Raw genomic sequence first — 144,179 nt, 5'->3', positions numbered from 1 at the left:
GTGGCTCATAGAAATTGACCATCAAGCCTGGGAAAAGACACACCAGGTAAATGTAAAGTATGAATCTTCACTTAGCAGTCAGAGGACATGAAAGCCAAGGCAAAGAACAATTTAACGAAACAAAGTAGGTCACTTTGCATTCTTAAAGAGAAACCACATTTACGATCTAACAAATACGTTCCCATGGTCCACGGGACCAGGAAGATTCTTTTTCTTTCTGTTTTCCTTCTCATCCAATACTTTGGTGAAAAAAAATAACTATATTTATTTATAATGATTTTATTTTTATTTATTTTTGTTTTATTTTCATTATTATTTATTTATTTTTAATTTATTTGCTTATTATTTTATTTATTTTTTTATTTTTTAAAAGATTTTATATATTTATCTGACAGAGATCACAAGTAGACAGAGAGGCAGGCAACCGGGGTTGGGGGGAACAGGCTCCCTGCTGAGCAGAGAGCCTGATGCGGGGCTCGATCTCAGGACCCTGGGATCAGGACCTGAGCCGAAGGCAGAGGCTTTAACCCACTGAGCCACCGAGGCGCTCCCAGGTTTGTTTTTTTTTTTTAATTTTTTAAAAGAGAGAGAGAGGGAAAGAGAGAGAGTTCAAGCAGGGAGAGAGGCAGAGGGAGAGGGAGAGAGAGAATCTTAAGCAGGCTTCATGCTCAGCCCAGAGCCCAATACAGAGACTTGATCTCACAACCCTGAGAACATGACCTGAGCTGAAACCAGGAGTGGGATGCTTTGCCTACTGAGCCACACAGGCACCCTTTTAAGATTTTATTTTTAGGTAATCACCACATTCAACGTGGGGCTTGAGCTCACAACCCTAAGGTCAAGAGTCACATGGTCTACTAGCTGAGCCAGCCAGGTGCCGCACCCCCAAATAGTATTTATTGACAGACTTTTAAAAATCAGGTGATTTCAAATTAAAGAACAATCTGTATTTCCAGTTTCTCTTGTAAAATCAGAAAACCCAACAGTGTAAGAGGGTTCCCTTTCTCCACATCCTCTCCAACGTTTGTTGTTTCCTGTCTTGTTAATCTTTGCCATTCTAACTGGTATAAGGTGGTTCTGAATGTTCATGTCATATCCATCAGCCCGGGAGAGGTTGGCAAACTGTGTCCTGGGCGCCAAGTCTGGCCCATCACCTCCAGAAATCCACACCGAAGACATTTGTGCTATGACACATAATATAAGGTCAGTATAGAAAAGCAATTGCATTTCCATGAAGAACCAACAGATAATTAAAAAATGAATTTTCAAAAATAGTATCTTTATGCCAGCATCAAAAACATAAAAGAAATTAACCAAAATTCTCATATCTTCACATAGAAAACTACAAACACACTATATTGTATTAGTCTCCTAGATCTGCCATCACAGATTACCAAAAACTGGGCGGCGTAAGTCAAGCACTACTAGTTAAGAATCAAAATTTAGTCCCCTATGTGCAGACTTTTTCAGCCCGGGTTCCATGGAAGCATTAATCCCTACAGAAAATGGTTCTGGGACAGATTTAGGACCATTCTAGATGCAAAGGAGAGAAGTTAATTCATTACATATAATAGATGCTTTAGGGCACTCGGGTTTCATTCCCTGTGGGATCCCCTGTTGAGAAGGGTGTCTAGACGCTTCACTCCTAGAAGTATGGTGGGAGGGCGAGAGGGGGGAGAGCAAGAGTGGAGAGCCCACCCAGTCCCGCAGGCTGCCCTTTGACCCTATCAGCGTAGCAGTCATTTATTTCCAGATCCTGGAGAGTGAGTTTTCCACACTCAAGAGGTAATTGGGCCAGAAAATTGGTGTACTCAAGAGCTTCTTTTTCCCTTCTTGTTCAGAATAGACTCTTTGAGATGTTGGCTGTGCTGGGATTTCCTTGTCTCTGCCCTGTAGTACTCACTTCAGCCACTGGATGTTGTTTTCTATTTAGGAACCACCATTGAAAAAGTGCTTAAACCTCTTAGGCTTTCAGGAACTACCATTGGAACACATCCGATGAAGGCTAAGCTGAGAAAGGAATCCCAAATGGCTTAAGTGTTTACAAAGTAGACTTCTACAGCAGATCGTCTGCGTCTGGGCTTTTCTGGACATTCCGACAGTCTAGCCTGGTGGTAACTGTGGTCCTACAAGACTCATCCAGTGGGATTAGTGCTGGTTGGCTCTTTGATGACCTTGAGCAGACCAACAGAACACAGGAGACCAGAAGAAGGGGAGCAGGCTGGTGGACACACAGAAGGGGGCTTTCCTTTCTCTGGAGGGTGACCCAGGGAGATACAAGACTCCTTCAGCATCATAGTCTGCAGGACTGTGTGGGAGAGAATGTCCTAGATCTTCAAAACCTAAGGAAGAAGATAAGCCATCATTTCCATGGGGTTCTGAATTGTGCTAACGTTAAAGCATCCCACACAGGTCAGTCATTATTAGGCAGACTGGGGTGCTCATCTACCTTCCTCTGCTAATGCCTGGTGAAGGTCCCAACTCACTTCTAAGAGGCTTACATACCCATGAGGCCCTGAATGTTAAATATATAATAGTGGGCTCACCATGATTCATTCTTATGATGATCCTTTTAATTTACCAGCCACAATATATGTGTGGAATAGGGGACAATGTTCCAGAAACAGTCTTAGGCTGACGCAGTGTAGGTGCAAAGGAAGGAAGTGGCTTGTCTCCAGTTGTTGTTGAAGGCAAGACTCAAGAATGGATTTTTATTTATTTTTAAAAAAGATTATATTTATTTATTTGACAGAGATCACAAGTAGGTAGAGAGGCAGGCAGAGGGGGGGGGGAACAGGCTCCCCGCTGAGCAGAGAGCCCGATGTGGGGCTCGTTCCTAGGACCCTGGGATCATTACCTGAGCTGAAGGCAGAGGCTTAACCCACTGAGCCACCCAGGTGCCCAAGAATGGATTTTTTAATCGTACCTTTGTCCATATCATTTAGTAAATATCAATGGAGTATTACTAGGTTCTGGGGAATAGGAAGACAACAATAACCTCAAGGAATGCTCAATGTAGTTAGGAAAACAGACCCATAAACCAATAGGGAAACACCAGTTGTATTTAGAGAAGTCATTACATAAGGGCCAGCAATGAGACTGAGAGAGAGAGAGAGAGAGAGGCGAGATCGCGTGTGCGTGTGTGGTGCTGCGTGGTGGGCTGAGAGAAGGGCACGGATTCTGAAGCTGGAAAGATATGCAGGAGGCCCCTAAAAGCCATATTCTAGAGCATATTCAGAGCAACCATGTGCACCTGGGAAGCTGGTTCTTGAGATCAAGGATCACTGTAAAACCACTCAGACCATAATTAGTTGGTGACCTCAGTCCGTGCTTTAGGAATAAACGCTTGTGAAGGAGGGCAGTCAACCAGCAAACACCTAAAAGCACTAAGATGGTACTTTTGCACCCAGCCCATCACACCCCTCTACTCAAAGGCCATCCAAGAAGTATTGACGTTATATTTTTTTCTTTTCCTCTTCAGGGTTTTAAAGACTTGACTTACCCAGATACAGTTGTTTTGTTTTTTGTTTCTTGGTTGTTTTTGTTGTTGTTGTTATAGTTTTTAAGAAATGAAGAGTCTCAAAGCTTACTATGTGATCATGTGGAAATTGTTGTTTTTTTAAAAATATTTTATTTATTTATTTGACAGAGATCACAAGTAGGCAGAGAGGCAGGCAGAGGGGGCGGGGGCATCAGGCTCCCTGCTGAGCAGAGAGCCCGATGCGGGGCTCGATCCCAGGACCCTGACATCATGACCTGAGCTGAAGGCAGAGGTTTAACCCACTGAGCCACCCAGGTGCCCCAGACCCTGTGGAAATTGCTTAATCCTGCTAAGCTTTTGTGTTTTCTCAGCTTTGAGGACAATAACGGTACCCACCCTTCTCCCCCACAAAGAGTTTCTCAGAAGATTTTGTGAGAAAGTCTACATAAGGTACTTAGTACAGTGCATGGAGCAAAGCAAAATCGTGATCAATGATGAACTATTATAGGGGGTTCTTTTTAAAAAAAAATTTATCAATTGATCGTAAATTCTTTGATCCCATACCCTTCACCCTCTCTAAAACATCCTATCGGCTTGATCCCATTTTCAAACCTTTTTCTCTCTCTTTGAGGGCAGTTGAGTCTAAAACATGGTTGAGACCCTAAACTAGGATCTCTTCCATGTTCTGACAAAACTGACCCAACTGAACTCCTGTTATGGGGGTGAATCGGGATGATGAGCAAAGAGTTTGGGAGTCCTGGCAGGAGATCTGTCCCCAGGTTGCTGCCTCTGGCATAAATAGCGGGGAATCTCCAGGTGATTTGCTAAGGCACGGCACCCTAGCGGAGGGAGGTGTGGGGTTTCTTTGCCAAGGGAAGGTAACTAAAAAGCAAACACTGTACTCTCTCTCTTGACGGCAGGAGGAGCACGGGGCATGTTCCATGGACAGCAAGAGCCAGTGAAACAGCAAAGCTCACCTTCTGCGTCCTTGGAACGGTTGAAGAACCCATCCTTGATCTTCACAGATGGCCATACCCAGAATGTCTAGGCAATGTCCTTAGAATGGTGGCATTGGGTGATGGATGACGTAGGGACTCCACAGCTGTACAGAGCCACGGGCCTCTCCCGGAGAAGCTCAGATACTCGTAAGGGTCAAACCACGTGACCCCTTGGAGCGTGAGCGATAACACAAGGATTTACAAATGAACAATACTGCCTAGAAGAATGGGTCTCTCCCACAGGCCTTTCACAGACATTTGGGATAGATCTCAACATCACCCTTTTAACACACCTTCTGGAGTTTTTCTATTTTGGCCAATGTGTATGATTACTGTGACTGTCTTGGACACTGACAGAGAACAAGACGGTCTGGGTCTCAGGAGTGCACACCATTGGGAATGGCTTCAAGGCAGAGAATGGCCAGGTAGACATAGCTCAGACGTTGGCTGTGCTTTTCTCTGTCCTGCAGGGGGATGGGGGTGAGGAGAAGAAGATGAGTCGTAGATGCTGTTTTTGTTGAAAGCTTATAATCTGCGAGGTATTGCTCAACGTGTTTTGGATGTATTTTCTCAGTTAATCCTCATTGACAAGACACAGACAAGGGCTATGGTTTCTCCCATTTTGTGCATGAGGAAATCAAAATTTAAAGAGGTCAGATAAAAGACTGCAGGTCACAGAGGTAGTATATGGTAGAACAGGGTTTTGAACAAGGTCTGATCCCAGAGTCTGGGCTCTTAACCCACCAAGCTAAAACGTCATGACTTTTAACCTGGTGTAGAGAACTATTGGCTTGAACAAGTTTCTTCAAGAGAAGTGCCTCCATCCTTGATGAATGTCCTTGACTCTGACTAAGTGTCCATAGGACAGGGTCTGTGTTTTATTAGAATTTGGTGTCCCTGCACCTGGCTGTTGGCCCGTACTTGATAACCAATAAATGTTAGTCAGCTCAGCTGGCTAAATCGATGAGTTCTCTATAGCAATTTCTGAAAGCTAGCCTTGCAAATGAAGAAACATTGCTGCCTTACCTTCTCAGGAACAGACAAAAATCACTAACCTCTCTCAAGATTCAAATCCAATTCAATTAAAAAACATGATTTATTTATTTCTGGCAAGAAGTTGAAGTTAGAAACATTGTCCTTCTCCCCATCTATTCGCCATAAATTATTAACTTGTGTTCGCATGGAGCCTGATAGGAATTTGGATGGTATTATGTAATGGTGGCTTAAAAATATTTGTGAAAAGATTGATGTATTCTTTATAAGAATGGATTTAAACATGTCAGGAGATGGGACTGCCGGCCACCAAGGCAACGTCGAGCGAAACCATTTAATGTGGGTTGTCAGATTCTGGCAGTTCTCAAGCCCGGGAGTGGATTGGGACAAAACTCAGACCTTTGTCTATAATTGTGTAAGCACCAGGGACTCTGATCAAGATGAAAGTGTGTTTCTCCCTGGGGTGTACCAGTAAATATCTAACAAAAAGCTCTCTTGAAAATTAAAAAAAAAAAAAAGCCCTAGTGTATAGCATTGGTTTGTTTATGGGATGGGACACTCACTCCATGGTTGATTTTAATTCCATTGAAGATGGAGTTGAAAAGAGATATATATGTAATCATCTCTCTTGAAATGGTTTGAATGGACGCCAACATATCACTTACTCCTCTAGAGCTTCTACCCTGGTCTACGCAGGCTTCCCAACTCACCATCCAAGCATACAAATGGCCACTGAGCTGGTTTCATTATTGTGGCTTTTTGTCTACTGAACACTGGAACTTCATGGACCAGATGCTCAGTTATCAGGCTCCAGATTTCCTGTGATGTTTTATCCTGGACAGAGTAGTATCTAGAAAGTCGCTGAGAGTCCATATGGCTCAAGACTTTTCAAATAAACAGTCATGAGGATGGTGGGAGGGAGTCCACTCAGTCTTCGTGGTTGTGTCCCCAGTATAAGAATGACTAGCTCATTAGGGACTGATGGGTGGGGAAGGAGCCATGTCAATCATCAGAAGCAGGTTAAGTAGGAAGGGCTCTGGGCAGCATCTGTCATCTCCCATCCTTGAATGCCCAGAATCCTTGGCTTGGAAGTTTCAGTTTAGTTGAATAAACCATTAAGTGCTAGACCCAGAAAGGTGAATGACGACCAAGCCTTCTGCCAAGGAGAGGGGCATGAAAACTCTGTGCTACACACACAGGTGAATGGAGAGCTGTCCCTCATGCTGAGGGCCCAGAGAGGAGCATACCTACATCAGACTGAGTTGTGTGGGGTGGTAGTCAGGGAGGGCATCCTGAAGAAGGCAGGCCCAGACAAACTCTGAAGGGATGAGTTTCTCCATAGCTTGTTTGGATAGGACTCAAGTCATTCAAGTGAGTTGGACTCTCATTCCTTAAGATCTTCATTAAGGAGGCTCTTTCATCTGCTTCAGACCCCAATCTTCAACATTTGGTAGGATTGTTTCTAGAAGTAGATGTTAACAGTCCTGTAAATACAGTGAATTTTTCTTGTGGCAGTAGAGCTGGGAAATTTACGGATTCTTAACAGAATGTATCTGATCAACAAGGGGCTGAGAGCTGATGCTATAGGGTCCCCTTACCCTTTCAGACTCAGCAATTACAATTGTTTAAAGAAGCACAAAGATTATTGCAAAATGAAGGTCTACAAGAGCCACTCAGGGAAGATGAACTCTTCTCAAGACTCATAGAGAAGTCAGAGCAAATCACCCAGCATAGGATGACCACATTGTCCAGCAGATTCATCCCTCTAAGCCAGGATGGTTTTCTGAGATGAGCTGGGAAACTTCCACAGAGTTGGGAAACACATGCATGGGCTGTGAGGTCTTCGGCTACCCGCAATGTCAGAGTGAGGACGTGCCGCACCGCAGTTCCTGTGACTACGGACGATCACCAGCGGTGGTATAGAAACTCTAGCGATGTTGCAAAGCTGCCCATTCTTTTGAATAAATAAAAGGGATGAAGCGTGTGTTCTTAGGAAGACTTAGGCAGGATGACTGCCTCAGGGTGATGGCTTTGGTCTGGGGAGGCCTGAAGAACTGAGTGTCTTTTTTTAAGAAAGTTCTCAGTTACCAGTTTGCCTTTCCATTTGTCTTTCAAGGGATTGACAGTGGCCAAAGGACTGGACAGGGGAAGTCCCTTCTGACACCAATAGTACAACGGCCAGAGGGGACTCGGGGTAGGCTTGAGTAGGCACGCCTGTGTGGTTTGAAGAGATGGGGCAGGCCCATCAGAAGCAGGAGAGAACACTAGCAGATCTACTCTCATTCTATAATCTCAGGCTTGGAAAACTGCCGTGGGATTTGGCTTTTGTCAACCATGGAGGTGCCCTGGGAGGCCCCCAAAATTCAACTAACTCTACAAGAACAAGTCCTGTGAACTTTAGCATTCCCCTCGGTGGGGGACCGTGCCTACACCCCAATCCCATCCTGCGAAGAGATTCCAATTTTATTCAACATTTCCAAAAGGCTATTCTGGGGACTGTTACTCTGACAGTATTAAGGGAGGGGTACTGTGGAAAAAGTCATCTATGTTCAAGCAAGTTTGGAAAATACATAGTTAAATAGAGTTAAGGTGCTTATTTTTTTTTTAAACAATTAATTAATTTATTTATTTGACAGAGATCACAAGTAGACAGAGAGGCAGGCAGGGTAGGGGGCAAGCAGGCTCCCTGCTGAGCAGAGAGCCCTATGCGGGGCTTGATCCCAGGACCCTGACATCATGACCTGAGCCGAAGGCAGAGGCTTTAACCCACTGAGCCACCCAGGCGCCCCAAGATGCTTATTTTTTACAGCATTTTTCAGGGTTTCTCCACTGCTCTCCTGAGCTGTGCATCTCTAAGAGGGAGACTGTGTATATTTTAAAAGTCAGGTTCTGATGTGAGAGGTAGGTGATTTTTCTACTTCGGGTTACTCTGGTAACACATCGTTGGCACATGGCTCACACCTACAGAAACACAGGCATGGATCTGCATCCTTGGATGAATGTGTATACTTTAAATAAGAACCAAACAGATACCAGACGCGTGAGGAAAGGATCAGTAGCAGCAGAGAGACTTTGGCGTAGACACTTAGAAGCCAGCCATCCTGAGAGAAGGTCAAGTGCCATGGTTCTAATTCTGAATTACTGGGTGACCTTTGCAGGATCACTCAACACACCTGGTTCTGTTTCCTCCCATGCAAAGCAGAAATTTAGAAAGTAAAGCCATCTCCAACTTTTCTTTTTTCTTTCTTTTTTTTTTTTTTAAGATTTTATTTATTTATTTGACAGAGATCACAAGTAGGCAGAGAGGCAGGCAGAGAGAGAGAGAGGAGGAAGCAGGCTCCCCGCTGAGCAGAGAGCCCCATGCGGGGCTCGATCCCAGGACCCTGAGACCATGACCTGAGCCGAAGGCAGAGGCCTTAACCCACTGAGCCACCCAGGCGCCCCTCCAACTTTTCTTACAAAATTTTGCAAGGGTTTAACAAGCCTATGCTGTGAACCTGTTCTGAGCTCTGGGGTCAAGGACGTGGCCTAATGACAGGGTCTGGGGCTGACCTCCGGCAGGATTAACTGAGGGGGCTGCAGGGGAGGCTCAGACAGAGCCTCCTGCACAGACTTGGGGCTGCTGATGTCCTGGGGTCGGGCTGAGTCAAGCCTGGGGTGCAGGAACACATAGGTGCTGCACCCCTGGGTGACAGCAGCTTTCATCGCCAAAGGACAACCCTTTAGACGTGAAAAGACAGAAAACCTAGAACAATCAGCAGGCAGGATGACAAAACGGCCAGCCAACCTCCAGCCAGTTTGGTAGTCTCCTTTTCCATGAGCCCAGGGGCTCTCTTATTCACTGGGCCTTTTGTGGGACTTGCCCAAGGGATTATTTGCTTAGAGCATGCTAAATCCTACCAAAGGATGGGACTTCCAAGAAAGGACTCATCTAAAAAGTGCTTTCTTGTTGGGTTTTTGTTTTTGTTTTTGTTTTTTTTTTAGATTTTACTTATTTATTTGTCAGAGAGAGAGCGCACGAGCATGCACAAGTAGACAGAGTGGCAGTCAGAGAGAGAAGCAGGCTTCCTGCTGAGCAAGGAGCCTGATGTGGGACTCGATCCCAGGACCCTGGGATCATGACCTGAGCCAAAGGCAGTAGCTTAACCAACCGAGCCACCCAGGTGTCCCTTTTTTTTTTTTTTTTTAAGTTGGTGATGGCAACCTTGTGCACACTGGGCACGTAGGCAGTATCCTTTGTCAGAATTTTATAATTCCTCTGCTCCCATTGCTGAGTCATTGGGTTGTCTTGGAATCTGAGGGGGAATAAACCTGGGAGGCAGGGCGGGCAACAGGGAAGCCTGAGCTTTTTGAGTAGAGCAAGAGCGCCACCTTGAGTTGTAAGTGAGCACTGCAGGCCCTGATTAGCGATTGGGAGATGGGATGAAGTGGGGCTGCTGGTTCCCTTCGGCAACAAGGGGAAGGCTGTCCTGGGCTACCTCTAGGACATCCTGAATCCTTTTTAACAAAACGCAGTGTGCTCGTCACGCTTGTTCAGAAGGACATAACCTTCTGAACATACGTATACATAGTATACGTATGAATACTATTAGGGGATTTTAAGGAATTGGCTCACACAGTTGGAGAGACTGATGAGTTTGAAAACGTGTGGGAAATCCCAGCAGGCTGCAAACTCAGGCAGGAGCTGATGTTACAGTCTTGAGGCAAAATTTCTTCATCTCTGGGAAACTTTGGGTTTTTGTTCTCAAGGCCTTCAACTGATTGGACAAGGCCCACTCACCCCAACCAGGGTGATCCTCCTATACCTATAAAGTCAACTGATTGTGGATATTAACCTCATCTCAAAACACCTTCACGGCAACACCTAGATCAGTGTTTGATTAAATAACTTTTTTTTCTTTTAAGATTATTTATTTGACAGGGCGAGAGAGTGAGAGATCACAAGCAGAGAGAGCTGCAGAAGGAGAAGGAGAAGTAGGCTCCCCGCTGAGCAGGGAGCCTGACATGGGGCTCCATCCCAGGCCCTGGGATCATGACCTGAGCTGAAGGCAGACACTTAACCGACTGAGCCACCCAGCCGTCCCTCCAACGAATCTTTATGCCAAAGTGACTCATCTTGGAGCAACCTGTCCTCTGCCTCTCCAGCAACATTAGCACAGGTAAAAAATCTATTTTTTAACATGACCAGTATGAATTATTCTTCACTTGTTGCACGGTTACGTGACTCTAGCAACACTCGGGTTCGTATCAGTGTATTGTCATGGCTAGTTCTTCCTTGTAACATTGCATTCAATTCTGATGTGTTGCTATCAGCTTGAAATCTGTATTGCGTGACTTCCTCTGAAGCCATTGTCACAAGGATATGTAGATTGTGAATACGTTTCATAACAAATAGAGTCTTTTCCCAAGCTTGATACTTATGGGTCTGCATGCATGTGCAATTCCCCCGCCAGAATTCTTTGCCCTGCAGTATAAGGCAAAGTTCAAAAGGCTGGTGTGGCTTCTCAGGAGTGGCACCCTTGGTGCTTAGAGGCTGATGACTTCAGTCCAGCACTCCTGGAAGAAGAGAAGTGTAGAGCTTTCTGCCTACAGTGAAACGGTTACTCTGTGCAAGTCTCCCATTTGCCTTAAAAATACACACACACACACACACACACACACACACATATTATATATATGTATATATATAAAAGACTTCTGCTTTGATGGCTGTTTACCTCATATTGATGTAGGAAAGACGTTAGGGTTCGAAGCCAACATCCAAGAAAGAAGACGTCTTGAGACGTCTTTGCTGCAAAAAGTTGGTTGTATTAAAGCACAGGGACAGGACCCGTGGGCAGAAAGCGTTGCACGGGGGTCACGAGGAGCAGCCCTTTATATACTTTCAAGTTGGAAGGGGATTAGGAAGAGCGTAAGTCTCTAAGGAACTTTGGAAGCAAGGGTTTCTGGACCTTGAGGGGCTAGCTATTTTTGGGAAAGGGTCAGTTATGACCATCTAATAAAACCTGGGTTGTGAGACCCTTCAGATGTATATCGGTGGGTCATATGCTTGGAGGATGATTGCCAACACGTATCTTGGGGCCCTAGAAATAAAGGAAGTTTCCAAAGGCATTTTTATATGTTAGAGTAGACTCACGGGGTCCTGGGAGCGGGGCTAAGATGGCCTTGTGCCCTTAGCAAAGTATTAAAATTGAGGCAGCTGAGTTCCTAGAGGAAGGTCACTCTGCCTGTTTCAAGGACTTGTCGATGGGATGTAGGTAATAAGAACATTTAATAATTTTTCTTCTTCCTTTGTCTCCCACATCAATATGATGTTTGAACGAGGCATGTGCAGCCCCAAAGACTGAGAATCCCTCCTGTGCAGACCCTCAGAAAACACAGAGGAGGAGGACAGGAGATCATCACAAATCCCATTGATGTGGAAACAAAGGCAGAAGAAAAATTATTCACTTTCCTTACTACATGCAGCCCACTGACAAGTCCTCGAGGTGGACAGAGTGACATTCCTCTAGGGACTCACTGCCTGGATTTTGACACTTAACTGAAGGCAAAAGGCAACCCTAGCCCAACCCCCAAGATCCTGTAAGTCTACTTTAACATATAAGAATTCCTTTGGAAACTTCCTTTATCTCTACCCCTTTCCCTGCAACAAGATACATGTTGGTAATCGTCCCCCAAGTATGTGACCCACTGATATACATCTGAAGGGTCTCATTGACTAGGGGACAGGTGGGGCTAGGTAGGGGGAGATAGGTAGGGGCTAGAGGATCGGGCTGACAGAAATCCCAGGAATGCTGAAGGCGTAAGGAAGCCAGATAAGGGAACAAACCAGATCACCGTGCCCTGAGCATCAGAAGTGGGGTTTTGGGGTCTTTTTATGACAGTCCCCTTGGGACCAACAAAGAATGACCAACCCCAAAGAAGAAAAAAGCCATTACAGATGTGATCACCAGTCCTTACTCAAGCTAAGACATGAGAATGATACGGCCATGAGATCCCTGGTCAGTTCTAAGTAAGAGAGTGTGGGGTGGAGGCCCACATTGGCAACCTGTCGGGACCCCTCTCACTTCTGAGAGATTTTTTTTTTTTCTGTATCCTTGTGTAATAAAACTCTATTACCTTACTCACTCTACTTTGTCTGTGAGATTCATTCCTTGACTCCGTGAGATAAGAACCTAGCTCTCCCGCTTCACCATGGTTGGTTCCTGCTGGAAAGAGAAAAAGAAGACCTTGGATCTTAATTGGGGCTCCCTGGCCAGATGGCAGAAGCAGGAAAATCCCACAGAAGCAGCTAAGAGAGAGGTGGAAGGTACAACACCTCTATAGATCATACTAATTGGTGTGTAACTCTAGTTTCTAAACACGTCTCTGAAATGTGTGTCCCCCTCAAATTCTTATGTTGTAACTATGGAGACAAGGCCTTTGGCCGGGTGGTTGGGTTGCAGTGAGGTCATTATGGTGGGTCCTAATTTAATGACCAGTGTCATTCCAAGAAGAAGAGGTTAGGATACAGACAGACCTGGGAGAAAGACCACGTGAAGACACCCAGAGAAGAAGACATCTAGGAAGCCAAGGAGAGAGGCTTCAGAAGAAACCATCCCTGCTGCCATCTTGATCTCCAACTTCTGGCCCCCAGAATGGTGAGCGAATACTTTTCAGTTGCTTAAGCCCCCCACTTTGTGGTATTTTGTTATGGCAGCCCTAGCAAAGTAATAAACCAGACATTTCAGGATTTCCTAAGCCTTAACCATTCATTATCTGCTTGCAAGTGTGTGGGCCTGCAAGTTGATGATAATTTTAATCATTTGACATTTTGAAATTCTCTTTTCTCTTCGGTTTCCATGATCGTGGAGTTTAATCGTCATATAATAGGTTTGAATGTGTGTAACCAGTAGACAAAGGCTTCTTTGCATTAAGGTTCTGGCTTTCAAGCTTTTCGAATTGCCCGTGACACAAATATGTATGTTTTCACTAATACACACATACCCCCAGAGGTAACAGGAGTGAACGTTTCATTAAACAATGCTTTCCTGTATGAAGGGCTGGTACCAGTTTGAAAAGAGTGTGCTCATGGTTACTATGCTGGTAATGTGAGTTGATACTGCTGATGTAGTTTCTGAACAAGGGTGAAGGGGTGTTGGTGAGCTGGGGTCCAGAGCCGACAGCCGAGAAAGAATTCTTGAGACATCTTTGGTGCAAAATAGTAGTTTTATTACAGCACATGGACAGGACCTGTGGGCAGAGAGAGCTGCACTGCAATTGTGAGGGGTGACTGATTATATACTGGGGAGTTGGGGTAAGGGAAAAGGGAGGTTTTCCAAAGAACTTCGCAGCTAAAGAAGACCTACAAGATAGTGGAGGCCTTGCCTCCATTGTCAAGTTAAGGTGGTTTTTCCCTCTAATAAGGCATTAACAGTAAGACAGTTGGGATCTTCCTTTTGGAAGTTGGGTTATTGATAAGAAGGCTTTTTTCTTGTAAATACTAAGACTGTCTTGCAGGACTGGAATCTCTCTAAGTTAACCCTTTGCTTTCCCTTCCCTTGGCTTTAGGACACCCGGGAGTGCTTAAGGAATGTCACACGTGTCCCACCTTCAGGGTGTGGGTGGGTTGTGGGGTGTCAGCTTCTGCTTTGTCCTCAGCCTGCCTTGGCTCCCTGTCACCACCGTGTACCAAGTCCTTGCTTTAGGTCTGTATGGCTCCTAGAGCTTTCCCCGGGTTACTAAGCTGCTAAGCTACTGTCCTCTAAGTCTGTTCAGATTGCTCCAACAGAATCCCACAGATGGGAGTCTCCTACCCATCAGAGATCTAGTTCTTATGGTTCTGGAGGATGGGAAACCAAAGATCAAGGCCCCCGCAGATTCCGTGTTGGGTGAGGGTCCTCGTCTCTGTTCACAGATGGCTGCTTGTCTTCTTGCTGGGTGTCCGCATATGGCAAGAGGAGTGCGGGAGCCCTCCATGGTTCTCTTTCATCACAGCACTAAGTCCACATTCCGGGGCTGCACCCTCATGACCTAAGGACCTCCCAGAGCCTCCACCTTCTACTGTTGTCGTGTTAAGCATCAGGATTTCATATGTGACTTTTGGGAGGACATAAACATTCAATCTATATTACAACTAAACATAAGCCATGGAGTTTATTAAAATACAAAGGATAAATAAAACAGATGTAATTATTAACATTTGCTAGGTATTTTTTTTTAAAGGATTTTATTTATTTATTTGAGAGAGAGAGAGAAAGAGAGAGAGAGCACAAGCAGAGGGAGCAGCAGGCAGAGGGAGAAGCAGGTTCCATGCTGAGCAAGAAGCCTGATGCGGGGCTCGATCCCAGGACCCTGAGGTCATGACCTGAACCAAAGGCAGACGCTTAATGGACTGAACCACCCAGGTGCCCCTAAAGATTTTATTTATTTGAGAGAGAGAGAGAGAAAACAAGTGGGGTGTGGGAAGAGAGGAGGAGGGAGAAGCAGACTCTCCACTGAGCAGGGAGCCCAACATGGGACTCGGTCCCAGAACTCCTGGATCATGACCCGACCCAAAGGTAGACGCTAACTGACTGAGCCACACGGGTGCCCCACTTGGTATGTTTTAAAGAAAGAATAAATCTTACAAAAGCAAGAGTATATGTTATTGCTGCAATTATTAGCATAACTCTGGTCTGGCCTTAGCGGAGGTCCCAGACTGACCATCAGAGATTCAGCGAATAAATGTGTGCCTCCCCCGTCCCTTGTTTTGAGACTGGGGATTGTCCACAGCTTTCCCCCCAAATCCTTTTATTAGTGCTATTTTTGGTCTGTCTGTGTTTGTCAGACTGCCCCATTTTGCTTTCTGTTTGTAACTTACCTTTAGCACTGTTGTTTTTCCTTCAGAGAGAAAACTGTCCCCCTCCCCAACACCATGCCTTCCTTTTCCAACTCTCTGGCTCCTCTAGGACTATTTCCATTGTGAAAACGCTGCCACGCAGAACTGTCTTCAGGAATCCTCCCTGGGGTTTCCCCACCATCCCTGCCTTTTGAAGCTAGAAGCGGCATCCACACCTGGGCCCTGTCTTCACGGAGAGTTGTGTGTGCAAAATGCATGCCTTGTCTTCTCACCCCTTCCAGCTGCAACTGCCCTGTCCCCCGAGCCCTGGCCGGGGAAGCGTGTGAGGCAGGATGCGAGTTCTGAAATGCCTTCCTAAAGATTTCCCTTCAGGAGCTCATCGATCGGCTTTCTGCAGGCCTGGCAGATGCTTGCTACAGGGAAGGGGTAAGGAAGGAGTGTGAAAGAGGAGGATGTGATGGAGAGCTCGCCCATCTGATGGGGAGAGAATAATGAAAAGAAATCCAGCCTCTGGAAGCTGCGGCCAAAACCCCGAGGAGCCGGGCTGTGTGTGAGTGTAGCAAGACGAGAGGTTATGGGCAGAGTCCCAGCTTCAACAGGCAGGCAGCTGAAGGAGAAACAGAGCAGGTGAAGGAAAACGTTCTGTTTGAAAAAAACCCACTAATTACCAATCAGCGGATGCATCTTGATATGGACACGTGACCAGGCGTCTCTCTGTCTCTTCTACGAACAAAACTACAAACTCACGTTTCCCTGCTTAAAACTCAGAATTACAAACTCAGGTTTCCCTGCTTAAAAAAAAGGGAGAGATGAGATAGCTAGGTTAATAATGGAGCTCGGGGTTCCCATGCGTCTCCCATAATATTGAGGGACCCCAAACATCTTCATGAGCACTTGATCTGGGAAAATGGGTTGGATCTGCCCTCCCCACCAAAAAAAAAGAAAGGAACTTCAAATATGTTTCTTAGCATTGTCTCTCCTTTTCCACTGGAGCAATAAATGTGTGCAGAAGTCATTCTGGTCAATAAGATTGTCATTGGCTGTATTAGTTTTATTTTTGTTACTTTTCATTTTTTTTTAAAGATTTTATTTATTTATTTGACAGAGAGAGAGATCACAAGTAGGCAGAGAGGCAGGCAGGGAGAGAGGAGGAAGCAGTCTCCCCGCTGAGCAGAGTGCCCGATGCGGGGCTTGATCCCATGACCCTGAGACCATGACGTGAACCCCTGAGACCATGACCTGAGCCGAAGGCAGAGGCTTTAACCCACTGAGTTACCCAGGCACCCCAGCTGTATTAAAGTCAAAGAAGACAAGAATGAACAATCCGTAAATGAATGTGCCACGCTCCCCAGTGGTAACCTAGGAGATGCTGAAGAGTCACAAACCCCATAGAGGGCAGCATTTCTCCTTCCCTAAAACGTCTTTACTATTTCAAACACCTCGATAAAGCCAAGTAGCTACATTCAAGGAAGTCAAGGAAATCATCTGGGTTCAGGAATGACCACAAACGCCCCCTGGAAGGGAGAAATCATTGATGACCCACTTAATTATTGCTAGAATAGTTTCCTTCAGCTTCCTTGGCCAGAGTTGAGGGTTGCATTAAGGAAGAAAGGGGTAGAATGAAAGCAGACGGAAGATGGGAGGATGAGAAACCCTAGATGTCCGGAAGGAAGAAGGTTTCATAGTGACAGCTGGGAATTCAGGCTCTCATAAGACCAAGCAACAACCACAATCTCTATTTTGGGTTAAGGATTGTGCTGTGCCGTTCCTGGACCAGAGTTCTCTTACCTTCAGCAAGAGGCCTGCCCCATACTCCATGCCTCAAAGGCTTAGATTTTAAATCTTGAGGAGAATGGATACCTTATTGAAAAGGAACTCTGGCCATCTCAATACTTCAAGCCCAGGAAGTGAGATATAGCCTCTGGAACTCTTAAAGAGTCAAAATTCTAGGGGGACGGGGTGGTAAATTTACTTGGCAGAATCTTGTCCCATAGCCTCCCCTCAGCTTTTGAATCCCATTTTTTTGTTTTTTTGTTTGTTTGTTTTGTTTGTTTGTTTCAGAATCCTAAAGAGAAAAGCAAATAGTGCCTCCACACCCTGCAAATGACGGACATTTAACTCTTCTGAAGTTTTCACCCGAATCACAGCTAGATGAAGACATACTCTAGCAAGGGCATCATCAGTGAGATGAGCACATCTACTCTCTAGAATATTCCTAATTGCACAGGTCCTTGGACACAGGTGGGAACTCAAAGAGACTGGCGGGAACTTCTTCGGAAAAGTCCAACAGTATCTTCAAGATATACAACAGTATAGGACTTAGTGACAGATGGCAGGACGTCTTCTTGATATAGAGTCCAAGATAGGTCTTTGAATTTTATCTTGGTCTCTTGACTTGCCCCCCACCCCTTCCCCCATCTCAAATTTCTTACTTTGTCTTGCTTCATGGTGGTAGCAATTTATGATCAGGAATCACCTGTCAGTGTGGGTAGAAGTGACCATGGACGCCCCCTTGACTATGTATAAATGTTCCCATAGCAGAGCGGAAAAGGACTGAAAAGATCAGGTCTCTCATCCTCACATGAAAAGAAAGACTGTGGGGGCGCCTGGGTGGCTCAATGGGTTAAGCCTCTGCCGTCGGCTCAGGTCATGATCTCAGGGTCCTGGGATCGAGGCCCGCATCGGGCTCTCTGCTCAGCGGGGAGCCTGCTTTCTCCTCTCTCTCTGCCTGCCTCTCTGCCTACTTGTGATCTCTCTCTCTCTGTTTCAAATAAATAAATAAAATCTTAAAAAAAAAAAAAAAGAAAGACTGTGTTCATGAAACCAGAAGTGTAGCTCCTCTCTGACCTTCGCTGAAAAGAGCACCTCTTGGTCAGATGACCTTCTCTCTGGTAGATGACACACCAGTTTGTGCTTCTCAGTGGGAAAGAGATGAGATCTTCTTTCCCAACAGCATGTGAAAAGTCTCCTTGTAGGGTCATTTAGTACAATTTGTGTGTTTAAAGAAACCCAGAGTAGGTTTTCAGGGCATGGTGTTTATCCTTTTTTTTTTTCTTTTCTTTTTTGCTTAAAGTAGCAAAATACAAAGTACCAACTCCAGAGGAAGTCTCTGTGGGAGATAAAGGTCAAGTGGAAGGGAGAAAGTGACCTAGTTAGGATTTAGTGCTCTCCAGAGGCAAAGCAGATTGCATTTCTCCGGGGAAATTTGCTCAACCCACAACTGGTTCAGTCAGAGAAACCCATTTGCGAATCCCCAGACAATGATTAGGGAACACACTTCACCCTCCCCCACCCAACCAGGAAACACCCAGAAATAAGAAGTACAAAAAGTTTCCATACAAATGTAAATTTCTAGGAAAGGCAGCAAAAAGTAGCACATGATGGATTTCTTTTTTTACTGTTCACGAGGTTATGAACTCTGAAGCCTGGAGGGGTCTTTGCAAGCCGCCCCCCAACCCACGTGTTGTCATTTGGCACAGAAGACACAGAGATCCAGTCGTTTTTGGAAGAGTGCACTCTAGTGTGAGAATTCATGGCGATTTCCTGGACGCAGAGTGTTACTATACCCACGTTAGAATCCAGCTCTCTGCATACCACTGGGTCGATGTGTGTCCTGAATTGTTTATAGGGAAGCTGATTTTGTTGTTGTCATAACTACACGCTATGTCATTTCCTGGAACGTGGAGAGTTGTGCTTTCATGGTCACATAGCAACGGCACAGCAGTCCCAGTATTGAGGTCCATCCTTCCGGCTTCTAGGAAATCATCATCACCACCAACAAACCCCTCGCATACCTGCTTGTTCTATGAGCAAAGTTTCTTATGGTCTGTTCCTTAGGGCTCCGGGTCCTAGATATCTTATTGGATGTTCCTTATATGAGTATTTCTTGGCCCATGAAGGTTGAAAGTTTTGACGCAAAGTGAATTTAATGTTAGAAGTTTTTTAAAATAAAATTTCATCCGTTAAAAAAATTTTCCTTAACCTCCAGATTTCTCGTTCTTCAGGAGCTTATGCACATTGTGAGTCTCTTAAAGGGAGATAGAACACAATTTCTCCAACTTGTTGGATGCAGACACTGTTTTGGCCAACATCTTCAGGGAACGATGACGCCCCAAGGAACCAACTCTGGGAAATGCTGAATTACACCAACCAGTACCTTATATGTTCCTGAAAAAACACAAACTGAAGTTTTCATATAAACTTTTTATTAAGCAGTATACAGCTGTACTCCAAAGATTACCTTATGACAAATCATGTACTTATTAAAGCCTACGTATAAATATGTTTTCATATTACACTTTTTTGAAAGCATCTATAGTGACATGTTTTGTGGAGAGTAACTCCTTCATACTGCTATTTTCTGAAATATTTGTTTTCCTCAAAAAACCATGCTATCAGCTTTCTGCCCTAAAAGATGCCGACAGGTGGTCCCGTGCCAGCTCTCTGAAAGACACCGTCTTCTGGCATCAGTCGTCAGTGCGCCTTACAAGACGACCTATTTCAGATTCAAAAAATGCTCTGACTTTTCTTCTGGTGAAAGCAGCCTATCCCAGGATGCTCATTCGGAGAGCATCCTTCTTCCCTTTGCTCTCTCATCAAGAGGGCACTGAACAGGGAGTTTGGGGAATATCCCAGGGTTTCAGAGCTGGTTTGAAGGTGCTACTGAGACAAACGCAGGTATGGGAGCTCTTTGTGTTGTGTCTCAGGATGCCACGTCTTGGGTTTGTCTCCTTAAGGTTCTGGTCTCCCATGAAGTGTAGTGTTGGTGGGTGTAGAGCTGTCTCCCTCCCGGGTAAAGTTGCCTTCCTTCTCTGCCGTGTCACTCTGGGAAGGCTGGAATGGATGATTTAATCTAGATTTTTTTTTTAATCTTCATGAAGAAACTTTGTTATTTGGGGGACCCTTTCGGTGGGGTTCATTTTTTCCCTTGCCTTCTTTCCACAGACATGGGCTTAGATTAAGATGCGAGTCCAAGGAAGTCACTTGATCTTCTGACTTTTGGGCTCAGGGCAGAGGCTCAAATGGAATCCTGGGGGTTTGGATGTAGAGAAGGTTTTGCGTAAGGGTTCAGACCCAAAGCTCGTGGTGCTGAAATGATGGAGTTTCTCTAGAATGGCTCCTTTGCCTGTATACTGGGTCAACCTTCAATCATAATAGTAATCACAATAAAGGGAGGCAGATGAATATTTTGGTTTCTCAGTGCATAGAAAATTTATGTTCGCACCACACGGTGGCCTATAAAGTGTGCAACAGCATTATCTCTAAAAACACGTACATTTTGATTAAAAGGTGCTATATTGCCCCCAAAATGCTGACCGGTTATCTGAGCTTGCAGTCAGCTCATCACACATAGGATAGTGATGAGCAAGATCAAGATACAGCGAGAATTACCAAGACGTGACACGGAGATGAGAAGTGAGCAAATGCCGTTGGAGAAATGTCACCAATAAACTTGCCCAACACACAGTTACCACAAACCTTCAATTTGTAAAAAATGCAGTATCTGCAAAATGCCATAAACTGAGGTATAATGAAGCAAGGTATGCCCATTAGTAGATAGGGGAATTTCAGATCCTGGATCCCTGTTTTCTCTTAATTTTTCCTATCAGAGACACAAAAGTTGTTTTGAGTGTGTTCAGACAACTAAAAACAAATGGCTTATATATCTGATGACATTGGCAGTGGAGAGCATTTTGGAAAGGTCCCCATTCAATTTCCCTTCCCAGAGGCGGAACCTACCTCTGAGCATAATGGGTAATTATTCTTTTTTTTTTTTTTAAGATTTTATTTATTTATTTGACAGAGATCACAAGTAGGCAGAGAAGCAGGCAGAGAGAGAGGAAGGGAAGCAGGCTCCCTGCTGAGCAGAGAGCCCAATGCGGGGCTCAATCCCAGGACCCTGAGACCATGACCTGAGCCGAAGGCAGAGGCTCAACCCACTGAGCCACCCAGGCGCCCCAATGGGTAATTATTCTTAAAAAGGCACATGGACTTCCAAATAAATAAGCACTGAGCTTTTGAAACTGTTTCCCATGGCTTACTTTGAACGCAGTTCAAGCTGTCACCACCCAGGAGGCCCGGATGAAATTCTAGAGAAGAGAAGAAGCCCTTCCTGGCCAGCCTCCCTGACGGGTTAGGCTTGCGGTTGTGTGAAAAACAGGCAAGGCATCCGCCATATTGGTTTCCATAATTGACCAGGAGATGGCACAATTTGAAAACCTATTTCGGCATCTCGCTCAAAACAAGTTTCTCTTTTTCACAGCGAGGTCAAAGATCCAAAGCAGAACTGGAAGAAGACCAAATACTGTCAAGGACCATAATTCATATCTTGCAGATTCTTCCAGACTCTGGGTGTATTTCCTGGGGAGGACCCCGAGGGTGAGGGGAATAAAACAGGCAATAAGAAATCTCCTGTGTACTTTCTGGGACTTGTAGAGAGGACGCCCCATGTTCTTTTAGAGAAAGGTACGAAAACCAAGCGCTCTTCAGTTGTCGTCAGTAAAAAACGGGAGAAAGGAGTGGGAGAAGGACTTCTCGTTCCTTTTCTAGAAAGAAACCGCTTCATGATTGCTGTTCCATGACCTTTCCTATTGCCCTGGAGGAATAGAAACTTCCTGACTTCTACAATTAGACCATTTGACATGTCTTATTCTCGTGGTATTTAAGAACTGGGAAGGATTTTAAAGAACATTTGGTCCAAGGATTATCCAGCACAGGGATTGATCTCATGAGTAGACAGTAGAAACGTTGTCTCTTTACAAAGGTCTCAGGGGGAGTGGGAGCTTCACACATCTCTCCGTTCATCCTTGGACCTGCACGTGAGATGTTTGTTTTCATTGAGCTCCTGATACTCCTAATGCTGCTTGTTCAACACTTTTGTCCTTCATGATCCATTCATTAAATGGATATCCACTTATGTAATCAGTACATGCCTGTGGCGTCCCATGCTGGGCACTGAATGAAACAGGTTATATGTCTTACCCTACTAAAGGCTAGAACTAACCCCTGAGATAGGTACTATTACTTCCCATTTGTAGGTAAAGTAAATGCCACTCAGAAAAATTAGGTAATTTGTCCACAGGGAGCCCAAGTCCAAGGGACCCCAGCTACAGGTGTTGATGGTCGTGGCCGGGAGCTTGCTTTGAGTCACCGGACTAACCCAGAGCTCATACACTGAACTGTACTGTTCCCGTGGACCCAAAGCATGTGGACAGCCCCGTAGGGATCCTATCTTCTCACCCTGCCACCCGAGCATTTTCATCTCAGCCCTGCTGGGCACGTCTGCCTCATAGGGCATCTGGATCCATCTTCAGCATCTCACTCAAATGCACCCTTGTCCGCACATTAACCCTTCAAATACTTGAGTCCTATGAACGTATCCCGGCACTCATGCCCTTGATGTTTTTTAAGCTACGCAGACTGTTTTCTAACTGTTCCCTTAAAGACGTGGCTTGTGCCTTTTTACTACCCTGTTGGCTCTCTCTGTAGCCAACTCACTTGTCAATGTTTCTCTTTTTTTAAAAAAAATGACCACACTAGAAACCAGTGGGCGTGATTGCTTTCCTTGATGGGCACAGCTGTCCTGTCCAGAGTGGGAGGATACGGGTTCAGATGATATTGCTAAAACCAAACCAGTTAGCATATGACCCTGGGTAAACCACTTAATCCCTTTGGGATTCTATTTCCTTATTGTAGGTCTCTTTGTCCCTGCTGCAACCTTCTGCGACTTGCCATTGCTCGTTCATGGGACACCTTCCTCCCTGAGAGCCCGACACGGCTGTTTTGCTGGCAAAATAATGGATCAAACACATGGGAAAAACTATATCTTCTCTTTCTCCTCCAAGGGATCCTGGTGCAAAACCAATGAGAAAATACAAGTCAAAGCACTCTTCTAAAAATAAAGCTGATCCCATCACCCCTGTGGGTGTTTACCCTTTAAAAAAAACCCTCCGTTGTTTACCCTTTAAAAAAAAAAAAGATTTATTATTGCTGCCCAGGGAATACAATCCTCCCTGGGTTGTTGATCCTTACTTTATTCAGCTGTTCATTCATTCTTTATTTTTTTAAGAGTCTACTATGGGCTCAGAACACAATATTTAAGTTTAGCAGACTCTTGGTAAGCTCAGCAAATTCCTCTCATTTACTCAAGTTGCACTATTTTCCTCGTCTAATCCTGGCATTCTTTCTTTTATTCCATTTACTTCTATCACTTACATGTGTACAGTCTAAGCCCATTACTTTTACTGCATTGTGCAGTGACTGAGTTGGGTTTCGACTGCATTCATTAGGCATAAAATCCACTTTTTTTTTTTAATTTGTTTGCTGGAAAAATCATATGGGGAGAATGGGCTGTAGGGGCTGTTTCAAATATAGGAAGGGGCTGATGTGTTTTAATCTATTTCTCCTGAATAAGAAAAAGAAAGCATGGCTTAAAGTGATTTCATTATACTAGGGAAAATTTTTATCGTGATTGAAAGTTATCAGTCCCTACCGTAACTTGCCCATTTCAGGCTGAATGGAGTCTATAAAAGTAAGGACCTCAAGAGACATTGATACTGGTGATGATGGTGTATTTTTCTTTTCCATTCAAAGTCTTTCAAAGTAAGTGAAATGCCTTTTTTACTTCCTAATGTTTCCTACGAATGTGTTCCATGGAACTTTATGTAATTAGAGTCCTTACAAAAGACTTGTCTATTATGTGCCCTTCTGGGAGATTTATCATGTACCCAGAAGAAACCAATATAACTTTGTTTAACCCAATGTGGTCCAATCTTGACTTTAGAATCCTTTGCTCATAGAACATCTGTTTATCATCTTGGGAAATGCATGCATGGAATAATTTGGGACAGATTCAGCTCTACAAGCCAAGAGGTCCCATTCAAACTCTGGTGGTCTCTGCCTGCTAAACAGTCTTCTTCATTCTTAGACATATGCCATTTGCAAAACCTTCCAGCAAACATGGAAGAGTCTGAAAAAGTCTTTCCTTCCTGTAATTTGAGTTTGAAGTGCAAATATCAGATGAGTTTTCAGAATTTTTGATTACCCTAATCCATAAAGGTAAGTGTATTACCCTAATCCATAAAGGTAAGTGTATTACCCTAATCCATAAAGGTAAGTGTAAGCCCTGACCAGACTCCAAAGTCTTTTGGTGCCTCTAGATATTCCAAGCACATTTCATGGAGTTGTCTTCCAACCGTGGTGGGCTCTCTCCTCTAAGTTTGGACAACACAGTCAATGAAGTTGCTGCATCTTTGGGGAAAGCCAAGTGAGCAGAGGGAAGTGTTCCTTCCATCCCAGACGTTCTGCTTTGGTCCTCCTGCAGAAGATGGAGCTAGGTGCTACAACCTCCCAAGCCCTGGGACCCAGGGATCTCACTCTATCAAACACCCATGACATTTTACCTAATGCATGTGGCCCAGAGTCATGCCAAAGGGAAAGTGGACTTGCCCTCGCAGTCTGCACCATCTTTGCTATGGAGAATTCTATTGTTTTACCCTACTTTTCCCTTGATGGATCTCACTAGTGGGGCTTGTAGTCCTTTTATCTGCCACAGCACCATGATTTTGAGACTCAGTCTACTTCAGGGATCTCTGCTTCCCAGATCTTAATCCCTGCCTGTTGTGTCATAGTCCCAGGACCACAGCCTCACTATAACTCCTCCAGGATCAGAGCCCAAATTTACCCAGCAGCCGATAAGACAGGTTTTCTTCTTCTTGAGCATTCACACACTGGCAGCCCCTGACTCTTCCTGCCCCAAAGCCAGCCAGCAGCCACCTGGGTCTGAGTATAACCTTGCACTTAACACTTCCCTTGATAGAGAGGTGTTTAATGGGGAATTGTTGGGTCATATGGTAACTCTATGTTAACATTCTGAGGACCCGCTGAACTTTTTTTTAACAGTGCTGAATCCTTTTACATTCTGAACAGGAATGTCTGAGGGTTCCAATACCTCCACATCATCACCAACACTTGCTGGTTTCTGTCTGTTCACCTTTTTCACTAGAGACATGCTAGTGGGTGTAAACTGCTGTCTCATTTGGGTTTTGGTTCATATGTCCCTCATGCCTCAACATAGAGTGTCTTTTTATGTGCCTATTGGTTATTTGTAGATTTTGTTTAGAGAAAGGTCTATTCCAATCTTTGCCCTATTTTAAAATCAGGCATTTTATCTTTTTTGTTGAGTTGTAAGATTTTTGAAATCTATGTTTTGGATACTTGACCTTTGTCATTTTTGACTTGCAAAAATTTTCTCTCTTTCTTTGGGCTATCTTTTCACTCTCTTTATGGTACCTTTTGACACATAAAAGTTTTAAATTTTGAATCCCAAATTATTAATTTTGTTTTGTGCTTTTTGCATAATATCTAAGAAATCATTGCCTCATCCAGGGTTGCTAAGATTTATACCTAGTGTACTTAATTTTATAGCTTTAGTTCTCGCATTTGGTTTTTGATCCACTTTGAGTTAATTTTTGTATATTGTATGAGGAATGGGTCCACTTTCATCCTTGCGCATGGGAATATCCTAGAATGTACTCTTGCCTTGTACTTCTATGTTGGGAAAAGGCCTAGTAAAATCTTTGCTATTATGTGCTTTTCAAATCAGGAAACTGACTACTTGATTCCAACTATGAGTATGTGTGGCTGGAACTGGGATTTGGATGCCAATTAGGGGACAGAATCTCATTCTAGCAAACCCCAAGAGACTCTTAAATTATCTTGCTGGCCTTTCGATGTAGAGTTTCTGTATGGACTCAGGAGGCTTGAGATTATGTCCCAGTGAAGGGGACCATTTTCCAGGAAGGAGACATCTTTTAGGCAGATGGAGATTTTGGTGGGGATGGCATTTGGTTAATGGTATTTGGTTCATAGGGATTTTGCAACATTGAGTCCTGGGATTAAAGATAGATAATGTGATGATAGAATCAGTTCATGGCCCAATTTCAGGGAAGACAGTGGGATTTTTTTTCCTAGGGTGTCTCTCTCTTTTCCTTACATCATTGGCTCTTAAAAATATGAGACATTACCAGACCCAGAAAAATGCCAACAATCTGGCCCTTTCCACAGAGGAGTGATTAGGAGACTAAAATGAGTGTCATCAAGAATTTTTATTCCTGCTCAGCAATGGGTGAGCTAGTTTTTTTCACACTTGATGAAAAGTCAGGTTCTGTAGAGCTTTCATGGGGGTGGGGGGGCCCTCATTTTTTGAATCATCTTTCCATTCTTCAATTTGATTAATATTCAGTGTTCAAAAATTTAATTAAGATCAATAGTTGTGACAAGGGGCCCTCCATCTCTCCCAACAAAAACTTGCCACTAGAGCAAATTTAAAATGTGAGGTCGCCTTGACCTTGAGTTTAAGTGAAAAGGTCCCACATAGACAGATCCTTGGACTAGGTCGAGGGATTATTCGTAGCTCTGAGTTGTTGTGTTTCTTATGAAACAAGCATGAATTGTCCCCTTGGAATAGGTCAAGGGATTATTCGTAGCTCTGAGTTATTGTGTTTCTTATGAAATAAACATGAATTGTCCTGGCTCCCATGGAGAGTCTGGAATGGAATTTGTATCACCCCACAGGGTGATAGGAGTTGGGTTTCTTCATTATGAAGATTGCCCATCTTTGACCAAACACCAATTCTAAGGATGTAAACTTCCTAGAGAAGGGACTGCTTGTTCCCTTGGCATGAATCAAGCTCATGCTGTGTTTGTGTCACATCATGTGTGAATTTCCAGCCTTGCACAGGGGACTAGACCATATTACCATCAGACAGTCTCCAAGACACTGATGGTCAGTGTCATGGGAACATTCTGTGAATGCAATGACTTTAAACACTGGGTAGAAAGGGGATAATCGAATGAGGAGGGAGGAATTTTTTTTTTTTCCACATAAAACAAAGGAAGCCTCTCTTACTCTAAGAATTTGTCTCTTTGGTGGGAAAACTTTTTTCCACTCTATTTATCTCATTCACTTATTTGCTCCTTGCAAGTAGTTTAAGTACAGTCAACATCTGAGTGGAATTGATTCTGATTACAGTTTTGAATTCCTGGTAGAAAACACAGAATTATAGTGTCAAAAAACCCCTGCTATGAAATAGCTTTTAGTGTCGATGAATGGCCATGAACTGCTCCTCAGATTTGAGGTGATGATGAGGATGATGGTGATGCTTCCGCTAACATTTAATGACTTCTTATCGGGATGCAGATATATGTTTGTAATAGGTTTTTCCAGTCATCATCTCATTTAATCATTGTGATTCAGTTATAAGATGGGTACTCTTACCAACTGTATATTCCAATGTGAGGAGGCCAAGGCTGGACAGACACAAGAACTTGATCCAAATTGCGAGTCAGGTCCTTCATCTGTGAAGGACAAGCTCCCACCTGCTCTCCCAGCAGCTCAGTGGTGAAGTACAAAGGTCCGTGCTAACAGCCAGGGACAATTTGAGTTCAGTCTTGCATATGGGTTTCAAGATTGTGAAAGCAAAGGATAAACTACTGGCAGAGTTCATATCAAAGATGAGAATAAGTTTGAAGCGATAGAGACTGGAAATGCAACTACAGTGTCAGATGCAGCGAATCACCATATGGTACAGATGGGGCCACTCACTTTGGACTGAGTAAGGACAGACGTGTCCATGCGCCTTTTGTTATAAACTCCCTATGTCCTGGGAACCCTGTAGCTCTAAAGAGAACCCAATTTATAGAACACTGGCACACGGGTCACGGGACTTGCGGACACTGCAGCGTGGATACGGAAAAAATGAGAAGAAATATTTTTTGGCTCTTTATCTCTAAGGTCTAAAAATGTATCAGCAGCTGGGTGAAATCAGCCACTAATACCAAATGTCACATTTACCTAAAATGTCCAAGGTACAAGAGCTAGTGTCCAAACCATTAAATTCAAAGCTTGACGTAGAGATCCTTGTGACAAGATACAAAGAAAATGGACTCAGCTGTAGTTGCTGAGTTGTTTCATGAGCTGGTCCTCAGATGATAAGTAAGGTATGTCATTTGTTATTTATGATTAATATTTCTGAGACTCAAATGAGAGACATTGAGCAATACTAAATGTTCTGGGAAGCAAGAGGAAAGCCAACAGTTTTTGACTTTTTTCTATCCTTTCTCCCTCATTTCAAAACAAATATGTTAATATTACTCCAAGATTTGTAGCAGATGATTGGAGAATGTGAGACAGGGCGTGGGAAATAGAATAATATCAGGGAGAAGAGCATTCATGATATGGTCATGCACTGAGGGGCAAAGTGAATGAGAGAACAAGTAATGGAACCCAGCCATGCAGAGGGTTTTATAATTCACCAACAGTGTTCATATTTTTCTCACAATGTCAGATGGAGAAAAGGCAGAAAAGCAAGTGGAGTACAGGTCAAAGCAGAGAGAAAGAGACTCAGTAAAACATCTAGTGCTTCATCTACCTGAAACTTGCATACACAGCAGTTGGAACTGAGTCAGGATCCAAGTAAGACTAAGAAGCAAGAAAAATAGTTTTCCCATATACCAACGTAGTAAGTGGCTAATTCCGTATTGTTACTTTCGTGAACATTGTAGACAGAAGGCTTTTGTTGTGAGTAAGTGGCTTGGAGGATTCTGTATTTCCCTTTTATTTGGTGGTTCCATAGACCATGGGACAAATTTATCCTTAGGGTAGATCTTGACACATTTGAATGGAAATCAGAATTTTAGCCATCACCCTCTGCTTTCTTTCCTCTCATCAACCAGAGTTGACAAAATTTTGACAATGTACATGTTATGTCTTCTACATACTGATTCCTGGCCTTGGGGTCCAAGAATTTGTGCTGTAAACATGGGCTATGTATTCTGTTTCCCTTTCTGCCTAGACTTTCCCTACAATAGTCACAACGAGGAAAACATAATACATTGAAGTTATGAAGGACAATGACTCTTTGGATCTAGTATCATGGTGGTCAGATCACACTTGCTGGAAAACCACCTATTGGTGTCTTTACCAATGTTCACCCAAACCGTAAACATCAGGTGACTCCTATAGGTCCCCAGAGCCGTGACCTAGGTAGAGTTAACCACATTCTGCCTAAGACAATATCCTACTGTCTTAATCTATAGTAATTGACTAATGAAATGAATGCTAGATTCCAAGATGAATTCAAAGCCAGCCTTCAAATTCCAGACCTAGGAAGAAATTTAATTCTGGGTTTATTTCTGGAAATAAAGCTTCCTTTTGGTAATCTTGACTTATCTCAGGGTTTCTGAGAGTAATGGGAGTAAAGAGTGTATCAAAATAGTATTCCTAAATTTAAGAACAAATGATTGGATTAAAAGTGGATTAAAAGGTCATTTTTTTTTAAATCTAAAAGTTTTTAAAAGTGAGGCAAATAAGTAGCTTCCACAACTTTCTTTCCACAGACATGTTAAAATTTAGAGTACTTTAAAAAAAATAAAACTTTTCCCCCTCTGAGCATGAAATTTAAGCACATGCACTATTGATTGATTTTTTTAGAAGACAAGCATATGTCTGTGCCCAAGGGGATAGAATTTAGTGATTCTGAGACTTCTTCCTCGTCAAATGGAAATTCTTTTTCTTCTGAGTATTTCTCGAGTGCAATGTGGGTCATTATAGATTCTTGCTGCAAAATGGGTCAGAGCAACTCAGTGAGAACATGTTTTTTAAAAAAAATGTACCAACCACTGTAATAATCCCTGTTCCTTGTTCACAGATCACTCAGGTTGACCAGAAAGCCAGATCCTGGGGCACCACCTGACAAGTCATCTGAATTCCAGATGAGATCCTAATGTTAGAAGTTTGCAGTGCCTAGCTAAAGAAGGAAGACCCCACCAATGTGCTTGGAAAAGTCTTGGAAGTAAAAATGCTGCTTGGCATTAAAGGAAGAAGGAGGAGGAGGAGGAGAAGGAGAAGAAGGAGAAGAAGAAGAAGAAGAAAAAGAAGAAGAAGGAGGAGGAGGGGGGGGAGGAGGGGGAGGAGAAGGAGAAGAATTAGGAGAAGAAGAAAAAAGATTCAAGTGAAAAATGCAGCAGGAAGCAGAAACATGAACAGTTCATTCTCAGGCACTTGTCTTTGGGTGGATTTGGGTCCGGGTCACAGAGCCAGTGGGCTGGCCTTGGGCCATTTGAATGAGAAGTTCCATGGCTTTGCAAACAAGCCACCAAAGAAGCATGACTCAACGCCCAAGGAATCACTTGAAACCATGAGAGCTGGAGCTTCACCACGAGGAAACTGGCCATGTTTGCAAGTGGTGCCCGGGCCATCCAAATAGCACAGAACCATAGCCTCCATGGCCACCGGGGAACATTCCATTTAGTACACCCCAGGAATGTTCCAGTACGTTCCAGTATTCTTTCCCACGGCTTCCAAAATTCAAGCTTCCACGGGTGAAGAACTTTATTCTGTATCATTTTACTATTTTAAACTGAGGACTTGTTCTTGGATGTGTGGGGTGGCCCAAAGAGAGCACAAAGGCTAAAGGCTGACAGAAGAGGGAGCACTTGTAACTTGGAAATAACAAAAATTATGGTTTCCCCTTTAAATAGTAGAGTTTTGTTTATCTATTTATTTATTTATTTTTTAATAAAAACAGCTCTCTCTACAGCTGCACACAGCACCAGATGTTCTCGCTGTGAGGTTCGGGCATAGAAAATCCTTGGAGGAGGCCCCACACTCGCGTTTGTTTCCAGAACGCCCATCTACCCTCTCCCTTCCCATACTGTTGATGGGAAAAATCCATTATTCTTACTTCCAGTCCCACTTGGAAGGTGGTATAATCCCTTTAGTTTTAGAAAAAATAAACATGAGCAAGCCAGAAAGGAGATGTTGGAAGGTAAGAAGCTGGTAAATCCCAAGTCAGAAGAAGAAGCAAAACTGGGGAAGAATCTGGAAAACGAGATGGAAGAAATGATTGCGTTTTGTGATGACAGTTGGCTGAAGAGTGACTACAACAAAACAGAACCCCCCTGCCCCAAACTCTCCCAAACCCTAACTATCATGCCTTTTGTATCCGATATGCAAAACAAGGAGTTTGATGGGCTTTGGCTTTCCATCAAGACAATTTGTTTTCATGCTACAGCTGCAAACGGAAAGGGGAAATAATAAGACAATGAAGAATCCAGGTGTCAGGTCATATGGCTTCACTGTTAGGTCCAGCCACACGCAATCGCTAATACTCAATTTCTTGATCTACTGTACTGGCAATCTCATACAGTTCATTTTTTTAAATGTTTATTTTAAATTCAATTTAGTTAACATATAGTCTATTATTAGTTTCAGGAGTAGGATTTAGTGATTCATTGCTTACCCAGAACATGCAGTGCTCATTCCAGTCAAGTGCCCTCCTTTTTTTTTTTTTAAGATTTTATTTATTTATTTGACAGAGATCACAAGTAGGCAGAGAGGAAGGCAGAGAGAGAGGGTTCCTCTCTCTGTTCCTCAGGCTTCCTGCTGAGCAGAGAGCCAGATGCAGGGCTCCATCCCAGGACCCTGGGATCATGACCTGAGCTGAAGGCAGAGGCGTTAACCCACTGAGCCACCCAGGCGCCCCTCAAGTGCCCTCCTTAATGCCCATCACCCAGTCACCCCATCCCCCTACCCCTCTCCCCTCCAGCAACCCTAGTTCATATACTTGTGAGTGAGACAAGATTGGGTATATGGAGTGCATACTGATGTAGGAAAGACGATGTTAGAGTTTGAAGCTGACGGTCAAGAAAGAATTCTTGAGACGTCTTTTGTGCAAAATGGTGATTTTATTAAAGCCCGGGGATAGGACCCGTGGGCAGAAAGAGTTGCACTGGGGTCATGAGGAGTGGCCCACTATATACTTTCAAGTTGGGAGGGTGTTAGGGATAGCATAAGTCTCTAAAGAATTTTGGAAGCAAGGTTTCCAGGACCTTGAGGGGCTAGCTGTTGTTGGGAAAAGGTCATTTATTACCATCTTAAAAAACTTTAGTTATGAGACCCTTCAGATGATTGGTGAGCCATATGCTTGGGGGATGATTGCCAACATGTATCTTGGGGGTTTAGAGATAAAGGAAGCTTCCAAAGGAATTTTTGTATGTTAAAGTGAAAGGTCCTCCACTAATGGGTCCCTGATTAAAGGAGCGAGACTGATACAAAGCGAAGGTCAAGCCAAGCTTTATTCCATGCCAAGCATCAAGAACCAAACTGACCGTTTGGGGCCACGCCTCTTACAGAGATGGCCACCTCTCTTTGCCTTACAGACTAGCTTTTAAGGGCAAAGGCCATGTGGTTGGGCCTGGCCACGCACAGGTGGCCAATGACATTGTAACATACAGAGAAAGTTGCACAATCATGCTAGGTCACACACGGGTGGCCAATTGAATTACAATTTACCCTAGTAGCTATTTGAACTAGCCTATCACCTTGGTCAGAATTGGCACCCAAAAGGTGGGACCCACACTCTTGGTAGCTAGGGAGACAGTATGCAACCCCCCACTGATTGGATGTCTACACCTGGCCTGACCCACCCTTGTATTTGGGCTTTGTTACCTAGGACTGGTTTCCCGGGCTTGCTTTTAAGTAAGTCCCTGAGGGGGGCAGGGTCAGTTTAAGTTTTACTGCATAAATAACAAAATCACTGTTTAACCCAAGATGGAATCCCTCTGGTTAAATAGGCCCTTACAAAAGTAGCCTTACAGGATCCTGGGGGTGGGGAGGCGGTCAAGCTAGGATTGCCTTGTACTCTTAGCAAAGTATTAACATCAGGGCAGCTGAGTCCCTAGATGAAGGTCACTCTCCCTGTTTCAAGGACTTGTCAATGGGCTGTAGGTAGTAAGGAAGTTTAATAGTTTTTCTTCTGCCTTTGTTTCCCACATCATCTACAGTGGCCACATATGTCACAAAGTGATCTTAACCAGTTCGGCTATTACAGTGATTAACTTCCTTCTGGTAACTATTGTAGTGAAGATGTTGTCATGGCCCCTGATAGATCTGGCTTGTTTTTGGATAGCCCATGAGCTAAGCGTGATTTTTGTATTTTTAAAGAATTGTAGAGGAAAAAAAAGAATATGCAGTGGAGACCATATGTAGCCTGCAAAACCTAAAATATTTACGATCTGGCCCTTTACGGAAAAAATGTGTGACCAACAGAATCCCCAGGAGAACCTAGTACCCACACTGTTTTTCTTGCCTTATCTGGCTTTAATTTTTACTCTTACTGTGATAATCACAACCTAGTATCTATTGAGAACTAATCATGTGTCAAGCACCGTTCTAAAAATGTGTATGTAATCTATGTTAATAAAACAGTCTAAGTAGGTACTATTATTATCTCCGTGTATACAACTGGGAAGAGCTAGAACAGGGATTTGAGCCCAGGGACCTGACTTTTGCCAAGGTAAGGTATAGTATGATTTCCTTCTGGTGTGATTTCAGACTTTTTGTCACCTATAGTCTGACAAATTCCTGTAGGGGCCAAGGCAAGGGTACACTGCCCAACATGGGCCACTTTGGCATAAAATTCAAGTTAAAGAGGGAGACAAAACCATGAGAGACTGTGGACTCTGAGAAACAAACTGAGGATTTTAGAGGGGAGGGGCTGGGGGGTTGGGTGAGCCTGGTGGTGGGTATTAAGGAAGGCAGGGATTGCATGGAGCCCTGGGCATGGTGCATAAATAATCTGGAACACTGAAAAAAAAATAAAATGGGGGAAAAAAAAAGTAATCAAAACCCTAGGGAATGCAGGAAAAGCTCTTGGCTTCCCCCTCAACTACCAAATTTACATCAGAAAGGAGAGCTTGTCCCAGGCAGAGAGCTATTAACAGAGACTCCCCTCACCTAAGAAACTTATCAGCATAATAGGGCAACCCTGTTTTTCCAAACATCTCCTTTCTCCTTTCTGTTAATGGCCTTCCCCCTCATTGTATCCTCAGACCCTAGCCTCTCCTTAGCTCCTAGAAGCTTCTTGTTGCCTCATTGTCTTTGGAACTTCCAGTCTGTGTGGATTCCCCATGGATATGCCCATTACATCTGATTTTTCTCCTGCTAGTCTGTCTCCTGTCAATTTGATTCTAAGTCCAGATAGAAGGACCACAGGGCAGAGGAAAGTCTTCCTCCTGGACAGTATGTATAATGGTTTGTAAAGTGGGAGCTGAGGAAGGGAGAGAAATTAAATTTCTAAAGCAAATTAAGTATTTCTTTCATTTGCATCTCAGTTGTTACACCAAAGTGTTTTACTTAATGTTTAAGTCAGCAGTTGAACAAATATTCACCAGGTTATGATTTTTGATAGATCCCCCGATAATGGGTCCATGATTAAAGGAGCGAGACTGATATAAAGCAAAGGTCAAGCAAAGCTTTATTCCAGCCAAGCATCAAGAATCAAACCAACCGTTCGGGGCCACGCCTCTTACAGAGAGGGCGACCTCTCTCTGCCTTACAGACTAGCTATTTTTTTTTAAAAGATTTTATTTATTTGACAGAGAGAGACACAGCGAGAGAGAGAACACAAGCAGGGGAAGTGGGAGGGGAGAAGCAGGCTTCCCGCTGAGCAGGGAGCCCGATGCGGGGCTCGATCCCAGGACCCCAGGACCATAACCCAACCTGCAGGCAGACGTTTAACGACTGAGCCACCCAGGCGCCCCTACAGACTAGCTTTTAAGGGCAAAGGCCATGAGGTTGGGCCTGGCCGTGCACAGGTGGCCAATGAAATTGTAACACACAGAGAAAGCTGTACAGTGATGCTAGGTGACCAACTGAATTACAATTTACCCTATAGTAGACATTTGACCTAGCCTATCACCTTGGTCAGAATTGGCACCCAAAGGCTATCATACCATACTCCTTGGTAGCTAGGGAGACAGTATGCAACCCCCCACTGATTGGATGTCTCCACCTGGCCTGACCCACCCTTGTATCTGGGCTTTGTTACCTGGGGCTGGTTTCTGGGACTTGTTTTTAAGTAAGTCCCCTGGCGGAAGGACGGCAGAGATAGTTTAAGGGTTAAACAACAAGGTTATTGTTTAACCTGGATAGAAGCCTCTGGCTAGATAGGTCCTTACAATTTTGTCTTTGGTCTTTGAGAGCTGTAGGGTGTTCTCACTGCAGAAAAAGGAAAGAACAAAATTAAATAATGAAGAAATCCAGAGCCCAGCACAGTGGTTATCTTCTGGGGGTTGGCTCTGACCCCCAGAATATGATAGGTTGTCTTCTATTGTAAGGGCCTATTTGGCCAGAGTGATTTCATCTCGGTTGAACAGCCATTTTGCTGTTTATGCAGTAAAACTTAAACTGACCCTGTGTGTGTCCTACCCCTCCCCCGCCCCACGCCCGCCCACCCAGGACTTACTTAAAAGCAAGTCCAGGAAACCAGTCTCAGGTAACAGAGCCCAAATACAAGGGCAGGTCAGGCCAGGTGGAGACATCCAGTCAGTGAGGCATGCATACTGTCTCCCTAGCTACCAAGGAGTGTGGGCCCCACCTTTTGGACACTTTTTGGGTGCCTATTCTGACCAAGGTGATAGGCTATTTCAAATATCTACTATAGGGTAAATTGTAATTCAATTGGCCACCCGTGCGTGGCCAGGCTCCACCACACGGCCTTTTAAAAGTGGGTCTGTAAGGCAGGGAGGGGTCACCCTCTCTGTAAGAGGCGGCCTTGGTCTGTTTGATTCTCGATGCTTGGAGTGAAATAAAGCTTTGCTTGACTTTTGCTTTGTATCAGTCTCGTTCCTTTGATTACAGACCCATCACTCATCAATATTCTAGTGATTAATGGTGTACTTAATGCCTTTAGGTAGCATGGACCTACATTTAGTCTCCTTGTTACGGAACCTGGACTGGATTGCCCGCAGGATGAACCAAGCAGCACTTGGAGATCTTGGAGGACAGGAGGTTTATGTGATACTGGCGGGCTCCAGGAGAGTGATCTCCAAAGTTCTGAAGCACAAGCAAGGGGGTTAATTTATATACTTCTACTTCCATATACATGGAGCACTTTTGGCACACACGGCAAGTGGGGCAGGAAGAAGAACACGGAAGGGCCCTGGGGCAGGGTCTGGGATGCCCTGATGGCTTGGTCGGCCATCTTAGAACACAGATTTTCCTTATCATCCTCTTCATGGCTTCCAAAAAAAAAGAAAAAAAAAGAAAAAAAAGAAAAAGAAAAAGAAAAAAGAAGTGTGGGACACACCTGAAGAACTACCAGATGAGATCAGAATGGGTTAAGCAATGACGATGGGGAGGCCTCTCCACCTTTTGCTGAAGCCATAGTCAACCTGTATTGTGACTTTTAGGTAGAAGGAACAACTATGTTCAGAATATGACCACAATTCTCTATTTTCTTTTAATAGGCTAATGGTTTGTGGGTTTTCGTTTTGTTTTGTTTTTGTTTTTTTGATGTGTGTCTAGTTTTGTATAGCATCTGGGGTTTTATTCTTTTTTTTTTTTTGTTAAAGATTTTTATTTATTTATTTGAAAGAGACTGAGTGAGAGAGCAGAGTGAGGGTAGGGGCAGGAGCAGAGGGAGAGGAAGCAGATTCCCTGCTGAGCGGGGAGCCACATACGGGGCTCTATCCCAGGACCTTGGGATCATGACCTCAGCTGAAGGCAGATGTTTAACCAACGGAGCCCCCCAGGAGCTCCATGAGGGTTTTATTCTGGAAAAATGGGAGGTGGAGATCTATTTTTACTTTCTCAACAATTTTTGAAATGAAACTCTGGTTCCAGACAATTTCTCTGGCACTGTTTGCCAACCATTTTATATTGTCCACACGAGGAAAATACTCCTACTTGTGCAGAAATATGTGTGTAAGAGAAAGTTCCCAGTCACACTTCCAGTAATAAAATAAAGAACTTAATTCAGAAGTCTATCATGACTTAGATGTGTTTTAATGGTATCTGAGCTGCTTTGGCTTCACCTTCCTGAATCCATAGCCTAATACTTGAGTTGGTTTGGGAAAATTCCTCTGTCCTCCTCCAAATACCGCTGCCACCCCATTCAGCCTCTCCTTGGTTTCTGGGAATTTGTGTTATATGTATGGTAAACAAGTTGACTTCATCACACATACTTCTTGTGCTCTGTTCCTGCTTTCCTTTCTTCTCTTTTTGTGCTTTAGTTTGAATATTTACTGATGACTTGTCTGTGAGTCCGCTGATTCACTAAGAGAGGTGTTTATAGACCCGTCTCTCGTCTCTCTCGTCAGACTTTGCAAGGACAGCATGCATAGCTGCTAAAATCCATTAGCAATTCAGTCTGCCCCTGCTGCTTCCCACCAGATTTCTTGAAGGGTCAGTCTGCACGCCCACTGAGGTATACACCAACGACTACAGAACTATTTGTGTGTAGAATTGAGGGCTCACACTTCGTGGTTCCTTCCTCTCCTTTCCAGTCACTTACAGAAGCCATGAATTCTGAACTCCATCCCCTAAATTCAGTACGACTCTTCACTTTCTGCTTAGGCTCTATTCCCAGAATTGGAAAGCATTTCCCTTAGGGGGGAAGCTGGATAAACATGGAGCTTGTCTAATGTGTGGCCTTCTTTCAAGAGTCGCGGCCTATCCCACTTTTGTACGCTTTAGCTGTCCTCCGCTGCCTTTGAATATCACCACCCTCTCCCCAAATTTCATAATTATTATCACCAAGAAGGTTACTTTGACAAAACTATCTTGTCATGATCACAACAGGCCTACATTGATAAGGATTTGTACATTGCACTCAGAGGAGTAAGATAGGACTTTAAAAGTTGACACGAGGGGCGCCTGGGTGGCTCAGTAGGTTAAAGCCTCTGCCTTCGGCTCAGATCATGATCTCAGGGTCCTGGGATCGAGCCCCCCCATTGGGCTCTCTGCTCAGCGGGGAGCCTGCTTCCTGCTGTTCCTCTCCCTCTGCCTGCCTCTCCGCCTACTTGTGATCGCTGTCAAATAAATAAATAAAAAAATCTTAAAAAAAAAAAGTTGACACGATCCATGACGACTCAAATCAATAAATGGAATGACAGTATTTTGTGTTGGTATTAGCTTCAGATTTCGGGGTCGATGCCATTTTGAATATGTATGAGAGGCTGGGAAGCAAGTGACTTGTGGGCTCCTGGTTCCTTTGGTAGGAAAGAGCACTACGGGGCAGCAACCTGTCCCCAGTGCAGAGACTAAGTGCATTTAGAACATATGTTGACACAAGTTGCCTCTAAATCTACAGGCATGACACTTTTGCAATCCTTCTCTGCTGGAATGCATTTCCAGCTGGGGCCTGCCAAAAAGCTTGGGTCAGATTCTTGGAAGAAGGAGACATCTGATGCCACCCAGGTGGCTGGAAATAGAATGGAAATAGAAAGCAAGTATTTATTCATGCACAACCACTGAATTGTAGCTTCTAGAAGCATTCTGGAAGTGGGAGTCCATGGATATTTCCAAATCAGACCAAAAGATGGCATCCTTTGAAAATTTAGCTTGACAAGTGAAAAGAAAAAAAAAAAATACAGAAAGTTGTCCTCTATGTCAATTTCAGAAGTGTAAGGCAGAGAAAAGAACGACACTGTATTAATGACCTTACAGAACATTTTCATGGTGGTGGGAGGGACTTTTGTTGTTAAACTGTTTTCAGTTTTGAAAAATTGGCAAAGGAATCACATGTATTTTTTCTGGGAAAGATGGAGACTTTTTACAACGTTCTCGAGAAAGTTGTAAACAAAGCCTTTTTTGTTGATGTACATAACAGGATCGAGTCTGAGGCTCTTTTCTTTTTTTTTTTTTTAACTCTTTCTCTCCTAGGTAGTAACAGCTACTGACAAAACAGGCGGGAAGTAAAATAAGGCTCTAAACCATGAGATTTTCTGCCCCAACGTTACATTTAGGTGTAATGAATTGACTTTCTAATACCTAGCATTAAGGTTAACTATTTCTTCCCATCATGAGCCAAGAAGCCCCCGTAGGAATTCAATTAAAATCCTGCTATGCTTAGAAGTTGTAATGCCTGGGAATATTTTTTCCTCTGCATATTTTTTATGATGCTTTCCCCAAAAGGGGTGATGTTACCCTAAGTAGAAGTGGGGTTTAGTTCGTGGGATGGAAGAAGAGGGGAAAAAAATGTAACTCTAGTTTTTTTTAGCTTTTTGTTAGCAAGAAAGTACTATATGGAGTCCTCAAGCTCTGAGCACCTATGGGAGACGTCCAGGGGGAAATACTCAGAGGCAGATGGGCAGTTGCCAAGAGATAATAATACTGCCTATCTTGCAACTTTTCTTAGGGCTGGTTGTGTTTCCTTAATTCCTGGAGTTGAGGCTTGTGCTACTCAGTTGTTAATCGTTGGAAATACTCTCAGTATCGTTAGTTCTCTGTACAGCGTGTGTTCACCACAGAAGATGTTGATACTTTCTATCCCATGCTGAACAACGATCTACTGTTTATTCCATGTGATATTGGAATGTGCCTCTGCCCTCTAGGCAAACTACCCCTGATGTGTCAGACAACAGAAGCTCTTGAATTTTTTGCCTTGTGAGTTTCTGCCTTGGCGTCTTCATTCCATGGATCCCCATGCAACCATTATTCTGAATATGAATGTGGGTTCCCAGCCAGTGAGGATGTGCCAGGTTGATTTCATTATTACAACACCTTATCCTAGTCTTGCTTTATTCAATCATCTCTTCTGTAACCACCACAACAAAGAGGAAAGTTTGGGTGTCATGCTCCATGGGTCCCATTCAATGTTCGTATCTTTTCGGTAAGAGTTCTAGACAGGTGGGACCTGCAGCACCTGCTAATTAGTGCTAGTAAAATTTCCGATGATGTGCGATCCCTGCATCTGAGCACCAAGACACAGTCTTAAGCCACACACATCCTACATAGCATAGTAAGACTAGGATGGGTTCAAGTCCTAGCAGAGACACTGGGGTGATCCAATGTCCAAACAAGCAACAACATTAATGAAAGAACAAATATAAGTAAAATTCAAAAGAGTAACTTCTGATGCCTTAAGCTGTTGAACTAAAATGGGATTTTTATTTTTTTAAGATTTTATCTTTTTGACAGAGAGAGAGAGGCAGGGAGAGCAGGAACACAAACAGGGAGAGTGGGAGAGGGAGAAGCAGGCTTCTCTCTGAGCAAGGAGTCTGTTGCGGGGTTTGATCCCAGGACCCTGGGATCATGACCTGACCTGAAGGCAAGATGCTTAACAACTGAGCCACCCAGGCACCTCAAACTAAAATGTAATCTTATTAAAAATATGTTTTAGTTTATAGAAATTGATTGGGATTCTTGATTTGTTTTATCATCAAAAACCTGTTTATACTTGCATTTTGATTCCATTGGTTTTGAAAGTATGTTGTAGGGGCACCTGTGTGGCTCAGTTGTTAAGTATCTGCCTTCAGCTCGGGTCTTGATCCCGGGGTTCTGGGATCGAGCCCCGCATAGGGCTCCCTGATTGGCGGGGAGCCTGCTTCTCCCTCTCCCACTCCCCCTGCTTTTGTTCGTGCTCTCTCTGTATATCTCTCTGTCAAATAAATAAATAAAATCTTTTAAAAAAAAGTTCTTTGTATGAATGGTATTCTCATCTCAGTTGATAGACAATAGACATTGACCTTTGTAATAAGGCCTAGATAATTTTAGTGACATTTTAATACTACTAAGCTTCATTTAAGCATTAGAAGGTTTAATTGCTATTAGAGGTATGGAGAAGAGTTAGGTCTATACATTGATTTTGATGTGTTACATGTTAATTACTTGGGGATTGCAAATCCCAGTATTTAACCACTACTTCAGTCCACAAACACTGACATACTTTCATTATTTAGGAATTTCAGATCATGCTTGGAAACTCTGAAGCGATGCTGCATTGGGGTGAGGGGTAGGGCCTTTCATAATTGTATTTGAGGTGGGAGGCTCTTTAAGCAAGATTTCGTGATTCTAGATGCCACTGGTAGCTGAATGCTCTCTCTGGGTTGGAGGTACACTGGGACTGCAGAGATCTGCAGAGGGAGATAAACAGATAAACTTCTACCTGTTGGCGGTCTTGAAATTCCGTGTCTTCTCCATCTTCTTCCCACTACCAGCCAGTCCACCTGGAGTTAGGCAGAAACTTGAGCTCCATAAGCTGGAGAAGAGAGTTCCAAGTGTTTACAGTGGAGGGGACATATTAATGAGACAGACTAACTATTATGATAAAGAGACCCAAATCACATTGATTTAATACTCAGGGATTAATGCTCCTTCCATGTGATACAGAGCTGGTTCATCGGAGGTCCACAGAAGTCAAGGGTTCAGAGCTATAATTCAGGGGTCCATGGACTTGGAGCGGGGGACACAATGGCATCTTTATTTTCATGAATCCCAGCTAAAATTTAACACGATTTCCCCAAATGAATGTGGTTTGTTGCCAGTGAGCAGAGAGACATTTGCTCATGACCTCCAGTGTGTGTGGTTGAGATAGTGAGTTATCTTATGAAGAGACCAAAACGGTCTCACAGAGTCCAACCTGGCTATGGATCCCCAAAGACAAGGATGAGAAGGGAAAAGCAGGTGAGACAGAAGAGTTCCAAGGGTGAGAGGGGAAGGCACAGCTTGGAAGAATGCGCTGGGCTGTGAGAAAGCTTTATGGGTTTTCTAACGTGCCTGGAGCCTGGCACGCAGGCAGGAAGGGCTTAGAGGCTTTTGTCTGGCATAAGGTGGGACAATTCCAGCGTGATCACAAGGTCATTTCATGTCCATAATTTACCACAGGCATCTTGTACAGATAGGATTGGGTGGGGAATACGTTCTTGTCTTTCCTGTGACTATCAGACAATGTGCTGAGTCTCTGGTTATTGTCTAATGATTTCAAACTAATGTTGCTCAGATCTCAAAGGAATTCCACCATCCATCATCCCGAGACGTGCACATAGGTCCACTCTAGAGCGAGAGTGCCTTTCCAGAATCTACCTCAGACTCCCGGGTCAGTTTGCTTCCCACTGGGGGCAAGTCGATGTGCCTCCTGCTCTAATTGTCCAGGAATTGTCTCCTCCCTCTGCCTCCACTTCTCCCTCCTTTCAGCCCCGCTACTCTCATCTGTTCCTCACACCTGCCAGGCAGCCTCCCACCCCAGCACCTTGCTTTGCCCTTGTTTCTTCTGCTGGAAGACTCTTTATGTGCTTGACTACCTCACCTTTTCCAAGTCTTGACCCAGATCACACCTGATCAAACAGATTCGAACCTCTCTATTTGTGAAAGAGCGACTTCTCTTGATTGGCCTCTATGTGCCCTTGATTCTTTTTTTTTTTTTTTAAGATTTTATTTATTTATTTGACAGACAGAGATCACAAGTAGGCAGAGAGAGAGAGAGGAGGAAGCAGGCTCCCCGCTGAGCAGAGAGCCCGATGTGGGGCTTCATCCCAGTATCCTGGGATCATGACCTGAACCAAAGGCAGAGGCTTTAACCCACTGAGCCACCCAGGTGCCCCTGAAGTTTATTCTTTTTGAATATTTACAAGAAGGTTCAAGGGTCCGAGTTGTTTCCCACGGCAGAGCAACAGAAAAGGTCGTTCCTGAGTGCCCAGAATCTGCTTGTCATGGAAAGCAGAACCTAGGTGTGGGAGCTGCAGGGACAGTGATTTTCAAGCTTAAGCAAGGGAGTATGTTTTGGCCCCAGATCCAAAATCAGCATCTAGTTTTGAACGGAAACTGAGCTTAGAGATAAAGCTATGATATATTAATTTTTTAAAAATTTAGAGATCACCATACTCCATCCTCTGTGATGTGTGATCTGTCCAAACAGCAGGGGCCCTGGGCCCCGCCTGCCGGGGCTGGAATTCTGGCTCTGCTCTTCCAAACCATGCGTAGCTGCTGTTGTGAGGTCCCCCCTCATTCTTCTTCTCTGAGATGGGGTTTCATTTGCTGCTGGCTCATAGCCACCCTTTCCTCCTACGAATCGCCATTGGCCACATGGCAGCCACTTCACCATCCCCCACCAGGGTGTCCAGCCATCAACAGGCACGGGCCATTCCCTTCGAATGCACCAAGGCTGGGGCAACTCATTCTCCAGAGCTCCTCATGGAAGAGGCTGGAACTATTCTCCAGTCAATCCCACTCCTTGCTGAGTTTTCTCCTCTTCTCTGTACCCCCCCTTTTTTTTTTCTTTTTAAAGATTTTTTTATTGATTTATTTTTGCAAGAGAGAGACAAAGAGTGAGCACATGAGTGGGAGGAGGGGCAGAGGGAGAAGTAGACACCCCCCTCCCAACTCTCCCCCCTGCCTAGCCAAGCAAGGAGCCTTCAGGATTCAAGCCCAGGATCCTGGGATCATGATCAGAGGCAGCGGCAGATGCTTAACCGACTGAACCACCCAGGTACCCTGAGAGATAGCTCTTCATATAAGGCCACCACCAGGTCCTATCTGTTATGACCTCATTTAACCTTAATTACATCCTGAAAGGACCATCTCTAAATACGGTTGCATTGGGGGTGAGAGCTTCCACATACAAATTTGGAGTGGAGGGTAGACACAATTCAGCCCACAACACCATCTTTTATAATGTGTACATTTGGATATAAGAGAGACAGCAAGTATCTTTAAAAAATAATACTATATTAATTTTGTTAACTTCTCTTAAACCAAGGTATAGATCTGCCAATTGTCATTAGTTTGAAATTTGTCCTATTTTGTACTGAGCTGTGTTTATCCTCAAAGAGGGTAACTTCAGTTGTTGTTGAGGTTGCTTCAAATTTGTAACAGTGAAACTATGTCATTGGCAGAGAGAAGAATGCTTCTTTTTGTATTTGCTAGGGCAGAGGTCTTGGTTTACAAGTTGCAACATCTGTGCAACATCTCCAAATCCCAGGAAATGTGAAAGGATTTGAAATTAAACCATACACAAGTGTGGTTCTGTTGCTTAGCTTTGGAGCATGGGGGAAGACTTGAGTGAAAACTTGCTGAGCCGAGCCTCAGTTGACTCATCTTTAAAGGATGGAAGATTACCCTTGTTTATTGTGTGATGTTGGTAATCAAGTAATATATGGATGTTCCTAATGTAATATAAAGTACTTCACCTACCAGCTGGTAGGAGTAGGAATCATATTTCGCATATCAAGAGGAACTAAAGAAAGTCTTCTCTTTGTGTTGAATTCTTTCATCTTTTATAAGAATTTTGTCCCTCTCCAAATTGAAATACAGAGGCTCTTCTGTTCCTGGTTAAAGATTTGCCATTCAGAGGGTTTAATGACCAAGTTTCTGGGAACCAGGCCAGTAGCCTAGGACAACCCTCTTGTATCATTCTCGCTTTTTCAGTACTCCCTCAAAGTTTTAGAAATGAAGAAAGATATCTTTTTAGGTAATGAGTTTAAAACTATTTTTTTAATAAAATTAAATATTTCTTCACTGAAGTTGGGTCTCACAGAATCTCAGCTCTATGCTAAGTTCAGAGGATGAGTATCACAATGAGGAAAAAGACATATCAAATACCTATCATAGAGCACAGACTATGAGTGTATAAATGTTTAAATTGTGGCAAAATACACGTAACATAAAATTTGCCATCTTAACCATTTTTACATATACGGGTAGGTGACACCCATGATGCCATGCAGCCATCATCCGTTTCCGACCCCACAACTAACTTTTCATCTGGCAAAACTGAAACTCTGTACCCATTAAACACTCACCTGCCATTCTTTCTCTGCCTTCTTGAAGCTGAAGGGATTTGGAGCACAGGCAATCTGAGAATGGCTTCTTTCTAGCTTTGTGACCCCACAGCCTTGCCAAACCTTGGTTTTTCTCTTCCATCCTGCTCACCTGCTGGGCTGCTGGGAACTCAAGAAGTGGCAGTAGGTTCTCTCCTGAATCCTAATATTCTTTACACACAGAGTCTGTAGAAGTGGAAAGGCATATTCAGCTGTGTGCAATGTTTGAAATGAACCAGAGTAAAGGTCCTGTCTCATAGAATCTCAATGTCACTGTCAGGCAGGTCCCAGCTTACTGAGTATCTGTTCCAGCCCGTCTGATGCAGAGAATTCAGACACGGACAAATGATGGGTCAGTTTAATGATTTTTTTTTCCAGGATAGTAAATCAATGTTCACAGAAGGTTAATACATTGACCACGACCATACAACTACTGATGAACCCTGCCAGGATTAAAACCCAGACTGGCCATCATCAAGCTAGTGGTCTCCCCATGACCCAGAGTTGCCTGAGCAGTCATCAGACACTGAGCGAGGGGACAATGGACCTAGAAAACTCAGTCCTTCTCCTAGATTTCCTCACAATTTTATAAAGAAGGCAAATTATAGATAGTTAATGCAAACCCAGGAAGAGCAGAACCATCAGATGTTTCACTGCCTAGTCTCAACAAGCATGCCATCAGTGAGAATTTAAGGGAAAAAAAAATACATTGTGCGTTACGCAGAACTGACAAAGCCTTTTAAAGGTAGTGAGACATTTGAGCTTGCCTTTGGAGAAAATGTACAATTTGGAGAAAAGGAAGATCATCTAGTTAAGGAGAAGTGAAGGAGCATAAGAGCTCATAATAATTCTGCTGCAATATTAAGGAATGTGTTCTGAGTCTACAACAAAGCTAGAGCAGAACTCCTGGTTCTTATACTAATGAAGTTTTAATCCAGGTGAGGAAAGAAAAAAAGGGTCTTTAAGAAACAATTCAAGACCCCATTACATCACTGAATATATTTCTTGGACAAAAGAAGAAGTTTGTTACTTAGTTGCACCATTCTGAAGGAAAGGCAGTTCTGATCCTAGAACAACCTTCTAAATGTAACTATGGCAATAATAAATCCTCTCTAAGACAGGGGACCCAATTCCCCCCTTTCCTACCTCCATCCTTCCACCACAGCCACTTGGAAGACATTTCGAGTTTCAAATAAGGAAGAGCTTTGAAAATGTCTCTTTGGTTCACTGAGCTAAAAAGCCCATGTTCTGCATAAGAAAAGGATGGTCAGACCTTGAGTGTGATCTGGGATGGGGCCTGCAGTATCAGAGCCAGCAAGCTACTATGCAACAATATGGCGGAATGGAAAGGATCATTTCCAGCGCCCCTTTTAATCAGGTTTTGTTTTGCTTTGTTTTGTTTTTGTTTTTTTCATATAGTCCTTTTACCTGTTTGTCTTCCCAGGGTGGATCCTTCAAGTGAGTTGTGACAGTAGTGACTGCTCAATCAAGTGTCTTCTCCAAAAGTATTTCATATTCAACAACATTTGCTGGAGACAAAGACAAAAAAGCCACATCTACAACCTCAGTTGTGTTACATTCAGGCTGCACATATTTCAAGGAGTTGATGAATGAGGTTCATTACTGAAAAAAATTCATGATTGCAACATTTGGAAGAACATGGAACGGTTAAAGGTAGGTAGGTGGTTAAGTTCAGAGGATGCTGATACCAGGAATGTTGGTCATATGCATTTTAAGAGAAAGAGTAGCAAGCAGCAAATGAAATGCCTTTCCTTAAGGGATGCTCCAATGAAATTTGATCGCATGACCTGAAGGCTCAACGAAGACCTAATTATATTACTACCTTCACACCTTCTAATATTGTTCTTATATTCCTTGATAAGAAAATGGCCTGATAGGCCATATTTTCTTGTTTGCAAAGCAAAACTCTCTTAATGTTAATTTTGAAGCAAAATGGAATGATTGTTTTGTTCAGCTCCCTGTTTAATGAGAGTGACATAAATTTGGATTTGCAAACTTTCAAATTGCCCAAATCAGCTGGAGATGTGGATTTACTTATCAATTCTCTGCAACACTGCGAAGCAAGATATTAATAAGGAGAGCAGACCTCTGATGTTTCTAGCTGATGTCAGTTAGAGATTTTTCAATAGCTGCGGGGAAGTCAACAACTTAATGAGAAACATCATAAATATTTCATCTCCCCAGGGTGGGCGCAACAATAAATTCCCACATCAGCAGAGAGATGAACAAAATGTTCTCTGATTCGAGCAACAGGAATCATAGCAGAAGCCAGCCCCTTTCTTCCAAAGGGAGTTCAGAATGTTAGGGTTGCCTATCACTTTGGTCAGGCGTCAAAGGCCAAGTAGTTCATTTACTTCTTGTAAGATGGAGACAATATTAAACCACAATTGGCTTCTGAATCCAGCAAGACAGCCAGAGTCTTGTACTCTTCATGTTCCTTCAACTCCCTAGAGAGCAGTTGATCATTCTCCAAATCTCACCCTTAACTGGATCCAAATATATTTTTTAAAGATTTTATTTATTTATTTGAGAGAGAGAGAGAGAGAGAGGTAGGCTCCCTACTGAGCGACATGGGGCTGGAAACCAGGACCTTGGGTTTATGACCTGAGTCCAAGGCAAATGCTTAACCCCCTGAGTCGCCCAGGGGCCCTTGGATTCAAATTTTACCAGGGAATCTTAACTGTGGATTGAGTTAGTGGTAGGTATTTTCTGTGCGACAAAGTAGCAGGTAAGATTGGCTAAGAGATACAAAGGAGAAAGAATGTATTAATAAGAAAGAAAATTAATAAAACTGGAATTTAACTATCTCATAATAATTGAAGAAACTATATTTTATGGATGCTGGCAGGTAACTTTTCAGGCAAAAACTAAAGGTAAAGTTTAAGACAGATCATATCTGGTAGTAAAATTATTTTACTTATCTGCCCCAACTGTTTGGGCACCTTTTTTTTTTAAGTGATTTTTTTTTTTAAATGCAAGGCTATGAATCCTCAAACATGTTTGCATAAGTAAAAAATAATTTTAAATGCATTTTTCTTTTAATTTAGTTTGAGAATTCAAAAATTGTATTTAATAAGATAGCATGTAAGATCTACACTCTCCTTCAATCTTATGGCCTGTTAGGGGAGAAAGATGATGGAAGGTAGAAGGAAGAGGCATCCTCAGAAAACCAGCCATTAAAATTATTTTTTGTCTAATTATAAAGTAGGACAGATTACACTTATTGTGAACTCCAGACTGATGTAATTCCAATCTATGTTTAAAATGTGATCATACAAATGCAGTGATCTGAAGGGGCACGTGCAGCCCAATGTTTATAGCAACAATGTCCCCAAAAGCCAAACTATGGAAAGAGCCTAGATGTCCAGCAACAGATGAATGGATAAAGAAGGTGTGGTATAACACACACACACACACACACACACACACACACACACACACACACACACTGGAATACTGTGCAGCCATCAAAAACCTGAAATCTTGCCATTAGCAACAATGTAGATGGAACTAGAGGGTATTATGCTAAGCTAAATAAGTCAATCAGAGAAAGACAATTATCATATGATCTCACTGATAGGAGGAATTTGAGAAACAAGACAGAGGATCATAGGGGAAGGGAAGGAAAAATGAAACAAGATAAAACCAGAGAGGGAGACAAACCATAAGAGACTCTTCATTTCAGGAAACAAACTGAGAGCTGCTGGAGGGGAGGAGGGTGGGAGGGAAGGGGTGGCTGGGTGATGGACACTGGGGATGGTATGTGCTATGGTGAGTGTTGTGAATTGTGTAAGACTGATGAATCACAGATCTGTACCCCTGAAACAAATAATCCATTCTATGTTAATAAAAATAAAAATAAAAATAAAAATAAAAAAAGAAAGTTTATGCTAGAAGAAAGTAAAAAAAAAAAGTGATCATTGACATACTAACCAATGTGACTATATTGGATGGAATTGTTATGTCTCATATAAGGTGTTTCTGTTTTGTTTTGTTTAGTACAAACGGCTTTCAAATCTATTGCCACAGTTAACAGAAAATACCCATACTGGTCTTTCTGGATCATGTCTCTCGTGTCTGTATATCCCATAGATGTTTTGTTTAAATCTTTGCCCTTGTATTAGTTGTGTCAATTAGGAAAGGAAGAATTCCAGCAATGGGGAATTCCCTGGAAATTTGTGTTTCTGGAGTAGAAGGCAGAGGTAGACACATGGCAGGGGATGACAAAGCCAGAGATATTTGGAGGCAAAGATGGGTAGCACACCATGTCAATAAGCCCAGGTTCGGAGGTGATGCGTCCCGAGATGCTCCTTCAGAGAAATCAAGGCTGGAACATCCCTCAGAGACCAAGCCACCCTCCCCAGAGCAAGCCAGATTTTGCTAGAAGGAGAGAATCAAGTCAGGGAGAGAATTAAGGACAAAGCTTAATGAGTTCAGTGGGGAAAAATTTATGTTTATGGCATAAACAACCCGCTCATAAGGAGAACAGATGTGGCTTCATTCAAGTAAGTACCAAATGAGGTGAAGAGCTTGCCAGCAGATGGAATCAGAACCGGTCTCTCAGAAAGGCAGTGTCGGTCCCAACACATGCCAGCACCTCAGTCTTGTTTGGTCACACGCTGACCTCTCCTCTCTGACGTTCAGCAGCCTTGAAGCATGACCTGTCCTGCCCAAATGGAGGGTGCTGTGCAGGGTCAGCTTTCCAAAAAATCATCTGCTTTTTGGCCTTGGTTACTTTTGGTATCACCTCTGAGGCTGAGGGCAGAGCACTGTGTCACTCCCACTTTCTCTTCTAGCCCTCTCTGATCCTCATGTTGGGCAAAGTTTCCTTTTTTTCAATGTGCTTTTGATAGCTTTTAATTTTTTTCCAGGATTCCTTCAACTTCCCCCGTTTACCAGTTGTTTCTGTTTTTTCTCATACTCCCTATTCATTTGTTTTTGCATCATTTGGATAATCTCTGAGGAGTCTGAGTGGGAGGGAAGGATATAGTTATTTATCTTGAGACAGAAATCTTCCATTTAGATTGAGATGGCAAATAACAAGGACACCAAGCATCAGCCTCTTTCCGTTATCCCCTCCCCCGACAAAGACTCCTCACCTTCTAGTATATTTGAGAAAGAATGGGCATATCGCTCGACATAAAGCCTTGACCGAACAATGGGACTAGTCAAGGAAAGAAGTGTGAGGCCCCACTGTCCTCCTGTTTAAGCAAAACCTTGAGTCTGTGTGTGTGAGGAGTGAGTTCTTCAAGTCATCACAAGACGGGATATTGAAAACTAGATTACTCTGTGGCGGTATCAAGAACAAGCCAAACAGGGGCGCCTGGGTCGCTCAGAGGGTTAAGCCTCTGCCTTCAGGTCATGTTCTCAGGGTCCTGGGATAAAGCCCTGCATTGGGCTCTCTGCTCAGCAAGGAGCCTGTTTCCCCCTGCCCCCGCCGCCCCCCCCCCCCCCCGACTATCTCTCTCCCTACTAGTGATCTCTTCTGTCAAATAAATAAATAAAATATTTAAAAACAAAACAAGCCAAAGGATAAAATGCACTTGGTTTTAATTGATTTTTTTTTAAAGCTATGTTATGTAAGAGTCCCTGTGGTTTGTTTTCCTTCCAGCATTTATCAACGATACAAAGGTTCAGATCTGAGCATCTTTTTCTGATTATAAAAGGCCCAGAATCAGTCAGACCCCATTTTTAATGATGCAGTGACAGTTTCTCAGTTAGTTTAAAGCAAAAACAGTATTGCAGAGATTTTCTTTTATTGATTTTATATAACCCAATGTTTGTGAAATGTTGGATTTCCCTCTTAACCTAGAATAGCTCTCATTTGGCAAACTATCCAAATTGTAGAATATCCCTCATTGAAGGAAGATCTCAGTGTTTGGCTCGAGATGTACAGACATTGCAAGTTTGGATTTCAGGAGAGAAGGGGGGTGGGGAAGGCCCCAGAGTATAATTTAAATAGGAAGTTGGAATCCAATAAAATTTTTGGTGATTCTGGAAGGTCTCAACAGTGTCATCACTGTGTCATTAAAGAGTGAATCAGAACTCGAACAAAGTGGCCATCCACCTTCTCAACATGCAGGAAGCTATTTGAAATCCTGAGGAGGCTTCAAAAGCCATCAACATTGTGGTTTACAAGCACAACAAGGTAGATAGAAGCAGGTCTTCACAGAGGTCTGATTCACATAGGGAATTATCACTCATTCACGTAGGGATTTATCAATTAATCTAAGGAATCAACCATCACACCATTTTGTCATTCTTTTCTCCATCATACAAAAACATACCTAAAAGCACTAAGTTTTCTGAGATGAAGAGCTTCTGTTTAGTGAATTTTGGGGGGTTCAGGATATTTTATTTAGGTATGGAAGAAAAATCTCCTAGGAAGTCCAAATATTTAAAATCTTTAAACTGAAGATAGCTAATACTTGATATGGCTCAAGTAGAGTTGATATGGATCGAGTAGAGTGTGAAGATGCCGGAGTAGCAAGAAAAACAGACCACAAGAAAAAACAGAACAAGAACGTCCTGTGATAAATCTGATTTTTTTCTGTGTGTTGAGTGATCTTTATCCTCTCCTACTTTCAGAGCTGCGGATCTTCTAGATGTTCTCTTCTGTGAAGCTTTGTCTTTTATGAGGCACATGCTCCTTCCATGATAAGTCTATCTTTTCCATTCCCTGAAGCATTGCTTGCTCAAAGCAAGCCATTTTCTTCATCCTCATGCAAACCTTCTTAAATTTAGTTATCTCTTCTTTTACACATTACACTGAGAAAAGCGGATGAAGTTTAAGCCTTGGTGGAAGGCAGGATTTGGCTGCCCACCATGGATGCCAAGTGGACCCATCTTCCTTCTCAATCCGTCCAGCAAAATGCTCCAGCTTGAATCTTTGAACCCAGGGGAAATGAGGTAAAGAAGTAAGGGTAGGAATTGGGACAAGATGGTGGGGAAGTAGGAAGAGGCGCCTTTTCAACCTGTACCCTAAAGTGAGCTGAGTACCTACCAAAAAACTCCAATCACCCATGAAATCAGCCTGAGATCAGAATTAAACACATCTGGATCTCTACAGGGGCAGAAGACACCAGTAGGCAGGTAAAGCGGAGTGGGAAAGGCGGACTGATATCGGAAGATAAACAAAAGGGGGAGGGAGCCACCAGAGGTGACGGGTTGGAAAGTAATACCCCTAATACGAGCGAGAGTGCCCTGCGTCTGGGGACCAGCATTGGAGACTGGTTGAAAGCACTCCAAAAAAGCAAAAGATCCTGGGGGGAAATTGTGGGAATTGGGGCGGCTAGGGACAGGGGCTTAAGTCCCCGGTCCCAGGACAGCCTCCCCTGGCACTGAGCCAGAGGGAGTGCGGTGGAGAAACCAGATCTTGGTCCCTGAGCCGCCAGCGCGCCCGAGATTGCCTGGGTTCTGGCCCCGGTGAGGGGCTGGGAGCCACGCAGGATGGCAGAACACGCGAGCCCTGCTACAGAGCCTGAGATGCGCGCACCTCATCCTCCCCTGAGAGAGGTACAAAGTCCCAGCTGGCGCTCTTTGACACGCGCCATTGTTTCAGAGCCTAAGACGCGCGCCCCAAACTCTCCCCTGAGAGAGGTGCACGAAGGCCCAGCCTGGTGCTTTCGGACCTGCGCCCCGTTCTCAGAGCCTGAGATGCGTGCGTGACCTACAGCCTCCCCTGAAACAGGTGCGGGCAAGCCGGGCGCTCTTAGACCCCGAAAGACCAGGCACTCCCAGCCCCGGCCAGCGGGAAAATCCCAGTGTGCGATCGCTGCTTGGAACCTCTCTGGCGGTCTGGAGCTGCCCAGAGAGCTGCCGCTGCCCTGGTTTTGGGTACAAGCAGAAGATCCTGCGTCCCCAGGGACCGCGACTCAGAACCTGCTCTGCCAGCGGCCAAGGGGGCATTTATATGGGCTCTGCAGCACCCACAGAAGAACAGACTGAGTTTTCTCTCTGAGAGGGAGGTCAGGGTGCAGTTTGCTTTCCTCTAAACCTACAAAAACCATCAAAAGCGGTCAAGACGAGAGGAAAAAAAAAAGTGAACAAACATAAAAACCTCCAGAGAACAAAAGCCTGAAAAACCCGGTTTCCTCAGAGCCCACCCCCTTGAGGGGGACTGGAGGACTTAACTCAGGGAACATCATTGACTGAAAACCCACGTGGCAGGCTCCTCCCCCAGAAAACCAACCAGGAAAGAAAAAAAAAAAAAAAAAAAAAGACTACAAGAGAACCATCACCACTACTTCATAGCACAACTTTTATTTTTAATTTGTTCCCACTATTCTGGCTCATTTTTTTAATATAGATAATTTTTTAACCTATTTACCATCACAGTGAGCTGTCCAGTACATCAAATTCCATAATAATCTTCTAACCTGAACTTTTTGATACATACACCTGTGTTTTTCTTTTGCATTTCTATTTTTTGAATTTTTTTAAATTTTAGTTTAGTTTAGTCTAGTTTATTCCTTTTTTATTTTTATTTTCTAATATTCATATAGAGTTAAACTTCAAAGTAATCCCCTTTCCCCAATCAGTACTACCCCTATAGGTAAACCAATTTTTAATCCCCCTTTAGCCTAGGAAAGTTGAGTCCTTTAACAAAGATATCAAGATACATCCAGGAAGAATCAAAACAACCTTCCTCGCCCACACTGAGAATTTATAACCACTCTCCCATCTTTTTCTTCCACCAGTGTTTCTGTGTTTTTGTGTTTGTCCTGATAGTATATAAATCTTACACTTGGGGTTCTTTTCGACAAGGTTCTTCCTTTATTTGCATATATATATATATTTTTTTTTCTCTTGTTATATACTTTTATCAGTCTTTTCATTTGTCTCTTTTTGTTTGTATACCTCATAAATCTTACCTTGGGGCCCATTTGGGCTGAACCTTCTCTTTCATCTTCCCTTTCTTTCCTGTCTCTCTCTCTCTCTTTTTTTCTTTTCTTTTTTCTCTCATTTGGGTGGGGAGTCCTGATTGCTCAGAAGTGTTCCAGGGTGCACCCAGACTGCACCACGGTCGATACAACCATCTACATCTGTTCAGTCATCTCTCACCAAAATGACTAGGAGGAGGAATGCCCAACAGAAGAAAAATACAGAGGATGGACCTTCTGCAACAGAGCTAATGGCTATCAACATAGAAAATATGTCAGAAAGAGAATTCAGGCTAACAATTATCCAGGCAATAGCTAGGTTGGAGAAAGCCATGGATGACCAAACAGAATTGATTAGGGCCGAGCTGAAAGTGACCAGACAGGATGTTCACAATGTTAGGGCAGAGCTAAAAGCTACCAGGGCTGAGGTTCACAATGCTCTCAATGAGTTCCAATCTAATCTAAATTCTCTCAAAGCTAGGGTAACTGAGACAGAAGATGGAATTAGTGATCTGGAGGACAAACAGATAGAGAGAAAGGATCAAGAGGAAGCCTGGAACAAACAGCTTAGAAACCATGAAAACAGAATCAGGGAAATAAATGACGCCATGAAACGTTCCAACGTCAGAATTATTGGAATCCCTAAAGGGGAGGAAAAAGAAAGAAGTCTAGAAGATATAGTGGAACAAGTTCTTCATGAAAATTTTCCCAATCTCGCGAATGAAACCAGCGTTCATGTACTAGAGGCCGAACGGTCTCCACCCAAGATTATAGATTCCAGAAAAACATCAAGGCACCTGATAGTCAAATTGAGGAATCGTAATTGTAGGTATAATCTCTTGAAAGCCTCTAGGACAAAGAGGCTCCTTACTTACAGAGGAAAGTCCATCAGAATAACGTCAGACCTGTCCACAGAGACCTGGCAAGCCAGAAAGGGCTGGAAAGATATATTCAGGGCACTAAGTGAGAAGAACATGTAGCCAATAATACTTTATCCAGCAAGACTGACATTCAAAGTGGATGGAGAGATAAAGAGTTTCCAAGACCGGCAAGGCTTAAAAGACTATGAAACCACTAAGCCAACACTGCAGGAAATATTAAGGGGGGTTCTATAAAAGAGGGAAAATCCTAAGAATAGCATTGAACAGAAATATAGAGACAATCAACAGAAAGAAAGACTTCAAAGGTAACACGATGTCAATAAAAACGTATCTATCAATAATCACTCTCAATGTGAATGGCCTAAATGTGCCCATAAAATGGCACAGGGTTGCAGATTGGATAAAACGACAGGACCCATCCATATGTTGTCTACAAGAGACCGATTTTGAACCTAAAGATACACCCAGACTGAAAGTGAAGGGATGGAGAAGCATCTTTCATGCCAATGGGTCTCAAAAGAAGGCTGGGGTAGTGATTCTCATATCAGATAAATTAGATTTTAAACTAAAGACTGTGGTCAGAGATACAGAAGGACACTACACCATTCTTAAAGGGACTATCCACCAAGATGATCTAACAATTGTAAATATCTATGCCCCCAATATGGGAGCAGCCAATTACATAAGAAAACTGTTAATCAAGATAAAGAGTCATATTGATATGAATACATTAATAGTAGGAGATCTTAACATGCCTCTCTCAGAAATAGATCATTGAAGCAGGAAATTCAATAAAGAAACAAGAGCATTGAATGACACATTGGACCATATGGACCTCATATATATATATACAGAACATTCCACCCTAAAACAACAGAATACTCATTCTTCTCAAGTGCACATGGAACCTTCTCAAGAATAGACCACATACTGGGTCACAAATCAGGACTCAACCGATACCAAAAGACTGAGATGATTCCCTGCATATTCTCAGATCACAATGCTTTGAAAATGGAGCTCAATCACAAGGAAAAGTTCAGAAGGAACTCAAACACCTGGAAGCTAAAGACCACCTTGCTTAAGAATGCTTGGATCAACCAGGAGATCAAAGAAGAACTTAAACAATTCATGGAAACCAATGAGAATGAAGACACTTCGGTCCAAACCTATGGGATACAGCAAAGGCGGTCCTAAGGGGGAAATACATAGCCATCCAAGCCTCCCTCAAAAAAATTGAAAAATCCAGAACACAGCAGCTCTCTCTACACCTTAAAGAACTGGAGAATCAACAACAAATCAAACCAACTCCACACATAAGAAGGGAAATAATCAAGATTAGAGCTGAGATCAATGAGGTAGAAACCAGAGATACAGTAGAACGTATCAATGAAACTAGAAGCTGGTTTTTTGAAAGAATCAATAAGTTTGATAAACCATGGGCCACACTAATCCAAAAGAAAAGAGAGAAAGCCCAAATTAATAAATTTATGAATGAAAAGGGAGAGATCACAACTAACACCAAGGAAGTGGAAACAATCACCAAAAGTTATTATCAACAGTTATATGCCAATAAGCTAAGCAACCTAGATGAAATGGATGCATTCCTGGAAAACTATAAACTCCCAAAATTGAACCAGGAAGAAATCGACAACCTAAATAGACCGATATCTAGTAACGAGATTGAAGCAGTGATCAAAAACCTCCCAAAAAACAAGAGCCCAGGACCTGACAGATTCCCTGGGGAATTCTACCAAACTTTCAAAGAAGAAATAACACCTATTCTCCTGAAGCTGTTTCAAAAAATTGAAGCAGAAGGAAAACTTCCAGACTCTTTCTATGAAGCCAGCATTACCCTGATACCCAAACCAGGCAAAGACCCTACCAAAAAGGAGAATTTCAGACCAATATCACTGATGAATATGGATGCTAAGATTCTCAACAAGATCCTAGCAAACAGGATCCAACAGCACATTAAAAAGTTCATCTACCATGACCAGGTGGGATTCATTCCTGGGCTACAAGGATGGTTCAACATTCACAAATCAATGTGATAGAACAAATCAATAAAAGAAGAGAGAAGAACCACATGGTCCTCTCAATTGATGCAGAAAAAGCATTTGACAAAATCCAGCATCTGTTCCTGATTAAAACGCTTCAAAGTATAGGGATAGAGGGAACATTCCTGAACTTCATCAAATCTATCTATGAAAAACCCACAGCAAATATCATCCTCAATGGGAAAAAGCTTGCAGCCTTCCCATTGAGATCAGGAACATGACAAGGATGCCCACTCTTACCACTCTTGTTCAACATAGTATTAGAAGTCCTAGCAAAAGCAATCAGACAACAAAGAGAAATAAAAGGTATCCAAATTGGCAATGAAGAAGTCAAACTCTCTCTCTTCGCAGATGACATGATTCTTTATATGGAAAACCCAAAAGACTCCACCCCCAAACTACTAGAACTCATACAGCAATTCAGTAACATGGCAGGATACAAAGTCAATGTACAGAAATCAGTGGCTTTCTTATACAATAACAATGAAAATACAGAAAGGGAAATTAGAGAATTGATTCCATTTACTATAGCACCAAGAACCATAAGATACCTGGGAATAAACTTAACCAAAGAGGTAAAGGATCTGTACTCGAGGAACTACAGAACACTCATGAAAGAAATTGAAGAAGACACAAAAAGATGGAAGACCATTCCATCTTGGATCTGAAGAATAAACATTGTTAAAATGTCTATACTGCCTAGAGCAATCTATACTTTTAATGCCATTCCAATCAAAATTCCACTGGTATTCTTCAAAGAGCTGGAGCAAATAATCCAAAAATTTGTATGGAACCAGAAGAGACCCCGAATCACTAAGGAAATGTTGAAAAACAAAATTAAAACTGGGGGCATCACGTTACCTGATTTCAAGCTTTACTACAAAGCTGTGATCACCAAGACAGCATGGTACTGGCATAAAAACAGACACATAGACCAGTGGAACAGAGTAGAGAGCCCAGATATGGACCCTCAACTCTATGGTCAGTTAATCTTCGACAAAACAGGAAAAAATATACAGTGGAAAAAAGACAGTCTCTTCAATAAATGGTGCTGGGAAAACTGGGCAGGTATATGTAGAAGAATGAAACTCAACCATTCTCTTACACCATACACAAAGATAAATTCAAAATGGATAAAAGACCTCAACGTGAGACAGGACTCCATCAGAATCCTAGAGGAGAACATAGGCAGTAATCTCTTCGATATCAGCCACAGCAACTTCTTTCAAGATATGTCTCCAAAGGCAAAGGAAACAAAAGCCAAAATAAACTTTTGGGACTTCATCAAAATCAAAAGCTTCTGCACAGCATATGAAACAGTCAACAAAACAAAGAGGCAACCCACAGAATGGGAGAAGATATTTGCAAATGACAGTACAGACAAAAGATTGATATCCAGGATCTATAAAGAACTCCTCAAACTCAACACACACAAAACAGGTAATCATATCAAAAAATGGGCAGAAGATATGAACAGACACTTCTCCAATGAAGACATACAAATGGCCATCAGACACATGAAAAAATGTTCATCATCACTAGCCATCAGGGAGATTCAAATTAAAACCACATTGAGATACCACCTTACACCAGTTAGAATGGCCAAAATTAGCAAGACAGGAAACAACATGTGTTGGAGGGGATGTGGAGAAAGGGGAACCCTCTTACACTGTTGGTGGGAATGCAAGTTGGTGCAGCCACTTTGGAGAACAGTGTGGAGATTCCTCAAGAAATTAAAAATAGAACTTCCCTACGACCCTGCAATTGCACTACTGGATATTTACCCCAAAGATACAGATGTAGTGAAAAGAAGGGCCATCTGTACCCCAATGTTTATAGCAGCAATGGCCACAGTTGCCAAACTGGAAAGAACCAAGATGCCCTCCAATGGATGAATGGATAAGGAAGATGTGGTCCATATACACTATGGAGTATTATGCCTCCATCAGAAAGGATGAATACCCAACTTTTGTAGCAACATGGACGGGTCTGGAAGAGATTATGCTGAGTGAAATAAGTCAAGCAGAGAGAGTCAATTATCATATGGTTTCACTTATTTGTGGAGCATAACAAATAGCGTGGAGGACATGGGGAGTTAGGAGAAGGGAGTTGGGGGAAATTGGAAGGGGAGGTGAACAATGAGAGACTATGGACTCTGAAAAATAATCTGAAGGGTTTGAAGAGGTGGGGGCGTGGGAGGTTGGGGGAACCAGGTGGTGGGTATTAGAGAGGGCACGGATTGCATGGAGCACTGGGTGTGGTACAAAAACAATACCGTTATGCTGAAAATAAATTTAAAAAATGATTTAAAAAATTTTAAAAAAAGAATACTACCAACTGGTGAGATCTCCAGTAACAGGAAATTTCCAATATACCATGTTGTTAACTATATATAAATTGCTGTAAATATAACTTATTCAACATGTATACTGGAAACTTAGTATTTGACCCACATCTTCCCAATTTTCCCTGCCTTTAGTCACTGACAATTGCCATTCTACTCTTCTAAAGATTGACTATTAGATTTCATTTACAATTGTAATTATAAAGTGTTTGTCTAAAGAAAAAAAAAAAGAAGTAAGGGCAGTAGAGACAGTCTTCTGTGGTGGCCGTGCTGGGAGTTGGGAGTCCAGCAGCAGTGACCTCGAGAATCCAGTAGCTGTGGCCATTGAGGCGGATGTCAAGAGTCTCGCATTGATGGTGCTGGTAGTGTGACCTCAAATCAGATAGCTCCTGAGGAGTGACATTAGCTGTGATTTCCCTCTTGCCTAACCTCTGGTTCCTGACCACTTTCTGAGACAAGGTGTTTAGCTTTTCTAGAATTTCTGTGAGCTCCCAGTATCTTTACAATAAAGGCTTTTACAGCTGCCAGATTTGATTTCTATTATTTCAACCAAGAGTGTTAGGTAATCTACAGAACAATTCCTTGATGAAAGCTTTGGCTTGTGAGTGAGACCCTTCTTGAGTTTCTGGGGGTGGCACAAAACTAGGAATGTCCTTATCCATGAGTCATTGTAAAGGTTAGTTAGCTTCTCTCTGCAGAAAGATGACAGGGTGTCTGTGGATTCATTACCTTAATCCACAGCTTTTTTTCTATGAACTTCACTCTTTTGGCTAAAAGGAAGAGGGGTGCACGTCCGCTGACTCATGCTGGCTCCTGATTCCACCCAGGAAATCTTCAGGTGTAGACACTCCTGTACCTTTTCCTTCCCAAGGAGTCCGTTTCTACATCACACACACTCTTACAAAGCCCTCTCTGTCTTGCTCTGCAGGTCTATTGTGTATATTGCGTATGGTGCGCACCTGTCTCTACCTTACCCACAGCCCCTGCTGGCTAGGTAGCCATGATTTGTAAGGAAGGATCATATCCCTTTTCCCCAGTTGCTGAAAACCAGTTCCCCAGCCACCTGAAAACCAGGATTGTGTGAGAAAAGGGGTAGCAGTGGGTCCCAGGATGGGGGAAGCATGTGGGTAGACCACTGTTGGTTTTTTAGGGCTCTACCTAGTATCTGTGCACTTTGAAGGTCAGACAATGATTTGAGCAGAAATTCTGCTCCAGGGGACCTGGAGCCTGTGAGGTGTCCTCCTTCTGCTGCCCGAGCTGCATGTGAGTTAAGGGTTGCATTCGAAGTCCTAGGAAGCTCCCCACTTCCATCAGATTCACGTGTCCGCCAGGTTACCCCAGCCCTCATGGGTGTGTGGACAGTCACCCACACGTGGTGAGTTTATCTTCTCCCCGTCCTGTGGCTTGCTGACTTCAAGAATCTCTCTGTTATAATTCTAGCTTCCCAGAGTCCAGCTCCCTTCTTCCGGCAGTAGAATGGTGGGTCCTTGTGGCCAGCTCCAAGCTGAGCTCCGGGCCCCCTCCATTCAAGGGCAATGCTGCAGGTTCTGCTGCCCGAGTGTATGCAGGAGGGATGACAATGTGTCTCACCCGGAGATGTTCAGGTAAGAATGCCACGCAGTTACCACTGTCCTGCCAGGTCCAGGGGCACTTTTTTCAGGAGGGAAAGAAAGCATCACAGTTTGTTACCTTCCATCGATCATTTCCAATGGTACCTGCAAATGGTTGTTTCCAACAATTTTGTTCAGTTTTCTGCATGTTTTCTATGAAGGAAAATGATCTGCTCTCTGATGCTTTTACTTGGCTTATGAAACCAGACAAATGAATTTCCACATGACGTCAAGTTCTCATATACCAACCAGTGTTTATGCTTTTGGCAGGAAAAAACAAAGTTTTTCTTAATAGAATGTCACCATTATGGATGTATTTTCTTACCTACCTACAAAGGCAGCTTATTTTCCCTTTGTTTTGTGGAATGTTCCAGGCTGATATGGCTCATTCCCCCAGAGGTCTTGTGCAGCTGCAGTATTTCCAAGTATTTCATTTATTGTGAAACTTGGCTGGCCAGATTAGATGAATTCCTTTGAGATACGGCTGCAGCCATTTTTAAGGGTGAAAAATTATTCCATTCCCTCTTAAGCCCATCTGCAGACATGGCGTATCAGTCTACATGTGCTTAGATTTTTATCCACCCATTTTCCTCCTCCTCCTGTGTGTTTTCTTGATTGCTCTTTTAGTTCTTCTGTTCTATTACCCTTCTCCTAATAGTCGGGTTGTATTTTGTTCAGTGCAAGCTATCTCAACTCTTTCAATTGGTGTGACATGGCATGAATAATAAGTAAAAATAAATAAGATTATATTCAATAATTCAATAATTTTCTTCTAAAATTCTTGTACATTTAAGCTAAGAGGCACAGTCACTATATGGACAACTACCATCTGCGTTTTCTGAGTCTAATACTTACAAACATCTCAAGAGCATAAATCACTGACCAGAAACAAGTAAGCCCCTCCATCTATGTTTGAGTCTTTTAAAAACAAGTTCCCTTTACTTCCCAAGTTGACTCTCACTGGGTTATTGCTGTTATGTGAAATACAAAACAAAGAAACCATAATCATCTTGCCTAATTTGAGGACACCTCAACCCTTCAGTTCAATCTCTTTGAGCCCTAGTGGAGGAGGTAGAGTTCTAATATCCTGTTAGAACACTTCTCAACTTCAGTGGTAGTTCATAAATGGCATTAGAGGCTCTGAGAAAAGAATTGAGGTACTTGACTTGGTAGCTTCAAAGGCCTAAATGCAACATGGATCCATTGGGAAGGGCAGACAGCTTGGATCTCCGTTTGCTCAAGGGGCCTGTGACATCACCACTAACTCTACAGTTGCCTGTTATCGCAACTGAAAGCTGGGGGAGCAGTATTCCACCAAGCCCTTACAAAGTCTTTCCCAGAAGTTTAGAGAGTTTAGAGAAGTGTAGAGCATACGGTTGGGTCTTGACCATCAGAGGCAAGTTGTGCGGTGGTTTTGAGTGCAGAAACAATGCTAACATAGCTTTATTTTGAATTGGGGTATGTGTACCAATTACTCATTCTCATTAGTCTTAATGGCTTCAGTAGCTTCACAGACCTTCCCTGGTTCCTTGTATTCAAACCTTGCAAATATTCGTCCTTCCAGAACTCTGGCAAAGTCTTCCTTAGTGCACAAAATGGCAGATCAGCTTCCTCCCTCTCTAGTCTGGGGTCCCTTGGCACATCCCTCTGATCCCACAACTCATTTTCACCTTCTCTGTGTTCTTTACCAATGTCTTCTTTCTGTCCTGCTGGAACTCTTTGAAGAGCCAGGCTCTTCACCATTCTGAAGCACAGAACACAGGTTCTTCATGACATCCCATTTTTTTTGAATAGCAGATTTACAGCATAGAGGATCTGAAATCTGTGTTCACATAGAAATAGCCATCTCCCTGCATCTGTTTTGTAAGCCTCTTTGCTCTTTAAGAGCCTCTTTCTCTTCTCAGAGAAAACAAAGGAAGTGGCCATTTACAAAGGGACCCACAGAGTGTCCAACAAGCACAAACTCAATGTGTCACTGCTTAGACAGCTGCAGCTAAATGACCAGCTGCTGTGGTTTACAGAATGGCCACACACCATGGCCATGGCCATTATACCAAAAAATGGGCAAATAATCTTGAGTCCCAGGCTCAGATCTGGAAAAATGGGCCCTGGGAACTTTTTTGGTCTCCCCTTCCCAATCCTCTTCCTTCAATTCTCTAGGCAGTAAAATAATGATCTTACAGTTTATTGGTTTTGGTCTTGTCCAGATTGGAATGGGCACTGGGTTATTCAGTTTCATGACTCCCTACCACTCCACTTGCTTTTTCTTTCTCCACCTTGATGACTTGCCATATACCTCCTTCATCCTGTAGGACCTCACTTCAAGGACACCTTGAAGTTTTTTCTGCTTAAAACTTTATGCTCTCCAGCTGCCAGCAAGAGCCAAGAGTCAATTACACTCCTCTGCTCCCATTGTGGTTTTAGGTAATTGTATTTGCCAGGCATTTATCATATTCTATTTTCATTCTGGATATACTGGAATCATCATGGGGGCTTTGGACAGACAAACTTGGGTTCAGATTCCAGCTCCGCCAAGTATGGGATTATAGATGAGTTACTCCAACTGGCAATCAGTTTTCTTACTATGAAGTGATAATAATTATCCTTTTAAGATTGTAGTCTGAATGTCTGTATAGAGATGATGATTAATTAACACAAGTCTTCTTCCTTCCCCTTCCTGATAGTGTTTGACTTATTTTGCCATTCCTGTAAGTGTGTTGGTGTTTGGCACAGAAAGAGTTCCTAAGTACCTAGTTATTGAAGAAATGAATGAGAAGACCTCTAGGATAGGAGATTACATGTCATGTTATTTTTCATCTTGAAAGAAGCAAACCACCTTTCTCAACTTTGATCTATATTCCTAGCCATTAATTTTTTGGTTTTCATTGGTAATTTTTTTCTATTTCAATTTAATTTTCAAGTGTTATTGGCGGAGGGTGGGGTCTCAGAAGCTCACAGATTGTAATTAGAAGAATCAGTCACTGTTGCTTAAATGCCCATTGTCCTTTGGTCCAGCAGTGTTCATGTTATTTTCAGCCACATACCTTATGTTGAAGTAAGAACAATCTGTCTCAGATAATTTTCCCCTTACCCTTTCAGATATTCTCCACTTCTCAGAGTACTCACCTGACATTTCCGGATTGTGTAGTATGTACTGAGATCTGGGGATACAAAGACAAATGAAACACGGCCCTTTCCTTTTGTTGGGGAGGAAAATAAACCATTCCACAACATGCTTCTTTGGCATAGGGATTATTTTGAACTGCTTATTTTTAAGAAACAGTAGACATAGGAGAAGCTCTGAAAACCAAGTAGAAGTTACCCTTTTGGAAGGGAAATTTACATTTTCAAGGGCAATCTCCCTGTCTTTGCTTTTAGCTGGAAATGGCACTTGGGGTGTTGGCTTGGACCATTTCAGGGAGTTACTCAGTTTTCCTGGGCATCTCTTGCTCTTTCTTTCTCTCTCTCTCCCTCTCTCTCTCTCTCTTTTTTTTAATCCACCACTGCACTAAAATAAAATTCAATCTCCCTGTTCAGGCTTACAGACCCTCATAAGATGTGACCTTTGCCCACCACTCTGAGACTCCAGCAACATGGAGTCTTTCTGTTCCTTAAACACATCAAGATTGTGAGCGGGCTCGGGGAGAGGCTCACCCCCTTCCCCGAATGGGCCCCTTCAGCCTGTGTATTATTTGGAGCTGAAGGCACTTGAAATGCTGTGGGAGCAAAAGAAACTTTTGTCTTCCCTTAACCATGCAGAAGAATCTAAATTGGCAGTGGGCATCTTTGCTAGAATAAGGGTTATAAACAGAAAGAAGTTTCATCTTAGTGACCCATCTGCATGGCGGGCCAAACATCTAATTGCCAAACATCTGCTCTTCTCACCACCCTGTGAAGTGCGTTCTTGTCCTTTGAAATCCCAGATCTGTTCCCCCTTTTTCTTAGTTCAGAAGGACGTATAGACCTCATTTTGCCTGTCTTTGGAATTTCCATGTCTATGTGGATTCCCTATATGTATGCCTACTAAATTTGATTTTCTCCTGTGACTCTGTCTCATGTCAACTTGATTCTTCATCCAGCTAGAAGGACTTTTGAAGGGACAGGAATCCCCAGCAGTTGTTCCTACCTCAGGACCTTTGCATCTACTTTTCCCTCTGCCAAAACTTCCTTCCCTCAGACATTCCCATGCTTGGCTCCTGATTGTCCTTCAGGCCTCAGCTCAAATGCCTCCTCTTCTAAACTATCACCCTGACCACCCAATCTAAAGTAGCCCCCAGTTACTCTCACTCACTTATTTGTCCTGCTTTCTTGGAGAGTCTCCTTGCATTTGATACATTAAACTCCAGCATCTATTCCACCCTCCTTCCAGGGCACTTTCCAGTATTGTAGAGGCTGGAATTTTCTCCTCTTCTTCATTTCAGGGCAACCCCAACCAGTCCGGGGAGTCAGATTTCAACTCACCAGGATAATAAGAATTCTTGGCATTTTTCATGGTCTGTCCTCATGAGTGCTCTGACTGGTGGAAGCAGAGCAGCACCCGCCTCTCTAGAACCTGAGTACAAGCTACCTCTCAATCCCCAAAGTGAGACTTAGATCACTCAGGCTTCCAGGGGTTAAGACCTCAACTCTAGAATCTCTACTTAATTTAGATGTGGTGCATTTTTCTTCTTCTTGGAAAAAGAAGGAAGGAGCAGGAAGAAGACACGAGTTTTAAATCACCAGAAGATCATAAGGCCATTTTGGAATTTATAGAGTATAGAGTATAGAGTATTAAGCCTCCCCCCTTCAAAATGTTGCATTTCCTCTATGTGATGTGATTGGTACTTAATTAGCCCTTCAAGTCTTACACAGCTGTGCATGTTCTTCTTGGATGAAGTAGACAAAGGATATCTCCCGAGACACTTGGTTCCCACCATCTTAAAGTCATTGCATAATTTTCCCGATGTCTTCAGCATTTGTTATTCAACATAATGTAATACTTGACCTCTCTGGGATCTTGGAAGACTGTGCATTTTTTTTTTTTTCAATTGTGGGAAAAACTCTTCCCCACTGTTTTACTTCAACATTTTAGGAAAGGCTCTGAAAATGGTGTAGATCTGGATAGAAGGAGGGGGAAACCAACAAGTGGGCTGGAAAGGAATCAAACACGGAAATCAGAATAAGACAGAGTTGGGGATAGGGGGACACAAGCCATGTCTTCAACATTTGGTTGAAAACTGAAGATATTGGTCCATTCGCTGGGGTATTGTTTCTACCAAGCCAATGAATTCACTTTAATTGAATGTTTCCCTTGGATAGTATTTTGCTGGATCTCTACACAACCAAAGGAAAGATAAAACGAACAACAACAACAACAACAAAAAAAAAAACAAAGGAAGTCAGAAGGATGTTATAGGCTACCAGTGAGATGAGAAGGAAAGGGATGGGTAGAGTAAGATGGACCATAAGAAGCAGAATGATTAGTTTCTAGCACAGTAATGCTCCTTGTCTTCCATGGTCTGCACATATAATGGGCTCTTCCAGGTTGGGGGTAAAACCCACAGAGCTAGTCTGCGCTTGTAGTTTCTGGTTTCCCCACCGACCTCAGAAGTGTTAACATCTGCCACAGGGTCACCATCATTTCATGCTTCACCACGCTCTGAGTGGCATGTGAAACAGCAGATGTCCTCTGCAGGTGTGTCAGGTGAAGACAACCCCAGATGTTGGCCCCACATGAAGCCACATGAAGAGCCAGCTGGCTTTTCCTGGCAAAGGAGAAAGTACAAATCTTAAATTCAGGTTTGACACAGTTGTCCCTTTCATTGGTCCACAGCGCTGGTTGTCTGTAATGTCAAGGTTGGATGGATCCACAGGTTGAGTGAAAAGCTGCTTAGTGCTGAAATTCCTTCAGGAATTTCTCTCCTTCATCCTTCAGAAATTTCTCTCCTTCATCCTTCAAGAGGTCTCTCTCACTGACCTCTCAGATAACTTCAAAGAAGAAAACAGAGCTACTTTGTATGATTTCTTTGGCTTGTGATGTGAAGTCTTCTACAGCTTGTTTGTTTGTTTTGCCTTTCTTTTGGCTATGTAGAGAGCCAACAAAATAGTATTCAAGGGAAACATTCAATTAAGTAAATTGATTGGCTTGGTAGAAGCAATACCCCTGCTAATGGACCAATATCTTTATTTTTCAACCAGGTGTAGGATGTCAAGGAAACATGGCTTGTGCCTGAAAATAAGTCTGTTTGGTGTTATTTACAGATGCCTGGGCTAGCCCTTCGGAAATGAGGTGAAACAGGTCCATGCTGATGCGTTCCTGAGAACGGAGGGCCTATAGGAGCTAGAGGGAGCCATCGGGCAGGTGAGAGCTTCTTGGGGTCACTGATGCTGTTTACAGCTGGGCAGCAGCTGGCGCTGTTACTGCATTTGTCGCTTTGGGTTGTCGCGGTAATCCTTGGAGGTGGGTACTAGTAGCTCCATGCTGGGGACAGTAAACTAGGTGTGCACGGGTAGTAAATGTTAGACCCCAGACTCTGAACACTGTGTCACCCAGCAACAGTCGCTGAACTGAGTTTTGCTCATGTTTTTGTTCTTAGCTGCGTCCCCCAACCATGCAGACTCTAAGCCAAGCGAGGGTGATGGCCCAGAGAGAATGAAGAAATGACCCAAGACGTCGATGGAGATGCAGGTTTATTGGTGGGAGCTTATGCACTGGGCATCCAGGAGTGGCAGCTGGACAGAGCATCCGCCACGGGGATCTATCGGCAGCGACACTGTGGAGCATAGAACCCACTTCGCAGCTGTGCTCCTGTAGCTTCTCCCCTTCTTGCATGGGCAGTGTTCCCAGGAGAGTGAAGCCTGCCGTCTGGATAGTCTTCGTTGCAAAGGAGCCCCTCCAGGTTGGCCACCCCCAGAACCCCGGACCTCACTGAACGCTGAACAGCATCTTGTTTTGTACACTCTGCTTGATGGGAATCCAGAAGGAGAAGGGGATCTCTACCCTCTCAAGGTAGCAATTAAAGGGGCAGTCAGGGTTCGCTTGCACAAACCAACCTGTGGGTACATACCACACGCCAGCACAAGATGAGCAAAGGGACCTTGGGAAATGAGCGTGGGAGGCGAGCTTTCCAGAACAGAATTTTCTGGACTGCTAAAAATTACTGGAGTCTGAGAGGGTTAGGGATTCCAAAGGGAAGAAAGGACAGGTAAAGTCAGAACTGGGGTGGGAGGGAATCTGCTCAGGGTATCATCTCCACCACTCAGAAAATCTTGTCTACATTTTATGCCTGGTAATCACATCCCGTACTTTTTGGAAAATAAAAACAAAAACAAAAAACAAAAAGCAACATTGTTCCAGGAAATGTCTGTTTGCCACCACCTTTATTTCCCTAATCATCTGTGGTGTTTTTTTTTTCTTTCTTTACATTTGGCAACATGTTGATGAACGCAGTGAACTAGCTGTTATATCAGAACTTTTTTCAGTTTCATTTCAATGAATTTGTGAATAGGGAGGCCACTTTGTCAAGAAAAAGACACGTGAAAATACCTGAAATGGAAAATGTATTTCAAAACTGCACATATATTTCCCACCGACTTCATCATTTGACTTGTTACTATATGGATCAATATTCTTAGACCAAGTAGAAAATACCCACAAAAGATCAGTTAAAAAAAACAGGCAACTCTAAAACCTTGATTTTAAAACACAATGAAAGTGGGACTTCATTGACTCACACAAATTTAAAAAGTACAATAAATTCCTAATGGCAAGTATCAGACTATGTCTATATTATTGATAATGTTACCAGCAGATATGTTTTCAAATATATTGATATCAGATATTATGGTCAATGATTGCTTAATATTTTTAGCCATAAGAATATACATGGAAATCCATTTTAAAAATTATGATGTTTTTGACAACGTCCTTTAAAGTTCTTACTAAAATATTAGCTTCACCGAGTATCAAACTTGTAGAAGAATAAATGTATGGACTTCTGAGCCTAGGTTAGAAAGAAGTATTTTAAGGTTTTCAGAAAAGTGGAATCAGGGAGACCCGCAGAGACACAGATGCAGTGACTGGGAGATGGGCTAAGCCACGTACCTCTGTCCACATGGTGGCTGCAATTGTCCAGCCCTTGCTCCTACTGTCCACTACAGGAAGAACCATGTCAGCATTTATAATATAATATAATTCTGAAAATATGACATTAATGCTGTAAAAATAGATGTCTTCAAAAACAACCACAGGCTTGAATGGAAACATAGGCTATTTAGAGCTTCAAGGGTCTTCCTGTGGGAGAAGCTTCCACTTCACTGAAGGGTCAAGTTCTTCATCAAAGTCGTCCAGCTCCTGCTCCTTTGAAAGCTCCAGGAAAACCTGAGATGGACAAGAAATGAAGAGAGAGAGAGAGGTCACACTGCCTTCTGTCGCTCTGAGTGCAAGGCGTATGCACACAGTGTCCCTTTATAGTGCATGGATGAAACAGAGTCACTCACACCGACCCACCTGCTCCAGGGTGGACTGGGAGAGGCTGTATTCCTCCAGGTCGAAGCTCTGTTTAACTGCAGAAGGACAGACGGACGTTAGGAGTTCAACTATTTTTATACCCAGATGGCCTTAGAAGTCAGCATACCATACAAACAGCAATTTTTAAAAACATCTTAAATTAAAAAGTTTAGGTAAAGATGTTCCTTTACCTAATCACAATGCAGTTCGGAATACACCCATGCATTCACGTGGGTTTGGGGAGGAAAGTATGTATGCTATGCTCATTTAGCACAGTGTTGGAGATTTCTTTTTTCTTTCTTTCTTTTTTCCTTTTTTTTTTAGATTTTATTTATTTATTCGACACAGGGCAGGTCACAAGTAGGCATAGTGGCAGGCAGATAGAGGGGAGGAAGCAGTCTCCCCACTGAGCAGAGAGCCCGACGCGGGGCTCGATCCTGGGACCCTGGGATCATGACCTGAGCCAAAGGAAGAGGCTTATCTCAGTGAGCCACCCAGGTGCCCCTGTGTTAGAGATTTCTATTTAAGGAGAAGACAGTGCTGAAAGGTTTCCTTCCCAGTACATGTGACCCAGTTCTTCTGAGCATTCAGGTATAGGGGGGAGGAAGACACGTTTTGCAAAGGGAAGCCCCAGAAGATTATGGAGAAAGATGTCTGAGGTTTCCTGGGGAGCAGATATCCTTTGCGACCCTCTTGCCATGGTGACCGCTTGCTCTGAGCTGAAAACCTTTCTCCTTGACCAGAATAGATGGGAAGGGTAGTCATAGCCCTGATAGGAGGCCGCAGCTTGGATATGTCACCAACAGTACCAGGCCAGTACTGGTCACAGTGCCAATCTGGGGAGTGTTGGCATGATCACATGGTCTAGAAAGTGGGGTGCTTGGCCCAGAGAATGGCAACAGGGTGTCACTGTGACCATGAATGCTATTGGCAGGAGTACAAAGAGTCTTCTAGAACCAGATATGAATCTCTTCCCCAGGGAAGGTGACAAGCAAGGAGAAAGATCATTGAGTCATGACAATAGAAAGAATGTAGAGGGAGTTTGTTCTGGCCAGCACAGTTCAGAGAGGCAGAGTTAATGGGCTCAGGTGGCAAGACAAACATGAAGCCGTGATGACAGACATAGTGTGGTCAGATGTGAAATGCAACAGACACAGGAAGATTGTTTTAATGACTAGACAGGAGGCCAGTTTCTTCATACACAGCCTAAAGCCATAAAGTAATATACAAGTCCCTATAAAATTAAATTGTAAATATGCATCATGCATCAGTGTTCCCAAAGAAAGTATCCTCTTTAAATGCTTACAGGACTGAATTTTGACTTAGGTTTTCCATATAGATATATGGAAATATATATATACATATACCTATATGTATGTATATATATATATATAGATAATACATATAATATATAGATAATACATATATCTATATGGAAAACCTCCACCAAGCAAAAGTAAAATCATTCCCATTACCCCTCTGCCCATCAACACCCCAACATTGATTTTTGTGCCCCTAAAATTCAACTGGATATTTTTAACTTTAAAAATTAACACCTTAGGGGCACCTGGGTGGCTCAGTGGGTTAAAGCCTCTGCCTTCGGCTCAGGTCATGATCCCCGGGTCCTGGGATTGGGCCCCGCATTGGGCTCTCTGCTCAGCGGGAGCCTGCTTCTCCCCTCCCCTCTCTCTGCCTGCCTCTCTGCCTACTTGTGATCTCTGTCTGTCAAATAAATAAATAAATAAAATCTTTAAAAAAAAATTAACACCTTAGAGGCGCCTGGGTGGCTCAGTCAGTTAAGGATCTGACTCTTGAATTCAACTCGGGTCAGGATCTCAGGGTCGTGAGGTGGAGCCCCATGTCGGCTCTGTGCTCTCGAGGGCGTCTGCTTGAGATTCTCTCCCTCTCCCTCTGCCCCTCTGCCCCCTCATGCTCTCTCTCTCTTAAAATAAATAAATAGATAAAATCTTTACAATGAACACTTGAGCTCACATTCCATTTCTGTCAGGCTGATGGATTAGTCTATGATCTGGAATTATCTGCTTTCCGGGATTTATTTCCAAGTTTATGGCTCTTACCCTTCTCTAATGTGAAGAAAGCTTGTGCTAAAGGTTGCACGTCTTCCACTGGGAGTTTATAGACCATCACAGAGGAGTACCTACAGGAAGAGGAACAGGACTGAGGCTGATGCCACCCCGCTCAGGGACAGGCGGGCTGCCATCCTGTCTCTGGTCATTATCCTGGTAAAGAAGAGTCAGTGTGGGGCAGGTGAAATGCCAAGGGTGAGGCGGTTCACAAGGAGATCCCAGGGATGGGAGAGGCTCCTGTCCTTGGCTCCTGGGATGGAGAGGGCAGATGTGGTGCAGATGAAACATGGACCCTTGCCAAAGTTGCCTGCCACCTTCTCTTTTCACTGAACACTTGCTTCTCCAGCTTCATCTTCCACCAGGGACCGAAGCCCCGTTGTTTCTTAAAGTCACTCAGCTCAGGTGGCGGTCTAAGTCTTTTCTCCAGAGAACCTTACCTCTCCAAACTGGTCCCATGCTACTCCAACTACTTTCCTAATTTAGGACGATATCGTTGAGTCTCTGATGAGGACTGGAAATCGCCAGGAATTCAGCGCCAAATAATGTTCAGCAACAAGTTTTTAAAAAATAATTTGTTTCCCAGATTAACAGTTGTCCTTTTATCATTTGAAAATCAGGAAGATTTTTATTTCATTTCATCAAATACTATTTCCTCCATGTATGGGGTGATCATTCTCATCTGTTCTGCTACTCCCTGTGCCTTTATGACCTATTTCTGTTCAGTCGTGGGCTGTGCACTGAGGTATACTATGGCTTCGATAGTTATACTCCATGTAGAAATATATTTTCCCACCATATCGTTATGACTTCTTATTACTCTTTTCTGTTTTCTCCCCTAACTCCTACATCATATGTCTTCTACAGTAAATTCTAGATGTTAAAAATGATCCTAAAATTGATCTTTGATTTTTATTGTTTGATTTTCCTGAGAACTACCCCATGACCAGACTGTGTATAAAATTGGACATGTTAATAGATTTGAAATAAAATAATTAGCTTTCTGTTCTACCTATGCCTCTGGTTAGCTTTGTCATGTGACCTAACTTCTCAGTTTCCTATGCTTAAAGATAACAGCAATTCCATTTATTAAGGTCCTTGTAGGGTCCAGACTCCCATAATGCTTTTTTTTTTTTTTTTTAAATAATCTCATCTTTCACTGGAAAAACAGTATCTACCTTGGAAAGTCAGTGAGGATTAAACAAGATAGCATGAGACCAGGCAGCTAGTAGGACCACAACACATGTTACCCCTGATTTTCCATCAGCTCCCCTCTTTAATTTAGTTTCTGCAGTATCCATATCTTTTAGGTTTCCTTTTGGGCTAAATGTGCACTCTACTGAGGACAAATGCATGAAACCCACAAGGAAAAATTGACATTAAGTATCAGATCAAACCCAGCATCCATCTTTACCTTTCCTGCCTTGCAGCCCGGGGAAAAACCCTCAGAATTTCCTGATGGAGGCTCTCCCTCTGTTCCAGGGTCTTCACCTTCATCTCCAGCAGGTAATTCTTGCCAAATTTACTCTTCAGGTGTTGGATGGAACCAATACATCTGAAGGTCGAGGAGGATGAGGTTGTCACCGAGAGGGGAAAGAGACAGGGCACACAATGTTTGAGACTCTTGCTGTGAGGGTTGTCTCCAGGGCGTCACTGTTAGACCCAGATGCAGCAGCCATAGCCGCACTGGGCACGAACTCTTCCTGCCATGCACCTGTGCGGGGAGTGGGGTGGGGGAATTTGGGGGGATGGGAGGGTTGTGGGGGAGGGGGCAAGTGTAGGCGGGGACGGGCACCCACCTCAGCTTCCCGGAAACCATGATGGCTACGCGGTCACACACAGCCTCAGCCTCTGCCATGTAGTGGGTCGTCAGGAGGGCACCCCTCTCTGTGTCTTTAACGGTGGCCCGGATCGCCTGCCTACATCGTCAAAAGACCATTTGCAATTAGGAAAGCCTTCTAATTAATCACAAATGGGTGGAGAAAAGAATTTTTAACCGGGATGCATTGTGAGTAATGAGCAAAAGGAGCTCAAGCAAAGGACGACCTTTGAGAGCGGGCAGGTGGATGAGGAAAGGTGAGCCAGGTGAGGGAGGGTGGAGGGGAGACAAACACTGGGGAAGCCGTCACAGAACACGGAGTTTCTCATGAGGCTGTGTTGAGAGAGAAATGCTGAGCAAGAGATTGGTAATGAAAGGGCTGTGCCAAGGATTCAACCACCGAGGTGTCACAACCTAGTAGGAGAAAATACATAGTCCTACTGACAGTGAGTGTGTCTGGGTCCTGCCAATACTTGCTTTTAGTTCAATGGTGAAATATTACCAGGGAGAGGGTTTGGGCTTGTTTTGCAAAATATTGTACTATGTACAGTACAAATGATCCTGAGAGGTGTTCTCCCTGCCACTCCCCCATTAAGAAACAGTTTAAGGGACCATTTTTACACAAGTAAAACAATTCACAAATTTCCTGCAAGGTGGGGGGGCCGGGCGTGACTGGGTAGAGCCCCTCACCACATCTGCTGCTGCCCCTCGGGGTCCATGCCGGTGGAGGGCTCATCCAGAAGCACCGCCAACGGGTTTCCCAGGATGCTTAGTGCGAAGCAGAGCTGCAACGAGAGGGACAGTGAGTCTGGCACTGACCTGGGGTGCGCAGAGTAACGCTGAGGTCCCCTCTTTCCTTCCTCTTTTTTTTTTTATTTGTTTAAAGATTTAATTTATTTATTTGACAGACAGAGATCACAAGTAGGCAGAGAGGCAGGAAGCAGGCTCCCTGCGGAGTAGAGAGCCCCGTGCAGGGCTCGATCCCAGGACCCTGAGACCATGACCTGAGCCGAATGCAGAGCCGAATGCAAGCCACTGAGCCACCCAGGCACCCCGTTACCTTCCTCTTTATTCCCTCGGATAAAGCCTTCACGGGCTGCTTCAGCTGGTCCTGCAGCTTGAGTGCATCTGCCAACCTGGAGGAGACACAGTGGAGCTTTACAGCAAGGAAGCTGGTGGGAGGGAGGATCCGGCAGCACAGGGATGGGGAGCAGAGCTCAGAAATGCAGTTTGGAAAATAGATGCCAGGCAATTAAAAAAAAAAAGTTTTATTTATTTACTTGAGAGAGAGCGAGAGAGAGAGAGCATGGGACAGAGGGAGAGGGAGGAGCAGACTGCCTGCTGAGCAGGGAGCCCAACGTGGGGTTGGATCCCAGATCATGACCACAGAGAAAGGCAGATGCTTAACCGACTGAGCCACGCAGGTGCCCCAATTCCAGGCAATCTTAAAAAGGCTGGTCTGATCCCTCCAGATGGATAGCTTTTCCTTTTAAAAGACTCAAGGCCCATTTCATGATTTCTAAATAGTTTTTTGGTAAATACTTTATACTTAAATTTTAGGATTTTTGATAACTTTCACCAGGGGTTACTATTTTTATATTTACTATGAGAAGAAAATTAACATTCTGAAGTCCGGGAAACCAGTTTCTAGCAGGGAATCTATGCAGTGTGATCTGGGTCAGAATTCAGTCTCCTGTCCTGGACCGGCGGTGAATCTCCTCACCCCCAACCATCGCCCGCCCCTGTAGGTAGAGAACAGGTGTGACTCCCACCCACCTGGCGATGGTGACTGCTGCATCCACTTTCCTCAGCCCTTTGACAGCAGCAAACACCTCCAGGTGCTCCTTCACGGTCAGATTGGGCCACAGCACGTTCTCCTGGGGACAGTACCCCAGGAAGCCTGGGGAGCCCTCCCCATTGCTGCCTTTTAGTAGCACCTGCAGAGAAAAGTTCACTCTCAGGGCCTGCCCTCTGGGTTTGTTTGCCCTGCACTTCTCAGCGGCCTCTTTCTCCTTACAAACCTAGAAAAACTAGAGATTCTTTAAGTCCTAATCGGTTTGAGTAATCTATAATCATTCTTGCTGGAGGGAGGTTGTCGGAGAGTAAACACATGAAAAAAATGTGTGTGCACCCTCTAATCTAAGCTGAAAAATCAAGTATCTTGCAAATATGTCTTGCCATCACAGTCAACAGATTATATCCATTTTTAAAAATCACAGTCAGGAAACAAGTCTATGGATTTATGAACGTAATTCCTCACTATTGAATGCACTCAGTGAGTACATGTTTTTTGAGCACGTAACAAATGCGCTGTCTGCTTTGGATGCAATGGGAATGGAATAGCCAGCACCCTTGTTCCTTGCGAGTTTTCATTCTGCTGAGCAAACTGGGCAATAAACAAGTAGGAAAATGAGCAGCTGGAATACAGACAGCTCCTAAGTGATGCTGTAAGGGAAGTAGCCAGGATGGGGCGGGGACTAGCAGGATGCTGGGGGAGGGGACTAAGAGGATGTTGGGGGCGGGGACTAACTAACATCACCAAGTAGGATGATCAGAAAGGGCCCTTCAGCTGAGGGACCACTGGAGGGACAGGGCACCTGCCATGGAAAAAGCCCAGAGGAAAGGAATTTGGAGCAGAGCAAAGCCCTGTGTTGTGAAGAAGCTCCATCTGTTCTTAGACCCAAGGCAAAGCTGGAGGCCCGGCTCAGCACTGAGGAAGGGATGTGACAATCGGCCCCTTGGGACGAGCCAGAGGTTGCAGGGAAGGGGGGGGTACTTCAGCCTTAGTACAGTAAGAGGTTGTTGAAAATATTGAAGTAGGACAATGACATTGTTTATAAAGATCACAAACTGCTGATCTGATTTAAGCTAGTTTCACGACACCCAGAGTTCACTTTGTTAACTCAGATCTTACTTACCTTTTAAAATAGATCATTACCATATATCTATGAACAGTTACACCCTTTTTTTTTTGGGCCCATGCTGAATGAGAAATAAAATAATGATTTAGGGTCCAGATGGTGATTGAATTAGAGCATGGTCTCCACTGAGCTCAGTTAGGTCTGAGTGAGCCACCAACATCCCTGAGTGTCCCCATTCACTGTCCCGTGCTCCCATCTTGGCTTCGGAGAGGTTGTGAAGATTTATTTTCCCCTCCCTCTTTGGTGGGATATTTGTCAATCACATTCCTGGAGGTCTTTTCCCTTCCGGGCTTGAACACCACTGCATCTCCTCTGGTGTGTTTCCACAGACCTCTGCCTTATATTCTGAGTTCCACAATCCCTGGACATCCTTTCTGAAGGAGCTCTTCAAGTTATCTATTTTCTGCCACAGAGTTTGGGGGAAAATATGTTCTCTATACCTGATGTTGTCTCTTTCTTTACTAAATTTGAGCTCTTTTCCTGGTGTCTGGCCACCTTCTGCAGGTCAAGTGCATGTATGACTCAAGTTGACTTCATGTATATCCCTGTTGCTCAATTTTGAGTCGTTCCTTGAAAACACTCCCAAGAAAGAGTGTCTTTCTACAAAAATACATGTCTCAGTATACAAGCGCTTTGTGAATACAATTGCTTAATAAAGGTTTTCTTTAAAATTTTTAATTAAATTATTTTTTTAAATTTTAATTAAATTAATTTTAATTTAAAATTAAAGCATTACATACTGGGAAAACAATGCCCATTGAAAGTACAAATCTGGTAGGTCAACTATACTCCCATTAAAAAAAAAACAATCAAAACCAAAAATGTAATGTGTTATACTGCACTCACTGTTAACACATGGAAACAGATAATTTGCCAAGAAAAAAAAGTGCAAATCCGTGCGTTTTATGGCACGATAACTAAAGCTTATATAGATTCTGATGTTGATTTCTGATCAGATATTGAACATTCTCTCTAGGTGTCTTTGAAGGCATAAGTAATTATTCCTTGCCAGTGATTAATTTTTCCATGTATGAATATGTTCATTTTGTGAATGTGTTATTCTGCGACTTTAACTACTTCTGTCATCTAATGATTAAATGAGATTTGTTTTTTACAAAGTTTTCCCATCTTACAGGTTTATTCTGAGCACCCCGAGCTAGCACATTCTCCACACAACTCACCCACCTGTCCAGCACTTGGTTTCATGTCTGTAGTTATCATCTTAATGGATGTGCTTTTACCAGCGCCATTGTGCCCTAATAATCCTAAAACCTCACCTGAAAAAAAAATTGGTTACACTTAATATGAATTGACTTCAATAGTAAAATTAAGAATAAAACATTGTCTGAGATCTTGCTACGTGGCAAGTGTTGTGCTCTGTGCTTTATATATGGAAATATGGTATTTCATTGACTCGTCAATGAAATTGGGAGATTCTTATCATAACCCCTGCGTACATATCCGGGGACAGCTCTCACAGACGAGGTTAGCTGCCCACGCACGTCACACTGATGGGAATGGGTGAGGCCACTCTTGGAAGCCAGTGTGTCTCCTGTGACCCTAAACACCGTGGGATAATGACACAGAATGAGGTCATCTCACAGCTGCTGGTTAAGCCTTCCGACTGAGCTGGTACAACCCCAGCTCATTCTCTTATGAATAGAACAAAATAGGAAATCAGTCATGCCCGTGAAATAGAAACATCATGGCTTCAGTGGCTTGTTTTAATAGAGTGCTTGCAGTTTCCATGTAGATGTCACTCTGCCCCATCCATGGGGTGAGCTGGTTAATTTTACTTAGAAATGGGACATGTAGGGGCACCTGGGTGGCTCAGTCGGTTAAGCATCTGCCTTTGGCTCGGGTTATGATCCCAGGGTCCTGGGGTCAAGCCCCACTTTGGGATCCTTATTCGGTGGGAAGCCTGCTTCTCCCTCTGCCTGCTGCTCACCCTCCTTGTGCCCTTTCTCTCTCTCTGTCAAATAAGTAAAATATTTTTTTTAAAAAATAAAAGAAATGGGACCTGTAAAGGGGGCTGCTGATGGTCATGTGCTGCTGGGTCTGTGTGTGAAACTAGGAGGTGATGAAATGATTTTCATCAAGACATAAAGCTCATGAGGGCCCCAAGCCAACAGGGGAAGGGCCATGGGGGTCAAACCTTTTCTAACACAGAAAGAGACATTTCTTGCAGCGATTTTCTTCTTCCTTTTGGAAAGGCAGCATTTCCTCTTCCCTGCATACTCTTTTCGGAGGCAGCTAGCAATGATGACTGGTTTCTGTAAGTGATGACAAAATCATATCAGACTTTAATTCTCTCCATGAACTTTGAAGCTCTGTCTTCCCATTGGCATGGCCCCTCATGGCCCAAGCCATGCCATCACAGAAGACCTTCCACAAGGGGACACGTTTCCTGACCATTCTCCAGTCCTGTCCTCAGTCTTGGAGAGAAGAGATGGTCATTTTCCCCTCCTTCCAAGGCAGTCACTCAGAAGCACATTATTTGGTGCAGAACAGGAGGAAAGAGACTTGGAGAGGTACTGAGTCCTGCTCTAAAGACAAGGCAACTGGTTGCAATTAGACTTTGCTGTGCAGTCCATACAGTGCCATTCTCCAAGGAACAGTGCTATGTGTCACTTTGTTCCCGTTCTAAAATTCACAAGTTCTGGGGCACCTGGCTAGCTCAGTCAGTGAAGCATCTGCCTTCAGCTCAGGGTCCTGGGATCGAGCCCTGCCTCAGACTCCCAGCTCAGCAGAGAGTCTGCTTCTCCCTCTCCCTCTGCTCTGCCTCCCCTCCCCCCACCCCACCCCCTCAACTCTTGCCTGTGTGCTCTCTGTCTCAAATAAATAAATAAAATCTTTGAAAAAGAAAATAAAGTTCTTTCTTGGCTTTTGCAACTTCATTGGTACTCCACTTCTTGGCTTATATTCCAAGAACGACAGATGGAGGTGACAAGACTTTTAATCTGTTTGTTTTGATGTAAACAAGATGATGACTTCCTAAAAGGAACTCATGATTTGTGCTTGTATGGACCGGAGGAACTCAGAATTATTTGAGGATCATACTCTCAGACCGACTACGTTCACTGACAAACGTTTGTGTTATTTGATGAAATGAGGACTTCACAGGTGTTACCTCCTCAAAGTTTGTGGAATTCAAGGCATCTGCTGTTCTCATTCTTTCCATTTGAACATCTTCATCTTCCCCTTCTGGAACTTCTGGATTTTGACAAACATCGGGGCTTCTTGGAGAAATTCTAGAGTCAAGAGCCATTCATGAATCCTTGATATGATGTTTTTATCCTTGTATTAAAATACTGCCTTCTTGGGGCACCTGTGTTAGACATACTGCATTCTTGGGGCATCCTTGTATTAAGAATACTGCATTCTTGGGGGTGGCTCAGTCTGTTAAACATCTGCCTTCGGCTCAGGTCATGATCCCAGGGTCCTGGGGTGGAGCCCCACATTGGGATCCCTACTCAGTGGGGAGTCTGCTTCTCCTTCTCCTTCTGCCCCTTCCCCTACTTGTACTCTCTCTCTCTCTCTCTCTCAAATAAATAAATAAAATCTTAAAAAAAAAGATACTGCATTCTGTAAATCTTATGCTTTGAGTAGGTTGGGTAATTAATAAAAGATTATAACCTCCTTTCAGTGAGGTGACCCCTCCTCCCTTCCCGACCTAGTTCCTATCAAGGTCACTGCTGTATTTAGTGACCCTTGCATGCTTCACACATACCTTTCATCCTACTTACCTGTGGAACATTCTTCTTCCATGTTCACTGGGCAACTTAGTATCTGTTATCTAACAGAGGATTTTTTTTGCCTTTTCTTTCCAAAAACTTAATTTGTATCATTTTTCTATTATAATTTTTTTAAAATTTTTAATAAACATATAATGTATTATTAGCCCCAGGGGTACAGGTCTGCGAATCGCCAGGTTTCCACACTTCACAGCACTCACCACAGCACATACCTTCCCCAATGTCCATAACCCCACCACCCTCTCCCTACCCACCTCCCCCTGGCAACCCTTAGTTCATTTTGTGAGATTAAGAGTCACTTATGGTTTGTCTCCCTCCCGATCCCATCTTGTTTCATTTATTCTTTTCCTACCTCCCCCCTCCCATAACCCCCCATGTTGTATCTCCACTTCTTCCTATCAGGGAGATCATATGATCGTTGTCTTTCTCTGATCTAACAGAGGATTTCCAGAGCATAGTTGAATGATGTGATTTTTCTGGAAACCTTAGCTTTAACACCACTGCCATGTTGGTATGATTACATTCCCATGGGGATAATGAGTCAGAATTTTTGAAGTCAGGATGGTCTCATAAAATACAAATCAGATGCTTGGTCTCTGTGAAACCTGGCCATTTCTTGGAAATATGTGTCAGATTCACTTTCTCCTCCACTTTAAGTCTGGTCCTTCAGACCCATATTCTATTCTCTCTCATCTCAACCTAATCCCCCATACTGATCTTAGATTCCGCCTTGCCCATTCAACTGTCTGTTAATCTTTAACTGTTAGTTAAAGATGAATAGATAAATAGTTAATGGTCATCTTGGAAGCTGCTCACTCAACTGTCTCTAATAGGTAAAGATGAAACCAATGGGTGACCCAGAGGGAATAAGATGCTTATGGCCGTATCCTCGCACAGTGCAAAAAAGACAGTCTCAGCTTTTAAGTCCCATAAATACCTGGACCAGTCTGCGACCCACCAGTTGGGCTTCTTACTACACAGGTAAAGATCACAATTATTGCTGTCTTTGGTCCTTTGCTCACTCGTTCTTCCTTCCTGGATTGACAACATTCCTTCAACTGCCAATCTGTTTAAATGGGTTGCTATTTAATTGAAGTAGTGGCATGTAGCTTTTCCCACCCTTCTACTGCACATAGTGTCCAAGCCCTTAATACTCAATGTCTCGGGTCTGTTTCCCCCTGTACTTAAAATCTTCTTTGATTTAGGTATTTAGACCTCTGTTTTTGGTATTGGTGCATGGGGGCTACCTCGGTCTATCCCAGGACTTGGCAGTTCTTTGCTGATTGGTTAATTCATGCATGAAAAATATTTTAAGTATTAATGATTGAAATAAAAGAAGTAAATTTGATTTCTCCCAACCGAAAGAAGGGATCCTTCTTCATTGATTTCTTTCCAAACTTCCATTCCAGACATCGAAGAATAAAAAGGAAGATGATAAAATGAAGGAAAGGCTGGGAAGAAAGAGAGAGAGAGAGACCCATGGTCAGGAACACTCAGAGAAAAATGTTTCACATCGGAAGTAAAATAGGAGAAGTCAGACTTCTCCAAAGACACAGTTGAAAAAACCATTATGGATTTCCAATGATCTATTTGTCAGATTGTGAAACTATCAAATTCATTTTCAATCTTGTTTACAGGACAATGGAAACAAATTTAATTATAGAATGCCATTACTTTATGTCACTTCCTCCAAAACGGGTACAGTGTTTTCAAAAATTGAGAAGCATATTACCCGGTCAGTCAATCTTTGAGAAAAATTTGTTCCATATTTTACAAATACTTTATCTCCATGGTCTATCCATAGGCCTATCTTAATATCCATAGGTCTATCTTAATAAAAAAAAATGTTTCACCGTGTGTACAGGAATTAAAAAGATTCAGTAGAGTAAAAACACAAATATTGTTAAAGACAAGAGTGTTCTTACAATTAAGACTATCAGAAATGCCTCTATACTTTCTAATTCTTCTTCAGTCGAGAAATAAAATATGGCCACCTGCAAAAGGAAAAAGAATGGTGAAATTAGGAAGTTTTTTGGTTTCATGAGTTTTATCTATATGAATGTGAACTGACCCACTGGACAGCTCTGCTAACACGTTGCCTGATTTCACCACAGGTATTGGTAGATGCCCATTCCAAAATGTGTAGCAAGTGGTATTCCTTCCTCCCAAGGTCGATGAGGCACTGTGCTTTTATTTGAAGCGACAGGATTTAGCAATTACGCCTTACCTGGTAAGACAATCTTGGGCATCTCTGTTAGCCTCTCCAAATAATCAGAGAGAGAAACGGGGCTTCTCCTTGTTCCCCAGAACTTCATACAGCTTCCTATGCCCATTGATCCTTTAGAAGACCCCTTTCTTTTTTTCCCCTCCCTTTCCCCATGGTCACTCACGTACTGTATCTTTGTTCCTTTTGTAGAAGTCTATACTTCTACATCTCTATCTATGTTTGTGGAAGTTTATAGTTCTCTATCAATCAGTTAGAAAAAAAGGGGAGAGGGATTTTATTCCTATTGAAAGCCTCTCTAGAATCTTGAGATCCCAAAGATTAGTGATATTTCATTTGCCTCCTCCTAAAACTGAGCATGCCCAGGAGTATTGAAAGGCTGCTCTATTGCCCACCACCCTTCTCCCTGTCTCCCCACACATGGACCAGGACCAGGTTTTCTAACTGGAACACACCGCCTATCTGGGAGGAATTCAACTGGCATCCATGAGGTAGACATCTTTAAATGTCATGTATATTCAGCATGGGGAAGAGCCCCAATGCCGAGCATAGCTTCCACAACTGGTTAAGCGTTTCTGGGACACTGGTGCAGACAGTGGCATTACCTACCTGATAATATAACAACATACAGCCAATTAACGTGGCTTGTGGTACCAGAAAGGTGATGCAGTACAGGGTGACATGTTCATAGCTGTCAAGCAACAATATAAACACAGAGATGCTGCAGATCTAAGGAAGATACGGACATGCGTGTTAACCATTCTGCGTTTCCACCTATTCTCCAAATTGAGATGGTTCATCTTGAGGATATTCCTAATTTCAACTCCCACCTCAGAAACGCAAGGGAAATCAGTGTATCTCCATCGACATGTTCTCTCAGTGACTTAGCTCGATTCCTTTAACCGGGAGCGTCATGAATAGACGTGATGGGATAGATCTAAGATCTAACAGATAGCTTACTTTCATTACAGAAAGGAAGAAAGTTGGCATTATATTGGTTTTGGAGGTAAAATTAGTAGATAAGCACTAATCCAAGGGAACACAAATGGACATTTCCTGGGAATGATGTAATGGCGACAGAGAGAGGAGACTTCTGTAAGGGACACCAGTGGGGAAACAGAAGCATGCAACAGCCTGGAGTGGCTTCAGTAGAAGTTCTCAAATTCAAAATTCAGGGATAAGAGATAGTTACAGGGATAACGGGAGCTCTCAGACTTTTTCTTCTAAAACACTGCAATGATAAAAGCTTCCTAAAAGTCTTTGTACTTCTTTGTGTTACAAATTACTGTTTTTAAGGCATTCAGCATATTCTTCCTAAAAGTATATTTCTTTTTTTCTTTTTAAGATTTATTTATTTATTTGAGAGAGAGAGACAGCGTGCGAGCAGGGTGTGGTGGGAAAGCATAGAGAGAGAGACAGAATCTCAAGCACACTCCCCACTGCATGTGGAGTCTGATGCGGGGCTCGATCTCATGATCCTGAGATCATGACCTGAGCCGAAGGCAGAGGCTCAACCCACTGAGCCACCCAGGCGCCCCTCTTGAGCGCATCATTAAAGGCCAATGTGGTTCCAACCAATATTTTTACCATAACTAGGACCATGCCCACACTGTATGTTTTCCTCTCCTTACCCATGCCAGATGATTACCAGTTCCCAGGACAAACCTGGACTTTCTCCCCTGAGTTTCTGTTCACGTACAGAATCATCAGTCTTCTCTAGCTACTAAAATCTCACTCTTCAGGTTTCAACTCCTCAAGCATATCTGTGCTCTCATTTTCCTAAATTAATCTTTCCCAACTCTGGTTGTCATAGAAACAATCTCTGAAAAAGAGATAATCTTTTCCTTCCCATTTTGCTTTAGTAAGTGGCTGTTTACTTCTGTTTACCTTCTGAGTTCCCTCTCAGGGTTGAAACTATTTTTTCTGTGTTATTGGTCTTAGTTTGTGACACATTGTTGGAAGCCAACTAATATTTGTTGAAATGGTAATTTACTTTTTGGCTGCTGGAATGACAGGAAATTAGAATAGATACTAGGAGATGACACATATTTTTCCTTCCCAGTTTAGATAAAATAAGTGTTGCTTTTATGAAATTAATTCTAGTAGAGTATGGAGAAGTAGTTTCTAGTTTTAACTATGCTAGCAACAATATTTGTAATCCTCATGGCTTTGTGGAGGTCTTGGGGCTTATTTATTTTTAGTAAAAAGAAGATACAAATGGTTTCCAGGTTTCCTTCTAGCAAATACTTTCTGGTTGTAGAAACAATTCAGTGACTTTTAAAAGAGACAAGGGTAGAAATTAGGAAGAGGAAAAAGATGCAGATTTTGAAAAGGATCCCATATAAGGAAAACAAAATATTTTAGACTATAATACTAATTTTTCATTCTACTGAGGGCCCATTTTAAAGGAATGGCTCAGAATTGTTTATTTAAATACATAAAATGAATGTTCACAAGAAATACACTTACCATAAAGAAGCAAAAAGACCAAATGCCACTATTTCTTTTCCCCTTGCGAAAAATGAATGAAATCACATATGTCAAGAAGATAAGGGAGGCAGCATAGCCAAATGAACACAGGATCTGAAATCAACAGGAATGTTTCGTTAAATACAAATGCAATCTAAGAAAATGTTAGGGTCCAAAAGATCGTCAGAGCACCAGGTTCTACAGTGATTTGATTTGCAACAATGTAAACATCAAGGCAAACAGTTTGCCCCTTCAAATGCTTTCATTAAAGCATACAATGATATTTGTTCTATGAAGATGGTCACTTACTTGTATAATCTCACTTATAAGTGTGAACAGAGTGCCGTCGAAGTTTAAGCCGTAGTCCATCAAATACATAAGAAGGAAGATCAAGGAGTACATTGGAACGTCCACCAACGCCTGCCCACACCAGTACGCAGAAGGGAAGAGCCCCGAAATCCACAGCTGGGACTGAACTTTGCTCTGATTAAAAAACGGAGAAGACACAAAGTGGTATTTCAACTTCAGGCTTCAGAAAATGTGGTTTATGGAAGGAAATATTCAAACAAAATTTTCATTTGTAGTAATTCTGCATCATGCTATAAGCAGCTGGACCAAGGGATACGGAGAGTCCCAAACATAAATGATCAGTTTGCTGCTTTGGTTAACAGCATGGATGTTCATCCCACACCTGGTAGAGATAATGTGAAGGAAGGTCCAAGTGTAATGACAGTAAACAATAGAGAGATGAATGATGTACAGGAACGTAAATCAAATTACATCTCAGATAGGAGCCTCATTTGGCTAATCAGAGACCATCAGTAAATTAACTATTTTTTTAAAGATTTTATTTGTTTATCTGAGAGACCGAGAGAAAGAAAAAGCACATGAGTGGTGGAGGGACAGAGGGAGAAGCAGACTCCACTGATCAGGGAGCCCAACGTGGGGTTCAATCCCAGGACCCCGTGATCATGACCTGAACCAAAGGCAGACCCTTAACTGACTGAGCCACCCAGGTGCCCCGAACTTAACTATTTTTGAAAGAAAAAGTATATTCAAAATTGTTTAATTGTTTATTATAATTGTTTAATTTGTGCCATACCCCATATCACTTGATAAGTAATTTTAAAATATGGGATTTGGTATGTTTATTCAGAGAATGACAAGGAATACAAAGTACGTGATATTTATTCATGTAATAATATTGATATACATATGCATAAATATTTGGATGGTTAATAAATATTTGAATGTGTGTTATGCCAAAACAACCCCAATGCATCATTTACTTATAATTAAAAGAATAAAGCAATTTTATATTATATAAGAATACTTACTATATTATATATTTATGTAGAATATAAAGTATAGTATTTTATACTTATAAAACTATATCATCTTTGGGGAGAGACTTGTGCTCACTGTTTGTATATAATAAATATATATATAAAATAGTATTACATTCATAAATATTATGCATTTTGTATTCCTTGTCATTCTCTGAAAAACATCCCAAGTTACATTTTTTAAAACTACTTATCAACTACTTAAAAATACTACTTAACTACTTATAAATAGTTAAATTCATTTGCTGGCGGTCTCTGATTAGCTAAATGAGGCTCCTGTCTTAGATGTAATCGGACCTAAGGATACTTATCCAAACCTCCCATCACAGGTTTGTTCAGTTCGCACAACGTCTAACAAGGTTCTAGTGCTGGACTGATCTGTGGGTAAAGCCATGAGGGGGATGAATTGTGATTTTACGTTACTGACAGAGCACCTGCGTGCCTGGGTCTGCCATCTATGGAGGCAGGAAATATGGAAGGGGGTCCACATTCAAGAATACCATAAATTCAGCTTTGGAGACATGAAGTTTGAGTGTGTGATTGCTGCTCCCAGTGGGGACCCCGAGAAGGGAGTTCAGATCACCCTGGAGGGAATGTTAGAAATTAGAGATCTGGGGTGCAGTCAAATCTGTGAGTGATGGGTTAGGTAAAGGGAGTTTCAAGTCCTCAGGTTCAATGAGCTTACTGAGGAGAAAATGACATCTAGCATGATGAGAGAGCTAAGGGCTGGTGTCTGAGGAGTTCCAGAATTTAGAGACAATGGGCAAGAATGAGATGTTCCACTAGAGGGAGACAGACAGTGGCAGGGTGTTGGAACCATGATGGAATTGAGGCATCACACAGGCCAGAGAAAGAAAGTGGTGTGTGTTTCCTATGGGAGACTTTTTTTTTTTTTCCTTAAAGATCTTACTTATTTATTTGCCAGAGAGGAAGAGAGGGTAATAAGCAAGGGGAGGGGCAGGCAGAGGAAGAAGCAGGTTCCCCACCGAGCAAGGAGCCTGATGTAGGACTTGATCCCAGGACCTTGGGATCACAATCTGAGCTGAAGACAGAGGCTTAACCAACTGAGCCACCCAGGCATTCCCTGTGGGAGACATTTTTAAATTAGGATTATGTTAACAGCGGGATGGCTGACAGTTACATCAGGCCAGCAAATAGCATTCCCCAAGATTCCTGGAGGTTCTACACTAGAAAGAGAAGAGGATATTATTCTGATAGCACTCCCTTCCTTTGGACAACAGAATTACTTTAAAGAGGGAGGAAGTTTCAAACAGATAAAGATGGTTAGGCAAGGTCATTTTGTGTAGAAGTTACCAAACTGGAACCATTAAAGGATATTCTATTAAGATCTGTAAATAAAGCTGATGCGAGTTGGCCTGGGTTGATTAGTCCTAAGTTCAGCTCCCTATGACTGCCGCTCAAAATTTGTCTCCACTCAGAACTACTGAATCAGAATCTTCATCTTACAAGGTGCTCCAAATACTTGTAGATACATTAAAAATTCATTGGGATTATTGAAAGAGTACCTGTAAATGAAAATTATAAACAGATTGTCAGTTAAACATTGAAATTTATCTTTTATCAGAGTTGTCCCATTTTCAAAATACTATTTTCTTTTATTTCAGTTATCTTTTTTCATCAACTTTTTTTTTTAAGATTTTATTTATTTGACAGACAGAGATCACAAGTAGGCAGAGGGACAGGCAGAGAGAGGGGGGGAAGCAGACTCCCCACTGAGGAGAGAGCCTGATGTGGGGCTCTATCCCAGGACCCCGGGATCACGACCTGAGCTGAAGGCAGAGGCTTTAACCCAGTGAGCCACCCAGGTGCCCCTCATTAACTTTTGAATGTAATTTTGAAAAATATCCCTGTTAAGTATACTGTTGTATGGGTTTTGACAAATGCATATATCCCCGTACCACACTCATAATCAAAGTATAGAGCATTTTCATTACCTGTCACGCCCAATTTCCCATGCTCCTTTGCAGTCAATGCCTTTATCTTGGTTGCAAGAAACCACAGGTCTGCTTTCTGTCACTATGAATTTATTTTACCTTTCTGAGAATTTTCTATAAATGAAATCATTCAGGATTTACTCTTTTCTGTCTTCATTCCCTCAGTCTAATGGTTGAGCCGTACCTATGCTGACACATTTTTAGTTGTTCCTTCTTTTGTACTGTTCAGTAGTATTCCATGATGTGCAATCGCACATGAGATCACATGATGATATGGCCACACAAGAATTTATTTATCAGTTCACAGCTTGATGGAAATTGGGATTGTCTCAGATTGTTGGCCATTACGAATAAAGCTACCAAGAATGGTAATGTACCAGTCTGTATGCAGAAAGATGTTTTCTTTTCTCCCAGGTAAATACTTAGGAGAGAAATTCTGGGTCATATAATACATGTATTTTTAACTTTATAAGACAGAGCCAAATTGCTTAGCAAAGTGATCATGAATTTTACATTCTTGCTGATAAAGCATAAGAGTTCCAGTGTCTCCACATCCTCACAAACTTGATATTTTCAGTCATGTTAATGTTATTCATTTTCTTTAAATGAGTAGAGGGACTTCACTGAGGCTATTTTCCTGCTTACTCATGATATCAGCCATCTTTTTATGGGAGCATTTTCCTTCTGTATATCTTCTTTGGTGAAGTGTTTGTTCGAATTTTTGCCCATCTTTAAAATAGGCTACCTTTTATTACTGAGGCTATATTTTATTAAAATTAGGCTATCTTTAAATTTAGGCTGTCTTCCATTATTAAAAGTTCTTTATATTCTTGACATAATTTTTTTGAGATGGTACGCTTCACAGATTTTGGTGACATTGTGTAGGGAGCCTGTTATACTTCTGCATATCTTCCCAATTTTAGTTTCTGTGCTGCCAGCACAAGCATGATACAAGGCTTTTGTTAAATGTACGAGCATTGTGAATATTTTTCTCCCGGCAAAGTTTTTAATTTTATTATTGGTGTTTTACAAAGAGTAAAAGGTTTGAACTTTGATGAGTTTCAAGTTCTCATTTTCTTTGAAGCATATGCTTATTCGATCCCATCTAGGAAATAACTGCCTGCCACAAAACCTATGATTTATTTCAAAATAATTTTGTATATGGCATGAGGTGAGTGTTGAGAACATTTTTCATTCCTCATATACAAATATCAGGTTGTTCTGGAAAAATTTGCTGAATTCCCTGATTTTACTGAAAATCAACTGGTAATATCTAAGTGGTCTATTTCATTTCATATGCCCGTATTACTCTCCTAAATAAATACAACACATTCTGCATTCCTAAAACTTTGTAGTAAGCCTTGAAGTCAGAAGCATAACTCACTCAACATTGTTTTTTTCTTTTTCAAAGATATTTTGTCTGTTCTAGGCTCTGCCTATCCATGTAAATTTTAGAATCATTCTCTATCTGTAATCTATTTATTTATCCATATGTTTATAAAGAATTAAAAAATGTTGGACGCCTGGGTGGCTCGGTTGGTTAAGCGACTGTCTTCGGCTCAGATCATGATCCTGGAGTCCCGGGGTCGAGTCCTGCATCAGGCTCCCAGCTCCATGGGGACTCTGCTTCTCCCTCTGACCCTCTCCCCTCTCATGCTCTCTCTCACTCTCTCTCTCTCTCAAATGGATAAATAAAATCTTTAAAAAAAACCCACATTATATCTTAGGACTTATTGCTGAGTTGGCTGCTCTATTAAACGTGCATAAATACCCCAAAGGAAAATCCTATAATTATATTACCTTCAGCTTCTATCTGTACAAAGTAATGAAGGTTTCATTATTACCTTATAATCATCAATGCTGCTCATGGCAATATAAGGAGAACATGAGGATATCAAAATCAACCAGAATATGGTATATAGTTGGAACTCGTATGCACTACTACTCTCTCTGTCCTGAAAATACAAAGAATACAATACAATGAGCTGAATAACAAATTCAAAATTTGTTTTCTGGAATAAGTTTTAAGAAAATATTAAACTAATGATATACACTCATGCGTTAAGTCCCTGTGGAGGTTCCCAAACTCTTTCCTTATCCATTTTTGGTTCCAAATTTGAAGCTTAACTCTTAGCTTTCTATCCCAATTCATGGGTAAGGAAAATGACTCAAAGAGCGTGAATGAATTGATAATATGGCACAGTTGGAAAATAAAAAAAAGGAGTAAGATTTGTCATTTTCTTACGTTATTATATACATTATAGATATATAATATCTCTTACGGTGAACAATAAATAATGATCATTCACATTCCATTTTTAACTCCTATTTAATTATTTCAAATGTGATAGCTTGAGTCAAAAAATCCTATCAGATGTTTTATGGGCACAGTGATGATCAGTATCTGTCTAGGTATACCACGAAATCAGATAAACACTGGTCCAGGGTTCAAAAGGAGAGATAAAGCACAGTACGAGAAGGGGAAGTGAAATCTCCAAAGAAAAACCTTTGACCTTGGCTACACACATATGTTGGTCCTGTTTGGAAAAATCTTTGAGGACAGAAGATTCACAGACTCTCCTGAAAGCAGTTCCCATGTTACTTTCATGATCTACCTTTGTGGTGTTTGATTACACAGATCACTGAAAAAAGTTATAAGCAGAGTCTGGTCCTCTTCAGCTTGACCATGAGAGAAATGCTTGCTAACTACAGGAAGGTGAAATCTGGGCTTATTGACAGGACCTTTTCAGTACACCTTACAGGCTGTGTGGGTTCAGTACTCAGTGGTAAGCCCGTGACTTTGAGCAGGACAGACACAAGGTCTAAAGCTACGGAAGGCTATACTTGAGTAGTGAATAGGTAAATTCAAATAGAACAGGAAATGAGTTGCTGGAGATTTCAAAGTTCTGATGTTGGGCACCTAAATACAAGGTTGATTAAAGTGGCTGGTGTCAAACTTCTTGTGGCTAAAACAGAATGTTTTCATAGATGGAAGCTCAAGGCACATTGATCAGTTTGTATCCTCCCTCAGAAACCAGAAAACTGATAGGAGGTTAATAAAATGAACCATAGCATAGGTTCTAAAAGCAATTAATACTTGATGGAGAATTAGAATTTTTGCTTTAATGATTTAACTTCTCACACATTCTTAATGAAAGGGATTTTTATTTTCTGAACACACCATGACTTGACATATGTTGTAAGAAACTAACTCAAGATCTTGCAGGAGTGTATAAAAATAATGGTGGGTTCGTTTTATATACACATGGGTAGGTGGTCCTTAGCCATAGATAAAACCCATATATAAAACCCTATAGTGGTATGGAATATAGATTATTTGCTGACCTCTGACATTCATTTATGCATTTAACAAATAAATTACTTAGTGCTTATCATGTTCCAGGCCTTATCTCAGGTACAAAATACTTTGTATTATTAAAAATGTATGGTCTCTGTGTTCAAAGAATTCTCTAAGAGGAAGAAATATATTTAGGAAATAATAAAAAAGGAATAGTTACAAACTCTAATAGGTATTCTGGTTTCCAAACTTACAAGACTGTATATAATCTAATCACCTGAGCTTCTCCCCCCTCCCCCCCCCCTGCCTCCCCCAGGTATGAAAAAGCTGGTTTGGTAGGCCTAGAGTTGGCTCAGATAATGAGTATTTATTACAAGAAATTGGAGTAATTCTAATGTAACCAGTCTGCAGTTTTGGCCTGAACTTTGTCCTAAATTTTTTCCTTTTGTAGCATTTCTAAAAGTACTAATAAGACTTCAATTTCTTTTCCTCTCTGTCCCCCTCCCCCCTTCCCTCCTTCCTTCCATCTTTTGTTATTTTTGTGCTCGTTTCAGTGCTCCATAAGTTCATTTTTGTCACATTCTCTTTGAAAAATATTTTGTTAGTTCTGTTTTGCATTTAAAAATTTGAAGCTCTAGGGGAACTTGGCTGGGTTAGTTAGTAGGGCATGTGACTCTTGATCTTGTGGTTGAGAGTTCAAGCCCCACGCTGGGTGTAGAGATTATTTAAAAAATTGAAGCTCTAAAAGTGGATTTATTTTTCAAAACCAGGAGCTAGCATGAATCCAAGTGGTAATTTATTATGCAGTAATAATAGATCGCAGCACTTAGAAGAGTGATCTCTACCAGATCCTGATGGAGGAGAGTCAATATACTTACCATTATAAAGGTACTTCTGTCAGTTTGGATATGTGCTGATGGTATAATCATTCCAAGTAGTGCATTACTAATGATATCCATAAGAACTGGGAAGCAATTTAGTCTTTTGGTATTACATGCTAATGAAAAACTGTAATTCTAAAATATAAAAAGAAAGGTTATAAATTCTCAAAGATCTTTTTTTTTTCTGAAGAGGTCAAAATTCAATTTATTTTCTTTAAGATTTTATTTATTTATTTGACAGACTGTGAGAGAGGGAACACAAGCAGGGGAAGGAGAGGGAGAAGCAGACTCCTGCCGAGCAGGGAGCCTGATGCGGGACTCAATCCCAGGACCCTGGAATCCTGGCCTGAGCTGAAGGAAGATGCTTAAAAACTGAACCATCCAGGTGCCCCAAAATTCAATATTTTAACAAGAAGATCATGTTTTTAAAATGATGTCAAATAATCAAAGCAAAAAACACACACTGTGTAAGGAAAACAAAACATATACGTAGGCTGTATCTTATTTTCAAGACACCAGATGTCTGGCTTAAGGCTAGAATCAATTATTACTGTTAAAGAATAAAACAGGGGCACCTGGATGGCTCAGTGGGTTAAAGCCTCTGCCTTCGGCTCAAGTCATGATCCCAGTGTCCTGGGATCGAGCCCCGCATCGGGTTCTCTGCTTAGCAGGGAGCCTGCTCCACCTAACCCCCCCCCCCCACCCCGCCTGCCTCTCTGCCTACTTGTGATCTCTGTCTGTCAAATAAATAAATAAATAAATAAATAAAATCTTTAAAAAAAAAAGAATAAAACAGAGGTTTCACAATATATGTATAGTAAAATCACTGAGAGGAAATCTGAGTTCTTTGGACTCAAATATGCACTTAACAGTGGGTATTATATAGTATTTATTTTGCTAATACATGCCATTTGTATTGGTAGACAATGACTGAGGTATGAATTATTCATCATATTAATGACTACCATTCATTAAGTAATAAAAGCAGTATTTGTTTTTCATTTCATTTCCTAAAGGGGAGAACTGAGTACACTGGTATTATATTAGCTTTTCCACACCTTTGGGAAAGATTGTGAAACAGAAACCAGCATACCTTTGTATTACCAGATACAATGATGGCTCCATTATATGATGGGTCATCCAGGCCAGTTTTGGTTCCAGATACATCCACTTCCAAAGCTATGTTCTGATGCTCCACAGAATGTATAAAATCATCAATGCTTGCCCCTGAGTTGTAGATAGGTATATCACAAAACTTAGAAAATCAATATCAGGTTGTATAGTAAAATTATAATTAATGTCATTATGTGACCCTTACTGTAATATGGTCAGGATATTTTTCCACATCAGAACATACTTGCTACTTTGAATTAAGTCTATTCACTTGTCATGCAATTTACTTTATAATATATTTATTTGCTTCAGATTACTGCTGATGTGAAAGGTGAAAGTCTTTTTTACCACCATATGGCATTTAGAATAGATGTTTTCCCCTAGAATATTGCATTGAGTGGCCATAACAATTAAGGTTTTAGTGACACAGATAATCTCCAGTAATTAACCACCAAAATTGCTAAATCTCACTTTACTACTGCTACCTTATTAACTGACTTTCAAAATGTGTCTTGAATTGGGAAGACAACTTGTTGGATGAAGGCATGGAGAGGTTTGTGGACTTTCCCCTAGAAAGGCAACCATAACTTGTGAAAATCACTAAAAATCCAATAAGTTAAAATCTCCTGACTGCCTTAAGGGCATACAGAAAATGAAAAAAGAAAAAAACCTCCACATTTATTTAAGAAAATCTAATAAATCTGGGTAAGAACACTAAGAAAATGGCACTTGAGTAAAAAAAATCTATACCTTCATTCCCTGTCATTGATTAGTATGACAGAAGATCCACTCTGACTGGATCTAGTCAAGAAATTGTGCCTAGGATAGAGCTTCCATCTTATGAGTAGGGGATGGATGGAAGAAGAGAACTCCAGACCTCTCACTGCCTGGGATGGAGTTTCTGCAACATGGGACTGGAAGGAATGAGAAAGGTTGGTGTCCAGACCCTCCTAGGAAGATAACTGGATAGCTATTGAATTTGCATCCCTTCCTCACACCATACAAAAAAATTAACTCAAAATGGATCAGAGATCTACATATAAGAACTAAGAGTATAAAAACCTTAGAAGGAAATATAGAAGTAAATCTTTGTGATCTTGGGTTAGGTAAAGCTTACTTAGATATGACACCAAAAGTACAAGCAAGGGAAAAAAACAAGTTAGACCTCATAAAAATGAAAACATTATGTTTCAACGGACATGAGAAAATGCAAAGGCAATCTACAGGGTGAGGTGAAATATTTGCAAAATATTTGCCATTGATTCTTATTATTCATGGTACATATATTCTCTAACATCACCACAAACATGGAATTAGTGAATTCTCAATTATTGCTCTGAAGAGAAACACAAGGTTCGGTTCCTGTGAGCTTCTGGTCACAACAGTTTCTTTGATCAATCAATATATCACCATATTTTTATATGTTTTGGTGTATATATTGTTGATTCATTAACATTGATCTCAAAGCCAATGGCACTATAACTCATGCCTGAACAAAGTTTATTTGACACACATATTTTCTCTGTAAGTTACCTCACAGCCTTCCCTATTTAGGGACACTGTAAAGCACCTCGATCCTATTCTTGGGGTCATTTTCAACAGCAAAATCACCCAAAAAAGCAAGAAAATGTGAAAAACATGGCCCTAAATGGACTACAGAAAGGATATTTATGTATAGTGTGAGACCTGAAACAACAAGGCAGACCATCACCTTGTTTACCTCAGCTAGAAATTGTCCATCATGTGACTCCAATTTTTCACTTCTCTGAGCATGTCTGTGATTTACTATGAAAGAGCCACAAGTCTTGGTTTCGGGGTCACAAATAAATTTTCCTTACTAGATAAGTTTGCAAATACAGAATCTGTGAATAGTGAGGATCTATTGCATCTAAGAAGGGACAGGTATTTAGAATATATAAAGAACACTTAGGATTCAATAAAAAGGACATACAACCCATATTTTAAAAGACATTTCTCCAAAGATAGATATACAATGGTCAGTAATGAAAAGATGTACATGAAAAGATGCCTAAGGTCACTAGTTACTAGCAAAATGCAAACCTAACCACAAGATACTACTTGATTCACACTAAAAGGGGTAAGACCAAAAAAGGAAGTAACAAATTTGGGTGAAAATGTGTAGAAACTGGAATCTTCACAAACTGCTAGCATGACAATAAATTGGGGTAGTCACTTTAAAAGAGTTTAGTTGTTCCTCAAAAGGTTAAATACAGTCACCATATGACTCCACAATTCCATTCCTGTATTTTATACCCCAAAGAGATGAAAAAAAAAAAAAAGTATGTTCATACAAAAACTTGGACTTTCATAGCAGCAATATTCATAATAGCCAGTTACTGGGGGAATATACCCATCAAGTGATGAATAATAAATAAAATGTAGCACACTCCCAGGAAAGAATATTATTCCACAATTAAAAAATTAAATATTGAAACATGCTACAACATAGATGATCCTTGAAAACATTATACTACATGAAAGAGGTCAGTCATAAAAGATCCTACATTGCATAATTCTACTTATATTAAATGTCCAGAGTAGCAGATCCATGGAAACAGAAAGAAAACTTGTGGTTTCTCTGAGCTGGGGACAGAGTGAATGGGAGTAAGTACTTAGTGAGTATGAAATTTCTTTTTTGGGATGAAAATGTCCTAAAATAAGTTGTAACGATGGTCACACAATTCTGTGAAATACACTCAAACCCACTGAATTGTAAGCATTTCATTTTGCACACAGCCACCAAAAAATTTATTTCTCCTCAGCAAATCCCTCCCTAGTTCCTTCTCCATTTTGGGCTTGTACTCATCATGCTCAAGACTCATGAGTGGTTTTATGCTGAAGAAGCCCAAAGCTCATTTTTCTCTCTCACATTTTATGTTTTTTAAGTAATGCTCATAACAGGGAATGCATTTAGGAATGGAGTACACACCCCATCATTACCTGTTTTATTGATGATCAGTAATTGAGTGAGAGGATCGCATGGTTGTTGTCCAGGAGCAAGGAAGTATAAATGAGGAGAAAGGTCCCAAGTGTAGCTCATTTCATATATTCTGTTGTGGATAGTCCTCAAAAGAAGAGGGCAAATTCCAACTCCTAGAATCAAGAGCCTATACAGAAGAAAAGGGCCAGCGTGAATGCACAGTCATTTCTGAACCTTTCAGAACTGTCTGAGCAGATGATGCTGTGATGAGATCAAGAGATTATGAAAATTAAACATTGAGTTCTCTGATTCATTTCTTGAGTTTCTGCCCTTTTCCCACCTCTTGATTAAGGATGACAAAATGGAGACTTATCCTTGGTTCACTTCTCTTGTTACTCTCAGGCTATGGCTTATCCCACACATTTTCAAGGGGCAGGTGTCCTTGAACTGTGCCTGCAGTTCAGATTTGTCTTCTCTCCTGAGACTCCAGTTCTTTGCTCTCCCTTCCTGGTAGTTAATCCATCAATGCTCTGGACTCAATTTTCTTCACAACTACTCCTCTTCAGATAGTCCCTATTTCTATTAGTGACAGCAGGATTTCTTTAGTCACCAAGCTCAAATTTTCAATTATTCTTTATTCTCTTGTAGTCACCATTTCAAGGAAGTTGAAAAAAATTTTTTTTTAATTTGAGAAAGAGAGAGAGAGAGAGAGAGAGAGAGAGGGCATGAATGGGGTGGGGAGGAGTAGAGGGAGAGAGAGAGAGAATCCCCAAGCAGACTCCTTGCTGAACACAGAGCCCAACACAGGACTTGATCTCTCAACTCTGAGAGCATGACCTGAGCCAAAACCAAGAGTCAGATGCTTTACCAAGTGAGCCACCCAGTTACCCCTCAGTTGAAAACTTTTATTGTTCCATCCTTATACCTTGCTTCAAAACTTTTCTCTGTTCGTAATTTCTTGTTTTACAATGTTACAGCTTGTTTGAATTCTTGCTAAATGCCCAGCATCTCTCCAGACGTTGTTATACAAGGTTGCCAGATAAATAATAAAGGTTTTTCTTAAATCATGCTATCTCCTTGTCATAGGCTCTCAATGAATTCCCATTACTTACTTATTTATGAGTATTTATGGAGACTCTATTATGTGCTAACAAGTCTCCTATCTTTTTGATGCTTCATCAAAGTATTCATAGACGAGGTACTGATTGGTAGCCAAAGTGCCACAGACACAAGTGAGCCAATGAGAGGGGATGCAGTTCGGAGGAGCGGGGATAGTGGCCAGTGTGCACACAGGAAGTATCGGGGAATGAGGAACTGCCTGGATGGCTCTGTCAGTTAGACATCTGCCTTCAGCTCAGGTCATGATCCCAGTGTCCTAGAATTGAGTCCCACATCGGGCTCCTTGCTCAGTGGGGAGCTTGCTTCTCCCTCTGCCTGTCACTCCCCCTGCTCATGCTCTGTCACTCAGATATATAAATAAATAAAATACTTTTTTTTAAAGAAAGGAAGTATGGGGGGTGCTTGGGTGGCTCAGTGGGTTAAAGCCTCTGCCTTCAGCTCAGGTCATGATCCCAGGGTCCTGGGATCGAGCCCTGGATTGGGCTCTCTGCTCAGCAGAAGCCTGCTTCCCCCCTCTCTCTGCCTGCCTCTCTGCCTACTTGTGATCTCTCTCTGTCAAATAAATAAATAAAGTATCTAAAAAAAAGAAAGGAAGTATGGAGAGTGAACTAGCAACACTTAGGAGAGCTGGTGGGAAGTCATGACATTTAGGTAAGACCAAGTGGAACCCAGTGGGAGCGTCAGGACATCCAGGGAAGTGTCAGGAGCATTACTGTACAATACTCAAAATAAGGCATGGGCATATGGATATGTTGGGGGGGGTGCAGGACATAAATCCGCATCCCATTGTTTCAGTCACCTACCCAGTAGAAAATTTGAAAGAGATGGAATAACACAGGAAAACTACATTACTTGAACTTTTTCCTGAAAATTCACTCCAAAAATGTTACAAATTTCCCCTGCTAGACTGCCAATAGATAACCATCAAAACATTAACCAAACTGGGGTATTATTCTTTATCCAGTTTTGTAGGTGCAGATATTTATTTTAATTTTTTCGTTATCTTCTCTTGATTTTACATCTCAGATTTGTTTTTTAATGTATTGACTGGAAAAAAAAAAAAAGAAAAACCACCTGTGGCCCTCTGACACTCACAGAGATAAGAGAGCTTTCCTTTCATGCTTTAAGTTCAAGAAGCGAACACGTGCAATCATGCAGATTTGCTGTTTCCAGAGAACCAGGCCCCCTATGGTCTTTGTCGTCTCATTGAGTGAACTGAGAACTTGTTCCATCTCAACAAGCCTCTCTGTATCTCCAGTTCTTTCTGCCTGTGCTTCTCCCAACGTGGCCATATCTACAAAATACAAAAAAAAAAAAAAAAGCAATTCACAAAATCCCACTTCAGATGGACCTTCTGGAGCTTCTTGGAGGTATCACAATCTTCTGTGAAACTGTAGTGTTATGTGGAGCTATTGGCTGCTGCTATGAGCTAGAAACATCTATGAAGTTTCATGTCTTGAACAAAAGGAGTAGAAAGGGGATCTTAGATCATATGGATACAGACAGTACATTAAAGAGGTTATGGCAAATATGCATAATCACATCATGCCCCCCAGGCGCCCCAGAGACTGTCACCCCTCTTCCCAAGAGAATAATACCTGCTATTTTTAACCCATTAGATAAGTGAAAGCACAAAGAAAGCAAAATAATAATAAAAATTTTCATAAAGGGAAGAGCCATCCCTAGAGGAGATGATACATATGGGTGTTTTCATGTTAGGGGCACGGTAGAAGAAGGAAAGAACAACTTTAGACTTGAATGAGGAGAGAGCACTAAACAAACTCTTATGGTCAAATGTGGTCTGGTACCCAAGTCACTAACTGAGTTCACACCTTTTACCAATTCTTTCCCATGAGAACTTCACCAAATGCTTGGGAACAAAAGCTGAAGATTGTAAAGAAAAGCTAAGAAAGATACATATCAGGTCCATAGAGTCTTGGGCAAGATATCATCAAGGTACATGGGGCTTTCCTTTGTAAAGGGAATCCAGTAGGGGCTGGCTACTGGACAAATGAGTGGAGAAAGACAGACTAAGAGAAACTAGATCTTGGCTGGATACATGCATTGACAGACTAATTTAGAGTATGGGGTGGTAAGGAGAAGTGATTCCCAAGACATGGTGAGCTATGGTCAAGAGTGGAGAGTCAGGTTACCTCCCAGGAGTAGAAAAACTGAAACTCCCCCAAAAACCAAATAAACAAGAAAAATGATAGCAAGCTGAAAATCAGGGAGATATCTGCTATTGTTGAGAAATTGGGCAGTGGGCTTATATTCCATAGAGAGAGCTCCAGAATTTTGCCTGTGCTGGAATATGATTTTAATGTCAATAACAGTATCTTGGAAATCCACACATATTTGTACATATTTGTACATTGAATGACACATTTAGAAATCACCAAGTATTACAATACTCTGTCATCAAATAGGGTGTGTAATGAAAAGTATAAACTTATTTAAAATAACCAACTGGGAATTTTTGAGTTGAAATGTGTAATAACTGATTTTAAAAATTGACTGAAAAAATAAAAGCTCTTCAACAGATGAATGGATAAAAAAAAGATGTAGTTCATATATACAATGGAATATTACTCAGCTATCAGAAAGAATGAATATCTACCATTTATATCGATATGGATGGAACTGGAGGGAATTATGCTAAGTCAAATAAGTCAAGCAGAGAAACAATTATATGGTTTCACTCATATATGAACCATAAGGAATGGCACAGAGAACCATAGGCAGAGGTGTGGAAAACTGAAGGGGGAGAAATTGGAGAAGGCGACGAACCGTGAGAGACTATGGACTCTGGGAAACAAACTGAAGGTTTCAGAGGGGAGGAGGGGCGGGGGGATGGAGTCACCAGGTGATGAGCACTAAGGAGGGCACGTTTTGTGATGAACACTGGGTGTTATATGCAACTAGTGAATCATTGAACACTACATCAAAAACTAATGATGTACTCTACAGTGGCTAACTTAACATAATAAAAAAAGGTGAAAAAAAAAATAAAAGCTCAACAAATATCTCCTGGCGGAAGAAAGAAATCAGTGAACATGACAAAAGATAAATTGAGATTATTAAGTTTGAAGAACAGAAGGAAAAAAGAATGAAAATAAAATGAAGTCCCAGATAAATGTGAGACATTATCAAGCATATTAACATACCCTACCACATACATTAATGGAAGTTCCAGAAGGAGAGTTGAGAGAGAAAGGGTCAGAAAGTATAGCTGAAAAAATTAATGGCTAAAAACTTCTCAGATTTGATGAAAAACACAAACCACACATACAAAAAGCTCACCAAACTCCCAGCAGGATAAATGCAAGGAGATCAACACCTAAAGATATCAGGGTCAAGCTGTCAGACGCCAAGGACAAAAAAAGAATCTGGAAAGCAGCAGGAGAAAAACAACACATCATACACAAGAGATTTTCAATAAGATCTAAAGCTGACTTCTCATCAGAAATCAGGGAGGTCAAACAGACACAATGAAAAAGTGCCCCACATCACTCAGCATCAGGGAAATGCAAATCAAAACCACAACAAGATACTACCACACACCAGTCAGAATGGCTAAAATTAATAAGTCAGGAAACAACAGATGTTGGTGAGGATGTGGAGAAAGGGGAACCCTCCTACACTGTCGGTGGAAATGCAAGCTGGTGCAGCCACTCTGGAAAACAGCATGGAGGTTCCTCAAAAACCTGAAAATCGAGCTACCCTACAAACCAGCAATTACACTACCGGGTATTTACCCTAAAGATACAAATGTAGTGATCCGAAGGGGCACATGCATCTGAATGTTTATAGCACCAATGTCCACAGTAGCCAAACTATGGAAAGAACCTAGATGTCAATCAACAGATGAATGGATAAAGAAGATGTGGTATATATATATACAATGGGATACTATGCAGCCATCAAAAGAAATGATATCTTGCCATTTGCAACAATGTGGATGGAACTAGAGGGTATTAAGCTGAGTGAATAAGTCAATCAGAGAGAGATAATTATCATATGATATCACTGATATGAGGAATTTGAGAGGCAGGGCGGGGGGTTGTGGGGGCTACGGAAGGAAAAAATGAAACAAGATGGGATCAGGAGGGAGACAAACCATAAGAGACTCTTAATCTCACAAAACAAACTGAGGGTTTCAGAGGGGGGAGTAGGGATAGGGTGGCTGGGTTATGGAAATTGGGGAGGGTATGTGCTATGGTCAGTGCTGTGAAATGTGTAAGCCTGATTATTCACAGACCTGTACCCCTGGGGCAAATAATACATTATATGTTAACAAAAAAATTAAATTAAATTAAATAATAATTAAAAAAAAAGAAACTGGGGAGACCAGCAGGCAATGAAAGGACGTAATCAGAACACTGGAAGAGAGAGATTGAAAATCAATGTTTTGTCTGAAATTGCTCTTGGGAAGCAGGATGAAGGCAGTGAGCCCTGTTTAGAAGAAAATGAGTCACCTCTAATAACAAGGCAATACTGGCAGGAAAGGTAACAGAAGTCACAGGGATGCATTTTGGCTTTACTCATCCCTGTCCAGGAAAGGACTTGTGTCTTATGGAAATCTATACTGCATTGTTATAAATTGTGTTATGTGATCACTCTCATGTACTTTGTTTACCCGATTCATCAATAGCTGATTTCCCTTCCAGTTTCAGGAACACTTCATTCAAGGTTGTCATGGAAACGCCGTAATTCTCAATTCCCAGGTCAGGACATCTATCCAGATCGTTGTAAAGTGCTGCAGAGCACAGACAATAGCAAAAATCAAAACAACAAAGATCACGAGTGAGCTGAGGACCACTTTTCAAACTAAAATGCACAAATATATGAAAAGTATGACGTCATACTTGTGATAGGTCAGACATTTTAAAACTCACATTTCCTAATAAGGAACCTTATTCTTTAAATTCCCTACGTTATTTGTAATTGTATATTGTGTTATAGCCCATATACTAATTAACCCGAATTAACTGAAGACTCTTTTCCAGAACCATCTGTGTGGTGTGTGTGTGTGGTTTTTTTTTAAAAGATTTTACTTATTTATTTAACAGACAGAGATCGCAAGTAGGCAGAGAGGCAGGCAGAGAGAGAGAGAGAGAGGAGGAAGCAGGGTCCCCACTGAGCAGAGAGCCTGATGCGGGACTCGATCCCAGGACCCTGGGATCATGACCTGAGCCGAAGGCAGCGGCTTTAACCCACTGAGCCACTCAGGCATCCCAAAGAACCGTTTGTGTTTTAACTGGCCGAAGGGAAAGAACTAATTTTTTTGAGAATTAGTTGGATGGTGCAGGAGTTTTTTCAGTTCCAAAAATCTCTGTTAAAGGAAGGACATAAATTATAAATCATATTTTTTAATTTTCAGCTTTTGACTGTGGAAGAAAAAATTCACAGGATCTCACAGAGAAACACAGCCGACTCAGGGCATCTTAGAATGGTAGGGAAGGGGCAATCAGTCTCCGGCAAGCAATTCTGTATCTACTCATTCCTCAGTTTGATCACCAAAAATATTTCGGGTATTCTTACAACAATAAACAATGTCCCTGCCTAATAGATCAGAATAGTAACAGCTAATTCAACAAAGCTTGAATAAAAACCTAATTTTAAATCTTAATATGATTACATACGTCCTGAGGATTCCACCTGCAGCTTCTCGTTGGGCAAAAGGATCAATTAAAGGCTTTCCATCCTGGTGAGAGCAGCATAGACAGAAAAGCAGAAAAGAAGCAAGATTCAAACTGCTAGTGAACATTATGTGTCATTCTCCATTCCGCCTAAAATCTTACAAGCCTCCTCTAAATTAGAACTAGTATGAGAACAGATTAATTAGGGTTCAATTAACATTTTCCCTATGGCTCTAAGGAACGCTTGTGCTGCCACCATAAAATGGACATTTGAATGACTTTGTGGGGTAATTTATGTGTCTGTTAACCACACTTATGGCCTGGCTAATTGCTTCAACCACCCAATGCAGCCCTCCTTGTGCTCCATGACCAGGGAGTAAATCTTCTGAATAACATACATAATAAGCCAACTTTTTCTTTCTTTTTTAATTAAACTTTTTTTGGAGATTATTTTATTTTATTTTTAGAAAGAGAGAGAGAGTGCAAGCAGGGGGAAGGGCAGAGGGAGAGAGCGAGAGAATCCAAAGCAGACCCCCCCATCCAGCCCAGAGCCCAACATGGGTCTTGATCTCATGACCTTGAGATCATGACCTGAGCCAAAATCAAGAGTTGGATGCTTACCCAACTACCACCCAGGTGTCCCTTGAGATAATTTCAGATTCACATGTGGTTATAAAAAATAATAGAGAGATCTGTACACTTCACTCAGTTTCCCCCAATGGTAATATCTTAAAAAGCCACTGTAGGATATCACACCCATGCTACTGATATTAATACAATCAAGATACAGAACATTTCCATCACCACAAAGATCATGTTACTCATAGACAGCATACTACCCATCACTCCTGATCCCATCTTCTCCCAACCCATGACTGCTATTAATCTGCCCTCCATTTCTAGAATTCTGTTATTTCAAGAATGTTATATAAATTGAGCCCTACAGTATACAATATTTTAGAATTGGATATTTCCACTGAGAATAGTTCCCTGACTATTCCTCAAGGTTGTTGCATATGGCAGTCAGTAGCCTGTTCCTTTTTATTGTTGAGTGGTATTACATGTCATGAATGTACCACAATTTAACCATTTACTTGTTAAAGGGCATCTGGGTCCTTTCAGCTGTTGTCTACTCCAAATAAAGCTGCTACAAACATTCATGTACCAGTTTTTGTGTGAATATGTTTTCATCTCTCTAGGATAAATATCCAGTAGTGAAATGATTTGGCTGTATTGGAGTTGAGGGTTTAGTGTTTCAAAGGAATGGCAAACTTTTCCCAGAGTGGCTGTGCCATTTTCCACTGCCATCATCAAGGTAGGAGTGATCCATTTTGTCCACATCTTAGCCAGCATTGGATATGATCACTGTGTAAAAAAAAAGTTTTTAGCCATTCTGCTAAGTATGTAATGCAATCTCATAATGGTTTTAATTTGCAGTTCCCGGCTGACATATGATACTGGACACCTTTTCATGTGTGTCTGCCACCTGCACATCTTCAGTGAACTGTCTCTTCTTATCTTTTGCCCATTTTCCAGTTGGGTTGTCTGTTTTTTACAGTTGAGTTTTCAGAGTTCTCTATGTGTTCAGATACCAGTCTTCTGTGAGATACATACTTTGTGAATACTTTCTCCCAGTCTATACCTCATTCTATCATCTCCTTAACAGGATCTTTCACAAAGCAATTTTTAAATTTTGATGGAGGAAAACTTACATTTTTTTTCCTTTCATAAACTGTGAATTTGGTGTCCAGTCTAAAAACTCTGCCTAGTAGTAGAACCTGCAGATTTTCTCTTATTCATTTAAAAAAAAATTATGGTTTTACATTTTATATGTAAGTCCATGTTTTACATTATGTTAATTTCAGCAGTCAAATACTCTACCCCTGAGCTATACCCCCTACATTATGTTAATTTCTATATGAGGTGGGAGATTTAGGTAAAAGTTTATTTTTATGCCTGTGGATCTACTTACTCCATTTGTTGGAAAGGTTATCCTTCATCTATTGAATTGCTTTTCCCCCTCTGTCAAAAATCAGTGAGGCATATCTGTGTAGGTTTATTTCTGGGTTCTCAGGTCTGTTCTATCTTTGTGTTGATCATTCTGCCAATAGCACATTATCCTGATTACTCTAGTTTACATAATGCTATAACTCACTCCCTTGAGTCTCCATAGAGGAGCCTGACCAAAACCACAGCTTCCTGCTTCAAAAGAGTTGAAGGGGGCATTCAGAATCTCTGACAAGGCTGATCACTAAAGTCTTCTCCTGCAGAAAGCCAGTCTCTGAAGACTGGAAGAGGTGTCTGCTTTATCTAGTGCATAGGCATCAACAGAGTGTCAAGGAAAATGAAAAAGTGAAAGATGTTCCCAAAAAGGAAACAAGGTAAACCTGCAGAAGCAAACCCTCATGAAATGAAGCAACACAATCTGCCTGACAAAGAATTCAAAATAGCTCACACACACACACACACGCACACACACAGGTCATAAAAAAATCTTTTATGCATTGGCCTAAAAACCCCAAGGTCCTCACAATAGTTTTATGAAGAGAAGACTCACAGAGCTGTTTGTAATGGTTAAACTAGAGGTTTTCAACCATTTGTATTTATTCACATATTTGAACACTAGAATATTTTGCTATGTACTACAAAGGGAATGAAAGACTAAAAAAGCTCCCTAAAATACCCAGACATTGTAATGTAACTATTAGAATATAATATTTCCCACTGTAGATAAAATCATTCAGTTACTGTATTATTCTTTGCATCATGTTTCAAATAGCTGAACACATTGTGAGCTCTCAATATATAAGAATTATCATTATTTCTATGAATATAATTTATGTATCTCATTTCGTGGTGTTCTTGTACATTACCTGGAAATCTATTTGTTCTTTCTAAGGGCAATGTGTAGACAAGTTTTCCTTCACTTTCTGCTGATAATTTGGCATCAGGGATATGTTGTTTAATAAGTGATGTTATATTTTCCTGAACATGCATTTCATTCAACTGCAAACTGGTGTTTGAAAAAAAAAAAGAATCTATGTTATTTGACATAGTCTCCAGTGGCATGACAAAAATTACTAGCTTCTGGCAGATAAAAAATAATCAATTAAAATCTAATGCAAGAGATAAGCCATTTAAATATGAAAAGAGAGGATAAAAAAATCAGATCATATAAATGTAATGGGAGAAAACAGAGGGAGCTAATCAGAACTATTGGTCAGGCATTCAGGTTCTAATGCCCAGACAAGGTTGATAACCACTCAAGTCCTTAAAAGGAGAATAGTGGCAGAGTACAGATATCAAGGACACAAACAGGACTATATAAAATGGAATTTTTCAAAAGAGTTTAAGTTGGCTTAATAGGATTATTGTATTGGTCAAGAAGAAGGGATTTTTGACAGGCAAAGACATAAAGCAGGTTCAGATATTCAATTTGCTTTTTCATACAGATTTATTAAGTTATTAGTCTGTGATAAAAATATCCCTAAATGCTAGGATGAGGGTACAATGGTAAATAAGAGAGCACTGCCCTGTTCTAATGTAGTTCACTGTCCAGTGGGGAGACAGGGAGAAAAAAAATAAACAAACATAAAGAAATGATTAACAATAGTGATAAGTGCTGTGAAGGAAATTGGTTATAGATAGAAATTAATTGTGGACAAATGTGAGTATGGGTTGTTGAGACCACTAATTTTGCTTTTTTTGTATAATAACCTCAGAACTATGACTAAGAAAAAATATTATAGAGAAAACCAGTCTATCCACTTAAAAATACCGTGGATAACTCCCCAGTATAGGAGAACAAATAAAAATGTATTAATCAAGTTTATAAAGTATGCAAAAGTATGTAGTGGCTTGGCTTCTAACTTTGGTTTTACAATTTGAAATGTGTTACTTAACCTATCTGGGTAATTTGCTCATTAGCAAAAATTAACAGCTAAGGTGTCCTAAGAACTGAATAATAGTGATGTTTGCACTTAGCAAGTCCTTTAAAAATGCCTATTTTATTTGATCAATTGCTCATATTGAAATTATGCTATTTATGCAAGTATTAAGAACATCTGAGCATACATGCTATTTTTAGAAGCTGTGAAACCCTCTGAGGGAATAAAGCAAAAACCAAAAAAAAGCATAGTTGTTCTCCACGAGGTTGCTGCCCCCTGAAACAAGAATAATTTAAGAAATACTTCTTGGTCACTTAGAAGAATTTGTGTGGGGCACTAAAGAGGATGGCATGAACAGTTCATGCATCCTCTCTTGAAGAGTGTATGGTTTGGAAATGGAGGTCAGCCAACTTTTTCTGAAAATGACTATGTCGTAAATATTTTTTTAAATTTTTTAATTTTTTATTGTTTTATTTTTCAGTAGAGATCTACTGGCTTTACAGGCTGAAATTATTCAATACTGCTGTTGCAACATGGAAGCCATCATATGCAAGCAACATCTAAACACATGGGTATGGCTGTGTTCCAATCAAACATTATTTACAGCAATAGGAAGTGGGCTGGATTTGGCCCATGGATCATAGTTGGCTGACCCTGATTTAGAAGAAGAAAGAAGGCAATTACACGAAGTATTGTCCAGGAGCCCATGAAGAGATTTGTGAATTGGGCAGAGATCCTAAGGAGTGTTTTTTATTTTGAGGACACATCTTGTTGCCATGCTAATGTGCTAGGCACCCTGTCATTTACTTTTCATTTACTTTTCTTTACCTGCAACTAGGAATTGTTATTCCTACTTCATAAGCGAGAAAACAGTTTTGGAAAGTTTAATTAATTTCCAAGAAGCAATTCAAACAATGTAGCTTACGAAATGAAATACTGGAAAAATACACAGAGCTGGAGGATTAATAAAGACTACATGAGATGGCATTCAAAATAATGCTTTAGGACTTGAACAAGTGGTAATGGGTCCAAGAAAACTGAAAAGTTCAGTAAATAACCTCAAACAAGGGGAAATGTAGGTCATGGTAGGACATGTGCAATGAACAATGAACATTTTATTTTTGACTAAAGGATACTGAATTGGCTAAAGGCAAATAATAAGGAAATCATGATGGGGTGGGCCACACCAACATCTCATGACTACAAAATCTGGATTCCAGTAGGTAAAATGGAACCATTGAAGTTTTTTTGTTTGCTTTGTTTTGTTGTTGTCATGTATTTTTTTTTCTTTTTAAGGTATATTGATGGTCTAATCAGAGCTATACTTTAGATAAACTGACCAATTCATGAACAAATCAAAAATCAATTTAAAATGTAGATATGGATATTAGTTTTCAAAGTTAAAAATATCCAGTCTCCATTTCTGGCTCTATCATTTATGAACCTAGGGAGACCAAATGTAGAATAAAAGTAGAATAAAAGTAACAAGTGTTTCTATCTCAAAATACAAAGGATTTAAGTAAAATAATGTTAAGTATCTTATCTCTGAGGTCAATTAACAGCTAGAATATCCTACTATTCAAAATAATGATAAAAATAAAATGAAGAGGATGGAAAGAAGAGGAAGCACAAGAAGAGGATAGCTGGGAGAAGGAGGAGAAGCAAGGAGCCTACTAAAAAATGATATTAACAGATAGGTGAGAGGGTAGGGATGTATGAAACAATGTGTCAGTTGTGAAAGTTCCCTTAATACAAACCTTCCTTAACAAACAGTGTGTTGTAGATACATTTTCTACCACATTTATCTCAATTTTTTTGTTAAGTTATCTTATATTTTCTTGTTTTCTTTTCTTTCTTTCTTTCTTTTCTTTTCTTTCTTTTTTTTTTTTTTTTTTTGAGAGAAAGAGTGCATGCACGTGTGTTTTGGAGGTAGGGGGTGGCTGGAGGCGCAGAGGGAAAGGGAGGGAGAATCTTAAGGAGGATCCATGCTCTCACAACCCTGAGATCATGACCTGAGTGGAAATCAAGAGATGGACCTTAACCACCTGAGCCACCCAGGCAGGGACCCCAAGTTATCTTATATTTTCAATCTCTGACATCTGCCCATCAGTGTCTCTCATATACACACAGCAATTCCATATATGTACACAAGTATCTTCACATATGGATATGTAAACATCTCTGTGCAACAAATCAACAGTTTCTTGTGTGCTGTCATGTGCTGGGTCAAGCATTGTGTCTCCTCTAGCTCATTTCTCATTTTCCCAGCCTCCTGACATGGTCCTACCTTAAGTGATATCCAATGCCCCATTTCTTCTTGAGGAACAGAGAAGAACCTGCACACTTCAGCTTCCCTTTGGAGAGAAACACTTTCCTATCTGAAACGGAAGAAGCAAAGAAGAAATTTTGTTAGGAAGTTGTCCATTCTTTCCCAAGAAAAAGACAGGTAATCACGATCCAACTGGAATTCTGGAGCTTCTGCATCTTTAAATCCAGGGCTTAATAAAGACTCTTCAGAACAGGTACCCTTTAATATCATTTCTGTATTTCAGGTTATTGTTTTGCCATCCATCCAGCCAGGGAGGTTATGTGCATATGTTTTCTAATATAGACTACTATTACATTATTTATTTTAATTGACCAAACACCAAGATCATTTGAATTTCAAGTTGATTCACCTTAATTTTGTGTAAGAGGATTAATGTAATAGAATACAGATTCTCACTTCACAAGAATTGACTTTCCTGGCAGATCATGTCCCTGTGTAATCAAATGATACAAAATTTAGGGAGACACATGGAAAGGGTTGGGAGTGACTCTTTGGGCCCAGTTCACATCATTACCAGTGGTCCAGATTGCCAGGTAAGGCTAGATGACCACATTATTATTATTATGATTATTTTAATTTTATGTATTTATTTGACAGAGATCACAAGTAGGCCGAGAGGCAGGCAGAGACAGAGAGGGAAGCAGGCTCCCTGCTGAGTAGAGAGCCTGATGTAGGGCTCGATCCCAGGCTCGATCCCAGGCTTGATCCCAGGACCCAGGGATCATGACCTGAGCCAAAGGCAGAGGCTTTAACCTACTGAGCCACCCAGGCGCCCCTAGATGACCACCTTATTAAATACAGCGGCTGAGAATACCAATCCAGTCTCCTAAAGACCTCATCAGGACACTTAGCGGGCAAGTCAACAGTTACCAGCCAGGATGTCAGCCTCATCCATGAACTGGGTACTGAAGAGGATCACACGGTCTGCTTTCCGCTCCTTCAGGAGATTCCAAACATTGTGCCTTGAAAAGGGATCCAATCCAGCAGTTGGTTCATCCAATAGGAAAACCTACCGAGGACAGATGGATATAAAGGGCATTTCCAGGAAAGTGAAGTTCTTCCAGAAAACATGCACAAACCATATTGCTTATATATTTAAAAGGATATTATAGTTAGGACCTGGTTATTATATTTAATGCTCTATCACAACTATTTTATCACAGATGTCCTTTGCAAATAAAAGATTTGAACTACTACTAGAAGTTTCATTTTTAAAAATTTGAATTCATCTCTAAATTTAGTCTGACTTACCTGAGGATCTCCTAAAATGGCAGTTGCAAAGCTGAGTTTTCTTTTCTGCCCACCACTTAAGTTTTGAGCCAGGACATCTTGAATATTTTTCATCTCCAATTCCAGCAAGACTCTTTGTATCTAGCCAAATGACAACATTTATATCACAAACCAAGATTTCTTTTCTTTTTTTCTTAAAAATTTTATTTACTTATCTGACAGAGACAGAGAGAGAGAGCATACAGCAGCGAGAGCAGGAGAGGGGGAATCATGCTCTCCACCAAGAAGGGAGCCCGATGTGTAGCTCGATCCCAGGACCCTGAGCCAAAGGCAGAGGCTTAACTGACTGAGCCACCCAAGCACCCTTTCCTTTCCTTCCCCCTTCCTTCTTGTCCCTCCCCCCACCCCTTCCCTTTCCTCTTAAATTTGGAAATATAAGGCTATAAAGTGTAATGATTAAAAGCCTGGCTTGATTTGGAAACCACACCACTTTAACTAGCTGTGTGATCTTGGGCAAGTAAGTTGCTTTTGAACTTCAGTTTTCACATGTGTAAAATGGGGATGATAATAGTACCTATTTCATAAAGTTGCTATAAGGAGTAAGTCAGTTATATTTGAAATTAAGGATAATGCTTGACACATTATAAATCATACATAAATGTTAGCTGTTATCTAAATTAGATTTTTTTGGGCCCAACATTTAGACATGATTTGCACAAATATAATTTAATGAAAGCTTAAAGAATTCCATGCAAGTAGAGTCAACAATCTCATTTTAACCAGTACATTAGTTCTAGCTATTTAGTACCTCTTTGTCGACTTCATGTGACTGAATGCCTTTTATTTTAGCAAAGAGCCTGAGATTTTCCTTCACAGTGAGGAAGTCAAACTGCACATTGGACTGTGGACAAATTCCGGTAAGCTTGATGATATTCTCTAGGTCACTCATTTCTGAAATTTTATTGTTATAAATGGTGACTGAACCTATAACAAAAGTTAAAAGCTAGTATTAGGGTAATGCTTGAATTAAGATTTTCTAGACAGACTCTTAACTATAAAGAATACAGTGATGGTTAACAGAGGGGAGGAGTCTGGGGGGATGGGGGAAATAGGTGACAGGGCTTAAGGAGTGTTCTTGTGATGAGCACTGGGTATTGTATGAAGTGTTGAGTCACTATAGTGTGCACCTGAAACTAATACTGCACTGTATGCTAACTAACCAGAATTGAAATAAACACTTACAAAAAGATCTTTCTAGATGGAGAATCATTGTAATAAACTACACAAACTGTAATTTATTAATTACATTTTAGACACATGATTTTCTCTTCAAGGTTTTTACAATTCAGTCATTATGAGCTTCTCTTATAGTTGTGTGGTATACTGGAAAGAAAAAAAAATGTCCCATCTGCAGATTTTCCCATCAAGATGTCATCCATTTATCCACCCCTTCCTAGGCTTGGTTATGTAACAAACAGAATCCTAGCAAATGGGACATAAACAGAGGCTTTGAAGTTGCCTCTGCACTGGGATGAGCCTTTTCTTTGCTTCTGGGATCATGGACCCCTGGGTGAAGAATCCCAACCAGATTCTCAGAAGATGAAAATCCATGTAAACAGAGAGGAGCAAGCAGTCCTAACTGAAGCCCCATATACGTGACTGAGGACATGCCAAAACACTCAGCACCAGCCAATGAATTTCAGAGAGAAACACTGCCAGTCAACTCACAGAATCATGAGAAACAATAAAACATTTTTTGTATTAAGCCAGTTAATTTGGGGGATGCTTGTTATGGAGCAAAAGCTAACAGGTACAAGTTCAAATGTCAAATAGTAACTAATGACCATGACAATGGTCTTCATAAACAACTCAAATTTCATATATACCAATCAAATATTACATACCTCTATAGATGAATACTATAAGTTAACTTCCACTTTTCCATTGTTGTCTGTGTTTGTAATTGATAATCAGAAGGACTTTATATTAACAGCTGATTTATATGTTGACCTGATTTTGGGAAAATAGTCTTACCTTTGGTGGGAACAGATAGCCCACTAAGAATATTTAACAGTGTTGATTTTCCAGCTCCACTGTGACCAAGTATTGCAGTGATTTGGCCTTCATATATGTCAAGTACCAAATCTAGGAAGAAAAAGAAAGGGAAAAAAGGTGGGAGAAAGGAAGGAAGGGAAAGTAGTAGGGACACAGGAAGGAAAACAAAATCACAAATAAAAATGTATTATGGAGCTAATGGACTGCCTTTTTATATCCTTGAATGGCCTTGTTCTCTAAATATGAATATAATGGGTTGTTAAATGCAAAATAAAAACAAAATGTGCCCTTATCAGTTTATATGTCTATCCTGTTTTTAAATTTTGAAATTATGTGGTTTCTCAGCAGGTTACATATCTAATACTCCCAGGTTCATTGACATTGCCTGGTATATGGTAGGATGGATGTTAATGTTTATGGACTAAATAACAGACTAATGGTAACAAACAAAACAAACTAAACAAACAAAAAATCCTTTGAGATAAATTTCTCTTTTTGCACAAAAGAAAAATATACAATATCTACAATAGCTTTGAAATGACAGAAAATTTGAATTTGTAGAAACAAACCCGCCCCCCAAAATCCCTAGACTACCTTACTATTACACATCTTTCAAGTACATCAAATTCTAAAACATAATCATTTTTTCTTAACTTTTATGCAGTCAAAGCATGTGTTAGAAGGTAAATTTTACCATGTGGCTCAAATAACTCATTTCAAATCTGAAATACCACCAGTAACTGTTCATCAAGAGCAAAAAATATAGAATTAAAATCACAAATCAGTATCAATATAATAACTAAATCTTCTTTTCCCCCCCCTTACCTTTCAAAGCTTCTATTTTATCAGGCTTTCCTTTATATTCTTTTGTAACATTTCTGATTCTGAAAAAAAAAAGATATTTCAAGGTATGACAGTTTTATTCAGTTTGTAATTCTAGGTTTGGTTGACAGGATTGAATAAATCTTATCCTCAGGGCATAGGAAGTACTGAGATTTCACTCTCATGAAGCCATGGTTGTGTGAGAGAATCAGCTAGAATACTACTTCCCAGTCCTGGCTGCACATTAACATCACCCGAGGAGTTTTATAAATTTACCTATGCCTAGATCCCATCTCCAGATCTTCTGATTCCAAAGATTAGGGTATAGCCTGGCATTAGTATTGAGGACAAGGATCTTCTATAAATTGCAAAGCCAAAGAAGCTAGACCCCAACAGGTAACATGGCACCTAACACTGAAAGGTTCATCATAAACTACTGGCTCAGGTTGGAGGTATCTTGGGTTATCTTGAGTCAAGGTCTCCAGAAGTTGGCTACGAGGTACAAGGGTGGAGTAAGGAAAAGATGCAAAGATGATAACAGTGACAGCATGGGTTTTGCAGTCTTACCTAATTGAGCTTATACTATCTATACCATTTAGTAGCTATTACTTTAACCAATGTACTTATCCCAGGAAAGTTTCAGCTTTTGAACCCGAAACTTTTGGGTGTTTTAGGGTTGTGTTGAAGGATGAGCGAAATTTTTCATCTTCCATGCATAGTGCTTGGTACATGATAAATATTCAATAAACATAAAATGGTACCAGTTAGATTATGCTGATTATGATAATAGAAAGGAACAGAATTAACATTCACCTGGTGCTATTATAGATCTGGAATCCTAGGCACTTTATTGGTTTTATTCTATCAGGTAGATATGTAATCCATAAACTAAATCAAATTTATGTTTCTTATATTGTCATCTACTATTCATCAAAGGATTCAAGCTCCATTCATATTGGATTGTTTGATTAGATTCTTTACACTATTTTAATTCCATTTACTTTCACTCCATAGCACTTATGGTTGGGTGAGGTGCTAAAGAGATAGAAGAAATACAAAAGAAACACAGAAACATTAAATAAAGTCATTTATTTGCTCCCCCTCAGCTGTTCCGCTGAAAGTTAAACCTAACTTAGGTCACAGGACAAATGTAAGGATGGAGGAACAGGCTAAAATAAAATATGGAACAGGCTAAAATAAAAACTGACATGGGCTTTAGAAGCTGTGTAGGCTAGGGTAATCTGAGACCATTCACAGAGGGCTGATGGTGGGGAATCACTGATGGGCAAGGAAGATGTGAAAAATCTGGGATCTTGAAGACTTTCTTCCTATTTTCTTATCTGGAAAGAAAAGTTGTCTGCCTCAAATGAAACACACATGTGGAAACCAGGATGTGCATGACACTCTAAGGCACACCTTCCTTAATTCCCTTTGTGTCTGTCTCCAGATCCTTTCTCCCTTCTTCTCCCCTACTCTTGGCAATCAATAGAAGAAAGAGAAAAAAACTGCAAGAAAAAAGTAGGGAGTATGATAAAGGAGGAGGGGCAAAGTGTGAATAAATGAGACCAGGTAAAGAAATGAGAGAAGCCAAGGATGGAGAAGAGAGACAGCAGATAAAAGATTGAGAATCCAGGCAACGTTTTCTTTGGATTATCTTTGTTTGGTGAAATCTAAGTTTGCATTTAATGTAAATATCAATGATATGAGATAAAACAGGTTAAAGGAATTTTTCTCTAAACTTGAAGTGGGAAATAATGAAGGTAGTGTGGAGGGGGTTAGGTGGAAGCTGTCCTTAGGGCACAAAAGAGAACTGTGCTGGCCTCAGGGGCTATTAGCTTCTCAGTCTTTGGCCTGCTCTCCATCTGCATACCTGATAGCTTCTTTTCCATGCAATTCTGGAGACACTGGTTCAAAGGAGTCATTAGATGAAGGATCAGAGTGAATTTCATCTTCAAGAACCACACGCTCAGCTTTTTGTTGCCGTGACCAAAAGGAAGACTTCAGGAAAAAGAAGGGGGGATACCCATGTCCATATTCATCTACACGAACAGGAGACAAATATTGGGTCAATCACCAGTTTAAGAGAAAGAGTCATCCTAATAAAGCAGAGCAAAGTCACCTCTTTGCCGAGATGCCTGAATGCATCATCAACACAGGAAATGCACACATTTTCCTTGATAGGTATAGTCCGCATAAGGGAAAAAAAATCACTAAGATGTCTCTATTATAACAATTGTTCCTACAGGAAGAAAGGCAACTGGAATTTTAAAAAAATCCAAGAGGGATTTTAAATGTTAAGACTTGACCCTGAGAAAGCCAGCTATTGGAATATAAATGCAAGATTTGCCGCTATCTAGGAGTCCAGCTGTCATATCGCCCGCAAAGGAAGAACAAATTGAGAAATTGAGAATTTGTATCCAGTGGTAACATTGGATACAAATATTCCAAGAGGAAACAGAACAATATTTAATGAAAATGAGGGATACACTGTAAGAAAGGAGAGAAAAGGGTAAAATAATTTATTGAAATTTAACAGCGAGGAATTTTTTTAAAAAGCTCCTTTGTATTTATGTTTTATCCCATCCCCAAATAATAACTTTCCTCTGAAGCAAATTTACTCTTCATGACCCCCTTTCTAGAAATTAATCCACAATGTATTTGCATTTAATTGGCATTTCTATTTCCCTACATGTTGAGAGACATTATGAAACAAAAAAACAAACAAATTACATTTCACTAATATTCTGCAATGACCTCCAGTGTAATAATGATGCATTTTCAAACTTATGTGTACTTTTCCTGTGTTTAGTCCTTTCTTCATGCAATATTGATCAAACACTCTCTAAACACCTGCCATTTGGTATGTTATTAGTTAGGACTTAATCTCTTTCCCTTCATGAGGAAATCTTTTTTTAAAATTTAATTTAATTTAATTTTTTATAAACATAAATTTTTATCCCCAGGGGTACAGGTCTGCGAATCACCAGGTTTACACACTTCACAGCACTCACCATAGCACATGCCCTCCCCAATGTCCATAACCCCACCCCCCCCTCAACCCACCTCCCCCTAACAACCCTCAGTTTGTTTTGTGAGATTAAGAGTCACTTATGGTTTGTCTCCCTCCCAATCCCATCTTGTTTCATTTACTCTTCTCCTAACCCCTCGACCCCCCATGTTGCATCTCCTCTCCCTCATATCAGGGAGATCATATGATAGTTGTCTTTCTCCGATTGACTTATTTCGCTAAGCATGATACCCTCTAGTTCCATCCACGTCGTCGCAAATGGCAAGATTTCATTTCTTTTGATGGCTGCATAGTATTCCATTGTGTATATATACCACATCTTCTTTATCCATTCGTCTGTAGATGGACATCTAGGTTCTTTCCATAGTTTGGCTATTGTAGACATTGCTGCTATAAACATTCGGGTGCACGTGCCCCTTCGGATCACTACGTTTGTATCTTTAGGGTAAATACTCAGCAGTGCAATTGCTGGGTCATAGGGTAGTTCTATTTTCAACATTTTGAGGAACCTCCATGCTGTTTTCCAGAGTGGTTGCACCAGCTTGCATTCCCACCAACAGTGTAGGAGGGTTCCCCTTTCTCCGCATCCTCGCCAGCATCTGTCATTTCCTGACTTGTTAATTTTAGCCATTCTGACTGGTGTGAGGTGATATCTCATGGTGGTTTTTATTTGTATTTCCCTGATGCCAAGTGATATAGAACACTTTTTCATGTGTCTGTTGGCCATCTGGATGTCTTCTTTGCAGAAATGTCTGTTCATGTCCTCTGCCCATTTCTTGATTGGATTATTTGTTCTTTGGGTGTTGAGTTTGCTAAGTTCTTTATAGATTTTGGACACTAGCCCTTTATCTGATATGTTGTTTGCAAGTGTCTTCTCCCATTTTGTCAGTTGTCTTTTGGTTTTGTTAACTGTTTCCTTTGCTGTGCAAAAGCTTTTGATCTTGATGAAACCCCAATAGTTCATTTTTGCCCTTGCTTCCCTTGCCTTTGGCGATGTTTCTAGGAAGATGTTGCTGCAGCTGAGGTCGAAGAGGTTGTTGCCTGTGTTCTCCTCAAGGGTTTTGATGGATTCCTTTCCTACATTGAGGTCCTTCATTCATTTTGAGTCTATTTTCGTGTGTGGTGTAAGGAAATGATCCAATTTCATTTTTCTGCATGTGGCTGTCCAATTTTCCCAACACCATTTATTGAAGAGGCTGTCTTTGTTCCATTGGACATTCTTTCCTGCTTTGTCGAAGATGAGTTGACCATAGAGTTGAGGGTCCATTTCTGGGCTCTCTATTCTGTTCCATTGATCTATGTGTCTGTTTTTGTGCCAGTACCATGCTGTCTTGATGAAGACAGCTTTGTAATAGAGCTTGAAGTTCGGAATTGTGATGCCACCAACTTTGGCTTTCTTTTTCAATATTCCTTTGGCTATTCGAGGTCTTTTCTGGTTCCATATAAATTTTAGGATGATTTGTTCCATTTCTTTGAAAAAAATGGATGGTACTTTGATAGGAATTGGATTAAATGTGTAGATTGCTTTAGGTCGCATAGACATTTTCACAATATTTATTCTTCCAATCCAGGAGCATGGAACATTTTTCCATTTCTTTGTGTCTTCCTCAATTTCTTTCATGAGTACTTTATAGTTTTCTGAGTATAGATTCTTAGTCTCTTTGGTTAGGTTTATTCCTAGGTATCTTATAGTTTTGGGTGCAATTGTAAATGGGATGGACTCCTTAATTTCTCTTTCTTCTGTCTTGTTGTTGGTGTAGAGAAGTGCAACTGATTTCTGTGCATTGATTTTATATCCTGACACTTTACTGAATTCCTGTACAAGTTCTAGCAGTTTTGGAGTGGAGTCTTTTGGGTTTTCCACATAGAGTATCATATCATCTGCGAAGAGTGATAGTTTGACTTCTTCTTTGCCGATTTGGATGCCTTTAATTTCCTTTTGTTGTCTGATTGCTGAGGCTAGGACTTCTAGTACTATGTTGAATAGCAGTGGTGATAACGGACATCCCTGCCGTGTTCCTGACCTTAGCGGAAAAGCTTTCAATTTTTCTCCATTGAGAATGATATTTGCGGTGGGTTTTTCATAGATGGCTTTGATAATATTGAGGTATGTGCCGTCTATCCCTACACTTTGAAGAGTTTTGATCAGGAAGGGATGCTGTACTTTGTCAAAGGCTTTTTCAGCATCTATGGAGAGTATCATATGGTTCTTGTTCTTTCTTTTATTAATGTGTTGTATCACATTGATTGATTTGCGGATGTTGAACCAACCCTGCAGCCCTGGAATAAATCCCACTTGGTCGTGGTGAATAATCCTTTTAACGTACTGTTGAATCCTATTGGCTAGTATTTTGGTGAGAATTTTTGCATCTGTGTTCATCAAGGATATTGGTCTGTAGTTCTCTTTTTTGTTGGGATCCTTGTCTGGTTTTGGGATCAAGGTGATGCTGGCCTCATAAAATGAGTTTGGAAGTTTTCCTTCTATTGCTATTTTTTGGAACAGTTTCAGGAGAATAGGAATTAGTTCTTCTTTAAATGTTTGGTAGAATTCCCCCGGGAAGCCGTCTGGCCCTGGGCTTTTGTTTGTGTGGAGATTTTTGATGACTGTTTCAATCTCCTTACTGGTTATGGGTCTGTTGAGGCTTTCTATTTCTTCCTGGTTCAGTTGTGGTAGTTTATATGTCTCTAGGAATGCATCCATTTCTTCCAGATTGTCAAATTTGTTGGCGTAGAGTTGCTCATAGTATGTTCTTATAATTGTCTGTATTTCTTTGGTGTTCGTTGTGATCTCTCCTCTTTCATTCATGATTTTATTGATTTGGGTCCTTTCTCTTTTCTTTTTGATAAGTCTGGCCAGGGGTTTATCAATCTTATTAATTCTTTCAAAGAACCAGCTCCTAGTTTCGTTGATTTGTTCTATTGTTTTTTTGGTTTCTATTTCATTGATTTCTGCTCTGATCTTTATGATTTCTCTTCTCCTGCTGGGTTTAGGGTTTCTTTCTTGTTCTTTCTCCAGCTCCTTTAGGTGTAGGGTTAGGTTGTGTACCTGAGACCTTTCTTGTTTCTTGAGAAAGGCTTGTACCGCTATATATTTTCCTCTCAGGACTGCCTTTGTTGTGTCCCATAGATTCTGAACCGTTGTGTTTTCATTATCATTTGTTTCCATGAATTTTTTCAATTCTTCTTTAATTTCCTGGTTGACCCATTCATTCTTTAGAAGGATGCTGTTTAGTCTCCATGTATTTGGGTTCTTTCCACATTTCCTCTTGTGATTGAGTTCTAGCTTTAGAGCATTGTGGTCTGAAAATATGTAGCGAATGATCCCAATCTTTTGATACCGGTTGAGACTTGATTTAGGACCAAGAATGTGATCTATTCTGGAGAATGTTCCATGTGCACTAGAGAAGAATGTGTATTCTGTTGCTTTGGGATGAAATGTTCTGAATATATCTGTGATGTCCATCTGGTCCAGTGTGTTATTGAAGGCCTTGATTTCCTTGTTGATCTTTTGCTTGGATGATCTGTCCATTTCAGTGAGGGGAGTGTTAAAATCCCCTACTATTATTGTATTCTTGTCAATGTGTTTCTTTGATTTTGTTATTGATTGGTTTATATAGTTGGCTGCTCCCACGGTAGGGGCTTAGATATTTAAAATTGTTAGATCTTCTTGTGGGACAGTTCCTTTGAGTATGATATAGTGTCCTTCCTCATCTCTTATTATAGTCTTTGGCTTAAAATCTAATTGATCTGCTATAAGGATTGCCACTCCTGCTTTCTTCTGATGTCCATTAGCATGGTAAATTCTTTTCCACCCCCTCACTTTAAACCTGGAGGTGTCTTCGGGTTTAAGATGAGTTTCTTGTAGGCAACATATAGATGGGTTTTGTTTTTTTATCCATTCTGATACCCTGTGTCTTTTGATTGGGGCATTTAGCCCATTAACATTCAGGGTAAGTACTGAGAGATATGAATTTAGTGCCATTGTATTGCCTGTATGGTGACTGTTATTGTATATTGTCTCTGTTTCTTTCTGATCTACTACTTTGAGGGTCTCTCTTTGCTTAGAGGACCCCTTTCAATATTTCCTGTAGAGCTGGTTTGGTATTTGCAAATTCTTTCAGCTTTTGTTTGTCCTGGAAGCTTTTAATCTCTCCTTCTATTTTCAATGATAGCCTAGCTGGATATAGTATTCTTGGCTGCATGTTTTTCTCATTTAGTACTCTGAATATATCATGCCAGCTCTTTCTGGCCTGCCAGGTCTCTGTGGATAAGTCTGCTGCCAATCTAATATTTTTACCATTGTACGTTACAGACTTCTTTTCCCGGGCTGCTTTCAGGATCTTTTCTTTGTCACTAAGACTTGTAAATTTTACTATTAGGTGACGGGGTGTGGACCTATTCTTATTGATTTTGAGGGGGGTTCTCTGAACCTCCTGGATTTTGATGCTTGTTCCCTTTGCCATATTGGGGAAATTCTCTCCAATAATTCTCTCCAATATACCTTCTGCTCCCCTCTCCGTTTCCTCTTCTTCTGGAATCCCAATTATTCTAATGTTGTTTCGTCTTATGGTGTCACTTATCTCTCGAATTCTCCCCTCGTGGTCCAGTAGCTGTTTGTCCCTCTTTTGCTCAGCTTCTTTATTCTCTGTCATTTGGTCTTCTATATCGCTAATTCTTTCTTCTGCCTCATTTATGCTAGCAGTGAGAGCCTCCCTTTTTTATTGCACCTCATTAATAGCTTTTTTGATTTCAACTTGGTTAGATTTTAGTTCTTTTATTTCTCCAGAAAGGGCTTTTATATCTCCCGAGAGGGTTGCTTTAATATCTTCTATGCCTTTTTCAAGCCCGGCTAGAACCTTGAGAATCGTCATTCTGAACTCTATATCTGACATATTACCAATGTCTGTATTGATTAGGTCCCTAGCCTTTGGTACTGCCTCTTGTTCTTTTTTTTGTTGTGAATTTTTCCGCCTTGTCATTTTGTCCAGATAAGAGTTTATGAAGGAGCAAGTAAAATACTAAAAGGGTGGCAACAACCCCAGGAAAATATGCTTTTGCCAAATCAGAAGAGATCCCAAATCGTGAGGGGGGAGAAAGGGGATAAAAATGGGTTCAAAAAGAAAAAAAAAAAGAAACTATTTAAAAAAAGGAAGCCGATAAAGAAAAAATATAAAAAGAGGAAAAAATATATATATATTAGATAAACTATTTAAAAAAACCTTAAAAAAGAAAACGGTAAAAGTTAAAAAAATTTCGCAGAAGAAGAGAAAAACAAAAAAAAAATTGAAAAAGAAAAAAAAATTAAATTAACTGCAAGGCTAAAAAATCATGGGGAGAAAGCCATGAGTTCTGTGCTTTGCTTTCTCCTCCTGTGGAATTCTGCCGCTCTCTTTGGTGTTGAAACTGCACTCCTTGGTAGGTGAACTTGGTCCTGGCTGGATTTCTTGTTGATCTTCTGGGGGAGGGGCCTGTTGTAGTGATTCTCAAGCGTCTTTGCCCCAGGCGGAGTTGCACCGCCCTTACCAGCGGCAGGGCTGAGTAATCCGCTCGGGTTTGCTTTCGGGAGCTTTTGTTCCCTGAGCACTTTCCGTAGAGCTCCGGAGGGCGGGAATGAAGATGGCGGCCTCCCAGTCTCCAGTCTGGAGGAGCCGAGAGCTCGGGGCCCCATTTCTCAGTGCGCCCTCAGAGAACAGCGCCCAATTATTCCTGTCACCCTGGCCTCCGGCCGCACTCCGAGCTGACCGAGACTGCGACCGGTTCAAGGTAACCCTGAGCTGAGAGCTCACTCCTCGGCTCTGTCTCTGTAGCCGGCTTCCCCGTTCTAATACCTGTAAGCTCTGTGACACTCAGAGACTCCTGATCCTTCTGTGACCCTGCGAGACCTGAGGCCACGCTGACCACACGTGGGCTTCACCCCAGTTTAGCCTCTGGAGCGATGTCCCTCAGCGGAACAGACTTTTAAAAGTCCTGATTTTGTGCTCCGTTGCTCTGCCGCTTGCTGGGAGCCGGCCCCTCCCCCCGCGGTCTATCTTCCCGTCGCTTTGGATTCACTTCTCCGCCAGTCCTACCTTTCAGAAAGTGGTTGATTTTCTGTTTCTAGAATTGCTGTTCTTCTTCTCTTCAATCTCCCATTGGATTTGTAGGTGTTTGCAATCTTTAGATAAGCTACCTAGCTGATTCCCTGCTACCTGAAGTAGTCTCAGCCTTCTACTTCTCCGCCATCTTCGGAAAAAAAAACCCTTCATGAGGAAATCTAACGAATGAAAGCATATAGCTTGACTGGGTCCTTTCTACCACCAGATTCACCATTACATGATTCTGTTATTTTAGTCAGTTAATCTTCCTTTTCTTTATTCATATTGCTTATCTTTCACAGAAGTTTGAACAAAGTCACCTTGTTAGAATTCAGGATTAATGAATAGGTGGTACAAATAATTCCTAGTGTATCATAAATGTTCTAGCCAAAATTGTAGATCCTGGCATCTACTATTCTGGACTCTTCAGAAAGGCAGAGACAGTTACTGTTCTTAAGGGATTATATGAAAACAACAACATGATATCGATTCACTGTTTCTAGACATTTCCGGTACCTTTGCCCTCACTATTTCTCGTCTGATCCTTTGACCAAGTGCTGAGTCATTGACTTAAAAAAAAAAAAGCTCAATGTGTTTATTTCATTAGTAATTTCCATAATTTTTACAGCTTGACTCAAGTAGGACTAACAAATAAAAACTGTATATATGGAAGGTATATAATGTGATGGTCTAATACAGGCATTTACTGTGAAATATTACAACCATCCAGCTAACTAATGTATCATCACCTCACATGGTTATCATTTTTCTGTGTGTGTGGTGAAAACACCTGAAATCTACTATAGAAGTAAAAACATAAGACCTATTGACTTTCCTACTGTGGACCTCTGGGGAGACTTTTAAAAAATGTAGATACGCTGGTCCCACCACTGACGAAATGAATCATAATCTCAGGGTTGAATTAGAACCACTGAGCAAAACAGGCAAAAGCAACTATAAATTTCCATGACTAAGTACCAAGACAGACGTATTTAGGAAATAGCTTTCTAAGCATCACTTTAAAAAAGAAACAAACTGTATTTAGAGCACAGTGAAGTTCAAAGATCAGTGACCCTATAAGCAAAATTCAAGCTGTAGTTCTGAGCAGTCAAATAACAAGAAATAAAGAACTAATGTGGCCATTGGCAATGACCTTGTTCATTGCATTTGATGCACAAAGTAGTTTTCAAAATATAAATAACACATGTGTTAGATATGCCTTTAGGAAATGACATTCAATTTTAATCATATCTGTACTTACTTGGCAAAATTTTCTCGAAATAAATCGTAAGTGCCATATAGAAGAGAAGATCAAAAGCCAACATGAAATTTGTTGCTATTATCAGATTTGAATAGTCCGATGGATTAGGAAATGTGTTAGAATTCAAATCGTAGTCCAAGCGCAAAAGCTGAAAATTAGGAAGTAATTAATGAAAGGACATCAGGTTTGTGATAAATGGTTAACAATTGGGTTTAGCATAAACGTGTAAGAGCTACTTTTTGCCTCCTACAGGGAGCACAAAGTTGAGTGAAACTGCCTTCTTTACAATTCTCAAATCTTTTGGAAGGTGTGTAACCCAACTATAATGAAATTTAGTAATTGCTGTGGTTAAATTATGTTCCAAATAAAACTGGAGCATTAGGACTATTACAGGATTTTTGTTGCCTTCATGCCCGTGGTTCTTGGTCATGCCACTTCACAGAATAAAGAGGTAGACCAGATGAAAAGTGGTGGGCAGCAAGGCAAAGTTTATTGAGTGAGCGTAAAATGCTCCCAGAGAGGGAGGGGGCCTGAGAGAGTTGCCATTTTGGTGTTCAAATCTAGGGTTTTTCTGAGCTTTTTTGCAGATATATCTTGAGCATCCTGAATGTGGGTCCCTGTTCATTGGTCTCTAAGTTGTGCCAATGAGGGCTTTGATCACACACCTGTCTACCTATTGTGTTATCCACATGTTGATGGTGTTTTGGGCTGACATTTGAACAAAAACTGCCTCAACTTGTGGTAGTGACTCCACATTTTATGGTTAATTGTTTTGTTTCAGGATGTTGCAAAAGTCACTTCTGCAGAGACTGCTAGACAGGATGCCATTGTGGTCTTCTGTAGTCCATAAAACAGGATGCTAGTGTGGTTTCATTAGCTGTCCTGGCTTTCCATTTTCTTGTTGTGGACCCTGGCCCTGACTACCTTAGTGTTCACTGAACTCCTAATAGGAGGAGGCAGGGAAGTATAGGAGATGACATTTGAGCTCAACCTTAGATAAATTTTTACCAAATAAGATACAGGACAGGACAAAGGTGTGATCCTCCTTGAAAATGGCTACATGAGAAAGAATTTATGCTCTTAGAAAAAACAAAACAAAACTGGTGTGTTTAAGGAGAAACTGTGGGAAAAGTGGGGTATAATGTTCAAATTAATGGGTCTTTTATAATGAATAATCCTTTCACTAAGAACCAAATAACAGATATGTATGCAAGGACTGACATTGCCATTTAATTGGAGGGACAGCAAAGTGAGTTCAATGTGAGAATCAGATAAACAGAAATGACATTGGATGAACAGAAATGTAATTTGCTCGTCAATTATTATGGTTTTAAGTTTTTTTTTAAAGATTTTATTTATTTATTTAACAGAGAGAGAGAGAGAGATCACAAGTAGGCAGAGCAGCAGGCAGAGAGAGAGAGGGAAGCAGGCTCCCTGCTGAGCAGAGAGCCTGATGCGGGGCTCGATCCCAGGACCCTGGGATCATGACCTGAGCTGAAGGCAGAGGCTTTAACCCACTGAGCCACCCAGGCGCCCCTATGGTTTTAAGTTTTGATTTTCTTTTCTTTCTTTCAGTAGTCTATACATTCACTTGTGTTGTTCAATTATAAAGTCAAAATAAGAGCTAGAATAATTAGAATTCAATCTGCAATATCAAATCCATATTTAATTAGTAGCCAAAGAAAATGCTTTAGATCATCTCTGAAGAATGATATGCTGACCTTCTATTTTTTTCATTCACCAAATGGCTTATTTTGCTGAGTTCAGTATGCCCAAAGCTTTTTTGAGAGTCATCTGGGTGGCTCAGTCGGTTAAGCCACTGACTCTTGGGTTTTGGCTCAGGTCATGATCTCAGGGTCCTGGGATTGAGCCCCATATTGAACTCTGCACTTAGCACAGAGCCCACTTGGGATTCTCTCTCCCTATCCCTCTGTCCCTCTCCCCTACTTGCTTTCTCTCAAATAAATAAATAAATAAATAAATCTTTTTTTTTTTTTAAGTTCATCTTTGGGGCACCTGGGGAGGCTCAGTTGGTTAAGTGACCTGCCTTCGGCTCAGGTCATGATCCTGGAGTCCCAGGATTGAGTCCACCATTGGGCTCCCTGCTCAGCAGGGAGTCTGCTTCTCCCTCTGACACTCTCCCCTCTCTTGCTCTCTCTCTCTCAAGTAAATAAATAACATCTTTTTTTTTAAAGATGTTATTTATTTATTTGACACAGAGAGAGAGATCACAAATAGGCAGAGAGGCAGGCAGAGAGTGAGGGGGAAGCAGGCTCCTTGCTGAGCAGAGAGTCCAATGCTGGGCTTGATCCCAGGACCCTGAGATCATGACCTGAGCTAAAGGCAGAGGCCCAACCCACTGAGTCACCCAGGCACCCAAAGTAAATAAATAAAAGCTTAAAAACATTTTCATCTTTACAACGTAACAGTAGTATGCTAATCATAGAAAAGACTGTAAACAACAGAATTCCAGACAGGAAAAATGTTTCTGAAATGCCATCAAACAGTTGGGCTCTTTCTCACCTGGGCCATTCCAAGTGTGAAGGCAAAGGGGCTAAGAAAGCTTAAAATCCACTCCAAGGATGTAGGAAGTTGCCTGTACAATGCTGTAAATCCCAAACTTCCCCAAAAGACCGTGAGAAGGAACACGACCAGACCAGTGAGGAAAGATTTCTTTACCAAGACGCTCATTAGAAAAGCCAATGTTATCTAAAATGAGAGAAGATCCAGTTGGTTTATATTTCCCTAAAGATTATTCTTAGCATAACACAATAAGGAATTGTATATACAAAATTAGAGTTACATTTTTTGTCTATAATACAAAACTGTGCTCTATAAATTGCACTATAAGTTGGCATTACAAAACATTACAAATCTTAAAAAAAAAACACTACAAATCAAATACATGGATGTTCTCAGGCAAACAGCAGATAGTGAAGAAAAGGGATATGGAGAATAATTACCTATTTGGAAACCAACACTTGATTCTTAGGGTAAGAGTTGGATGGAAAGCAACTTAATTCACCAACTCACCAAAGACAATCCATAGAGGAAGAAGAGGGTGAAGATCACCGTGAAGCCAGTCAGAATGACAAACTGGACATATTTTATAATGAGTGCCAAGGAAAGTGCCATAATGGAGATGAAAACACCATAGAGCAGACCCCAGGAGAGCCTAGGATAGAAACAAGATGTTATTTTAGAATTTCATATTCCACTGAAAGGAGGATCCAGAATGGATTCTAACAGTATTCATTGATACATTCATTCTTTTAGTAGATACTTATTGAGTTTCAGGATATTTAAATATAAGGTAAATGTATGCAGAAAAATTCTTTAGGAATTAGGAATATTTTTTGTCCTAAAATTAGTTCCAGAAAAATACACATACATCATGTACACATGCACACACACACACACACACACACACACACACACACACACATATCACTGTGAGGAAAAGGAGAAAATAGTCTTCTAGTCTATTTGATTTTGGTTCAAACATTTTTTTCTGCTGCATTCATACTCTGTGACCTTGAGCAAACTCTGTAATCCCTCACCTTTTTTTTTTTTTAATTGCTCTAGACACTGGGAATAATACCACAGTATTGGCTCAACGAAGTTATGTCTAAGTGGGACAGTGTCCAAGTACATTGTAACTCCTCAGTGAATCTCAGGTCTTTTCTCCTCTTTGGGACCTCTCTAGGGGTGAGGAGCTTCATGGATTCCCTCAGAGATATAGGATAGTTCACCTTCCTTTGTTTAATTCTCTTATCATGTTGATGAACATTCTTTAAAGGGTATAATGAAATAATGAAAACAAAACACCAGCAAAACCAGCAAAACAACAGCCTACATGTACGGCAATTACTCTGCACCGGAAAGTGTTTTCATGAACTTAGCAGATATGAAATCATTCTATTTTCACAAAGGCTCTATGCAGAAGCATCATTATTTTCTTCATTTTCTAGACAAAGAACCTACTGAACAAAGATTTGAAGTACCTATGATTTCGAGTCCAGGCATTCTGTCTCTAGAGCTGTTAGAGTTCATGGCTCTGCCATACTCCCCTCCAATATTAATTCAATGAGCAGTTCAATATTAACTTATACCATTTTCTTCCAGACTGCAAATTTATTTCCATTTGCATATTCCATGTGGCTTCCTAGCCTCTGTGTTATTTTACTTCCTTTTCACTACAAACACCACCTCCATGTTTTTAAGTCATTCTCAAGTTCTCTCTCACACAGGACCTTGTCCGTGCTTGGAATTACACAGCTTCTGGCATTTTAAATTCAAACTACCCAGCCCCTATTCACAAGCCTGTTCTGCCAGGTTGTTCCTTCAAATACATCCATCATACCCCACCTTTAGTCTCAAAAGAGCTCCTTGTCTTTGACCTCTTTTTTCCCCTTGCAGTCCCATGCTGGCTTAAATTCTATTTCCAATCAGCTTTGACACCCAAATCTACCATTTTTACCACACTCTTACCAGTAGACTCAATGGCCATCCCACATTATCCCTACCTCACAACCAGTAGACTCAATGGCCAACCCTCATTATCCCTACCTCACAACCACTATCCAAACCCAAATGTGCTATTCTTTCTTCAGTCTGAGAAGCACAGTAACCCACAGCCTTAACTTGACAAGCATTACATCAATGACAATTTATCCCACTCATAGGGAAGAGTTAGAAAATGATTAGGTTTGAATACAGATGCTCTGAAGAGGCCCACTTTTCCTAAATCCCTACATTTATTTATTTGTGCTATGCTTTACTCACCAGAATGCTGAATCCTGAAGACCCATCATCCTCATCAAGCCCTTCATCTTTTTCCTCTCTCTTGTAACATTAAGAGATGCATAATAAGTGAAAGAGGAAAAGGAAATAATGCAGAAGAAAATGAAGAAATCAGCTTCAATGCCCCCCTGACTGATGAAGGGATGTATCTTCATATTTTTTCCAGTAATGGACATCAATTCCTCCATCACTGAATGATTTGTTGCAGTCTGAGGAAATACATTAATAAACAAAATTTGTGTATTCATGGATGGCATGCTCTGTTTTCTTTCAGCCGTCTGTTTTCCTCTGAACACAAAACTGTTAAGTCTGGATCTGATGCTAGTCTAAATTTTCACTTCTGTGTTCCACCACTGGCCCACTGACTCCAGGCATTCTGAGCTTCTCACAGTTTTCAAAATTTACTATGTGTTTTATCACCTCCCTGCCTAACCCTGCCTTATAATGTGCCTGACATACATTAATGACCTTATATACTTGGCAACTCTTACCTCAAGCCTCATTTAAATTTAAATTTAAATGATGTAAATTAGGAATTCTCCCATGGCATTTTAGGCTGAGAAGTTAAGCCTGTTTACTTACAGACCTTTATACCCCCCTGCTACCCTACTTTTCCCTTTCTAAAAACTTTTTTTTTAAGTATTTAAATTCTAGTTAGTTAACATGTAGTGTAATGTGGTTTCAGGAGTAGAATTTAGTGATTCATCACTTACATACAACACCAATGCTCATCACAACAAGTGTCTTCCTTAATCCCCATCACCCATTTATCCCTCCCCTATCTCTCCTCCAGCAACCCTTAATTTGTTCTCTATAGTTGAGTCTCTTATGGTTTGCTTTCCTCTTTTTTTTCTTCCCTTATGTTCATCTGTTTTGTTTCTTAAATTCCACATATGAATGAATTTGTATGTTATTTGTTTTTCTCTGGCTGACTTATTTTGCTTAACATAATACATTCTAGCTCCATCCAGGTCATTCCAAATGACAAGGTTTCATTCTTTTTGATGGCTGAATAATATCCCATTATATATCTATATCTATGTCTCTCTATATATCTATATCTATATATAAATATCACAACTTCCTTATACATTCATCAGTTGATAGACATTTGGGCTCTAATAATGTTCCTACTATATGCCTGGCTTCCTGACAAGGCTAAATTCTTGGGAGAGAAAATTTTTCTTTTATTTATGTCTGTAGCCCCCATGACATATAGAAACTTAAATAAACTTTGTTCTAAAGAAACCAGTGATTAAGTGAAGAACAAACCTCCCCATTTATATTTAATTTCATGAACATTTTGAGGCCTCTAATAGCATTAATGTGGATGCAACATCAGTTAGCACGGAAAATTTGTACTCACTTCTATGATAGCTGCATTGATAGCAGCTTGAAGAGCCACAAAACCTGTCTTCCAGTATTGTGAAACTTGGCAGCTAACATTTTCAGTTGTTTTAGAACAATGAGCTTTAAGAGAAAAAAAGAAACCCATAGATATCATTATGGATTATTTCAGTTCTTATTATAGGAAACAGTGGACTTTACAATGGTCACACATTATAAATGTTATTTTGACTGAAAGCCTATGAAAACATAAACCAGAGTAATGATTCTCAAAGCACAGCAGACAGAGCACTTATAGGGGATGTTCTGCATTAAATTAGAATACTATGCTCTCTCACACTACCTTCCCTGTTTCTTCATCCATCAAAAATTTTGTAGAGTTCTTCTCTTCTATGATTTTGTATTGTCAAAATAATCTTTTTATATTTTTCAAAGGTTAGTAGGTCTCATATGGATTGAGAAGCATATGGATTGAGAACTAGAACTTTGCCTAACATTACATACAAGACAGGCAATAATGAGCAACTGGGAGTTCAGAGGAGATAACTTACTATGTTTAAATCATGTCAATCAGAACATCTTTTGAAGGAAAAAAAAATCTTACCAAAAAAAAAAAAAAAAAAAGTCTACCAGTCTAGTGAGTATTAAATTGCATTAAAGAGATGGTGATATTTAATGTGAAAAAATAAAATTGAGTATTGGAATTAAATACATGTTTCATTAACATTTTAAATATTTAAAAATCATTGGAAATCATTCAGGCCTACAAACAAAGATATAATGAACACATATGTACCCATGGCCAAATTTTATAAATGAAGAAATCATTACAAATCCAATTAGAATCCTCTGTATATTGTCTATGATCTTACTGCTTTTCCTAGTAGCAAGCTCCTAAGAGGCTAACTGCTTTCCTAAACTTTGTGTTTATATATGCCATTAAGCTTCTATAATGTATCCCCAAACCACACATGTAATTTTAAATTGTTAAACTTTATATCATCTATCTTATTACAGTCATCATTCTCCACTTTGCTTCATTTGTTCTATAAATGATTTTGAAATTTATATAAATGGCCCTATTTTTTCTTCTTTTTATGATTGTGTAGAACCACATTGCAGGAATACAATTCAATGTATTTATCTGTTCTCTCATTGTTAATAATTTGTTTAATTTCTTTTTTCTTTTTGCTGTTTAAAAAAAAAGCCACTGCTATGAAAGTCCTTATATATGTCTTCTCATGAATATGCGTGTATCAGTCAGGATAGCCAATAATACGCCTAGTAACAAATGACCTTCCAGATATTAATGTCTTATCGCAGCAGCAGATAAGCAGATAGCGTGACTCACTCACGCTACAGAGTCAGCAAAGGTCTTTGCAAGAAGGGGAGTAAGGTCCTCTTTTTCACATCTAAGGGTCCCAAGGTGAGAGTTTCCATCTGGCTTGCAGAAGTAGGTGAGGAAAGGGTATAGAGAACTCACATCTGCTTTTCAATGCCTTGAATCTAGGTATCTAATTATACCTACAGAGCAATTATTCCATGTCCTCAGAAGGAGAGGATAATAGGCAGCAAATTTTTAACACAGGCATGAGACTTTCACTAATAAAACTTCCATGATGCTGGGTTACAGATTATATCTTCAACTTAAAAATAAAATTTCTCAATTTTAAATGTTTAAAATATTTTATAATATTGGGTTTTCTTTGCTATGTATCCTTGTCAATACTTTGTATTGTTCTATTTACTGTTTTTGGCCATTCTGGCTAAATATAAAATGATATCACATGTCGTTTTAAAATGCATTTCCCTGATTACAAATGCAGGTCCAACTGTTTATTCTTTTTTTTTTAAAGATTTTAATTATTTATTTATTTGACAGACAGAGATCACAAGTAGACAGAGAGGCAGGCAGAGAGAGAGAGAGGGAAGCAGGCTCCCTGCTGAGCAGAGAGCCCGATGCGGGACTCGATCCCAGGACCTTGAGATCATGACCTGAGCCGAAGGCAGCGGCTTAACCCACTGAGCCACCCAGACGCCCCCAACTGTTTATTCTTGATCTGCGTTTCTCCTTCTATGAGGCTCCTATTTATATCTTATATATTTTTTTTAATTTATTCAGAGAAAATCTTTATATATTCTGGTATTGACCGTCTGTTAGTTTTGCTTATATAAATATTCCATCACAAGTTTTGCCTTAACTTTTCATTATCTCTCTGATGTCTTTTGATAAAGACAATTCCTTAATTTTGATCTAGTTTGAATTTAGCAAACTTCTTTTATAGTTTACTTATTTTTTGTTGTTTAAGAATTCTATTCTATCCCATAGTTACAAACATATTCTCCTATATTGACTTCTAGAACGTTTACAGGATTTCCCCCCCTCCAAGTTCTGTACCTGAAATTGGTTGTTTAGTATGAGATAATTTCACTTTGTTCTTTATGGACAGATGATTTTCCCAGAACCAGTCACAGTGTCTTCTCAGTCATATGTTAGCTTTCAAACTTGTGTGAGAGCTTTCCAGGTTTTTTCCTGTTTCATTGCTCTATCTGTGTTTTACTATGGTAATAGCATATTGTCTTAATTAGTTATAACTTCATTCTTTTAAAAAACCATCTTGGCCTTTTTTCTTGTCTATGCATTCCCTGAGTATATGGTCTCTCCAAGTTCCAAATTAATACAGAAATTTTCATCTCATATAAACCTAAGATCTTCTCACCTGTTCTTATGTAGCTAAAACCCAAATCTCTTGGTTAGTGAGATTGGCAAAATCATACAGCATTAATAATAATAATCAATCACTCTGGATTTGGTGCCCTCTTCATTTTGGGCCCTCAAAAATAAGCTTACTCAGACATCTGAAGAGAATCTTCTTCTATTTTATCCATAAACAAATTTACTCTTCTTTAGCAATAATAAATTACAACTACATATTCCATTTAATATATATGTATATGTACACATGGATATATGGAAATGTGTGTATGTATGTATCCATCTATGAAACCATATGTAACAACTATCTAATACAGCATGTTAATAAAACCAAATCCCAATGTGTATTTCTTAAATGTGTCAGTTATCCTGTTGATATCACATTGCAGATAGGGATTTTTAAATTTGTTGTATTAACATCCATTCTTATGTACAATTTATGCCATAATTGTGGTGGAGAGCATTGGAGTTACATAGCTGGAAACTTACCTTCATGGTCCCTGTGTTCCTTCTTTGTTGGAATTCTGTATCCTAGCAAGAATTTCAAATGATATGAGAATGTATTAGTAAAGATGACTTGTATAACTTCATCAGGATTATCTGACATTAATTCTTTAATATTTTCTTCTTCGGACAGCCCCAAAACTTTTGCGTCTGTCATTACAAGAAGGGAATATATTTGTTAGTAAATTACTAGGAGACCAACTTCAGGATGTCATGATAAATTATTTTTACTAGAGTTCTTTTATTTTTTTTAAAAGATTCTATTTATCTACCCAACAGAGAGAAAGATCACAAGTAGGCAGAGAGGCAGGCAGAGAGAGAGGGGGAAGCAGAAAGCCCAATGCAGGGCTCGATCCCAGGACCCTGAGATCATGACCTGAGCCGAAGGCAGAGGCTTAACCCACTGAGCCACCCAGGCGCCCCACTAGAGCTTTTTTTTTTTTTTTTTTTAAATTTCGTTTCAGCGTAACAGAATTCATTGTTTTTGCACCACACCCAGTGCTCCATGCAATGCGTGCCCTCCTTAATACCCACCACCTGGCTCCCCCAACGTTCTACCCCCCGCCCCTTCAAAACCCTCATGTTGTTTTTCAGAGTCCATAGTCTCTCATGGTTCATCTCCCCCTCCAATTTCCCTCAACTCCCTTCTCCTCTCCATCTCCCCTTGTCCTCCATGCTATTTGTTATGCTCCACAAATAAGTGAAACCATATGATAACTGACTCTCTCTGCTTGACTTATTTCACTCAGCATCATCTCTTCCAGTCCCGTGCATGTTGCTACAAAAGTTGGGTATTCATCCTTTCTGATGGAGGCATAATACTCCATAGTGTATATGGACCACATCTTCCTTATCCATTCGTCTGTTGAAGGACATCTTGGTTCTTTCCACAGTTTGGCAACCATGGCCATTGCTGCTATAAACATTGGGGTACAGATGGCCCTTCTTTTCACTACATCTGTATCTTTGGGGTAAATACCCAGTAGTGCAATTGCAGGGTCATAGTGAAGCTCTATTTTTAATTTCTTAAGGAATTTCTCCACTGTTCTCCAAAGTGGCTGCACCAACTTGCATTCCCACCAACAGTGTAAGAGGGTTCCCCTTTCTCTACATCCTTTCCAACACACGTTGTTTCCTTTCTTGCTAATTTTGGCCATTCTAACTGGTGTAAGGTGGTGTAATGTGGTTTTAATTTGAATCTCCCTGATGGCTAGTGATGATGAACATTTTTTCCACTGGAGCTCTTTATAGAAATAAAACACAATCAAATATCAACTTTGAGTATGTCAGGCAGAATACAATTTGGGAAAAGACATAGCTCTTCAGAAGAACTACATGAAGATTAGTTATTTTCTTTTCCTTTTTAAAAAAAGATTTTTATTTATTTGACAGACAGATCACAAGTAGGCAGAGAGGCAGGCAGAGAGAGAGAGGAAGAAGCAGGCTCCCCACTGAGCAGAGAGCCCGATGCGGGGCTCGATCCCAGGACCCTGGGACCATGACCTGAGCCGAAGGCAGAGGCTTTAACCCACTGAGCCACCCAGGTACCCCTTATTTTATTTTCATTTGTAGTTCTTGAACCAATTTTTATTGCGTATAATATCATTCCATACCAATTAAACTATTCACAGGAGAATTAATATTACAATAAATCTACAATGTTGGCAAAAAAATGATCACGAATGGTAGATCATTGTGTTTAAATCAAAATTAGGCTTTGGTCCATAGCAGATGAAAATAATTATAAAAGTTCATTTTCCTTTAGCAATCCTGACAGTAGGGTAAGTACACTTAAAAAAAGAAGAAAAAATTTAAAAAATATGTCAATTGAATATACTTATATCACTAAAATAATCCCTCTTTCAGCAGTTATTGTGTTCAATGCATTACAAATATCTCATTTAGTTTGAAAGAATGAGAAGGAGAGCAAAGAAAGTCCTGGATTGGGGTGGGAGTGTTGAAGACGCATGTGAAGGAAAAAGGCAGCATGTATTTTGATAGAACTATTTTTTTTTCCTGGAACCTCATCCTTAAATCCATGTGATCTTGAGTAAGTCATATAGGCTTTATCACTCAATTTCCATCATAAAATAAACAATAATGTCTATATTAGTAGCACAGAATATTACTACAAAGTACAGAAAATATAATACAGAATAATATTCTATTACTACAGAATAAAGTCTGTAAAATCTAGGTCATGAGAACATTAAAGAATATCATAATTGCAATTACATTATTTATTAAACAAAGATAACAATGCATTCATTGTAAAGATAAACTTGATGTAAAGACTTGTACACAGTAGTCATTTAATGAATATTTGTTAGCCCAGTTGCATGGGACCTTGAATCAGGATATTGTTGAGAAGCACAAGGTAATGGCATTGTGAGTCCCTCTGCCCCAGGAGGACATCTGTGAGCCAGAGGATGAGGGCAAACACACCTTGAGCTAAACAGGGAGACCAGACCTTAAGCAGACAGTGCAGATCAGAATATCATCTTGAATCAGAAGGGGAGTCAGTGTTTGTAGGGAAGACACACAGTGCAGACATTAAAATTCAGATAGAAGCAAGGAGGTGGTGTTCAGTGAGGCATGATGGGGAAGCAAGTTTGGATGTAAACCATCCATCCACCTATCCTGGCAGTGTGAAGTGAAGCATGGACAGGAAAGAAAAGTCCAACAGAATTTGGGAACTGTGGCCATAGAGACTCCTAATAGTGAGACTAAAAGCAGATTACACAGAGGTGGACTTCTGGATACTGAATACAGGTAGGGGGTCAGGATCCAGGCACAAAATTAATGGTTACATAAACTGTAGTAGAATCATGAACATAGGATAGCAAAGAGAAGAGACTTTATATAGATTGGGTGGAGAAAGACCTAAAAGTTCCCCTTACAGTAATACCCATGGTGAGGAATTATGGTGTTTAAAATTGATACTGAGTACTTCCTAAGTCACTTTATGTATGTATGCAGGTAGGTAGGTAGGTAGGTATTTATTGAGTGTTGGGAGGGGCAAAGAGAGAGGGAGAGAGAATCTCAAGCAGGCTCCATGCTTAGTACAGAGCCCAATGCAGAGCTCAAGCTCATGGTCCTGAGGTCATAACCTGAGCCGAAACCAAAAGTCAGATGCTTAACTAACTGACTGAGCCACCTAGGTGCTCCCAAGTCACATTTTTATGTTCTTTTTCTAATTGACATATAATTCATATAACATAAAATTCATCCTTTTAAACTGTACAATTTCATGATTTCTAGTCTATCCACAAAGTTGTGCAAGCTCTAAATTGTTTCTAAATTATAACTCAACTCACATTTATGGGCCAATCACTATAGATTTCCCTTTGAGGTATGCATTTATATTTGCAAAGAAGAATTGTTTTTATTTGCCTGACATTCACTCCTCCTTCTAGTAAACACTCTAAAATTCATTTGGGATACTGACACTCTTCCACTCACATACCATGTGGTTTGGATATGGTCTGCAACATGACTAGGAACCCAACCAATGGCAGCGACAATACTTTATTCTTCTATTCAGTGAGATTCATTCTTGGTGGGCCAAGACCAACACTAATCCAAAGTAGACCATCATTCCAATGGGTCTAATTTCTGAAATAATTTTGAACAGTTGGGAAAGGTCTGTACACTTTTCACTGGAGTTGTTTGTGGTGGGGCTTACATCTGGAGATTCTGCAGACTAAGTCTGCTTCTATTTGGGGAGAGCCAACAAGAGAATGAGTCTAGCACACAATACTACAGACCTGACAACTGGAGACATATTTCTTCCTCTATTGTTGACCCATCTCTATCCATACCCATTTCCTTAAAGTTAGACAAAAGATGCCCCCCTTTCTTTGAGACAAGTTGAATTGGGATTCTCTCATTCTCAACTGAAGTATTCACAAAAAATATAGTACTATTGATCTTATTTTGAGTATGGTGATAATGTGGCTCAGAGAAGTTGACGACTTGCAAAATGCACTATGGACCCAGTCACAGAAGTATTTTTAGTCAAATTGTTCTTGGACTTTAAGACTAGTTCTCTTGTCTATTCACTAGGCTGTTTTTCTTGATTTCAGAAAATTATTCTTCAGGAAAGTGACGTTGACAGTCATAATGTTCTTCTTATTTTTTATTGATAAGTATCTTAACAATGAAGGGTGGAAATTTGAAACACAGAATACTCATCAATAGAATCTTCAAATTAGTAAGAAATTTTTTTGGTAGTAAAAACCTGGAGATAAAATTTCCATAATCAAATTCAAGAAAAGACTCACTGTTTTTGTCTCTAATAATAAGCAAATGCTAGAGTGACAATCTTTGTCTAGTAATAATGCTTCCACAGCCAAATGTCAACCATTTGACACTCCTGCTTTTCAAAATCTGCCAAACTCTATATTCCACACTTCCCCAAACCGTATGCAAGATCAAGATTTCTTTGTTGAGAGACTGTACCCAATTTCACATAATCTATAAATTTTGACAATTACCACAGTTTATCAACTGAAATACAAATCTGTAGTTAAATGAACCAAAAATTGACATCAGAAATTCCTCTTGGTTGCTAGAAAACTCACCTTTCATGAAGGAAGCTAAGGCTACTTTATTCATTATCTGTTGGGTTGTATTGGTGACAGGTGTGTATGTAATAGAAAATGTAGAATCTTTAAATGAGTCTACCCGTCCCAGGTCCATGGCAGGCAGTGAAGAAAAATCATTAAATTCATGACTAGTAGGATATACAGACAAGCAAAGTAGGAGGAGCAATGGGGTCAACCATTCCTATACAATCCAAGAGAAAGAATAAAGAAAATTGTGATTTTGTATTAGTTATCCACAATCATTTGGTCATACAGTTTGTCTTGTACATTTTTTCTGCTTTCAATATATGCCACATTATGAACTCCTGAAAATATGCATAGTGCAAAATTCAGCAGTCTGAGTAATTCCAATGAGCTCTTAAAAGGATTCAAATGTATTGATCACAGCACCAGTCTAAAGCATGCTTGGACCATGAAAGGATGAGAGGCAACCGTGGAAAGCTATTACAAAGTATTAGCAGCTGGTATGACCTACTCATCCAGTTTCTGGTTCTACTGAGAGCTTAGTGTTACATGAGACAGTTCCAAGGCACTGCTAATTTAATGGTAATATACTGGCTACACGCCAAGATCCTGGTATTAGAAACTCAGCACAATTCAGGCAACTGGAGAAATACTGTCTTTTTAGTTATTATTGGTCACCTGCAAACTTCCAATAAGACATCACTTTATTTCCTAAATGGATGATGATAGAAGAAATTCACAATTAGATATATAGCAAAGTTGTGATTTAGTTAGAAATGCTACTAATTTATATCTATCTGATTTTTGGAAGAGATCAAAGCTCAACCAGGATTTTTGTTATATGGTAAAAATGATAGGAGATAATGCTAATTTTCTTCTTGGCACTAATGACATCTCCAAGTTTTCTGCTCTTTTGAAGAGACTGATTTATTTTTAAAAAATTCAAAAGAGAATATACCACTTCCCTACTTCAGTGTCTTGATTAACTATGCCTTCAGAATCTCAGTATCTAAACCTGATTGTCCACAAGTAGAAACATTAGCAAACATGTGACCACTGACTTTTAAAACATTTATTGGATTTTCTATTGCTGGGTAGAATTCAGTGCCTTTAGACCTCGACTTGGGGTCTATGTCTGAAATGTCTGCGGACAGGTTGAGGTTTGAGGTTTGAGGTTTGAGGAACAGCTCCTTCTCTCATAAGAAAGGTTTTCTGCTTCAGTCTGGTTTTTGGAAGGAGAGAAACAAAGTATAGTTACTTCCCAGGGAATATATATTTCTACATTGTAAATAAGAAGTAACAGGGATACTGAATCATACCATAAAGGACTCTCTTTTCAGTCTCCATTTTTTCAGAAGGTTCTTGCATAATAATGCCCAAGTCTGTTGACACACACTTATCTCTCTCTTCATCATTTTGCCCTGTTTAATAAGAAAAAAAAAAGGAGAAGATAACATTAATGTGACATCTTCATGAGAAGATATACCCTGCAAACAGGAAAAGGCCAACCTGATCATTGCAATCTGTGAGTTCCAAAGTTAGCATATTATGACTCCCCTGGCTTCTTTTCTTCCCACTTCCAAACTCTTTATTCTCTTATTTTTTTGGTCATGCCTTGTGTCAGTGATCAATGTATTGCCTCAAAATTCATTCTTTGCAGCCTGCTCTCTGAAAATGGATCTGGGTTTTTTAAACAGTTTTCTTTGCCAGCCGGCATGATGGAAAGCTTTGTCAGTATGGAGGACTGAATAGACATTGCAGGAAGAAGAGGCTCTCCCCTTTGGTCTCAGAGTGGTTCATTTTTCCTATTTCTAGAGACTTTTTTTCTCCCCCACTGCTCTGACTAAATGATTTTCTCCAATGCAAAATGCCGGGATGGTAAAAGTTCCCTGTGTGTTTTCAATAACTCTTGACTCAAGATCAAGAATGTGACAGCTCTAGAGTTTTTCCCCCAGAGTTTTGTTTCCTTTAGAATCCCTGTTGCAAAGTCAGTGCCCTCCTTGTGCCCATGGCTTGACTGTCAGTGGGTTGCAATACCACCTACCCAAACACACCTTAGCTGACACAACATGACCTTGCATGAAGTAAAAAGCAATTGCCATCTACCACCATGGCTGGGTGGGAAACCTCCCTGTCCCTAAGCAAAGGTGAGTTGCTGCTGAGATTTGCTTGGGAAACCAGCAATGACACAAAGCAGAGAGAGGCTGTCACTCAAGGACGGGAGAAGCAGCTCTCACATATCCAAGACTTCCCAATAGCTACAAGGATAGATTGTATGACAGGCCACAACACAAGTCTTAGCAAATTGAGATTATACTAAGTATCTTTTCTGACCATGAGGATAGGAAACTAGAAATCAGCAACAAAAGAAAAGCTGAAAGAATGTTCAATCAGTGATCAAACACCTCTCAACAAAGAAAAGCCCAGGACCAGATGGCTTCTCTGGTGAATTCTACTAAACATTTAAAAAAAGAATGAAAGGCGCCTGGGTGGCTCAGTCAATTAAGCCTCTGCCTTTGGCTCAGGTCATGAACAAACCTAGAGTCCTGGGATCGAGCCCCACATCAGGGTGCCTGCTCAGTGGGGAGTCTACTTCTCCTTCTCCCTCTGCCTCTACCCCCTACCCCCTCTTCATGTTCTCTTGCTCTCTATCTCTCTCAAATAAATACATAAAATCTTTTTTAAAAAATAAAAAAGATTTTTTTTAATGTGCATGTGATTAAGAAAGTGCCATGCATAAACAATGAATCTTGGAACACTGAAAAAATAAAATAAAATTTAAAAAATAAAATATGGAGTTCTTCTGTGTATTAAAACAGAAAAAAAGAGAAAGTTTCATAATTTATTTTTAGAAATCCAAGCTGATAGATGCTATATTTTTAAGAAGTGAATTTAGTCATGTATAAATTTTCATTTTAGATGATCTTTCACTATGTATTATTCTCACTTGAAGCATGCCTTTTTTTAAAATAATTTTTTATTTTTTTAATTTCTTTTCAGTGTACCAGAATTCATTGTTTATGCACCACACCCAGTGCTCCATGCAATCCATGCCGTCCACAATACCCACTAGCAGGCTCACCTAACTTCCCATCCCTGCCCCTTCAAAACCCTCAGCTTGTTTTTCGGAGTCCACAGTCTCTCATGGTTTTACTCTGCTTCTAGTTTTATCTATACTACCTTCTATTGAAATTTATCAAGTTTCCCCCCATGTTTTCTTCCTGTCCCAAAGATAGGACAGATACTTATAAAAGCTATTCCTTTGATGATTACTCTTAATTTAGGGGCTTTCCTGGAAAAATATCTTTCTTCTTGTAGTGTCCTCATCTGTTGTTGGCCTCACGTGAGCACACCAGGGATGTGATTTGGGTGGATGAGTCAGGACTTCGGAGCACAGAGATGGCTCTTAAGTCCTGAATTTGAGGCAAGTGTTCTCCTCCTCCCACATGTCTGTAATGTTGGCCAGGGATAGGAAACCACATGGTTGCCATGAACTTCCGCATCATGATGAGGAATAGACGTGCCCTTGCTTGAAGCTGTTATCCCATTCATGCCTCAGGATGACACCGAGGGCTCTGCTACTTTCTAGATACAATGCTCAAGGAAGATATACAGAAGCCAGTTCTGATGGGAGCCACATTAGCCAAGACAACCTCAGAGAGCACTTCCCCTGGGAAAGATCTAGACGTGTCTGCTGATGAGGCTGAGAGGCACATCTAGGGGGAAGCAGGTTCTGTGAAGAGGTTAGAAAGTCCAGGCAATGGCAGTTGGTGAAAAGAAGATAGTTCCCAGGGGGCACCCCACCACCACCAAAAAAAAAAAAAAGGCATTAGGTTAGGTATCCAGGGATAAGGGATTGACTATCCCTATAGGCCGTTCCTAGTGCAGTGACTTCCGTGTGACATTTTTAAGGGGACTGTGCAAGGCTGGGCGGGAGAATCAGCTGGCCAAAGACCAAAGACCAAAGACCAAAGAGGTGATCTCTCACTGTGGAATCTGCTGCAGCCCAATATAGCACAGAAACTTCCGTCTGGCTCTAGTCCCTCTGATTTTTTGTCGGAAATTAGTATTTATTTCCCCCCAACTCATGGATGTTCTGTAGATTATCAAAAGACTAACAACAACCTGAACTCCTTACTATCATGCAGTAGACAGTTCCAAGTTGTGAGGGCTCTGGGTTTTTCCTCTTAGACGGTTGTTAGATTCAGAGCAAAATGCTTGAACTCTCTGCTTACGGAAATAAAGTGCATTTGAAATAGTATTATGATAAGGAAACATGGCATTTTTCAATTCTGATTCAGGACATTCTGTGCATAGAGTAAAAGATCCTGGATAGCATCTAACGTTTCCCAAATTCTCAGAGCCTAAGAATGAGAGCCAGAGACAAGACAAATATTTCTGTAAATGCTTCTGGTAAACAGTCTCTGAGCCATAGAACAGTTTATCCAAAATGCCCTCACCCTTTTACTTTTATTGTGCAATAAAAGTAAATAACTATCACTTTGAAAATGACTCAGGTTTACAAATCAATTCTCAAGATACTCAGTTCTTCCCAAATTTTTAAAGCAGATTTTGGCCTATTTCCATACTCAGTTTCTAGTTAAAAATAATTTACCAGTTGCATAATGTTTCATAAAACACTATATTTTAACTCTGTGCTTTCACTTACATAATATTAAACACTGAGTATTCAAAAACATCAAAACAGCCCATTAGTTTTCAAAATGATTTCCCCATAGACGGTCAGCTTTCAGTACCTAAAGGCTTATTTCTAATTTTGCAAGAGCAAAAAAAAAGCAAAGAAGAAAATCCCCAAACACAAATCAGAACAGGGAAAAAATACAGTGAACTTACTTTTGAGACCTTTGAAGTCAAGACTGGAGAAGCACAGTTTATCCACTGATCTCCTTATTTAGAAGAAAACAATTCACATTTCCCCCCTGGTTTCTACTGCATCTCTAGACTCTTCTTGAACTGTTTGGCTTCTGTGAAAAGTTCCTGTGAGGGCTGCCTTCAGAAATTACAGCCTGTGCTCTGGGGACCCTGCCAAACATTGCATTCACGTGATCCCTCTTGGACCGCTGATCTCATTTGCATTCGGCCAGTTCCTGCAGAGCCCAGTGACATTTACACTTGGTGGCATGGCCATATCATATTATAAGGATCAATCTTATCAGGGAGATCAGGATTGCTAAGCTTTTGTTTATTCTGTCCCAGGTAACTGTTGGCTGATATCAGCATTTAAAGCAGTGCCTTTGAATAAAAAGTAAACCGTTGAATCAGAGAAAAGCTCCTCTCTACACAGAGATCTCCCTGGCCTGATGGACATCACTACTTGGATAATCAGGGTTTTCATTTCTGTTTCTCATTTTTACTCAGCTCAGAATATTTCCAATCTCCTTCATGACTTCATCTTTGACCCATGAATTACTGAAACGTGGGTTAATTTCCAAGTGTCTGGAGATGCTCCTGTTATCTTTTGGTTGTTGATTTCTAGTTTAATTGTAGCATGGCCAAAAAATTTATTTTGTGTGTCAGATTTCTTAGGGCTTGTTTTATGGACCCAGGATATGATCTGTCTTGGTGAATATTCCACACGCACGTGAGGAGATGTGCGTTCAGCTGTTGAGTGTGTGGAGTGTTACATAGATATCCATTAGATCTAGTTGGTTGATGGTGTTCAGTTTTTCTATATTTTTGCTGGTTTTCTGTTTACGAGGCCTGCTGATTACTGAGAGAGGAGTATTGAAGGTTTCAACAAAAATTACGGCTTTTGAGGGAGGAGTCAAGATGGCGGAGAAGTAGCAGGCTGAGACTACTTCGGGTAGCGGGAGATCAGCTAAATAGCTTATCTAAAGATTGCAAACACCTACAAATCCAACGGGAGATTGAAGAGAAGAAGAACAGCAATTCCAGAAACAGAAAATCAACCACTTTCTGCAAGGTAGGACTGGCGGAGAAGTGAATCCAAAGCGACGGGAAGATAGACCGCGGGGGGAGGGGCCGGCTCCCGGCGAGCGGCGGAGCAACGGAGCAAAATCAGGACTTTTAAAAGTCTGTTCCGCTGAGGGACATCGCTCCAGAGGCTTAACTGGGGTGAAGCGCGGGGTCAGCGCGGCCTCAGGTCCCGCAGGGTCGCAGAAGGATCGGGGGTGTCTGAGTGTCGCAGAGCTTACCGGTATTAGATCGGGGAAGCCGGCTGCAGAGACAGAGCCGAGGAGTGACTCTCTGCTCGGGGTTGCCTTGAACTGGTCGCAGGCTCGGTCAGCTGGGAGCGCGGACGTAGGCCAGGGTGACGGGAATAATTGGGCGCTGTTCTCTGAGGGCGCACTGAGGAGTGGGGCCCCGGGCTCTTGGCTCCTCCGGGCCGGAGACCGGGAGGCCGCCATCTTCATTCCCATCCTCCAGACTCTACGGAAAGCGCTCAGGGAACAAAAGCTCCCGAAAGTGAACCCGAGTGGATTACTCAGCGCGGCCCCGGGTAAGGGCGGTGCAACTCCGCCTGGGGCAAAGACGCTTGAGAATCACTACAACGGGCCCCTCCCCCAGAAGATCTATGGGAAACCCAGCCAGGACCAAGTTCACCTACCAAGGAGAACGGCGGAATTCCAGAGGAGAAGAAAGCAAAGCACGGAACTCATGGCTTTCTCCCCATGATTTTTTAGCCTTGCAGTTAATTTTTTTTTTCTTTTTCAATTTTTTTTGTTTTTCTCTTCTTCTGCTAAATTTTTTTTAGCTTTTACCGTTTTCTTTTTTAAACGTTTTTTAAATAGTTTATCTAATATATATATATATATATTTTCCTCTTTTTATAT

The 144,179-nt window shown here is 41.1% G+C and overlaps 1 protein-coding gene across 3 annotated transcripts; it reads right to left on the bottom strand.

The window, feature by feature from the left end:
- Positions 1-68,025: 68,025 nt before the first annotated feature.
- On the bottom strand, positions 68,026-142,381 carry ABCA8 (ATP binding cassette subfamily A member 8). Of its 3 annotated transcripts, XM_047706649.1 has the most exons (40): positions 142,219-142,381; positions 141,503-141,591; positions 138,684-138,793; positions 137,377-137,581; positions 132,779-132,943; positions 129,593-129,696; positions 128,209-128,435; positions 126,457-126,598; positions 125,947-126,132; positions 123,424-123,571; positions 114,931-115,099; positions 113,064-113,122; positions 112,218-112,328; positions 110,992-111,167; positions 110,205-110,324; positions 109,824-109,962; positions 108,912-109,002; positions 105,611-105,750; positions 101,735-101,854; positions 98,194-98,392; positions 96,000-96,166; positions 93,019-93,152; positions 91,923-92,060; positions 89,591-89,701; positions 84,755-84,928; positions 84,446-84,559; positions 82,586-82,705; positions 81,678-81,746; positions 81,112-81,203; positions 79,128-79,248; positions 78,153-78,270; positions 77,183-77,274; positions 74,853-75,013; positions 74,137-74,212; positions 73,767-73,861; positions 73,057-73,176; positions 72,672-72,812; positions 71,252-71,331; positions 69,174-69,229; positions 68,026-69,044 (listed from the first exon to the last, which is right to left on the bottom strand). In XM_047706649.1, exons 3-40 carry the CDS (start codon positions 138,777-138,779, stop codon positions 68,946-68,948), a joined length of 4,875 nt encoding a protein of 1,624 aa, XP_047562605.1. In that variant the 5' UTR covers positions 138,780-138,793; positions 141,503-141,591; positions 142,219-142,381; the 3' UTR covers positions 68,026-68,945. The 3 variants fall into 3 exon arrangements, with proteins under 3 accessions (XP_047562605.1, XP_047562604.1, XP_047562606.1); XM_047706648.1 differs by lacking the exon at positions 141,503-141,591 and having other exon boundaries at positions 138,684-138,785; XM_047706650.1 differs by lacking the exons at positions 137,377-137,581; positions 141,503-141,591 and having other exon boundaries at positions 138,684-138,794; positions 142,220-142,381.
- Positions 142,382-144,179: the final 1,798 nt, after the last annotated feature.

This window comes from Lutra lutra, chromosome 16 (assembly GCF_902655055.1).
Source record: "Lutra lutra chromosome 16, mLutLut1.2, whole genome shotgun sequence".
Taxonomy (NCBI): Eukaryota; Metazoa; Chordata; class Mammalia; order Carnivora; family Mustelidae; genus Lutra; species Lutra lutra.
Note: the sequence above shows the minus strand (reverse complement) of the source record. Positions and strands in the feature narration are given on the sequence as shown.

Bases quoted from the DNA above. Each gene is read 5' to 3' on its own strand.
- ABCA8 (XM_047706649.1), bottom strand. From the start codon at position 138,779: ATGATGAAGAGAGAGATAAGTGTGTGTCAACAGACTTGGGCATTATTA. The intron at 132,944-137,376 runs GTGAGTTTTCTA...TTGTAATGACAG, and splicing joins CTTAGCTTCCTTCATGAAAG to ACGCAAAAGTTTTGGGGCTG. The intron at 84,560-84,754 runs GTAAGTGACCAT...TGTTGATTTCAG, and splicing joins TTATAAGTGAGATTATACAA to ATCCTGTGTTCATTTGGCTA.